This window comes from Hippopotamus amphibius, chromosome 8, assembly GCF_030028045.1.
Source record: "Hippopotamus amphibius kiboko isolate mHipAmp2 chromosome 8, mHipAmp2.hap2, whole genome shotgun sequence".
Taxonomy (NCBI): domain Eukaryota; kingdom Metazoa; phylum Chordata; class Mammalia; order Artiodactyla; family Hippopotamidae; genus Hippopotamus; species Hippopotamus amphibius.
The window spans coordinates 88016712-88131951 of NC_080193.1; the positions used below are offsets into that span (position 1 = coordinate 88016712).

The 115240-nt window shown below is 51.5% G+C and overlaps 5 protein-coding genes across 5 annotated transcripts; 4 read left to right on the forward strand and 1 right to left on the reverse strand.

Moving 5' to 3' along the window:
• Window positions 1–3078: 3078 nt before the first annotated feature.
• IHH (Indian hedgehog signaling molecule) lies at window positions 3079–9437 on the forward strand. Its single transcript, XM_057746215.1, has 3 exons — window positions 3079–3614; window positions 6013–6274; window positions 8010–9437. Exons 1-3 carry the CDS (start codon window positions 3303–3305, stop codon window positions 8666–8668), a joined length of 1233 nt encoding a protein of 410 aa, XP_057602198.1. The 5' UTR covers window positions 3079–3302; the 3' UTR covers window positions 8669–9437.
• An 8839-nt stretch (window positions 9438–18276) lies between these two features.
• Window positions 18277–59500, forward strand: CFAP65 (cilia and flagella associated protein 65). The gene is given in 35 exon segments (XM_057746500.1): window positions 18277–18292; window positions 23713–23807; window positions 23809–23867; window positions 24175–24367; window positions 26279–26463; window positions 32998–33100; window positions 33580–33746; window positions 33936–34135; window positions 34404–34549; window positions 35052–35274; window positions 35600–35865; window positions 36321–36521; window positions 36755–37114; window positions 38503–38640; window positions 40051–40296; window positions 40837–41061; window positions 41940–42098; window positions 42337–42487; window positions 42937–43065; window positions 44132–44345; window positions 44656–44784; window positions 49290–49466; window positions 49757–49823; window positions 49971–50081; window positions 52466–52657; window positions 52763–52921; window positions 54083–54226; window positions 54497–54610; window positions 54803–54910; window positions 56314–56358; window positions 56596–56798; window positions 57263–57391; window positions 57929–58426; window positions 59118–59255; window positions 59368–59500. Coding segments are annotated over 35 exon segments (5823 nt in total).
• A 9787-nt stretch (window positions 59501–69287) lies between these two features.
• Window positions 69288–72537, forward strand: CRYBA2 (crystallin beta A2). Its single transcript, XM_057746969.1, has 5 exons — window positions 69288–69297; window positions 69475–69639; window positions 70429–70570; window positions 71711–71853; window positions 72327–72537. The coding sequence occupies exons 2-5, from the start codon at window positions 69479–69481 to the stop codon at window positions 72472–72474; spliced, it is 594 nt and encodes a 197-aa protein (XP_057602952.1). The 5' UTR covers window positions 69288–69297; window positions 69475–69478; the 3' UTR covers window positions 72475–72537.
• Window positions 72538–77085: 4548 nt separating this feature from the next.
• FEV (FEV transcription factor, ETS family member) lies at window positions 77086–80695 on the forward strand. Its single transcript, XM_057746874.1, has 3 exons — window positions 77086–77304; window positions 78050–78124; window positions 80109–80695. Exons 1-3 carry the CDS (start codon window positions 77253–77255, stop codon window positions 80693–80695), a joined length of 714 nt encoding a protein of 237 aa, XP_057602857.1. The 5' UTR covers window positions 77086–77252.
• A 19480-nt stretch (window positions 80696–100175) lies between these two features.
• Window positions 100176–101288, reverse strand: CDK5R2 (cyclin dependent kinase 5 regulatory subunit 2). Its single transcript, XM_057746794.1, has one exon. The coding sequence runs from the start codon at window positions 101286–101288 to the stop codon at window positions 100176–100178; it is 1113 nt and encodes a 370-aa protein (XP_057602777.1).
• Window positions 101289–115240: the final 13952 nt, after the last annotated feature.

A 115240-nucleotide genomic window follows, 5' to 3' on the forward strand; every position in this document is an offset into this window, starting at 1 on the left:
GGCAGCCAAGAAATGACCAAGGTCCTTAGGCCCCAATTTGGATTAAAAGTGCTCCAAGTTCACCGCTGTAGAAATTACAATGCCTCCAATCTCTGTCATTCTTTTCCGCTTCCTCCACTGAAGGAGATTGGACTGAAGCTGGTCTAAATTTGAGATTCAGATCTTGAATGGCCATTGTGTCCTGAGAAAAGATTATAGGTTTGGAGCAAAAAAGCTCTGGGTTCAAGTCTTGACTGTGGGGCCATAGGCAAGTTACTTTACTTCTAGAGCTTTAGAGCTGTACATTGGTAAAATGAGAATAATTGCTGTGCACAGAGGGTTGTTGTGAAGATTTTACTAAGTGCGTAAAGCACCTGTCATAGAGAAAGGACTAGATAAGTGTTAGCCCCAACCCGCTTCTCCCAGGACACACCCTGATCACTGCTCCTAAGTTATCCAGGCTGAGGAGGGTGTAGACTTAGTGGAGACCAATGTAAACCAACGAGGTTGCCCTGCTGTGGAAGCACCCCTGATGCCAAGCTATATCACACTGCATAAGTGATTCCTATTTGACGCTGATCAGATCTTTACTAGAGATTTGTATTCAACAGGATCACAGCTTAAGAGGAGAAATGAGAGGAAGAATGGTAACATTAATAAATGGTTATAAGGTAGAACCTCTGAGAGAAGCTTAAGAAATTGTCTTTCACTTGGAGAAAAGAAGATTGGAAGTGAATTTAACAACTCTTCAAGACCATGCATACAGGATAATAAGCAGGATAATGGCCCTAATCTCTATGGCCAAAAAAAAAAGGGAAGGAGTTGAATTTGCATTAGAGATGGAGGAAGAAAGATTGAATTTAAGGCAAAACTTCTCTAAAAAATTATTATTAAACACCGGGATAGGTGACCATGGAAGCCTGTGGGATTTTCTTTTTTGGACCTCTGAAAAACAGAGAACCCTTATTTGTCTGGATTGGGAGAGGTACTGACCTGGCTGAGTAGTGTGCCCCCTGAAATCCAAGCAGGAGAGAGGGAGGGGATGGGGAATATTGCATGGATATTTCTCAAACCCTGAAAAACATACCTTAAAGCACTTTGGAAACATTTAAGGAAAAGAAGCAATGTTACAGTAATCTGTGACTAGAAGACACATAATCTGAATGCAAATATAAGAACGAACATGGGGTGTGGGGAGGAAGTACAGGCAAAGGGAAGTAAAGAAAACCAGCCATTTTGTTTCTGAGTGACACACATCCCTCCACCCTGGTGGCACCATCCTAAATTCCCTTCTGTGGGCCTCAGTTTCCTTTTCTGTAATATGAAGTGCTTGGACTAAGCACTCTCTTTTGAGTCCCTTCCAATTCTGAATTTGTGTTCACAAAATTGATCCAGAGAAAATGTGAATACATCTGTGAAAAGCTACCAATGTCCGAAATCCAGGCTGTACTGGATGGCTGAGTGCTGCCCAGAGAGAGGGAGAGCCAATATGTCTGCATGGGTGAGGGCCTGGGCTCTGGGGTCAGTTGGTGCTGGGGGTGAGGGGGTGAATCCCTTAGCCAGGAGAAAGCTGCTTTACTTCTCTGAACTGCAAAATCTTCAGTTTTTTGGAAACTGAAAATTTCAAAGGGGGATGATAATAGCTCATTTGGAGTTGTAAGTTCAAGTTAGATAATGCAAGTAGAATGCTTAGTATAATAATATCTAATAGCTTCCATATATCAGGCACATAAGCAGTACCTATTGTATTAATATTCTTGAAATGAGAATTTTAAAACCTTTTATTTCTCACCCTTTTATTTCTATCTCTACTGAATTTGTAGAAAATATTGCAAACAAATCACATAATTTGTTGTGGTGGTGGTGTTGTTTGTCTTTAGCACACTTGTCTTTTTTTTTGTTTTAACAGAATGAATCCTAATTCATTCAGCTTTCCTGAATGTCATATTAAAACACACACAACCCATGTTTACATCTCTAACTGCCACCACTCATTCTCTGTCCCTTTTCATTTGTGAAGTAAAACTAAGAATAATTATTTAGCAGCTCCTGTGTGCCGCGACATTGAATCACTTTTTGTTTGTTTGTTTGTTTGCATTCTTAGCAAGTCCCGACCCCTGCGATCTGTGCCTGCCGGTCTTCAACGTGATCTGTCGAGGTTCTCCCGTATTCTGGTGATGTCACCATTTAACCGCTCTTCTCTATACCTTGGCCTATTCCTTCGCAACTTCATCTTGCTCCTTTTAGCAGTGTTTCCAACTCAACCCCCTCGTTTGACTCTTCATGAGGCCGGATGTCCCTCTCCCAGCTTCACATCGGGCGGCCGTGGGATGTGCACCGGGTTGATACAGAATTTCAGCTCCACCAAGCTGAGAGGGGGCGCCTTCTGGACCAGGGTGGGGCACCAGGTTATGAGCGGCCTCCTGCCTTTTGGGTTTACTTCCCCGCAGGGGACACCGTAGGCGGCTATGCGGTCCGGCCACTGCCCCCCGCCCCTCGCGTCCGGCCGCGCCGTGGGTTGCGGTCTCTGTGGGGGTGGCCGCTCCTGTAAGGGAGGTGTGCGCCTGGCGGGGCACCCCGGAGCCGCGGGGAGCCCAAAGGCGAGGCCAAGGCGGGGTGGGGCGCGTCCGGGCGGGGAGGGCAAACTCAGGCAGTGCAGGGGGCGCCGAGGGCAGCGGGCGGGCGGACGCGCGGCGGAGCAGCGAGCGGGACGAGGGCTGGCTAGTGCCGGGGCCGCCCGCCCGAGGGGGAGGAGGCTGTGCTGCCCTTGCCGCAGGTTTGCTGTCGAGCGCACAGGAGGCAGGGACATGGGTAGGGTGCGGTCTGCGCGGGGCCCGAGCCCGGATCTCTTCCATTTCCCCTCTCACTCGGCCCCGGGCTGCGCCGCAGACGGCAGCAGCTCCCGCTCCGCCCCAGCCGCCTGACCGCCGGGCCGGGGTGCTAACCGCGGGGCCCGCCAGCCCGCCGGCCCGGCCAGCCCAGCCCAGACCGGCGGCCCGCAGCCCCGCCGCCCGCCGCCCCCCGCCGCCGCCGCCGCGTTGCCAAAACAAACGGGCCGGCCTATTTATTGGCGGCCGGCGAGCCGGGCAGCTCAGAGTCGAGGCGCCGAGGGGGACAGAGCGCCGCCACCAGCCAGGGCCCCAGGCCCCCGCCCCGCACCTGAGTCCCGCCGGCCCTGCGCCGCGCCGCGCAGCCCATGGCGCCCCCACCTGGAGCCCCCCGGAGCCACCCGGACGCCTGAGCCCCCGCAGCGCTCCCGTCGACTCGCCCACCCATCGGCCCACCAGGCGTCCCCGCTCGCCGCTCTCCCGGGCTCCCCGGCCATGTCTGCCGCCCGGCTCCGGCCCCGACTGCGGTTCTGCCTGCTCCTGCTGCTGCTGCTGGTGCCGGCGGCGCGGGGCTGCGGGCCGGGCCGGGTGGTGGGCAGCCGTAGGCGGCCGCCGCGCAAGCTCGTGCCGCTCGCGTATAAGCAGTTCAGCCCCAACGTGCCCGAGAAGACCCTGGGCGCCAGCGGGCGCTACGAAGGCAAGATCGCGCGCAGCTCGGAGCGCTTCAAGGAGCTCACCCCCAACTACAATCCCGACATCATTTTCAAGGACGAGGAGAACACCGGCGCCGATCGCCTCATGACCCAGGTGAGCGCGACCCGCCCTCGCAGGGCGCCGCCGCCGAAGCACCGCCACCTGCCCGGCCCTACCCGCCCCCTGGCACCTTTCCTTGACTGGCTGGCACGCCCCCGGCACCTGCCCCTCTCGCCAAGATGGGCCGGCTGGGGTCCCGGCGGAGTGTTGGCATTCACCGAGCCCGCCGGAGGCTGTGAGAAGAGCTCCCCGCTGCCAAGAGCCACAGCCCAGCCGGTTGGCGGTGGCCCCTCTGCACCGGAGTGCTGGCAGCTTAGGTCAGACGCGGCACCTGGAGGTCCCTCTAACCGACTGCCTCCTGCGCCTCCGGGATGCACCAGTCCCTCCCGACCTAACCTTCCGCACGGCTGCGCCCCTTTCATTTCGAGGCGATTCGGCGCCCCCGAGGAGAAGAAGCTCCGGGCGCGGAGGGCCGCACTGGCCTTTCCTCCCCGCGCGCTCTCGGTTCGCTGCGCTGCCCCCTCCTGGAGCAGCGTCCCGGCGGGGTCTGGGTCTGAGAAACAGCGGGGAATAGTAGAGCCAGGATTTGGAGGTGCGGAAGGGAACTTGCCGGGCAAGCCCACGTGCCTGTCCCGGGAGCTGAGCGGCGCAGCTGCAGTTGAAGGATGGGGTGCCGGGCCTCCCGGCTCTGAGAACGAACTTGCGGGGTCCCTGGGTTTCGTGGCGGGGATGGATTGAAAGAGAGGGGCAGGGATGCCGGACAGCCCTACAGCAGAGCTAACTTTAGTCTCTGCGTGCTCGGAACGAGACCGGCGCTGAACTCAAGCGCCTCGAGAGTGGGTAGGGGGTGGGGGGCGGCGAGCAAACTTTCTTCCCTGCGGCTGGGTTCGCAAGGGGAAGAGACCTACATCCCCTTCCACAGTGGTCTCCTGGGGCTTCCACCGCAAGCAGGCGGCCTGCTTTCTAGGTGCTTTGGGTAGGGCAGCTAGACCACGGCCCTCAGCATGCGCCCTGGCGCCGGGGCTGGCCGGCCCGTGTCGGGGCGAAGGTTGGCTGGTGGCCGGGCCGGGCCGGGCGCCGAGGAATGCAGATAAGGATCCGGGCCACGGGCTGGGCAATCATTGACAGCGCGTGCCCGGGCTCTGGACCCGAGGAGGGGAGGGGTGGGGGGAGAGGGGCGGGGAGCACGGGCCGCGGAGCGGACATAGGTGGGTGGCGAGAAGCCTGGCGGTAAGGATCTCGCGGAGCTCCCTCCCCGGGCAGTGAGCACCCCCAGCTAGATTGCAGCCTGGGAGAACCGACAGGGCCTTGGGTTTTAGCCGCTACTGGCTCCTGGGAGACCGAGTCCAAGGGTCTGTGGGGCCCGGGCTCTGAGGGGTGGGGGTAGGTTGAGATATGGGCTGCCTGCACTTCTCAGCGCCTGGCACTTCAGAGTGAAGGACTGTGGAAGGGCCCCTCTCCCCTAGGCCCCTCCCCCCAGTCAACTGCGGGGTCCCTTGGGCTCCAGTCACGAAGGGAGCCAGCATAGACGGTGATCTCTGCAGTCCTTCCCCCAGGGCGCGGCTCGCCTCCCACTCCATGGGAGGCGGAGCATGAAGCCGGCTCCGAGATCCCACGCTCTTTCTCGGGTCCCTTCCTAGACAGCGGCGGAGCAGAGCTGCGGAGGGCTCCCAACTCAGGGAGAACTTTGCCTGGGCTTATCCATCCGCAGCGCACCCCTTGCAGCGGGAGATGATCCTCGTGGTCTTCCATCTGGCCAGGCCAGGCGCTAGCCTTTACACCAGCTTCTGGTTCCCGGGCTGCCGCCTCCCCGGAGCGGGTGCCGGCGGCTTTTGGTTCAAGAGGGTCCCAGCAGGAATGCTCTGTGGCGCCGAGGGATCCAGGCAGGCTTGGGATTCCCTTCCAACACACCCCAGGCTGCGGAGGCGCTCCGCACCTGCCCGTGCCTGCCGCGCCCTGGCCACTTCGGGGGCCTCAGCCCTGGGGCTACGGTGACACCTACTGGGCACCTTGAGCCTTGCACGCCTAGCAGGCCGGCTGCAGGCAATCGGCTCCGCTACCACCTGTATCCTCCAGGCCGCAGGCGGTCCCTGGTCCCTGTTGACACTGTGAGACCGAGGGACCCGGAGCTCAAAAGGTGGAGCCCTGTCTGTGCAGGGGTCAGTAACCCCAGCAGGACAGAGAGAGAACTTAGAGAAAAGCCCCCAAGGATGAGCGGATCGACGCGCCCTCCAGATTTGTGGCGCCACTGCGCGGTCCAGGTCCCTGGGACAGCCGATGCTAGAATGGAAGGAAGCACTTTAGGGCTCTCGGTTGCTAAAAGAGGGATAGAGCACCTTCCCGGGTTTCCCGACTCCAGCGAGTGCAGTAGGAGAGTGAGGGGGCGAGGCTGCGCCGTAACCTGCACGCGGGCCGGCTCCTCCCCCTGACTCGGCTCGCTTTCCTCTGGCAGCGCTGCAAGGATCGCCTGAACTCGCTGGCCATCTCGGTGATGAACCAGTGGCCTGGGGTGAAGCTGCGGGTGACCGAGGGCTGGGATGAAGACGGTCACCACTCGGAGGAGTCACTGCATTATGAAGGCCGCGCGGTGGACATCACCACGTCGGACCGCGATCGCAATAAGTACGGACTGCTGGCGCGCTTGGCAGTGGAGGCCGGCTTCGACTGGGTGTATTACGAGTCCAAGGCCCACGTGCACTGCTCCGTCAAGTCCGGTGAGCCGCTGCCTGGGGGCTGGGCCCGGGGCCGGGGCCGCAGGGCGTGGGCAGGCCGTGCTGGGCCCGCGGGGGCCAAGAAGGTGAAGAGGCCCACCCAGGGATGGAGGCGGGGACCCCGGGGAAGAGGACGACCGCGGCGCTCCCCGCTGCTGCTCCTGACCACCTGCTCAACCCGTGCCTGATAGTGTCATGGCAGGAGCCTAGGGAGACAGGGCCCTGTCCCAGCGATGCTGGGTGCTGACCTGGCCGTCCACAGTCCAGAGCCTGCCACAGGAGGTGCAAGACAGAGCAAGCTGGCCAGATGGAGGAAGCCAGGCTGACAGAGACGGCCTCCCCACCCAGTGTGGTGCAGAACGCTAGGCGGGGGATGGGGCCAGGGGCCAGAGTGTGCCCAGAGGCCACCGTGCCTGACCAGGAGCCAGGAGCCCAGAGGTTCAGAACCCACAGCCCAGCTGCAGGTCAGACCCTTTAAGGCACCATGTACGCTCCTCTCGGGGGCACAGGTGTCCCCAGCCTCTCCTTCAGGGCCCTGAAGCTGGACATTTGGGGGCAAAGCCAGCCATGAGGGCAAGAATAAACAGAGTGGACTTAATAAAGTGGATTTTCCCAGATTGGCCGCCTTGTTGATCAGAATTGGCAGGCACTGGGGCCTCGGCCCCTCCCTCAAATCTTGTAAACGTCCCTGTCACCTGCACTGAACCCAATCATGGATGCTGCAAACAGTTCCTGTGTGACTGGCAGCGTGGTGCCCCCTTGCTCGCTGCAGGCTCAGCCCTCCATGTTGGCCCCATGCAGCCGTCACACTCACAGACGCGGTGGCGCACTGAGACCAGGCTGCCTTTTACTAGTCCTGATCCCACCCGGGCTCACAGTCGTGACCCCATCCTGACCTTTCCCCTCAGCCCTTCCCTGCCGACTGTATCTACTTCAAGTCACATCAGCCCTTCACCTGCAAACATCGGCCCAGTGCCAGCTCCTAGAGAGGCCACTTTCATCACTTCTGACCCCCAAACACTATTCTGCATCCCACCCACTGATGCTATTGTGTCCTGTCCCCGCAAAAGGACCCAGCACATGAACTGAAGACGGTGATTTCATCCATGCCACTGAGCCACGCCCTGGCCTGGCCAGTCACTCGGAGCTTCCCCAGGAGTCTGTACTCTCGCCACTGACTGATCCTCCTCTCCCTTGGACTATAGACTCCAAGGGTCAGTTCGGCACAGAACTTGGGGTGTCAGTCCAAGAGGGCAATTTGAGGGGGCATCTGAGCAATGGGTGAGAAACAATGGAACATCCAGGCCCCAGAGAGGCTAAGTGACTTGCTTTCTCCATGAAGCTGCAGCTTTTGGGTGTCAAGTCACAGCTGACCACTGCCGGGCTCAGCTGACCTCTGGCCTCTCTGACTGCTTCACAGCCTTGTCAGGATTGGGGGCAGATGGAGGTGCTTCGCCTGGGCTTCAGGAGGACCACTTCCCTCACACTCACTGGGTCTTGGAGCCCCAATATGCTCCTCTCATCCACAAAGCATTAGGCTGAGGAGGAGGGCAGAAGATCACACTGTGGGCTGGGGGTGGGTTCAAAGCTGCATGGAAATTGGGGGGCAGGGGACAGGATATGGTGATGGGGGGGCAGCCTGGGAGCAAGAGGAACTCCGGCTGGGCTGGGGAGGGATGCTGTGACTGGGAAATCGAACTCAATAGCAGTAATGCCTTCATGTCCCCTCTTCCCACAGAGCACTCGGCCGCGGCCAAGACAGGCGGCTGCTTCCCTGCTGGAGCCCAGGTGCGCCTGGAGAGTGGGGCACGTGTGGCCTTGTCAGCTGTGAGGCCGGGAGACCGAGTGCTGGCCATGGGGGAGGATGGGAACCTCACCTTCAGCGATGTGCTCATTTTCCTCGATCGCGAGCCCGACAGGCTGAGGGCCTTCCAGGTCATCGAGACCCAGGACCCCCCGCGCCGCCTGGCACTCACACCTGCCCACCTGCTGTTCACGGCCAACAATCATACAGAACCAGCTGCCCACTTCCGGGCCACATTTGCCAGCCAGGTGCAGCCCGGCCAGTACGTGCTGGTGGCTGGGGTGCCAGGCCTGCAGCCTGCCCGAGTGGCAGCTGTCTCCACACACGTGGCCCTTGGGGCCTACGCCCCATTAACGAGGCATGGGACACTGGTGGTGGAGGATGTGGTGGCCTCTTGCTTCGCGGCTGTAGCTGACCACCAGCTGGCTCAGTTGGCCTTCTGGCCCCTGCGACTGTTTCACAGCTTGGCGTGGGGTAGCTGGACCCCCGGGGAGGGTGTGCACTGGTACCCCCAGCTACTCTACCGCCTGGGACGTCTCTTGTTGGAAGAGGGCAGCTTCCACTCACTGGGCATGGCCGGGGCAGGGAGCTGAAAGGATCCCTCGACTGCCCTCCCATAACTGCCCAGATGGGTCCAAAAGCCTCCCTGTCAGGAGGGCACTGGCCCTGGAAGGGACCTGAGCGGGGACACTGGTTTCCGCCATCTCCTCCACCACAGAGATACATCATCAGGACTTGACTGGGCAATGCCAGCGTCCCTCACCCCCACCTTGGTGTAGTGACAAAGCTGCAGGCTGAGCTGGCAATGGGGGGAGGTCTCTCCTTCCGTCCTAGAGACCCGTGGGTCCCAACCCAGCCAGCTCTCACGACGATTTTCATACCTGCCCCCCCTAATGGGGAGGGCTCATTCCATCCATCTTAAGCCCCTCGTAGGTGGGCTTGCACCTCCGTTGATGCTGCTAGATTCCCTGGGAGCCAGCAGGGAGCTGGCTGGACTCAATACTGCCCAGAACTGAGAAGACTGCAGGGTGGGGCAGCCAGCCTGGCCACCCTGAGGCATGACCTTCCTCTCTGGCCACACTCCTTGGAACACATCCAGAGACTGTCGCTGTCCGTGTACAGAGTTTTGTGTTCCAGCCAATGTGATCATAGTGCCCGGGACTGGGGGAGGGGGCTGGATGTCCTTCTCACCCCTGCCCAGGCTATACATTCCCATTTCTGCTGAACCATGACCCACACCACCTCCTCCGGTCAGTCTCCCCCACCTTATTTATTGGCGCTGCGGGGGAAGCCCATGGGAAAATTTGGGGGATGTTTTGGTCTTTTCTTCATTTTGTAATAAAAATTATTTAAGTTGTTAGAGCCCTAGTGTCCAGGGTGCTGAGTAGGGCCGCTGTAGCCCGGGACTCTGGGTGGGGCTTTCCAGGGCTGTGCTCGCCTTCCTCCAAGGACAAACCCTCCAGAGCTCCCACCCCCTCTGTGGGTCCTTTCTTGACCAGTAGGTCTGCAAAGTCTCAACAGAGAGCTGTGGCCTGTGCCAGGCAAGGCCTATGCATGCTGATCCCAAAGTTTGCCCTAAACACAGTTAGACCAGAGAAAGAACTGATGTAACTAACTCATGGTCATTTCATCCATCTAGAACCATCTCCTTGTGCCCGATTTAAGGTGCTTTCCCTGCTTATTCTGGTCTTTCTCAGGGCCTGAGTTTCTGATTTTTCACAGTGGATAATGAACCATGGTATGAAAAGATTGTGTAGAATTCACACCTACCTTGTGGCCCATCTTGACTTCTGTAAGTCAGGGGTCCCTAACCTAGCAGTTCTCAAACTTCAGAATTATCTGGGCAGCTTGTTTAAAAATGATTCCTGGTACCACTTCCAGGATTCTGCTTTAATAGATCCAGATTGAGGCCCAGTAACTTATTTTTACAAATATCCCAAACATGGCAGGTAGTCCATAGACCACACTTTGAAAAACGCTTAGTCTAAAGGATGCCAGTTTATTGCCAAGACAGGAGGACCCCCTTCTTCATTTTCACTTGGTCTCTGCATCCCATGGCAGGTTTTTCTGTACTCACTATAGACCATCTGAGACTCCCAGGTCCATTGATACAATTGTTAAATTTTCAGGAATGTTGTGAGCCAGGTGAAATAGGCCATAGCGGGAGTATTTACACTATAGAAATTGGCATATGCTACAAATTAGGGCTCCCCTGACCATGGGGAGCCAGTTGTTAAAGGAAACCCCTGCCCAGGTGCTATCCTCTGACAGAGACTTCTGTGTTAGAAGTGGCAGCATTGGGGGTGGGGGGGGGACATGACCGCCCAGACTCCTACCTTACCATTCCCCCTTCCATGGAGGAAAACCCCAGAGAAAACTTCGTTGTCCTGGAAACTGTGTCATCTGGGAGCAGTAGGCTCCTACAGGCTCTAATGACAACTGCTGTCATTTAATGAAAACTAACCATTGCCAGGCATTGTTCTAAGTGCTTTACACGTAGCACCCACTTCATTTTCATAACAAGCCTATGCAGTATATACTGTAATCTTACCATTTTCCAGATGAGAACACAGAAGTATGGGGAGGTTAAATAATTTGCCCAAGATTATGCAGCAAGTGACAGAATCAGGATTTGAACCCATGCATCTGGCTCGCAGGTCCACTGTTCTTACCACAAGGCTTCTCCCTTGGTGAACTTGGGTCCTTTCCAGAAGGCACTCTCAGCATTTCAGGACTGGAAACCTGTTTTGTCAGACCACCTAGAGTATACTGTTCATCACCTTGTGGCAGATTCTCAAGGACCAGGCTCCTAGGGACCAGAGCATCTATGAACTCATTTGCAGTGAGAAACAAAAGGTCAAAATCAGGAGGCTTTCCTCCATTCATTTGCACATTCTTTCTTTTATAGAAATTTTGCATGGTAGGGGAGAGGTTCAGGGTTGGAGCGGTAGAGAGAGAGAGATTGAGGCTCTCCCCTATGGAGGGCCTACTTGCCTCTCCTTCGGGGCCTGGGCACACTTTGTCCTGCAGATACAGAGCGATTTGGTGTCTGTCCCTAGACCTTTCTGTTCTATAAGAGCCTCCTCAGGAAATGCATTTATTCTTCAGACAGAGATGGCTGCAAAGATTCAGAAAAATATTTTGAATTCAGAAAAACACTTTGGTCGAAAGACGAACCTTGGGGTAGAGATGACGCCTTGCAGTTTTTTTGAGAATAGTGTCTCAGAACTGTGGTGACAGTGCCAGCTGGATGAGTAAAGACAGCCTGGAAAGTCATCCTCCACTTCTACAGTGTGATGGCCTTAAATCCTCCCATTAGAACCCAGAACCCAGTTTGCTTATCCTTTGTGCGAGGCTGAGGCCCAGAGGAAGGTCAACCATACTGCCCAGGCCCAGACAGCCTCTGGCCCTATGCCTGACTTTCCTCTTGGGCTCGACCCCTAAGGTGGCTGCATCCACAATGGTCATTGCTTGGTCATTGTTTGCTGGACACCCTTGTGCCAGGAACTGTGTCAGAATGAGGGCAAGAGGCAGTCCCTGTCCGCAGTGAAATCCCAGGTGGCAGGGAGCAGCATGGGGAGATGAATGTCTGCATCATATGTTGAGTGTTGTGGCTGACATCCTCACAGGCGCTGTGGGAGTACCATGGAGATGCTGGGAACTAGGAAGTCTTCCTAGAGGTGAGGATGCTGCAGGTAGAGCAAGCAGGAGTTTCCATGGCAGCTAAGTAAAGGAAGGGATCCAGGCTGAGTATGTGACAAATGCAAAGGCTCGGAGGGACCAGCTTCAGGTCAGCATCTCAAAGCCATTTGGTGCAGGTGGGCGTGGTGAAGCTGATGTAGAGAGGTGGTAGGAGTTAGATGACACAGATCCTTGTGTTCTCCAAGTTTGGACTTTATCTTGAGGGCTTTGGGAGCATCTAGGAGGTTTGAAGTCTGGAAAGTTTGCAGCTAGTTTGTTTCAGAAAGCTCACCGGGCTGCACTGTGGAGCACAGACCAGAGAGGCAGCTGTGGAAGCAGGAGTCCATTCGCTGGGGAAAGAAGTTGGTAACTGGACTGAAGAGGTGGCTGTGGGATCAGAAAGGTGACAGATTGTAGACATTTAGACAGTAGAATGACCAGGACTTGAAGCCATTTCAGATGAACAATGAGGGCAAGGAAAGAGCCCACATCAACTTTGGGTTCTTAAACATGAGATTCAGCTCCCCAACCCTTGACCTTGGTCCTTCTCTGGCCTTAGTGTCTGCACCTGCAAGAATGTGTCCAGGGCTTTCTTGCCCACATAGATATCCTCTCTTCTCATTGCCCAAAGCTGGTCTACCTGGGTTCAAGGGGCCCTTCAGGCTCTTGTTCTCTCTGCTTGCATCCCCACCCCTACCCCGGACGTGCATGGAGAGGAGACTCAGAGTAAGCCCTGATAGCCCGGTCCAGGCAAGGTGCAGGACCACGCTGAGGACTTCCCTGGTGACCCAGTGGCTAAGACTCCACACTCCCAATGCAGGGGGCCCAGGGTTCAATCCCTGGCCAGGTAACTCAATCCCACATGCTGCAACTAAGAGTTCACATGCTGCAACTAAGATCCTGCACCCTACAACAAAGATCCAGTGTGCCACAACCAAGACCCGGCATGGCCAAATAAATAAATATTAAAAACAAACAAACAAACAAACAAAAACAACCACACTGAAGTCACAAGTCCCTGGGGAGACCTGGCATGTGGGGGTGCAGGAGACAAAGTAGGGGAGCCTCCTGGCTGTGAGCCCTCTGAAATTCCCTGGGCAGACTGCCCACAACATGGGGACCACTTCCCCTGCCTTCCCTTGTCTCTATGAGGTCTCTTCTCAGGTACCTATCCCCAAGCTGTCCTTGCAGCCTCCCCTCTCGTTTGGAAAGACCCTATCACCACTGGGCGTGGCTCTTCCGAAGCCCTGTCCCCAACTCCCACCCGAAGGGGCTGCCTGTGATACAGCTTCTGACAGTGAGCAGCGCTGTGCTGGGAAGGGCTGAGCCAATGAGCCGATGCAGCAATCCTTTAGGCAGCCAGGCCTGCTGTTAGCACCTGTAGCCCCAGGATGGGAACCGGAAATAAGTGACCCTCCATTAAAAATCTTAGCAAAACATGCCTTCAGGAGATGCAACTAGAAAAGGCAACTCTCCCGGCCTGGTGCCAGGAAGTCTGTTTAGGAGAAAGCCTCACACTGACGGCACCTGGGCATGCAGAACGTCTGGATTTCAGGCCCCGCCCTTTTGTCTGCCCAGCCTAGAGTCCCTGGGCAGTGCACAACTCGTACAGCCCTAAGCTCTGGCCCCGATGGGCCTGGGCCTCTGCTAGGCTCAGGCAGATTCTGCGGGTGGTGGACGTTTGGAGAGAAGTTCCCTACAGTGTCGCATGGGAGGGAGTGGGGAGAGATGAACAGGGGTGCAGATGGGATGTGTAATGTCTGGGGGCTTCCTGGAAGTGGTTTGGGGCTGGGCATATGTGACTTGGGCAAGAACGGTGGATGGGTCGTTGGGAGCAGATGCATGGAGGAGATGTATACGGCACACTCAAGGACTGGGAGCCAGTGTGATCGGGGCTTAAAGGTGCCAGGATGGGAAATGGAAGTAGGGAAGGAGAAATGCTTCACCCTGTAAAAGGGGCAGAGGTGAGGGCCTGGTGAGAAGTGCTGGAGCAGGAAACACCCCAAAGAAGGAATGGAGGCCCTCAGTGGGGAGCACAGGCCCTGCTCCCCGGCTCAGAGGGTGCTTTGGCCAGGTGTTGGAAGACTGTGGCAGGTGTTGGTGGTGGCAGGTCTCCCAACACATGCCCTCTGCCCCCGGGGTGGAGCGCACCTCCCAGAGCTCAGGCCCACATCCCACACCCCAGTCTTGTTCTCAAAGCTTCTTTGTTCTACTGGGCCAAGCTGTGGCCAGCCCAGATCTGATAAGGCCATGTAGGGCAGATAGCGGCCCCACCCTGCAAGCCTGTGCAGCCTCAAGCCACACCCAGGTTGCTTTGCACGCACAGGGCATAGATGCAGGGGCCTTCTCACCCAGGTTGGGGTTGGGGAGCCTCAACCTCTGGGCTTGCCCACCCTGCAGTCCAGTTAAGACCCCTCTCATATGCTTGGGGAAGCAGGATGAGGGAATTATCCCCCATTTCAGAGATAAATAAACTAAGTCTCCAAGAGGGAAAATGGCTTGTCCACAGCTATTTCTTCCACAATCAGGAGCATCAATTGCTAGGTCTGCTATTTATTTATCTGGCCGGGCTGCTTGGCATCTAAGCCCGCGCACCACAACTACTGAGGCCACATACCTCAACTAGAGAGAAAACTCACATGCCACAACTAAAGAGAAGCCCATGTGCTACAACGAACAGTCTGCCCCCGCGCAGCAAGGAAAGATCCCCCATGCCACAATGAAGATCCCACAAGCCGCAATTAAGACCCAATGCAGCCAAAAGAAAAAAAAAATTCCTAACAACCTGTGAAATGAGGTTATTCGCCCAGAGAGGTGAAGACATTTTCCCAAAGTCACACAGTAACAGAGTCCAGACCAGAACTCAGGTCCCTTGCAGTGGCAAAGTGAGGGAGGTGGGAACAGGTGAGTTACCCACCTCAGAGGAATGGGACGAATGCACTCTCAGCCTCCACCTAAAAGATCTGATAGGGCTGGCTGTGGTGGCCAAGAACATTCCAGGAAGGTGGTCCTGGAAAAACAATGTTCTAGATGCTGTGAGGGGAATCTCATTTTGATGGGAGTAGCTTTGGTTAAAATATGTCCACAAATTATTTGACACTCCTCTTCCCTTGAATGTGGCCTGAGTCTAAGTCAGAAAAGGACATGTAGCTTCTGCCTGGTTCTACCCTGAGCTTGCCAAGCTGGAAAGGCTATGGATAGGTCTTCCTAGCCATAGCCTAGCTGAGCTTCCAGCAGACAGCCAGCATCAGTCATCAGCTATGGGAATGCATCATCTTGAAGGTCTGGTCCAGTGAGTCTTCAAGAGGCTGCAGCCCTGGCCAACATCTGACTGCGACTGTATGAGAGAGTCCAAGTAAGAATTGCCTGATCAAGCCCTTCCTGAATTCCTGATTCACAAAATCATAAGCAAAATAAAACAGTTGTTTGAAATCTTGATGTAATTCCTTACATCAATTTTTTACATCTTTCTTAATTTCTTTTTTTTAAAATTTATTTATTTATTTATTTATTTATTTATTTAATTGGCTGTATTGGGTCTTTTTTGCTGTGCACGGTCTTTCTTTAGTTGTGGTGAGTGGGGGCTACTCTTCATTGCGGTGCATGGGCTCCTCATTGCCGTGGCTTCTCTTGTTGCGGAGCACAGGCTCTAGGTGTGTGGACTTCAGTAGTTGCAGCACATGGGCTCAATAGTTGCGGCTCACGGGCTCTAAAGCACAGTCTCAATAGTTGTGGCACACGGGCTTAGTTGCTCCGCAGCATGTGGGATCTTCCCGGAGTAGGGAGCGAACCCATGTCCCCTGCATTGGCAGGCAGATTCTTAATCACTGCGCCCTAGGAAGCCCCATCTTTCTTAATTTCTACACAGCAATAGTAACCAGAATAAAGGGCAAAGAGGGAATAGAATTTGATGAAGCCAACTCCTGAGGCTTTCCAGAAGCCTTTAAAATACTTTTACATAAAAGCTTTTTTAAAATGGAGTCTCCATGAGACTGGAGGAGGTGTGGTGCTTCTTCATCTTCTAAAGGGCAGTGTGAGAAGACACACTGACCTGGAATAAACTCAGGGCACAGAGAGACAAAGGAGAGGTTTGGAAAAGCACGTCTTTCCACACACAATTGATTGAAAGAATGCTGTGTGTCTACTCGGATAGCAGGATCTCTGGTGATAGCAAACTCTTGGAGGAGTGAAGAGCCTTCTGAAAGGAAGGAAGTTCTTGGATCTGTGCTAGTGGGTGGCAAGAAGTTATACATGGCTGAATAAGGAATGCTACTAGAGATTTTAAAACCAAAATGCTAGATGTTGAAGAAAGTGCTCAATGTTTGGGGCCAGACCTGATAAGGGGTTGGATATTCCCGTGGACAGTCGCTGGCCATGTTTTCTCAGAGGGCCCCTGCAAGCTGAAACTTGCGGGGCCTTGACAAGAAGGTCCATGAAAACGAATTGAGAAGTACCCTGTTACTCTCATAAACTCCAGGTCGGTCTGCATCTGGCTTCTGCACATGGCTCTAAATGCCCAACTTAAGAAAACTCAGGGGAATTCCCTGGCAGTCCAGTGGTTAGGACTCTGTGCTTTCACTGCCAAGGGCCTGGGTTTGATCCATGGTCAGGGAACTAAGATCCCACAAGCTGCATGGCGTGGCCAGAAAGAAAGAAAGACAGAAAAAAGAATGTATACACACACACACACACACACACACACACACACACACACACAAAAGAAAACTCAGAGGAAAGTGACCAGGCAGGTGATGGAGAATGAGTATGGCTCAGGGGAGTGACTGGGAGTGTACAGGTGGATGGGTTATGGTGAGGACAGGTTTCTTGGCTCCGAACACTTAATTCTAGAGAAGCAAAAGATGGGCATATTCAAAATCTAATAAAGAGGAGAAAAGAACAAGCTTACAGTGGAGAATCCTGGCAGACACCACTCTAGCCAAATGATCAAAGCTGACATCCCCAATAATACATACTGACACAATGTACCCTCCGATAGCATGCACTGAGAAGGGCCTATAACTCTGTGTTATGCTTCCCAATAACGCACATCTTACTCTAATCATGAGAAACAAAATCAGATTGAGGGATATTCTACAAAATAATTGACAGTACTCTTCAAAAGAATCAAGGTCATGAAAGACAAGGAAAGACTCAGGAAATGTCCCAGGTGGGAGACTGAATTCGATACTGAAACATGTAAAGGACAAGAGTGGACAAACTTGTGAAATCTAAATAAATTCTATACTTTAGTTAACAGTATTAGTGTACCAATGTTAATTTCTTCTTTTTGAAAAGTGTCCTATGATCATGTAAGATGTTAACCTAAGGGGTAACTAGATGAAGGGTTTATGAGAACTGCCTGTACTATTTTTGTGTACATCTAAAATTAACTCAAAAATTTTAAAACACAAAAAAATCTAATAAAGAGAGAATCTCAGGGACCAAAGGTGGGCTTCCTTATCATCTCTGAAGTCCAAGCCAACTTTCCCAACCAAAGGATGCCAGCTACACTAAGCTGGTGGTCATATTATAACACCCTTACTTGAGAGAGGACCCTCATCAGAAACGGATTGGAGGGCTTCCCTGGTGGCACAGTGGTTAAGAATCCACCTTTCAATGCAGGGGACACAGGTTCCAGCCCTGGTCTGGGAAGGTCCCACATGCCATGGAGCAACTAAGTCCATGCACCACAACTACCGAGCCTGCACTCTAGAGCCTGTGAGCCACAACTACTGAAGCCCACTCTCCCCAATTACTGAAGCCCACTCTCCACAATGAAGAGTAGCCCCTGCTCTCCGCAACTACAGAAAGCCCACACACAAAAATGAAGACCCAACGCAGCCAATAAATAAAAGTAAATAAATAAATAAATAAATAAATAAGTAAAAAAAAAAAGAAACTGATTGGGAAAGCGTTTGAGGAATTAAATAGCGTGGAAAGTCACAGAATAATAGTGTTCTTCATTTATTCAGAACATATAATGTGCCAGGCACTGTAGTAAGTTCTTCAAATCTTTTATCCACTTAAACTTTACGACCTTTGAGGTAGCTGTTAAAATTTTCACTGTTGACAGAAGAGGAGGCTGAGTCTTATGGAAATGGATAAATAAGATCAAACAGCGGAGAGCTGGTGGGGTTGGGGTTCAAATCCAGTCTGCTTTACTCCAGAGTTTGTTCTGAACCACTCCACTGTACTCTTCTCAGGGATGACCTACATTCAGTTCATACCTCAGGGTTTCTTCGCTGGCGTGGGTGGGGGAAGAGGAGAGAGAAGGCAGGAGGAAGGGGATGGCCTAGGATGGGCTGGTCAGCTGGAGCTGTCCGTGGTGCTGGTCAGGGGGGCATGGAGCTGGGGAGCGTGTGGGAGATGGTGCAGGGGAAGACAGCTGGGAAAGCTAACACCGAGAAGGAGCAGGCTCAGACTAGAGGGAAAGAGCAGTTAGACGTGGTGGCAGGTCCTCTACCAATTAGGAGGAATTAGAGGCAGAGCCACTTCAAGTTTTGGCTTAAAATAAATATCAATGTATACAGTAGCTGGTGAGGTAGGATTTATCCACGGATCTCACTTGCAACCAATACAGCAACACTATCCAGTGTAGTTATACTAGTTAAAATCTGGAAATACTTTGGTACTAGTTTGTGAATAGTCTCCACTGCTGTGACTGCTCTCCCAGCCCCCTCTCTCCAGGCTTCCCCTCAACCTAACAACTAAAAGGTTAAGGCCCGGCACAATGTGGGTTCCCACGACTCAGCTCTGGCTCTAAGGCCCCCTGGTGTCCATTCCCATAGGTCACTACCCGTATCTTACCAATTTTTAAGTATTTTGAATACTATCCCTCTTCGCCCCCATTTTACAGATGGGAAAGTGAGGCTCTGGAATGTTTTAACAATTTGCTGCAAATTGCTCAGCTCTTTTTTTTTTTTACCTTTTTTTTTTTTGGCCTCACCACATGGCATGCAGGATTTTAGTTCACTGACCCAGAATCAAACCCACAGCCCCTGCAGTGGAAGTGCAGTCTTAACCACTGGACCACCAGGGAAGTCCCAGCTCAGCTCTTAAATGGTATAATCAGGACTTAAACTCAGTCTTCTGGGATTGAGCCTCATGTCCTTTCCCTGTCCCCCATCCCCCTGCTGTTGACCTGTGTGCCTATTCACCATTTGGTGGGGACAATGAATAGAGGCAGCAAGTTAAGGAGGGGCTTTGGGTTGGCACAGGAGAGTTAGAAAATCTATAGTGGCCCCAGGCAGAATGGAACTCTTTCCTTTGAATTATCTTGCCATAAGGCAGTCTTCCCCTAGCCCCTGACAATTTTGTGCTCTGGCAGCCCTTTCAGGCTGAAGGTGCCATCCATCACTTGACACACCCTCTCCACACCCAGCAACCCAGGGGACCATGGCAGTCTAATGTAGAGAGTGCTCCATGCCTGCTCCTAGATCCAGCCTTAAGCCACCCCAGTGACCCTCTTAGCTATATAGTCTTCTCTTCATCTATCAGGCTGGGCTTTGAAGATTTACCCTACTAATTTCAGAGGTCAGGATCTTCTGTGGGAGGACCCACCACCTCATTGTACCCTAACTTAAGTACATCTTCAATGCAGACCTGATTTCAGAAGCAACACTGGAAACTGAGTCAGTGTTGCAGGGGGAAGAAAGTGGGAGAGGGCTTTGCAAGTACTAGAGCTGGGTGACTTGCTGACTGGACAACAGATCACCCTGGCATCTCTCTTTGTCATTCTCCATGCTGGAGCACCAAGGCAGCCATCTTCTTGGAGAAAGGATAGACAAGGATGTGGAGAGGAGAAAAACTTTCCACCTTTCCAGTGTGCAACAGAGAGGCTGGGAGGTGGTAGGAGGTGAGGGTGCACAGGAAGCTGAGTGGCAAAATTGTAGGGCTCTCTCACTTAGTGAGTGACCCTCCTTTGTGTGTGTGTCTAAATTTGTTGATTGTCTACCATGTGACAAATACTTTACATAGCTGATCACTCAATCCCTACATAGGCCTTTTGACATTATTCCCAGGTAAAAGATAAGGCTCAGAGAGGTCATGGGACTTGCCCAAGGTCATACAGCCAGTAAGTGGCAGTTAGGATTAAAATCTCAGGTCTGCCTGATTTCCCAGCCCAGAGTACTCTATTTCATGGAGGGGAGAGGGGGGAATGTTAGGGAGAAAAGATATTTTGTGTGTGCCGAAGCCCAAATCACTCAGTGTGCTTTATCTTTATTACCCCCACTCCTCTGCTTCCAGCCAGGAGGATCGGAGTCCTCCTACTCATCATCCTTCCTCCCTTTCTTCCACATCCAGGTCTTCATCAATATACTGAATCATAACCCACACTCGTTTATAGCCTTGAACAAAACAGTACCTACCCAGTTGTCTTTCATGGGTCCATGGAGCATACGGTCACCAGGACCCAGCACCCACTGTTTCCCACCGGTTCTGGGATACTGAAATAAGGCAAACTCAGCTTCCTCTTCTCTCCTCAGGTTCAACCCTTACCACACCCCTTTCCATGCTGTTTGCTTCCTGGGGCAAAGTTCAACTTGGGCCTCTCCCTGGGAGTCCACCCTGTCAGTCAGGGTCATTCACTAGCAGAGCTCTCAGGAGGCAGCCAGAAACTTGCAGAAGCAGAACCCACAGAGAACCAACTAAGAAAACCCCCTCACTGTCCCAAGCCCAGAATCCATCAAGGTTTGGGCAGACCAGGTCTAGAAGGACACTTCTTCAGTGAAGAGGCACAAGGATGTGTGGCTCCTGGAATAAGATTTTCTAACCCTAACCTCCTTAGGGTTTTCTTGCTGGGATTTCTGAGGCTACGACCAAGCCTTGCCCCCACAGTCACTGCTCCCTATTTAGCCTAAGAATGGACAAACAGGTCACTTTCCTTGTTCCTAAGTTCCAGCTGAGTCAGGCTGACCATTTCAAAAAAAGCTTAGAGGAAAACAAAAGGGAAATCATTATAGAAACCACAAACAACATAAAAGTGGTAATGTCCAAAGTGCAGGTTTCCTATTCTGAGAATAACATTAAAATCAGTGAAAAGCTCACTGAGTTCCACATTCCTCAATCCCAAGAAAACTCCAGACCTAATTGTACTGGCATAACTTAATGGGCCCCCTGGCCTGACCCTTCCCTCCAATCCCACCAGCCTCTGGCCATGTGACCTCCCAGGCCAACTCAGGCAACATTGTCATCTGAGTATTTCACCTCTCACAAGTAAACTCCAACTTTTCAAAAATGAGGGTTTATTTTCTGGGTTTACTCCTAGAGTCTCTAAGTTCTCTTTCCCTAACACCCACCTCCATCACCGTCCTGGGTAGCGAAACATCTTTAATTGCCTATCAATGAACTCTGAGATTTTCAGCTTCACCCACCTAAGGAGTCTTCACCAAATGAGCCCCTTCCCCACAAAGGACATATGAACAAATGAACCAATGGGCTTCCAAAAATCCACATTGTGTGTAATAATGCCTTCTTCATACATTGACCTTCAGATCCCTTCCAAAGAGTTAGATTTGTGCTGGGCAGGAGGAAGTGCCAGGAGAAAATGCCTAGGACACGTTCTCTTCCACCTGCAAAAACAATTCATTTGCAAAGCAGTATGCAAATAAGAAATAACTATGGGCTGCTTTTAAGTTAACAATTGCAACCACAGAATGAAGTTCCTGTTGAGATTCTGACCCTATGTCACTAAGGGGGATCAGAAAAGAACCAAAACGATTCTCACGGTGTGACAAGTCCTTGGAGTGTGACAAGTCCTCTGAATTTGGTCATCAGCTAAATTCAGGATTGCGGGTACGTCACGACAACTATGTTGTTACTGCTAGCAGGGAGAGTCGGAGAATAAAAAATCAGGGTGCGCGTTAAAGTTGGGCGGTGCTTTCGCCTTCTCTGATCCACGATTCATTCGGGTAGCCGTCGTTGCCCTGGGATACCAGGAGACGCCGTGTCCTGCGCGTCCTGTATCTATAGAGACGACAACATGGCGGCCGTGTGAGTTCTGAGCGTTGGTCCCAGCGACCCGGGGAGCCGAGCGAGTGGCCAGGGAAGGTATCTGTCTTGGGAGACCGTCTCTTTTGGGAAATCGTGACCAGGGGTCCCCTCGGTGTCCTTCAGAGAGCCCCGAGGGACTGAGACTTGGGCGAGATCAGCCTGGGGATCTCTTAGAAGATGGTGGAACCGCTCTAAGTATAGTTTATTCCTTCTTTTTACCTCTTTCTTCCTCCCTTTACTCAGAGACCCACCACTTTTTACACTGGTCATGTTAGGAATTTTTAGGTTGGAAATTAGACAAATAAAGGAAGTTGATTATATATAAAAAGAACACCTCCCTTGCCCAGTGTCCTCACAATGATTGCAGATGTGTGAGTCTGGGAAGAGTAGCACGTGCTAGTGTGGAAGTTACAATTTTTTTTTAAAGATTTTTTTGATGTGGACCTTTTTAAAGTCTTTATTGAATTTGTTACAATATTGCTTCTGTTTTATGTTTTGGTTTTTTGGCTGTGAGGCATGTGGATTGTAGCTTCCCACCAGGGGTCGAACCCCCGCCCCCCCCCCCCCCCCCCCCCCCCCCCCCCGTGGAAGGCGAAGTCTTAACCACTGGACCACCAGGGAAGTCCCTATAATTGTTCATTATAGTAACATAGTTTTGTCTAGGGCTTTTTCAAATTCCCTATTTCTTTCCAGCTTCACATCAATTTTGTGAAATAGGGTAACCCTCATTTTACAGTTAAGGAGACTGAGGCTTGAGGAGATGGAGAAACTTGCCCATCTCAAATGAATCTGAGCAGATGCTGGAACCCAGCTTTTCTTGCAGGACTGGTGCTCACTTTCCTAAGCCCTAAGACCTGGTCTGGACCAGATTTCTACCCCATTGTCTCTCATTTTTCCTACAAGTGTTGATTGGAAATTTTTTCAGAGCCTTGAGGCAGGGGCTGTCAGTAGAATCCCCTAAGGTAACAAGCTTTAATGAGCGGGGGGAGTACTACAAAGCCATCCAATAGCAGAGAAGTAATGGGACGTTCCTCCCTATCTCCCCAGCTTGCATTTCTTTGATTCCATCTGAACAGTCACTTCACAATTGAAGGTAGGAGACTTGCCTGTCCTATCCAATGCCTCGCACTAGAACATAGCAGGCACTCAGTAAATGCCTTGTGAATGAATGAATGAGTGAATGTAAGATAGTCCCCTCCAGAGGGTTTGGACATGTTCAATTTCCCAATCTGGAAAAGTGAATCAACAGAATCTTTTGTTCTGAATGGGTGGTGGGGAGGGGATGGGAGAGTGTCTGATGGAAATGTGGAAGTTTCTAAAGGGTGACCATAAAATTGTTTACTAAAGCATAATATGTTGTAAAAAGGGGCTGAACTCCAGACTTGAAAAGAGATAATTTTAGGCCAAATAAAAGACAATTCACATCTAATCATAAATTGTTCTGAGGATTAAAATATATGTGAAGGACTTACAACACAGCTTGACACATGACAAGTTCTTAGCAAATGTTCGTAGAGGTTATTTTTTGTTGTTATTATTTCTGAGATTGTTATTCAAAGAGGTGGGGAAGTATACTGAGTAATCTTAAAAATGTACATATGTTCAAAAAAGGATTACACTGATGCTGTCCAATACGGTAGCCACACCTGGGTGTATGTGCTGAAGGAAGCCTGTTAAAGGAAGGGGTATTTGAGATGCAACCAGAGCCAGTTTGGGACACTTCTGGGTCCCGTAGAGCAGGGTCAAGCACCCTTTTGAGCATTTGGTGAAAACTGTGGACACTGTGTCTGGGAAAGAGCATGTGCCCATACCCATGAAATTCTGCATATAATTTGCCTATATTATTTGCGTATAATTTCCGGCTGCAGTCTATCAATGGATCCCTCCGCTTTAGCGGTTGATTCATTTATCCTTGGATTGAGTCATTGTTTCAGTGAAGGCTTCCTCTAAACCTGGACTGCAGGTTGTGTACTGATAGAGGAAGTCCAGAAGCCCAAGAATCCTCCAGTCTCACTTTCCTCTTGTTTGTCCCTTATTCCTCTTCTCTCAGGAGGCAAACCACGTTCAGAGGAAACACGTAGAGAGTAAAAGCCAGGTAAAGGTAATGCATAACACTCAGTGGGGGCTCGCTGAGAAATGCCAAGTGTGGCCATGGCGAGCAGGGCTGCTTGGGCCTCATCCCCAGTTCCCTTTTCCAAATGGCCTTCCCTGAATGGTGAGTCTCTAGGCTCCCAGGAAAAGCCCTGGATCTTGTATTCAGTCTCGTTCCTCACGGTGCCACTGCACACCTGTTGCTAGAGCTCGGAAGTGGGCACTGACGACGGCCACGGTGAGTCTTCTCCACTGGCCTCTTTTTCATGACCCTCCTGTCTCCCCTCTGGTCTCTTCCCAGCTCCCAACTGGCAGGAACTCCTGGCTTAGCCAGAGAGCTTCCCTTGGACTTGTGTTGCAGGTACTGGAAGCTCATCGAGGCAGCCCTAAGCCTCTTCCTGAGGACCAGGGACAGCGGGGGCTGCACCACGAACTCTGGGTCATTCCTGAGTGCCAGCACAATGGCCTTTCCCACCATCACTGGCAGCAGTGTGGCCATGAGTGCCTACGGCAGCAGCAACGCTAGTGCCTGTGTGAGGCCACATGTGGGGCGGGTGGAAAGGGTGGAGCAGGGCCGGGTGGGGTGGATGGGCAGCCGGGTGGTGGGGGTAGGAACCTGAGAGGACCCCACTCTCCTGTCTAAACTCCAGCACTAGACCCTACATACACTGAGCCCGTGCCAACTGGAGTGGTGGCGGCTGTGAGCACGATTGGTGGAGGGAAGGAGAATGCTGGGGAGATGCCCAGTTGGAGGCTGAGAGAGTAGCCAGTAGTTCTCTTTTCCTTCAAAAAGCTCTTCTGGTCTTGACCCCCAAGGCTTTGTGTTTGTCCACTGGATGGGTGTTATTTACTGTTTGCAGCTTCCCGGGCTCCCTCTCTGTGATAGCGTAGGACCAGGATGGGAGGTGCTTATCTAGGGTTGTAACTATGGGGTCTGACTGAGTTTTGTGCAGCGTGTGTGTGTGTCGTGTGTGAAGTCTCGTGTCTCCTTAGATGTGATGGTGGTTTCTTTTGCCTTCCATCTATCTGTGCCATTGCAGGCCAGTTTGCTCACAGATTCACTCACCACCCTTCCCCGCTCTGCTCTGAGCTGGCAGGAGGTTGGAAGGTGGGAGGAAGGGAGAAGCCAGGGTATTTCTTTTCTTCTCTCTCTGCTTTTGACAGTGTCTCCAGCAGCAGCTGCATCTCCCTGTCTGACTCCAGTCCCCACCAGACAGGCCTCTGGGCTCTGAGAACCCCATCACTTACACATACTAACCTATGTGCAGTAGCAGCCTTTTGATATTGTTAACTTTGGGGTTACTTCACTATCCCCTGGTTGTGCATTAAATTCCTTATTTTAAACACCCAGAGTGGCTTCTGTTTTTCTGGTTGGACCCTAACTGATGCACCAACTGATATTTGTAATAAGTGATCCTTTTATAATAAATGTGTAGTAAACGATCACCCATGTCACCTTTCCTCCATGGGCAGATCAGGCCATCCGACACTCTCTGAATATGTTGAAACAGAGATGTAACCTCCAAGAGAGAAGGGAGTTGCCAGTCGTATTCACTCTTGTAGTCCTGACACCTAAACTAGTACAGTGTCGGTGCATCATAGGTAGTCAACAGATATCTGTCCAACAGATAAATAAATATATCCTTATGTTGTGTAATGATACAGAAACAATACGTGGTCAAAGATAAAGTAAAATGACAGTGAATTTAGGTTCAGAGCAATGACTGGTAGGAAGAAGCACCTGGTTCATCCTCCTGCCATCTTGCCACCCCAGGGATTTTAACATCCCCTTTCCTCCTCAGATAGATAGGGGTTAGGGATTGGCCCATGAAAGGATTTTCCATTATAGACAGGAAGCGTTGGCACAGTGAACCGCTAGCATCATTAGGAGAAGTGCTTGGAGTGGCCTTGAAGTCAAGGTGTGGGGTGCGGGTTGGTTGCAGGCAAATTGGCTCTTCCTCTGCTCCACCAGCTAGGTAAGGGATGGGAGAGGGGATGGTGGAGTATCCCTGTGTTCTGAAAAATTTCCCAGGATAGACCACTCCAGCTAGGAGAGGCTTCTGTAGAGAAGGGGTAGAATGGGGAGGAAGAGGAGGAGGAGGCGGCAGCATCTGAGCAGAGTGGTGTCTGAGGGTGCACTGAGGAGCACAGCAGGCCAGCTAAAGCTGCTGAGTGTACTGGGCGGGATGGGCAATGGAGTGGCTTCAGGGACAGGGTCTCAGAGAATCTAGTTGGAAAACCATTCCAGTGACCTCAGGAAAGGTAATATTTGACTCCAGGGCTTTGATGCCCCACATCTTCTCTCTCCAGACCATCCCCCAGGGGTGAGGAGTGGTGTAATTCATTACTTTCTGGAGGTGGGGAGATCTTTGCCCATTCTCTGGGTCATTGAATCCCACCTCGCTTTCTTCTCCCCTTTCTCCCTGCCAACCGGACAGCCTGCCAGCTCCATGAACACTCAGATGTGCTTCCCAAAGAAGGAGGACAAAGTGAAGAAGAGGGTCATCTGGGGCATTGAGGTGGCTGAGGTGCTGCAGTGGAAAGGCTGGGAGTTGGGGAAGGAGATCACCAAGAATCTTGTTCTGAAAAATCTATCTTTGAAAATCCAGAAGATAAAGTACAGGTACCGGTATGAGGGATCAGAGACTAAGGCCCTGATCCCTCAAGCCCTCAAAGCAGCCACTCTTTAAAAACACACTTTCAAATTGTCACATAAAACCAGAAGAGTGTATGAACTGTGTACAGTTTGAATAGTTGTTGAAAGTGGAACCCATGTGACCAGATTAAATAATGGAATGATAACAGTGTCTGAAGCTCACCTTCTCCCGGTATGCGTCCCCCCACCCCCACTGGAACACCTTCCCTACCCATAAGGATAACCACTATCCTGTCTTTCATAATAAGGATTTTCTTGTTTTTCTCAAAAGAATTTGCCACTTATGTTTGTATCCCTAAGTGTTACAGTTTAATTTTACCTTCTTATGAACTTTATATGAGTGGGATAACATGGTATACTTTCTAAAAAATTCATTCATTTATTTATTTATTGGTTGAGTTGGGTTTTCGTGCTGCGCATGGGCTTTCTCTAGTTGCCGTGAGTTGGGGATACTCTTCGATGCAGTGTGCGGGCTTCTCATTGCAGTGGCTTCTCTTGTTGCAGAGCAAGGGCTCTAGGCGCGCAGGCTTCAGTAATTGCAGCACGTGGGCTCAATAGTTGTGGCTCGTGGGCTCTGGAGCTCAGGCTCAGTAGTTGTGGCTCATGGGCTTAGTTGCTCCATGGCATGTGGGATCTTCCCAGACCAGGGCTTGAACTGGTGTCCCCTGCATTGGCAGGTGAATTCTTAACCCCTGCGCCACCAGGGAAGTCCCCATGGTATACTTCTGTTGCACTTTTAGTTTGCTCAGTTGTTTGTAAGACTCATCTACAGGCAGATTTAGTTCATCCTTTTTCATCACAGTATAACAGCCCAATGTATACTTCTATGCATTCATCCATTCTTCTGTTAAGGGATATTTGGGTTGTTTCCAGTTTGGGACTGTATACATCTCTTATTGCACAAGTTCAAGAGTTTTTCTAGGGTAGATACATGGGAGTACAATGACTGTGACTTAGCATATGTACATGTTTGCTTTTTGTAGATGTTTGTACATGTTTGTCAAACTCCCAAAGTACTTGTATCCATTTATATTCCCACCAGCCCCATATGAGCGTTCCCATTCCCCTATATCTTTACCGATAATTGATATTGTTAGGATTTAAAAGTTTTACCAATAATGGTAATTTGTTGTGTGTTTAATTTGCATTTTTCTGGTTACTAATAATTGAGTGTCTTTTCATATGTGACTGGCCATTTCATGTGTGAAATTCCTGTTTAAGTCTGTGCCCATTTTTCTATTAGATTATATATTTTTTTCATTTTTTAAAAAAATTGAAATATAACTGGTTCATATACATGTGAAATTATATTAGTTTCACATGTGTAGCATAGTGATTCAGTATTTTTATAAATTACATTCCATTAAAAGTTATTACAAGATATATGGTTACCAGAGGATAAGGCGGGAGGGATAAACTGGGAGACTGGGATTGACATATACACACTCCTATATATAAAGCAGATACCTAAGAAGGACCTACTGTAGAGCAAAGGGAACTCTACTCAATACTCTTTAATGACCTATATGGGAAAAGAATCTAAAAAAGAGTGGATATATGTGTATGAGTAACTGATTCACTTTGCTGTACAGCAGACACTAACACAACATTGTAAATCGCCTATACTCCAATAAAAATTTTTTAAAAAGTTATTACAAGATAAGGGCTATAATTCCCTGTACTCTGCAATATATCCTTGTTGCTTATCTATTTTATTTTTTGTTGTTGTTTTGTTTTTGTTTTGTTTTTTGTTTTGTTTTTTGTTTTTTTGTTTTCTCTTTAAGACCTTTATTGAGATACAATTGACATAAAATAAACTGCATATATTTAAAGTGTACAATTTGATATTTTTTTCTTATTAGTAATGTATATATGGCAATCTCAGTCTCCCAGTTCATCCCACCCCAACCCCCCCTCCCCCCACTTGGTGTCTATATGCTTGTTCTCTACATCTGTGTCTCTATTTCTGCCTTGCAAACCAGTTGATTTGTACCATTTTTCTATGTTCCGTATATATGTGTTAGTATACGTTATTTGTTTTTCTCTTTCTGACTGCTTACCTATTTTAAACTTAGTAGTTTGTTTTTCTTAATCGCATACCCCTATCTTGCCCCTCCCCCCTTCCCTCTCCCCACTGGTAACCAACCATTTGTTTTCTATATCCGAGTCTGTTTCTGTTTTGCTGTATACATTCGTTTTATTTTTTAGATTCCACATATAAGTGATAGCATACAGTATTTGTCTTTGACTTACTTCACTAAGCATAATATTCTCTAGGTCCATCCATGTTGCTGCAAATGGCAAAATTTCATTCTTTATTTTCTGGCTGAGTAATATCCCATTGTAGTATATCCTATTTGTCTGCTGATGGATGCTTGGGTTGACTATTGCTATGAATGTTGGGGTGCATGTATCTTTTCCAATTAGTGTTTTTGTTTTTTTCCGGACATATACCCAGGGGTGGAATGGTTGGATCTGTGGTAGTTCTATTGTTAGTTTTTTGAGGAGACTCCATACTGTTTTCCGTGATGACTGGCCAATTTGCATTCCCACCAACAATACAAGCGTTCCCTTTTCTCTACGTCTTCACCAACATTTGTTATTTGTAGACTTTTTGATGATAGCTATTCTGACAGGTGTGAGGTGATATCTCGCTGTTTTGATTTGCATTTCTCTAATAATTAGCAGTGTTGAGCATCTTTTCATATTAACTATCTGTATGTCTTCTTTGTAGATTCTTTTTTTTCTTTTAATTTTTTTTTGGAGTATAGTTGATTTACAATGTTGTGTTAGTTTCTGCGGTACAGCAAAATGAATCAGTTACTCATACACATATATCCACTCTTTTTTAGATTCTTTTCCCATATAGGTCATTAAAGAGTACTGAGTAGAGTTCCCTTTGCTCTACAGTAGGTCCTTCTTAGGTATCTGTTTTATATACAGGAGTGTGTATATGTCAATCCCAATCTCCCAGTTTATCCCTCCCTCCCCCCCCCCAAGTTTGTTTTTTACATCTGTGACTCTATTTCTATTTTGCAAGTTCTCTTGTACCATTTTTTTAGATTCCACATATAAGTGATATCATATGATATTTGTCTTTCTCTGTCTTACTTTACTCACATGACAATCTCTAGTCCATTCATGGTGCTGCAAATGGCATTACTTCACTCTTTTTATGGCAGAGTAATATTCCATTGTATATATGTACCACATCTTCGTTATCCATTCCTCTGTCGATGGGCATTTAGGTTGCTTCCATGTCCTGGCTATTGTAAATAGTGCTGCAGTGAACATTGGGCATGTATCTTTTTGAATTATGGTTTTCTCAGGATATATGCCCAGGAGTGGGATTGCTGGATCATATGGCAGCTCTATTTTTAGTTTTTTAAAGGAACCTCCATGCTGTTCTCCACAGTGGCTGCACCAATTTACCTTCCCACCATCAGTGTAGGAGGGTTCCCTTTTCTCCACACCCTCTCCAGCTTTCATTGTTTGTAAATTTTTTGATGATGCCTACTCTGACAGGTGTGAGGTGATACCTCATTGTAGTTTTGGTTTACATTTCTCTAATAATTAGTGATGTTGAGTATCTTTTCATGTGCCTCTTGGCCATCTGTATGTCTTCTTCGGAGAAATGTCTATTTAGATCTTCCACCCATTTTTTGATTGGGTGTTTGTTTTTTTGATATTGAGCTTCATGAGCAGTTTGTATATTTTGGAGATTAATCCCTTGTCAGTCAATTCATTTGCAAATATTGTCTCGCATTCTGTGGGTTATCTTTTCATTTTGTTTATGATCTCCTTCACTGTGCTAGATTGTCTTTTTTTGATAGAAATTCTTATTGAGGATACTAATCCTTTGTCAGTGATGTGTTGTGGATATCTTCTCCCACCTTGCGACTTTTGTCTTTTACTCTATCGTGTCTTTTGAAGAAAAGTTCTTAATTTCAAAGGAATCAAATGTACCAATAGTTTTCTTTTATGTTTGATGCTTTTTGTATCTTTTTAAAATAAATAAATTTATTTATTTATTGGCTGCATTGGGTCTTAGTTGCTGCACTCAGGCTTTCTCTAGTTGCAGCGAGTGGGGGCTACTCTTTTGTTGTGGTCCTTGGGCTTCTCAGTGCTGTGGCTTCTCTTGTTGTGGAGCACGGGCTCTAGGCATACAGGCTTCAGTAGTTGTGGCACGTGGGCTCAGTAATTGTGGCTCACAGGCTCTAGAGCACAGGCTCAGTAGTTGTGGCACACGGGCTTATTTGTCCCACAGCATGTAGGATCTTCCTGGACCAGGGCTCTAACCTGTGTCCCCTGCATTGGCAGGTAGATTCTTAACCACTGTACCACCAGGGAAGTCTTGCTTTTTTATATCTTGTTTAAGAAGTTCTTCTCTACCCTTACCTAGGTCATGGAGATATTCTTCTATAGTATCTTCTAAAGACTTTATAATTTTGCCTTTAATATTTCTCTTTTATCTATAGGGAGTTGATTTTTGCAAATGGTTTGAAGTAGGGTTTCAATGACATTTTTTTTCTTCAACCAAATGTTCAGTTGTCCCAACACCATCTGTTGAAAAGTTGATACTTTCCATGATGGTCTCTCCCACCACTGATGTGTATCAAGTGTCCATATGTGTATAGATCCATTTCTGAACTCTGTTTTGTTGCCTTGCTCTATTCATCTCTCCCTGGGCCAATAAATATCATCCTGAATTAATTATTAGAGCTCACAATAAATTTTGATTATCTTGTAGTGTAAGTCTTCCAACTTCATTCTTATTCAAGATTTTCTTGGCTATCCTTGGTCCTTTGAATTTTCATATATATCTTCAAATCAGCTTATCACACATACACATAAACTACTTTTTGAGATTTTGATTGGAATTTAGTTGAACCTACAGATTAATTTGGGGAGAATTGACATTATTACAAATTGAGTCTTTCATCACCATGGTTTATCTTTATATTTTTTTAGGTCTTCTTTCATCTCTCAATAAAATGTAAAATTTTCTCCATAGATGTTTTACACATCTTTAGTTAGATTTATACCTAAGTGTTTTATATTATGTGATGTTGAGTATGATATCTTTTAAAGTTGTTTCATTTTCTGCTTGTTGTTGGCTTTTTAGAAAGTCATTTTTTAAAAATATGGATGTTTTGTCCATAACCTTGTGCCCAGCAACCTTGGTAAATTCTCTCATTCATTCTAATAATGTATTTGTCAATTCTTTTTTCCATGTACACATTCATATCTTATATGAAAATGGCATTTTTTCTTCCTTTCCAATCCTATATCCTTTCTTTCTTTGTCTTTCCTTACTGCACTATTGAAAAGGAAAGTGCTGAACAGAAGTGGTTATAGAAGCATCCTTGTTTTGTTCATGATCTCAATGTGAAAGATTCCAGTGTTTCACCATTAATTTGGATGTTTCCTGTAGTTGTTTTTTTTTTCTTTTTTTAGCCTTTATCAGGTTAAGGAAGTTCCCTTCTATTCCTAGGTTGCTGAGAGTTTTTGTTATAAACATATGTTGAAGTTTATCTAACATTTTTCTTTATTAAGATGATCACTTGATTTTTTTCTCTCTTAATTTCTTAATACAGTGAATTACATTAATTGATTTTTTTATGTTAAATCAATTGTGTATTCCTAGAATAAGCCTAACTTGGTCATGATTGAGTATTCTTTCTATACACATCGTTAAATTCTTTTTGACAATATTTCATTTATGTGTGGCCCGTAATTTTCCTTTCTTCTCATAACTGTCAAGTTTTGATAACAATGTTATGATGGATTCGTAGAATATGTTGGGGAGGGTTTCCTTGTTTTCTGTTATTGGGAAAGCAAAGCTAGAATTATCAAATGCTTGGTGCTACTTGCTGTGAAGCCATCTGGCCTGGTGTTTTCTTTGTGGGAAAATTTTTGACTATTTATTCAATTTTTGGATAATTTTAGGTAGGGTGGCTGTAAAACGTACTGTATAATTCTTGAGTCAGTTTTGGTCAATTATACATTCCTATGAACTTATTGGTATAGAGTTTTTGGCAATACTGTCTTCTTATTAATGTTTTTGAAGTCTGCAGCATCTATAGTTTTGACTAACCCAGAAACTCTACAGCTCTGCTGAGGTTTCTGCTGGGAAAGGCATCCCTGGCACCTCTATTCTCAGCTTTGGTTTCCCCCAGCTAAATGCTCAGGGATTTGGTGAAATCAGGGCAGCCTTCCCCATCCCAGGCCCCACTGACCACCATATGCATCTGAGGTACAAGCCCTGCTCCCTTGCCCCTGTATCTTTTCATTCAGTGCTCTGACATCCTGGAGTGAAGGTCTGCAAGAAAAGAGTGGTAGGATGAGGGAGACAGTTCCTCCTGTGACAGAAGCTCTGTGTTTCCCCTTCCAGGGTTCCACAGACTCAAGCCTGCTTGGCTTTCCAGAATATTCCCTAATATTTCTGCCTTTTCTAGTTTTCTGATCCTGAAGTGCTTATCCACTGGCTCCCTCCCCTAGGCCCCCCAAGACCAAGTACTTCTTCACGGCCATCCCCCAGCCCATGTTCCTGAGCCCAGGTATAACCCTCTCAGTCCCCATCATCTTCCGGCCTCTGGAGGAGGTAAGGTCTGCCACGGTGAGTGGAGGGCAGGGAGGGACATGGGCACAGTGACCTCAGAGCAGGACACAGGGCAGAGCAGCAAGGAGCTCCCCACCACACCCACATGCCCCCAGCTGGAGCCAAAACTCATTAGATAGAGGGGGCTTCCCAGTTGCATGTTGTTGTGGGGAAAGGCTGTGCTATTGTGTTGGCCATCAGAAAGCCCTATATTCCTTGGCCTCTTCCTGCTCTCAAAATGTTCCCCCAAATACTTTGTTCTTCACAAAAGAGGCCCTACATCTTTGAGACCAAGACAGTGCTGGAGCATAAGTAACTGACCCTTTCTTCAGAGACTGACATGGAGGGCCATGGCCCAGCTGAGCCCTCAGCGGTTGTGTTGGAGGGATGACTGAGGGCCGGGGTCGGGTACGTGGTCCTTGAGTACCACCCGAGTACCACTGATTGGTGACTGCCTCTGCCTCCCCACCCCCACACTGCAGAAAGAGTACATGGACCAGCTGTGGTTTGAGAAAGCAGAGGGGATGTTCTGTGTGGACCTGAGAGCCACCCTGCCCTGCCACAGTCTGATCTGCCCGCCGTCCCTGCAGCTGCCCATGTGCGCCGTGGGGGACATGGCCGAGGCCTGGTTCTGCCTGGACAATGTCGGGTGAGGGCAGTGGCTGAGGCCCAGAGGTGGGAAGAGTAAGAACTGTGAGGAGGGCTCTGGGGAGCAGGAGAGACCGGCGTGTGTGGTGGTGGAAGAGGGCGGGGGGAGTGAAGGGGCATCTCCGCCTTTCTAAAGCAGGGTCAGTTTTCAGAGGGAGCCCAGTGGCTCTGACCCGCCCGCCCCCTCCAGGGACCTGCCCACCTTCTTCACCTGGGAGTCGCCCAGCCCATTCCAGATGCTGCCCACCACGGGGCTGCTGGAGCCAGGCCAGGCCTGCCGGGTCAAGGTGACCTTTCAGCCCCTTATGGCTGTCATCTACGAAGTTCAGGCCACGTGCTGGTACGGGCAGGGCAGCAAGCAGAAGAGCAGCATCCAGCTGCAGGCTGTGGGTGAGGCCCGACCTCTCGCCCACCCCTGGAGCCCCCTGCTGAACCTCCCTGGGGATCGAAGCCTCAGTGTGCCCCCTCCGCACCGCCCTGACCTGGCCCCCATGGAACCTCCTCCAGCCTTCTGCCCTCCCTGAGCCCTGCAGGCTTTGCCTTCTCTTTGTTTTCCTTGGTGTTTCCCTGGGGACCCCTGTCTTCTTTGAAGTGCTGTTCAGCTGGGGCCACAGAGGCCCCGGTGGTTTCTCCCCAAGACTCCCCTCTCTCCGCCCAGCCAAATGCGCCCAGCTGCTGGTGAGCATAAAGCAGAAGCGCCCAGAAGACCAGGATGCCGAGGGCATCCAGAAAGTGCTGCACTTTGGCTCTGTTGCCGTGGGCTGTACCGCCGAGAGGCAGATCAAGCTGTATAACCCGTCAGTGGTATGTGTCCTGTGCAGGTCGGGGGAGTGGGGGCAGGACTCAGGGACCACGGGTCCAGGTGCTCCTTATACCCACCTCCTGTACGGAATGCTGCAAGCCTCACGTACCCATGTCTGTTGCTAACACTCGTGTCAACAGGGGTCCCCCTCTCCTCTCAGCTGGGGGCTGGGCTGGGATGTCCCTTGACCCCCACCCCCGCCCTGCTGAGCAACCCCAAGAGCAGCCTGAAGGTGTCCTGAGGCCAGGACTACTGCTAGCCTTTGTGGTACCTTTGGGAAAAGGAAAAGGAAAAGGTGCGCCTTCCGGGCGGTCCCAGTGCAGGGCTCACGGTTCGGCCCCTTTCTTCCTCCCGGCCAAGGCAGCCTTGCTCCGTGATCAAAGCTGATGACTGAGACACAGGTGCAGCTTCAGCTGCCCTCACCCCCTCAACTGGGCACCTTGGTAAAGACAGACCAAGCCAGCCTGTGACCTGACCCCCTCCTGTCCCCACCTGGCCCCACAGGTGAGTGCCCCCTTCAGGATCGAAGTGGCCCCAGAGTTGCTGGCCAAAGACCAGGCCTTCTCATGCCCCACGGCCCATGGCATCGTGCCCCCGGGAGAGAAGAAATGCGTGTCCGTGTTCTTCCACCCGGAGACCTTGGACGTCAGGACTGTGGACTACTTGTCCATCACGCCCTCTGGCTGTGCCTCCCAAACGCTGCTCAAAGTCGTTGGCTTCTGTAGAGGTACTGGCAACCCCCGGACACTGCGCTCCCTCTGGAGACACGAGCAGCCCACGCTTGTCATTGGCAACCGCCTGCTCTTCGTGGCTCTGGGCCTCCTAGCCCTCAGCCTGGGTGTCTGCTGCCCCCTGGTGGGCTCCATGAGGAATCAGTCGAGGACACCTGGAGGTATTGTTCCCATGCTCACCCCTGGTGACCTGGTGGTCTGCTCAGGCCTGTCCAGCCCAATCTACTGTCTCCAGGAAGCAGCACCTCCCATCAGGGGTACCTTTTGAGACCCACTCAGGGGGCAGGGCCCACTCACAGAGCCCCCATCTCTTCCGCCCAGGTCCTGATGTGTCCCTGCAGCGCTACTGCGTTGACTTCAGCTGGGTTAACCTTGGGACGCACTCAGAGCAGTCCCTGTGGATTGAGAACAAGTCAGACTGCACGGCCCACTTCCAGTTCGACATTGACTGTCAGGAGAGCATCTTCAGCATCAGACCTGCCTTTGGGACCCTGGTGGGCAAGGCCCGCCGGACCCTGCACTGTGCCTTCCGGCCCACTCACCCCATCATCCACTTTCGGCGGGTGGCCTGTCTCATCCACCACCAGGTGAGCTGGGGGCAGGGGGTGGGCAGGGGCTCCCCTGGGAGCTGGAGGGGCCAATCCGAGGCCCAGTCATGACGATAGCGCGTGGTGCTCCGCCCCCTGTATTCTGGAACTTCCAAGGCTGTCTGCCTGGATCATCTCCTCCAGGGCCCCAGCTTGACTTTTGGAGCCAGAGCTTGGCTCGGGGCTCGTGAATGCTCGCTCCAAGCCGGGTGGGTAGGCCCGTCTTGCTGTGACTGCTGCAGGCCAAGGACTTCGGTGCCGATGCTGGGGATGGGCTGGGGTAGCGGGGACAGGACGTCACCCCACGCAGCATGTGCAGGGCAGAGAGCCTTGACGTGACGACCCCAACCCAGGCCCCTGGACAAGGTCGTGCAAACTGTGCCATGACCAGCTGGTCTCTGGCCAAGGTGGTGAGTGGAGGCTCAAATCTAGCCTCACACAGACAAATGTCACAGGATCCACTGTTCCTGGACCTGATTGGAACGTGCCACTCGGACAGCACCAAGCCGGCCATCCTCAGGCCTCAGCACCTCACTTGGTACCGCACGCACCTGGCGAGGGGCCTGACGCTCTACCCGCCTGACATCCTGGGTATCATGTTGAGGGAGAAGAAGCTGGAGCAGGATAAGAACGGTGCCCTGATGATTCCCATCGAGGTTCGATGGACCCCTCTTGGGCTCCCGGGGCCATCTACCCTCCCCAAGTTCATGCCCCCTTCTCTAGCAGTTCTTGGGCAGTCCTGTGCCCCACAGCCCCGTGGGCACTGGTAGTAGTCAGGGATGACTGTGTGGCGCTCTTGTAGCCTTTTCCACAAAGGAGCACGCACATGAGGGGCAGCGGCAGGAGGAATGGCAGCTGGGCCCCCGCCCACCCGTCTCTCCCCACGCAGGACCTGGAGGACGTACCAGCTCCGCAGTATCCCCTCATCCCCCCCATGACTGAGTACTTCTTTGACGGCACCAACGACACGGCCATCTTTCCCCCGCCCATCAGCATTGAGCCAGTCGAAGTGGATTTTGGTGCCTGCCCCAGGCCCAAGGACCCCAACCCTGTTCCTCTGTGCCTGGTGAACCACACCAACGGCAAGATCACTGTGGCCTGGACGCACAGGGCTGACTGCCCCTTCTGGGTGACTCCAGACACCTGTGATGTGCCCCCTCTCAAGTCCACAGCCATGCGCCTGCACTTCCGGCCGCCTCACCCCAACTGCCTGTACGCCGCGGAGCTTGAAGCCTTCGCTGTCTATAAGGTGTGTGTGGGCAGACGAGATGAGGGAAGGTGGGTTCTCTGCCCTGGAGCCTGAACGGCAGGGTGTGGGGTTGGAGGCGGGGATGGGGTGATGGAGGAGGCACCCTCTCTGTGCCAGACTCTGCTCCCATGTTTCACTCATGTGTGCCTCGTACCACTTTCAGAGGGAGAACTCAGTGGGGCTCAAGCCCTTTGGAAAATTCTGGTGCATGTAGTTTCCTGGGGCTCTTGGCTGGGGTGGGGGTGGGGGTCCTGGCCTCTCTCTGGTCCTTGAGGTAGGAAGTGGTCCCTCTAAAAGAGCCATGTGCAGGTACTAGGGCCTGACAGGCAGAGTCAGGGACACCCGGTAATTAGGTGAGTGTAGGGAGGGTCTTCTAGTCCAACTTCCCTTGACCAGGCTGTTCCAGCCCAGCCTCTTAGTCCCAGACATGTCGTTCCCACCTCATCTCCAGTCCGTCCTGCCCTTTCCCTCCTTCCTCTGCTCTGCCCACCCTGCTGTTCCCTCCTGGTGGCTGGGTGCTGGGGCTCAGGGAAGAGGAAAACTGTGCAGTCAAGATCAGAGTCCCTTACCAGCTCTGTGACCTTGGGCACGTCCCTTAATGTCTCTGAGCCTTGGTCTTTTCATCTATAAACTTGGGGGCTCATCCAAACTTTTGAGAAGTTTTCCCGAAGCTGAGTCTTTAGTTGCCTCTGTTCTAATATCTTGGTAGTGGGGGGACGTGGACGTTTGTAGGACTAAGGCTGTGGACACCTGGCTTTACTGAGCCTGTCAGACTTTAAGGCTACAGGCTGTAGCCTGCACTGTCCGATATGCCAACCACCAGCCACATGTGGCCACTGAACACTTGAACTGTGTCTGGTCCAAACAGATGTGCCGTAAGGGGAAGAGACACTGATGTCTAAGACCTAACACAAAAAGAATGCAAATACCTCCTGCATCACTTATATATCAATTATATGTTGAAATGATAAGATTTTGGACCTACTGGATTAAATAAAATATGTTGTTGAAATAAATTTTATGTTTCACTTTGTTGATGTGGCTACTGGAGCATTTAAAATGACGTTTGCGGCTCACACTTGTGGCTTGCGTTATATTTCTATTGGCCAGTGCTCTCTGGGCACATTCCTGCAGGATGAATGCTGCTTTCACATCCCAGCCCCACCCTCGTCCTGCTGGGAGGATTAAAGAGCACATTGGCTGAGTCCTCACTGCCTAGTGCACAGTGGAAGGGGCTGCTATGACTGCTGTTCTCTGCACTGTCTTCCCAGGGGGCCCCTCCCTTCTGGGCCCCATCTAAGGCTCCTGAAGTACAGGGCAGGCGAGCTGGGTGCCCCACAGGGGCAGACACAGGACTCAGCCTATCCATGGGTCCGGCCCTCCTACAGGTCCTGCGGAGCTACAATAATATTGAAGAGGACTGCACTGTGTGCCCGTCCTGGTGCCTGACGCTCCGGGCACGAGGCCACAGCTATTGTGCTGGCTTGGAGCACCACATCCCTCAGTATACCCTGGACGCCCCCAAGGTGAGCGTGGCCCCAGCAGCCGTGGGAGCTGGGACAGGGGAGTCTGGCTTCTGCTGTGGCCTGCAGATCCCTCTCCCAGCTCTGATGGCCTCAGAAACACATCCCTGGCCATCCCATCCTCCCCACTGCCAGCCCCTGGGGCTCTGCGCCCATCAAGGACTCTCTTGGACCACGGGACTGGGACTGGGAGGAATCTGGGGCTTGGACCACTGGCTCCAGCCTGCTCCATCTGAAATACCCCCTGGTCCTCTCACTCAGGTTTGAAAGTCTTCGGCTCCTCTGTTTGCTATGTTTACTGAGTGCTTGCTAGGGATACGACCACCCCTACGCCACGCGCCCCTGCCCTTGGGGATCATCCAGCCCTGCAGGGGTCACAGAGCCTGCCCCTTGGCTTAACCCCATCCTCAGGGAATCATCATTCCCAGGTCTCTCCGAAGAGCCCTTGGAGGCCCCATCTGACCTGAGCCCCAGGATGACAACAAGGCTGAGAAACAGATTCTGGAGCCAGATGGCCAAGTTCCAATTCTGTTTCCTCCCTCAATGCCTCTTCCCAGCTTCCGTTACCATCGTCCATCTTTTCACCCGCCTGCACTACCCTCACGCCTCATGTTGCTGGAAAAGCACCAATTTTGGACCGTGTGCTTGGGGTTGATCTCGCCCCCTCACTAGTTACACTTCTGCTCAAGGGCCTCCCTTCCCGAAGACCTCCTGGCTGCACACGGGTCCCCTCGCTGACCCCCACCCCCACCCCTTTCCCTTGGCCAGTTCCTCCCAGCAGTGTGTGGCCTTTACTAAGATCCAGCAGATTCCGGGCCCATGTCGCCCCCACCCACCGCATCACGCACCTTTTCTCACTGCCCCAGCTGGATGGGGCACCCAGGTCAGCGATTTCGGCCTTGTGTTTGGTAGCCAGCCAGCTCTTCGCCTGGTGCTGGCCACACCCTAGATGCTTAAGGAATGTTTGGAAGCTGGGATTGCTGGGGCTTTCCCTTTCCCAGAGTGGGGTTCCCCTCAGCTACCTGCATGAGAATCATCTAGGAGAGGCTGCTTACCCCAGAGCTTCTGGACCAGGATCTTTGAAACTAGGTTCTCCGAAGGATGATTTGAGGGCACCCTAAGATGGAAGAAACTTGGGGTAGGGGAGTCTCAGGGGCCTGAGTTTCCCCGAGCCAGTTCCTGTGGCCACTCCATCTCCCTGCCTGGAGGTCTCTGGAGAAGAATTTTTTGGTGCCAAGCTGTGGCCCTCCATTCCCTGCCTCCAAGGCACTGACTGGGTTGTGCAGAGGCATCTTGGATCTCCTGGGAGATGCTCCACCTGAGCCCACACAGACTTCCCTGCGTGTGTGTATGCGCTGGGCGTGGGGAGGGCGCTTAGATTTGAGCATGGGTCCCTCTTCTCTCGCATCCCAGCTATTTCCTGCAGTGTCCCCCAGTGAACCCTCCTACCGCAGCCTGCTCCTGATCAACAAAGGCTCCATGCTGCTGACCTTCAACCTGGCCCCTAAAAGCAGCTCAGACATTTCCCTACGGCCCAGCTCGGGCCTCGTGGCCCCTGGAGCCCACCAGATCTTCCTCATCTGTACCTACCCCAAGGGCAACTCCTGGAAGCAGCACATTTTGTACTTGCAGTTCAATTTCTGCCCCCAGTATCTCAAGGTAGGAGGCAGGGGTGGGGACTGGGTCCTTGGGAGGGGGCCATAGTCTGCGGCTTTCCTTTTCAAAGCCACATTCTGGGGCTGCTCCTCCTCCAGGAAGTGGCACAGCAGGGAGAGGCTCCCCTGGCCACATCTGGGAATAGCTATCCTCCGGACCCTGCCTGTCCACCTTATGGGGTCCAGGACAAGAAAAGGGGTGCAGAGGTCCCCAAGGAAGGAGCGGGGGCAACCCAAGACTCATATCTGCAGGTGATAGAGGGGTGTTTGGGGCCAGGCCAGGGAAAGGGTCCGGGGTGTTGGACCCATGTCTGGCCCATTAAATGATCTGTACATCCTCTTTCAGTCCCTGAGTTCTTTTCAAGAACTATCTCCTGGGTCAGTCACTACATATTCTGCCTTTGACAGAAGCTGCGTGGTGCCCAGGCTGACAGAGGGGCTTTTGATGCCCTCTCCAAGGGGGAAAAGCTGCCCGCCTGTGACTTTTTGGGGAGCCAGGGCTGCAGGTGATGTCAGGGCACTATCCTCCCTTCACTGGCCCCAGGAGGTGAGCATTCAGAGCCGGGAGGAACCACTGCAGCTGCAGCTGGACACCTCTAAAACCGTCTTCTTCAAGCCCACCTGGGTGGGCTGCTCCTCCACCAGCCTCTTCACCTTCCGAAACCCCTCGCGTCTGCCCCTGGAGTTTGAGTGGAGAGTCTCCCAGCAGCACCGAAGGACGCTGGCAGTCCAGCCCACCAGGGGGATTATCCAGCCCAACGAGAGCCTGGTGAGTGCCCTGCCGTGCTGCCGAAGGCTGGAGGGAAGGGTACTCGTCATCCTCCCCTTCACCAGCATCTCTTACCCCTGCCTATCAAGGGCCAGGCTCACCCTCCCATTCAGTCCACAGTCTTCCAGCGTTGCGAGTAGGTATGATTGCTACTGTCACCACCACCCCGTTTTACAAAGAAGAACAGAGGCTTAGGGGGGAAAAGGCCATTTACTGAGACTGTGAATTAGGAGCTGCAGAGCTGGGACTTGAACCAGGGTTTCTGAGGCAAGTCCACTCTCCATCCTTGGTCCCTAAAGCTGTGAGATCGCTGGGAGGTGGTGTGGAGCCAGATGGGTGACTATCATTAAGGGGTAAGGGAGAGGGCTCCTAGAGGTCAAAGCCTCAGGTCCCTGGAGAGGGCATGGGTGGGACCCAAACTGGCAGACCCCCAATCCTTGGTCCAAGGCCTCCTAGTTGGGGAGGCCAAACTTGGGCCAAGAACCACCAACACACGGTGTCTGATAGAAGCCGACGGTAGTAATCTGCAAGGTGAGAGACCACACAGACTTTGGAGTCAGCCTCAAGAGTTCACACCCCAGCTCCCACCGAGCGCCTTCGTCAGCTGTGTGACCTTGAGCAAGTTACCCCACATCTCTCAGTCTCCAGTTTCTCATCAGACAATGAGGCACTAAGATAATACCACTTACCTTGTGGGGATGAGGGATCGAGGGGCTTAGGGAGATAACATAGTACACAATGTGTGTAAGTGCCTGGCCGGGGAAACACTCAGAGAGGGTCACCATAGCTTGATATCCTGCAATGGGACCTCAGATGTCCAAGAGCCCGGGCAGGGGTTCCCAGAGACTCCCATGCGGAAATAATCTCTGTGACCTCAGACGCTGACATGGACCTTCAGCCCTCTGGAGGAGACCAAGTACCTGTTCCGAGTGGGGATGTGTGTCTGGGAAACCGGCCTGCCCCCAAGCACCAAGCCCCCCACCACCACCCACCACCTGCTCCGGCTGGTGGGCATGGGCATCACCAGCAGCCTCTCTGTGAGTGGGAGGACCCTGGTGCATTCGGGGTGGAGGCGGTGGAGGGGCCAGGGCATCGGTGGGAGGGAAGGCCCCAGGGTGCCTGACTCCAAGAAGGCAGGGGATGGGAGTCTTCTGGCCTCCTGGCTCTCACCCCTGGACCTGCCCTTCCTTGGGAGTCTCTGAAGCCAGTGGTGGGAAGGACGGGGCCATGGGCCTGGGAGCCCCCCACCCCGGGCTGGCTGACTCTGGCCCTCAGGCAAAGGAAAAGGAGCTGGACTTTGGGAACATGCTGGTGAACAGCAAGCAGACCAGGATGCTAGTGCTCCTGAACGATGGCAACTGCACCCTCTACTACCGCCTGTTCCTGGAGCAGCGCAGCCCTGAGGCTGTCGGCAGCGGCCCCCTCGGTACTCAGGCCATGGCGGGACTGGGGCGGGAGGCGGGCAGTGAGGGGCGCTGGTTAAGACTGGTTAACCAGACGATGGTTCAGGGGCAGGCAGAGCAGCGCTTAAAACTCGGTGCTTCCACTTCCCAGATGCGTGGCATTGGCGGGTGATTGTGCTTTCTCAGCTCCCTCATCTGTAAAATGGGACTACTGGTGGCTCCTACCCCACGGGGCAGCTAGATGGAGCAAAGAGCTTAGCAGGTGCCAGGGACACCGAGACAGGCTCCCTCTGCCTTGGTCTGGAGGAAACACTCTGCTCCCCATTTCCTGGCTCAGGGCCTGCTCTCTAACCAGAGCTCTGCTGGCCCAAGGGAGGGTATCTGGGACAGAGAAAAAGGAAAGGCCGGGGCCTCTCTGGGCTGCACTGAGGGCCTCCTCTGCCCTTGACCCTACCTCGTCATCCCTGAGCAGCTCTGCAGCTGGACCGCACAGAGGGGAGCATGCCACCCCGGTCCCAGGACACCATCTGCCTGACCGCCTGCCCCAAACACCGGTCCCAGTACTCCTGGACCATCAGCTACTCTCTCCTCTCCCACAGAGGTACCTGGGCTATCTGGCATGGAAAGCCAGGGCCAGAGAGGAAAGGGGGAGGGCTGTGTGAGCAGGACTTGGGGTGAGAGGGTGCCGAGGGTCCAGACAGAGCTAGCAGAGGGGGTGTGAGTGTGTCAGGGTGTGCCTTTGGGTGTCAGGTGTATACGCCTCGTAGCAACCACGAGCTGGACGCTGTGCTGGCTTACTGTGGATCTTAGGCAAATGCTCAGCTGCCCTGGGCCTCAGCTCCCTCCTTCATAAAATGAGGTTGTTACCAGCCTGCCTGGTAGGAGACAGGGCCACCTGGTAGGAGACAGGGCAGCACTGGAGAGTGGCTAAGTGTGGACTTAAGCCAGACTCCCTGGAATTGTATCTTGGCCTCAGCACTTAGCAGTCATGTAATCTTAGTAACTTGTTTAACCTCCCTATGCCTTAGTTTCCACATCTGTAAAATGGGGGTAATAATGGTGCCTAGGCAAAAAAAAAAAAAAAAAAAAAAAAGTACAGATACATGTTGCCACAGGGGCAAACCTTGAAAACATTATGCCAAGTGAGAGGAGCCAGCCACAAAAAGCTGTATATTGTATAATTCTATTTACATGAAATACCTAGAATAGGCAAATCTACAGAGACAGAAAGTAGATTAGCTGTTGCCAAGGGTGGGGAGGGGGATGAATGGAAAGTGACAGCTACTTGGTACTGGGTTTCTTTTGGAAGGCATGAAAATGTTCAAAAATTAGTGGTGATGGTTGTACAACTCTGTGAATATACGAAAAAAAATCACTGAATTGTATGTGTTAAAAGGGTTAATTTTATGGTGTATAGATTATATCTCAATAAAGCCATTAGTAAGTATTATATAACAGAGCATATTAAATACAGTGGTGTTTGTGAAGCACTTAGGACAGTGCCTCGTCTGTAGAAAGTATCAGATAAGGTTTGGCTGTTGCTGGAAGTATCCCAGAGTCTGCTCCTGACAAGAGTCCTGGGACAGGTTGCCCGGGACCCCCACACCCTCAGCCTGTACGCCCCTCCCCAGGAGAGCTGGGAGGTGAGCCCACCCCTTTTCCCCCAGATAACAAGGTTGGGGAGAAGCAGGAGCTGTGTCGCGTGTCCCTGATGGCCGTGTACCCCCTACTCTCCATCTTGGATATCTGCTCCATGGGCAGTGCCGAGGGCATCACCCGGAAGCACCTGTGGCGCCTCTTCTCCTTGGACCTGCTCAACAGTTACTTGCAGCGTGACCCCACCCCCTGGGAACTCACCTACAAGGTGCCCACCCGGCACAGGTGAGGTGGGCCTAGGGGAGAGGCAGGGCCTGTCTGGGAATGTTCTTGAAGCTTTCCGTCCACGCCCCCAGCACCAGGCCCTGTCCAAGAAGAGGCTCCCTATCTCCTCCCCAATTCCTACCCATCCCCAGAGCGGCCAGGAGAAGGCAGGGATTGGCTTGAGGTCTAAAGTGCTGACCCACCCCTGCCCCTGAGTCCCAGATTCTCCAGTTCCCATCTGTGGGGAGATGGGTGCCAAGCCAGCCACCCCTGGAAGGGCCCCATCCTGTCCCCAACCCTGTCTCTGAGACCATTTCTCTGTTCCACACAGCACCAGCCAGGTCCCCCCCGTCTTCACCCCTCTGAAGCTCAACTTCAATTTTGGGGCAGCACCGATAGACGCTCCCCCCTCTGTGGTGCTCCTGGCCCTGAAGAACAGCGGAGTGGTGCCCCTGGACTGGTACAGAGGGGGGGTGCCGGGGGCCCAGGGGACAGGGGCTTGGAGGCCTTCTCTGGCTGGTGGTAGCCCTGGCTGCCTGGTATCTGTGAAGCGCACCCCCTCCCCCATTGATGGGAGGCCAGGGTGGGACTAGGGTCGCGCAGCAGGACGCCAGACCTGTCACTGGCCGAGTCACGTCCGTAGGCTCAGAAGTGGTAGGATCATCCTGATGGAGACCGGCAGGGTCATCTTCACAGTTTAACGAATGAGCAGGAGCCATTGTGCATCTGCTGCAGGCTAGCCACTGGGCTGGACGAGCCTTTTCTCCTCCGAGCCTCACACCAACCCTGGGGAAAAAATCCTCCTCTGCTGACTCACCGATGGGAGGCTGAGGACTCAGCCAAGAGCACTCAGCCATTTCAGACCCAGAAGAGCCAAGTTCAAACCCAGATGTGTCCAACTCCAGAACCCCCGCCTACACCGGGTAGTCAGCAAGAAGCTGCGAGGCGCTCCTGTGTCCCTGGCGCTGTGCTGGGCCCTGGGGCACCCCTGACAGAGCCCCAGGCCCGTGGGGACTGGGCCTGCCCAGGGGCGAGCTGAGGGTCTCTGGCCCGGAAGGACAGGGCACTGCTGCCACAGCGCCGGTGTCAGGACGATGGCAGGGCTGAGCAAAGCCCCTGGGCTGCAGGAAGGGTCGAGGCTGGCCACGGGGGAGGTGGCACTTCCCCAGTCACGTGGGGCCCAGGCCTGGAGACCTGAGCCTGCCAAGCTGGGCCCTTCCTGTGTTTGGCTTTCCTCCCACTGGGGTCCCGAACGGGTGCCCAGAAAGCATCCTGTTTCCATGCCAGCGCCTTTTCCTCTTTTCCCCCCCGCCTCTGCCACGCGCCCTGATTTCCTAGTAAACTTCCTTTCGATGACTTCCAACTTTGCTTGGCTAGACGGAGGTGAGAGAGAAGTGTCCCCATCTGGGTCAGGCTCGGGGGAGAGAGCCAGGGGCCCAGCCTGGGTGTGTCAGTGGATGGGTGAGAGAGAACATATGTGGGGGCGGGGCATCTGTGGTCTCGGGAACCTTCCTGCCTGAGCCGAGCCTGAGGGGGCGTGCGGGTGAGGCTGTGGCGGGGAGCGGGGGCTGCATCGTCTGGGGTGCCGCGGCCACCCTGTACCCTCTGAGCTGTCCTGCCCCTCCCTGTGAGGGAGGCTGCGGGGGGAGCTGGTTCATCAGGCGGCTCCTGCCTGAGAAGGGCTGGGACTGTGAGTAACTACGGGCTCCTGGCCGTGAGTGACTGGGAAGCTTGGCAGGCTGCTGGGGAAGGCCCGGGGCCGCCTGGAGCTCTGGATCTGCCACTCACTGCGCTGTTGAGTGGCCGGGAGCCAGGCCCTGTAGGGCTCGGGAGTGGGGGCAGGAAAAGCGGATCTGGCCTGTGTCCTGGTGCGGAGCAGGGTATTTTGGTGGATTGTGTGTGCGTGTGTGTTTGTGTGGGAGCAAGCCAGCTCACACTCTCTATGGAGAGGGTCCAGGTTGCTGGAAACCGGGGCGGGAGGAAAGCCAGGCAGAGTGCCCACTGAGCCGGGCCGTCCATTGGGACATCATTTGAGGTTCAGGAAGGCAGTTCGTGCTTCTTCCTGGATTCCAAAAGCAAGGCACCTTCCTTGGAAGGTTTGACTCTCCTAGGCTTTTTGTGTTGTTGTGTTTCCTTTCAATTTCTTAGAAGGCTATTTTTGAAAATTCTAGCCATGTCTCTGCTAAGCTCATAAGGAACAGACGGAAGGTTTTATTCCTGCTAGGACCAGTAAGAAATGGGGTGTGCAGATCTGGCCCGGTGGCAGCAGCAGACAGGACAGAGAACCCCAAATGGGAGGGGGAGCATGGGCGAACTGGGAGCTGTACCACTGCCCCACTGCCTCCAGGCCTCCTCTGATGCCTCTGCCCTTGGCCCAGGGAGATGTAGGGCCATGCACTTAAGGGGTGATCCCTCACGGGCATCAGATACATAGGTTAACGGCATCTCTTCCCTCGTTCATTCGTTCAGTCATTGGCTAAATGTTGACGGGGGCCTTCCTAGGTGCAGGCCCTGGGCCTGGAGCTCAGCATAGAAATGCAGACGAGCCCAGGCCCTGCCCTCCAGGTGGGGCGGACCAGCCTTTTGGTGCACAGTGATGACGGATGCTGTGAAAGAGACTTGTGCAGGAGAGAGCCACTTTTCTGTTTTGGAAGTGGTGGGCGGGGGTGGGCACATCAGAAAGGCTTCCTGGGGAAAGCTACAGCTACGCTAGACCTGCAGCCCAGGGAGCAGAGGGCAGAGAGGCTGCAAAGAGCCTTCCAGACCTAGGGCCTGGTGCGGACACGGGTGAGAGGAAAGGGCACAGCGTGGCTGCAGCATGGACAGGGAGACAGGCAGGGCCTTGAACTCCTTCTTCGGAGAAGGATTAGCGGCTTGAGGCAGGGGGACAGGTTGGCTGGCTTCCGCAGTCCCAAGATGGGGGCGCACACCAGGGGACTGGCAGGAAGAGGGGTCAGGATTATTGGAGGGAGACTGGGTGAGGGCCAAGAGGGAAGCTGTCCTAACAACCTTGAAGGATCAAGATCGCCAGTTTTGCTGCTCAGCAATATCCTGCAGCTAAAACGACAAAAGCAGTTTATTCACCTGTAACAAGTCAAATGATACAAGGGTGATGGAAGAAGAGTAAGAATCCCCCAGCTCCCTCTCCAGTCCACCCTGCTCGGGCGATGAGGGCTTGGAATGCGCTTTTACTCTCAGCACTGCTACAAGGCAGGGACAGTTACTCTTTCCCTTTCTTTCTTTCTTTCTCCTTTCTTTCTTTTTCTTTCTTCCTTCCTTCCTTCCTTTCTTTTTCTCTTTCTTTCTTTCTTCTTTCTTTCTTTCTTTTTCTTTCTTCCTTCCTTCCTTCCTTCCTTTCTTCCTTCCTTCTTTCTTTCTTTTCATTTTTCCTTTTCTTTTTTTTTACCATAACGGCAAGATGTTATACACATTACTCTCTGCTTAGCATTAGACCAGTAACATTTTCACTCAGCATTATGTCAGTAACGTTCCCTTTAGATCAATAACGACCAATACATAAATCTAACTCAATCTTTTTAATAATTGCATAATATTCTGTAATATGAATGACCCTTACATTTTAAAACCACTCCTTTATTAAATGACATTGGTTGTTCCCAGTGCTATTTATTTATTTATTTATTTTATTGGCTGTGTTGGATCTTCCTTGCTGCACACAGGCTTTCTCTAGTTGCAGCGAGCGGGGGCTACTCCTCATTGTGGTGCGCGGGCTTCCCATTACAGTGGCCTCTCCCATTGCAGAGCATGGGCTCTAGGCATGTGGGCTTCAGTAGTTGCAGCACACGGGCTCAATAGTTGTGGCTCATGGGCCCTAGAGCGCAGGGTCAATAGTTGTGGCGCACGGGCTTAGTTCTCCGCAGCATGTGGGATCTTCCTGGACCAGGGATCAAACCCATGCCCCCTGCATTGGCAGGCGGATTCTTACCCACTGCGCCACCTAGGAAGTCCCTCAGTGCTTTTTAATATTTTTTGCCATCACTAACAAAATTATAGTAAACATCTGTGTGCGTGTGTGCACGTGCGCCTGCCTGTACGCACACTTACATTTATTCCCCCAAATAGAATTTCTGAGTCAAAGAGCATTTTTTATTCTGTGCACTTTTTATTCTAAAAGATGCTGTCAAAATTCCTACAACAAAAGGTGGTAGCAATTCGTTCTCTCCCTACCTGTGTTCAAGGATGTCCATTCTTTCTAAACTTACCAGCGTTGGATATAACTATTTTTCACAACTCAGATGTGAAAATATTTAAGATTGATTTGAGGGAGTTTTGATTTGCATTTCGCTGACTCTCCTTGAGACTTTTCAGATGCGTTAGCCATTTTCTTTTCCCCTTCTGGCTGTTCCCTGTTCATATACTCTGCCTAGTTTGGGGCCAGTTCTGTGCCATCCCTCTGAGAGTGGAGGGATCCTGCTTTTCAGATTGTGACCTTGAGACCCCTTTGTCACTTGTTTGGTCACCATTTAGAGGGCACTATCTGCTTTATTACAGTGTCAGGCATTACAGGGGTCCTAATTCTATGCCCAGCCTTGCTTTGGATTCCAGAGTGCCAGCCCTCTCGGGGGTCCCTGTTTGGTGTTTCTGGCACTCCTAGGTACCTCAAATGACCCTTCCTAAGAGCTTTGTCCCACCAACTCCTCCAGGGTCAGTGCCCAGCTCAAAGTGGCCCACATATACAAGCAGCTCCCAACCCCCCAGCACCCACAAGGGGAGCCCCAATCTTCACTTTCCATTTAGAAGCCAGGACCCTGGGTTTGGGGGCCATTATGAAATGAGAATCCACAGCCACAGCATTGGCTCAGACATGCACGGGACAGCCTGCCTCATGGGGGATGAGTAAGGGAGTGTACAGGAGGCCTCCATCCATCCCGCCCGGGACTCAGAGCTTCTGCCTCTGTTCTGACTGAGAGGCTCCACCTCTTCTGCTTTGCATCCCCTTCCCAGGGCCTTCCTCTTCCCAAGTGACCAGCAGATCGACCTGGAGCTATGGGCAGAGCAGGCTGAGTTTGACTGCACTGAGCTACACCAAATGCGTGTGCAAGACAATTGCATATTCTCCATCAGCCCCAAGGCTGGGAGCCTGAGTCCCAGGCAAGAACAGATGGTGGAATTCAAATACAGGTGCTGCCCCCACCAACTGCCCTGCACTTCCGGTCCTAGACACCCCCTTTCCCCAACTCCTGGAGGAGCCTGGCCTTACACTGTGTGACTCCAGGGTACCCTGAGTGGCCAGCACCCTGAGAAGGCCCTACCTTCCCACCTACAGGGGAAGTTTAATTTTCCTCTTGCCCCATCCCAGCCTCAGGGGTTTGCACATAGCCTCCCCAAAGCCATAGGTGCACCATGACCCCTTGTTCTTCCACTCATACTAGGATTCAGTAACACATCCCAGGCTGTCTTCTCCCTTCCAGCCACCTGTTCATTGGCACTGATCGCCTCCCGGTGCTCTTCAAGGTGTCCCATGGCCGGGAGATCCTGGTGAGGCCCAGCCCTGGTCCTGTCCTGGAAAACCGAGGAAGAGGCACAGGGAACCGTGCTCCCCAGGGAGCTGGGGCCCCAATCTCTCTGCTGGGTACTTCGGTTCCTCCCAGGGAAGGATGCTACTCACGGACTTTCTATTTCCAGCTAAATTTCATAGGTGTGACAGTGAAGCTGGAGCAGAAGTACGTGCACTTCACCTCCACCAGCCATCAATTCATCCCTGTCCCCATTGGCAACACACTGCCCCCGAGGCAGGTCAGTGGTCTACATTGTCCTGGTCACCAGGAGACCTAAGTGTTGATCTCTCTGTAACTGTATCAGCCCTTGACAGGATGACAAGGACCCTGCCCTCACTCTAAGAGGCAGGCTCACAGGTTGAATCCTAAGACTGGGCAACTGGGAGAGACCCAAGGTGAGAGGCTTCACCTTCTTGGCAATGGTGCTAAACCCTTTGGCAGGCCTCGTTCCCATGCAAAAGCAGGGGGTTCCTTCCTCTAATACAGGGTTCTTCAGGCTTCTTTGACTGTGAACCACACTAACATATTTTGGAAAACCCAATATATACATACACATACAACTGAAACAAAAGTATCACAAATCAATACATACACCACTACATGCTAAGTACTCTGATGTTTTCTTTTTTACTTTATTCTGTTTCATTTTTTAAATGCTGGACATGACCTGATAAATTGGTTTCATGACCTGCTTTCTAATGGGTCTCAGTCATGGTTTGAAAATCACTGCTCCAAAAAGGGCATCTTTCTGGGGCGTGAAAAGCTAGAATGTGAACCCTCATGAAGCTGTAGAAATTTCTTTATTAACCGGAGGGAATCAGCTTCCTTTATTCTGAAAAATGTACGCTGGAAATCTCCAAGAGGGGGATACAGTATTTTCCCAAACATTTCATAGCTCTGAAATTTCTTTTTTTAAGTATTTAGTTAATTAATTAATTAATCAATTAATTTTGCCTGTGTCAGGTCTTAGTTGCTGCATGAGGGATCTTTCGATGCAGCGTGCAAGCTTCTCTCTTGTTGTGGTGTGTAGGTTTTCTCTTCTCTAGGTGTGGTGCACAGGCTTCACAGTGTGTGGACTCTGTAATTTGTGGCACACAGGCTCTCTAGTTGAGACACGTGAGCTCAGTAGTTGTGGCACACAACCTTAGTTGCCCCGAGGCATGTGGGGTCTTAGTTTCCTGAGCAGGGATCCAACCTGCATTCCCTGCATTGGAAGGTGGATTCTCTACCACTGGACCACCAGGGAAGTCCCTGAAATTTCTAACCATTTAGAAGCCCTTGTGTTTTTGGGCAGGGGCCTCCAGCCACTCAGCCTAGAGGCAGAGGCAGAGGAATGGGCTTCCTAGACATGAGAGGGGGTCTCATAGCTCCAAGCTCTGCTCACTTCCTTACACCACCCTCTATCCCACTGGCTTCCCAGAAGCCCTACCCAGGGCTGGGCATTTGCAAGACTGCAGAAGCCCAGACCCTCAAAAAGGAAGGCAGAGACTCACATGCCTCCTGGAGAGGTTTCCAAAGAGACCAGACCCCTCCTCTGTGGCGCTGAACATAGACAATGGAAAAGGCCCCCAGATCTGGAGAAGACCCAGTTGTACTTCCAACCAAACTCCACAACTGCGGCCAAGCTTCCTTTTTCATTTATAAGATGATGACAGATGGTGGCCTGGAGTTTCAAAAGGGCAGCGGAAACAGAGAGAAGTGAACAGATTTAATTTACATTTCAAAGACAGAATCACTGGAACTTGCTGAGGATTAGATCTGGAAGTAAGAGAAAGGGATAGATGAAAAATGTATTGGATTCCTAGTTTGAGCTACTGGAAATGTGTCGTGTCATTTGCTGAAACGAGATACACTGGGGAAAGGAATAGGTTTTAGAGTGAAGAGTTTGGTTTGGGCTGAATTTAAGATGCCTATGAGGCAACCAGGGGTTGTCAAGTAGAAGTTGGGTACCAGGTCTAGAGCTCAGAGGGCGGTTCAAACTAGAGAAAGAATGTTAGCACATTCAGGAGTGGGTGCTGAGAAAGATGAGGGGGCTAAATCCAGACAAACTCTTTATTCTCACTGCCTTCTGTTTTCTCATCTCTACCATGGAGGCTTGGATCAGAAGATCTCTGGTTTCATGCAGGATGTTCTGTGATTCCCCAACTTTGGAGTTGGTCTTGGGGGACCTCATACCTCCTTTCTGCTCTCTTATCTGCCTTTAAGCATGACTGCCTCTAATGGCAGATGTGGAAAGTGGCAGCCTCATGCGTAATTAGAATGAGAGCCTAGAAAATGATGAAGGATCTGGATAGTGCGTGCATGGATCTTTCCCTAAATTACAACACTAGGGACACAAGCATTAGTGTCCCCTTATACCTTGACTAAGGTAAGTTGAGAGCAAAGAAGAATAAAGATTACAAATTATGCTAAAATGTCAGAGGCTGAAAATATATTGATAGTTATATACTTCTTGGGTGATCAAGCCATAAGGGAAATCAGAGCTATTTAGGGGTGCTTTGAGACTGCAAGGGTGATGTCATGGAGATCAACCTGCCCTCCCACAGTGCACACAGAATCCCAGGCTCTCTTCATTGCATCCTCGAGCTGGTGTGGAGATTTCCCAATTCCTTCCCCCTGCAGATTTATGAGCTGTATAACGGTGGCTCGGTGCCCGTGACATACGAGATCCAGACCAACATCCTGTCGCAGGTTCAGGAAAAAAATTTTGATCACCCCATCTTCCTCTGCCTCAACCCCAAAGGGGAGATCCAGCCAGGCACAACTGCTCAGGTCTTCTGGATCTTCTCACCTATTGAGGCCAAGACCTACACGGTGAGCGGCAAGAAAGCCTGGGCTAATATGGGGTGTGGGGGTTGGAGGTGGCCTCCCCAGCAGGCCTTGCTTTGACCAGTGCCTTCTCCCACCTTCCTAATCTAGGTGGATGTGCCTATACACATCCTGGGATGCAACTCAGCCATCATCCGCTTCCAGGGAGTGGGCTATGACCCCCATGTTATGGGGGACACAGCCCCATTCCACAACATCTCTTCATGGGACAATAGCTCCATCCACTCGAGACGGATGGTTCCTGGGCAGGTAGAGGGAAGGGAGATGGGAAGGCCTGAGGCCTAGAAGGAGCCTGAGGGCCCAGGGTGGCCAGGACACAGGGATGAGGAGGCTGAGAAGGAAACGAGGGAGAGTTGAAAAGGGAGGGATACAGAGGTGAAGCCTGGAACCAGCTCTCCTCCAGATTTAGGAGGTAGCATCAGCTCTGTGAGAGGCTTACTCTGCCACCTAGCGCCCACAAGTGTTCCTGCTCTGGCCACTCCAGCTGCTGCAGGGCCCTCCATCCCGCCCTCGCCTCTGGGCGTTGGGATGAGGGTATTGGAAGGGGTAGAAAGAAGCTCTCCTATTCTAGGGCTCTAAGATATTATCTGCATCCAGAACAGTCTCTCCCCTGGACCTAGATGGATTTTGCTGAAATATCTAGGGCCAGTAATACTACCTTTAGTTCACACACTTCTCACTGTTGGGAAGCCTGACACATCCATCCATTTCCCTACTGATCCACATGCCCATTTACTCACCCATGTATCTATTCAACCACCCATTCACCCACTTCTCCACCCGTCCGTCCATGCACTCATCCAGTTACTATCCACCAAAACATCTGCCCGCCCACTCTTCCACTCCTACCCTCTTTGGACTCGTACTGAAGGATGAGTACCGTGGAGGACACAGTTATGGAGACACTCAGGGTCTAGACACAGAGAAAGTGCTCCTTCCATGGCCTCAATACCCATGATACTCAGATACCCTTACAACACAGCTCCTGCTATGTGCCCAGTGAAGATGCCAACAGCCGATCACCTATTAATTTACAACCATCCTTCAGAGACTCAAATTTTATTGGCTTTAGTTCTGCCTTCCCTAAGGAAATTCTGACTTCTCGGCCCTTCCAAGCCTATTTTAATGGTCAAAATCATAGGCTTTAGAGTGAGACTGTTGGGGTTTATCCAAGCTGTGCTTGTGAGAGACCTTTGGAAAATTATTCATCCTCCCTGAATCCTAGCAGCACATCTGTAGAGTGAAGACAATAGTAGTACCTATATTATTGGGCCACTGTGAGGACCAAATGCATGTCAGTTGCCTGCAATGGCACCTGGCCTGTAGAAAGCACTCAGTAACTGGCAGTGGTTTCTATGCTTAGTATTCCTCCACCTCTCAAAGTTGCTATTGTGTTGTCTCCACCAACAGAATGTCTTCCTGTCCCAATCTCACATCTCCCTGGGAAACATTCCTGTGCAGAGCAAGTGCAGCCGCCTGCTGTTCCTCAACAACGTCTCCAAGAATGAGACAATTGTCTTTGTCTGGCAGCTGAAGCCTCTAGACTTTGGGGAGGTGAGAGTTCCCTGTGGTTGCAGAATCAGAACCTCCAGAGGGGCTCTAGACTCACCCCATCCCATCCATCCCATCCCATCCCACCCCATTCCACCCCATCCCATCCCATCCCATCCCATCCCATCCCACCCCATTCCACTCCATCCCATCCCATCCCATCCCATCCCATCCCATCCCATCCCATCCCATCCCATCCCATTCCATCCCCTATCCCATCTTGTCCCATCCCATCCCTGTGAAACTCCAGAGACTCCTTCCCCAAATAAATAGGTGTCTGTGAGTCCTATGAAAGGAAAGGTGGCTCCCGAAGAGACGATCCCATTTGTGGTGACCCTGAAGGCCTCAGTGCATGCCAGCTTCTATAGCATGGACCTGGTCTGCAAGGTAGGACCAGCCTCAGAGAGAAACTGAGATGGCACACAGCTCCCAGTCTTGGGGTGCGGGGTGGTCTGTGAGATCCCCAGACCCCCAGAGAGAGGCAGGGGCCAACCTCTGGAAGAGTGGGGGCCCCACAGCACAGGCCCAGGCCAAGGCCCTCCAGACCGTGGCCTTCTCTCTCCTTGTCCTGAGCCACAGGTGTACCGGCAGGAACTCCTGCAGCAGTACCATAAGGAACTGCAGGAGTGGAAAGACGAGAAGGTGCGGCAGGAAGTGGAGTTCACCATCACAGATAGGAAAGCGAAGGTGAGGAGGACAGGGTGGGCTTTAAACACCACGGAGCTTTCCGATTGGCCTTGCCAGAGGGGACAGAGGTGGTGCTCAGAGGTGTCCTAAAAACTGGTCAGCCTGACTTAAGAGATTAGATTTCTTTCATAAGACTAAGCATAGCACCTCCCCAAGAGGCTATCTGGATACAGAAAACTGGCTGACCCTTCCCTGCTTCATGTAGCCTGTACTTATTGGACACCTACTGGGTGCTGGGCACTGGGGACCCAGGGGAAACCAGGCAGAGCTCACCTTGTGATGGAAGAGAATGTAGCAGAGTGGCTTCAGGTGTAGACTCTGGAAACAAGTTGCCTGGTTTTGTTCCCTGTCTTTGATGATTTCTAGCTCTATAGTCTTAGTCAAGTCATTTTACTTCTTAGTTCCCTCAGCTGTATAATGGGGGTAAAACAACATCTGAGATTGGCTTCAAGAAAATCCAGAGACGGGGTATAGATGAGACAAGATTGGCCATGAATTGCTGATCGTTGAAGCTGGGTGGGGGGTATTGGAGGATTCTTTGTAGCACTGTCTCCACTTTTGTATACTTTTGAAATTTTCCATATTATGAAGGTTAAAAAGGGAGTTTCCTGGTTGCCTAGTGGTTAGGATTCTGGGCTTCACTGCTGTGGCCCGGGTTCGATCCCTGGTTGGGGAACTGAGATCCTACAAGGTGTGCAACGCAGCCAAAAAAAAAAAAAAATGGGTTAAAGAGAAAAGTTTTAAAAATATTTTAAAATGTGAATAAATTTTTATCTGCTTTGTGGCCCTGCTTTGAGGATTAAAGGAGTTAATGCATGTAAAGTGCCTACAACAGTGCCTGACACGCAGAAAGCTTTCACCAACTTGGCCTATTAGTATTTACACGGGGGAGACTGATAATAAATGATACTAAACATCCACCTTGGATCCTCCTCCCCATGGTGGCAGTTTTGCACCGTGATCTTCCCTGTGTTCTCCACACTGAACCCCCAACAAGGCACTGCTCCCCTCTGAAGCTCTGGCCCAACTGTGAAGGCAAATCATGTCTTGAGGGCTATGGGAAAGGAGACTTCTGGATTAAGGCTTAATAAGGGAGGCTGTTTCCTTATCAGCCAAACCACAAAGCTCCAGGGCACCAGGACAAGTACCCTTGGGGCAGCCTGTAGTTTGGTGGCATTTCCTTTTCTTTCCTTTAGTTAAATAACCAGGCTTTCCTTGTCTGCAAGCAGCACTTCCTTAGGGAAGGTTCTGGAAAGGGGTGTGCCTGGGAGTTGGGCAGGACCAAGAGGGCAGTAGGTGCTGGCACTGACTTCAGGCCCTCCGTGCGTCAGTGGGGAGGGTAGGAAGCAAGGAGTCCCTCTAGGCCTCTTACATCCTAAGCAGGGGTCTCTTTGCTTCCACAGAGAAGAGTATATTGTACAGCATGTGAACCTATGAGGAAGTACAAGGTAAGGATGTAAGCCCAGGCCCAGCTCCTTGGGATAACTTGAGAGGATCCTTGTGTGCTCTCCAGAGATACCTCCAACCTCTGGTCCGGCCTCCTGGAAGGGAGGGATGAAAATGCCAGTGGGTGGGGATGAAATGCCAGGGGTGTCACAAAAGACCTGGTTGGGGGGCTAGGGACCCATCAGTGATAGGAGTGCAGTCCCCAAGCCGCTGTCATCCATGCCTCCCCTTTCCCAAAGACGCTGCCCCCCATCAAGAACCAGCGGTGCCTCAACCGGCCGACCAGCTGGAACCTTAAAATCGCGAAGGAGGAGACACGCTGGCCATGCCCCCAGCCGCCCTCGCCAGGCATGCTCTGCTTAGGCCTCACTGCCCGCGCCCATGCCACCGACTACTTCCTGGCCAACTTCTTCTCTGACTTTCCCCGCCACTTCTTGCACCGGTGAGCTCTTAGGGAGGGAGGGGTCTCCTTTCTCTGCTCTCTGCAGCCCTCCCGCTCCAGAACAGGGTCTGCCTAGACCTATAGACCTAACCCTTGCCGAGGGCTTGGAGCATGGGCAGCATCAGTGAGACTTCTGGGGCACTGCTGGGCCCAGGATGCCCCCACTACTGTTAGGCCCTTATGGGAAGGGGGCAAAGAGCCAGAACCCCTGGGGAACACAGCTAGGTCTCCCTGCCTCCCCTCTTTCCTTTGCGTTCCAACTTGGAGCTTCTCCAGGTCCTGTGCCGACTCTGAGAGTTGGGCTTGGTTCTCCAAATGCAGCAGCACTATGTTTGGCTTGAGGCTGGGGGCTGCCCCAAACTCACCTACGTCCTCACGACTGGGCAGCCCCCATCACTGCTCGTGTCCCCAACCCCAGCATGGTGGCTTGCCTGGGCCACTCCGAATGCCATGGTCTGCCCCAGGGAGCTGCCAGAGAGGAAATGCCCCAGGGAGGACTCAGAGGCTAGTGAGGAAGAATCCCTGGACAAGTGGGCCCCTGTCTCCAAGCAGGAGAAGCAGCTCCTGATTGATTGTCTCACCACCGTCATCAGGTGACCACCCTCCCCCTAAACCCTCACCCCTCCATCTCCCTAGTTCATTCGGTCAATTCTGGGTCCACCCAAAGCCCCTGAAATACCAGCGCTTCCTTTCCTGAAAGATAGAACTTCCTCACAAGATCCTTTCACTGGTGGTCCCAGGCCCTCCAGGATGGTGCAGCTCTAATGGAGCTGGTTGGAGAGATCCTCAGGGCTGGGTCCCTAGTTCTGCCTTGTCATGGCGGGTAGATGAGGGCTGGAGCCAGTTCACTATCTCTCCAGGGCTCCGGTCCTCATCTGTGTAACTCTGACCTCCTGGTTCTTCCTCTTCCTTATAGTGTTCACCTTTAAGAATCCATGGGGCCAGAGATGCCTTTTTCTAAAGAAGGAATGGGAGGGGGCAACTGATCAAGGGCTCCCCTCTCCCTACCTAGCACCTGTTTGTGGACACAGTAGTCAAGAACTACCCCTTGGGGAACCCTAAAGCCAGAGCCTGCCACAGGGGGCTGCAGGCCTCTCAGTGAGGGCCTTCTCCTCCTCTCTGCCACCCAGGGGCCTGCTGGAAGACAAGATCTTCCATGAGGCTGTGGACCAAAATCTGGTGGAGCAAATGCCTTACTTCTGCCAGTTCTGGAATGAGCAGTCGGCCAGGTTCATGGCCCAGAACAGCAGCCTGCACTTAGTGCCAGCCATGTCTCAGTCTTCCCACAGCTGGCAGGACAGCGAAGACAAGGAGGAGAAGGAGGACAAACAAAGTCTGAGGAAGAAGGAAGAGTGGGAAGAGGAGGAGAAGGACGAAGAGGAAGAGGAGGAGCTGGAGGCGGAAGAGGAGGAAGAGCTGGAGGAGGAGATGGAAGAGGAGGAGGAGATGGGCAAGGAGGAGCTGGAGACGGAGGAAGTGGCGGAGAAGAAAGAGAAGTTCTCCTGGACGGTGATTAAGCCCACGCTGCAGCCCACATCCCAGGAGTCCCTGAAATGGCAGTGGCAGCAGCAGCTGAAGGTCCTACTGAAGGAGAAGCAAGAGCAGGACGAGAAGGAGGCCATCAGCCGGTGAGCAGCCAGACCCAGGTGAGGGTTTGGAGCGGGGCTGAGTGCAGTGGACTCCTAGGAGGCGATGCTGTGCTGGGACTCTACCTGTGTGGGCTTCTCTTTCCAACTCAGCGTTCCTTGACATCACTGTTGGACACTTAAGGCCTCAGTGGGAGTATTTACAGAATGGCAACCTGAGCTTTAATTTTTTTCTCCAAGAGCAGACTATTAACATTTACTATCACACCACTTCCAGGAGGGTGATTATCGTGTCAAAGTCTCTTAAATGAGTTTCTAGAGCCAGGAGAAAATACCACCTCTTCTTGCACCGCCTTTCCCTGGGGCTGCTCTGTGTCTTTCTGTCCATGGTGGGATTCCCCAGGAGTCCCTTCTGCACCGTCTCATCGATGGATGCCTTTCCCCAGCCCTGGCCCTGGAATGGGGACTCGGATTGCCTGAGTTCGAATCCCACCACCACGTGTACCACCAGCGTGACGTTTTGCAACTTGGTCTCTTTAAGCCATAGTTTGAACATCTGTAAAACGGGAACAAGGATGCCTCATAGTGCTGGGGGAGCGGAGAGTTAAAATGAGAATCCACGTAGAGCACGCGGCAAATGGCACAGCACAGAGGGGGCCAGCGGAGAACAAGAGCTAGGGAGCTAGGTCGGTGGCAGCGCTGACCCTGGCGCCCCCCTCCTCCCGCCCCGTAGGCTCCCGGCTTTTGCTAACCTGCAGGAGGCGCTGCTGGAGAACATGATCCAGAACATCCTGGTGGAGGCGAGCCGCGGGGAGGTGGTGCTCACTTCGCGGCCACGCGTCATCGCTCTGCCGCCGCTCAGCGTTCCCAGGTGGGGCGCCCGGGCCAGCGGCCGCAGGAGGGGCGCGAGGGGCTGCAGGGGCGGGCAGGCTCGGCGAAAAGGCTCTCACCCACCCCGCTACCTGGGGCTTTCTGTCTTCCAGGATTCTGACTCCCGACTCGCTGCCAGCGGCGCCTCCCGGGCCGCAGCGAGCGGAGATGCCCGGCTCGATTGAGCCGCCCCCCACCGACAGTTTGCAGGCGCCAGCGCCCATCCCCTCCGACTTGCAGCTCTAGGTTCCTCCCGCCCCCTTCTCCATCACCCCCCAGTAAAGCATCTAGTTTTTTTTTCTATATCTGCCTTGACTTTATTCCCCCTTGACTTTATTTAGTTCTTGACGCGACAAGAACTCGCGCGCGCGGTCTGAGAGGGACAGATGGTGGAAGCGGCCAAGGTGGACTGCATCGACTCATTGGCGACTTGGAGGCTGGAAGGTTGCGCCTCTCCCCTCCACTTTCGGCTGCTGGACGAGAGTTCTCGCTGCTCGCTGGACCTGGTCTGGCCAGAGGAGGGCGCTTCGGGCGGGGCCTGACTGGCCTTTGCCCCAGCAGAGCCGGGTGGACAGGAGCCGAGCGCCTGGCCTGGTCTGCGCAGCAGGTGCCCGCGGAGGGAGGTGGCCACCCCTCCCCTTTCCCCGCCGCGCCTGATTCGAGGCTCGGCCCTTCCGCCGCTAGCTTTTTCCTGGCGTCTGCCGGGCTCCCCGGACTCTGCTGAGGTTGGGAAGGAAGGGAAATCGAGGCACGTCTCAGAGGGTCAAGAACTAGACGCTGGGACGCGGATGGAGATCATCGCTACACAGCGGCCCACAGACCCTACTAAACGACTCCCATCGTGAATCTGAATCCCCAAACCAGGGGATGTCCCACTTTCCCTAGGATACCCACATCCCGCTCTCCCTAACCTCCGCCTGGCAGATTCTGTCCTCGGCTCCTCCCCCACCTCCCCGAGGCAGGTGGGTGGAAATGTGACATCTGGTGTTGTTCCAGAGGCGCCCAGGTCCCCAACACCCCCCCTCCACCCCCACCGCCAAGGCCTCGGAGGAGCTCCGGCCCCAAAGCCTAGGCGGGGGCGGGGAGAGGGGTGAGGGGCGCTCCGCCTCCTCTGAGTCAATATTTGCCCCGAGCAAACGGGCGCCCGGACAGGTGTGAGTGTGTGTGTGTGTGTGTGTGTGTGTGTGTGTGTGTGTGTGTGTGTGTCTAGGGGCGGCGACTGAGTAGGCCGTATAAAGCGCGCTGAGCCGAGGCCCCGGCACAAGCTCCGGGGCGTGCGCTGGGGACCAAGCCAAGCAGGGGCCGGCCGGGTGGAGGGTGGCCAGGAAGGGAGGGGCGGGCCAGGTGCGCACCTGTAGTGGCCGCCGCGGCCGCCGACGTGTCAGCCGCAGATGCGCGCAGGTGAGGGCGGCGGCTAGCGGAGCGCTGTGCGGCACTGCACTCGCAGAAGACCAGGACCAGGAGACCACCGAGGGCCGCAGCCTGGCCCCGGGCCCTCCGCTCCCGCCCCGCGACGAGCCCCTCGCACAAACCGGACCTGAGCGTTTTGTTCGTTCGGCTCGCGTGAGGCAGGGGCGGCCTCTCAGCACCCGCCCGGGGGCCCAGCCCTATCGCCACGCAGGCACCTGTCGCCGCCGTCGCCATACGGGTCGGAGAGGCTGTGCGCCGCTCCCCGGGGAGATCCGGCTCCCATCCGGCCCCGCCCGCCCTGCCTTGTCCTGCCCGCAGCTCCCGGGCTGCTCGGCTCGATTCCGGATAATACGAGCCGGCCCAGCGGGCTCCATAGTGGGGCTGTGGGCCTGGTCAGGAGCCCTTCCGGAGGTGGAAACCCGGCTTCTAGTCCGGCTCTGTCCCAGCGACTTCTGTGGCCTTGGGCAAGTCATTTCATGGCCTCTCCTGGGGCTTTCCCATTTGCGCAATGTGGGGGGTTGGTCTGGCCTCCCCGTGTGGGCCCCACCCGTCCCCTATCCTGGTGTCTGGGCTTTCAGCAATACTTTTGAGCCCCCTGACCTGGGAAGTTGGAGGCTTTCAAGGGGTTGGAACAACAGCTATGAGGTGTGGAAAACTGGGGTGGGGGGGGGGGAATGGATCAAGTCCAGCTGCTGCATATCTCTCTGGTGCTGACATCCTGAGGGTTCACTCCCTGCCATCTCCTTGGCCCATCTTTCAGTCTTCCCACGTCCAAGACAGACAGACTGATAGAAAAGGACAAACACAGGGTCCGGTAGCCCTTGCCTGATGGGGTTCCCAGGCACTGCAGCTCACTGCCTCCCAAACTTCATAATCCCAGGCCTCTTGTTTCAGTCAGCTGGGGGTGGGGGTGAGTCTAGGTGGCCCTCAGATTAGGTGGGCGTCCATGGATCATTAGCTACAACCCAAACCCAGGACAGACCACCCCCCTTTTCAGCGACTCAAAGTGTGAAGATCTGACATGGGGGAGGAGGAGGAAGACTGCCCTAGACCCCTGGCCTCCAGCTTGGAGGGCCTAGAACTGAGGCCTGGGGTCAGTCTGAGCCCCCAGTCGAATCTCTGTCCTGTGATTCCAGGTGTCCTCCCTTCCACCTCCCAAAATTGATGGGGATACTGAGCTAGCCCCAGAGAGAAGGGTCAGTTATAGGTCAGAAGTGGAAGGAAGGCTCCTTGGACAGCAATAAGGAACCCCATTTTCCCCTAAGGGTGAGGAAACATCACGGGGAGGGACTGTACCCCACACAACAAGGCCGAGGCCGGCCCCGGGAGATGGGGATGAGGCTCGGGAGTTACTCCAAATTGGATGTTCCCCGGGGGTGCTGGCTTCCTCTCCACTTTCCCCCCACTTCGCTGCCACCCTCACCCAGCTACCCGCAGGCTCCACAGGATCTGCTGAGTCCTTGGCATGAGAAAGGGAGGGGGAGGGGATGAGATGGCTCTGACAGATCCCAGGCAGGTCTGGGGAGAGGGTGGACTGCAGGCTGGATGTACGTGCAGCAGCCCTGGGGCAGGAGGGTGAGTGGAGATCCATGGGTCCCAGGCTGGGTGTGTGCAGCCCCCATCCTGGCCTCCCTGACCAGGCTTCTGTCCTGGGTGCAGCCCTCTGCTCCTTGCCTGGCACTGATTGATTTGCCTGTCAGGGGCCTGGTCTGGTGCTGGCACATCTTCCCTGTGTCTTTGAGGGCTTCCTCTTCCCTCCCCCGGTCATGGAAAGGGGCTAGAGCACTCCCCCTCTGTCTAGGACTCCAGATCCTGGGGCTGCACAACAAAAAGGTCTCCCTTTGAAAAGAAGCCCCCACCCCCACCCCAATACACACACACACACACACACACACACACACACACACACACAGAGCAGTCCTGGGGGCAGGGATGAGAAGAATGAGGCCACCAGCGGGCTGGGGTCTGCCCTTGTGACAGAGAGCCGTTGCCTCTTCCCCTTCTCCTGGGGGTGGGGAGGGGCAATTTCCCCAGACCTCTACCCCCCCATCCCCAAGACCCGCATTTCCTGGACCGGCCAGGGATCTGGCCTCCCTCCTCCCCTGCCTGGCCAGGGGCGGAGTCTCCAGGCGCCAGGCAGGCCTGCAGGTGCGGGGCTTGGGGAGGGGGTGCCCAGCAGCTGGTGTTCGAGGCAGCCCCCACCCCTCCCCCTTCCTGCTCAAAGCCAGAGCCTGCTTCCTGTCATCCCTGTCAGCACCCTGGGCAGGGGAGGGGACAGGTAATGGAGGAAGCGGAATAAGGGAAAGAGCAGTTGGAGTGCGGCTGGCCCTAGGGGGACTGGGAAACTGCCCATGGGAAGTGGAGAGGGGAGAAGGATGAGCAGGAGAGTGGAGAATCCAAGCAGAAGCACAGAGGGACAGACAGAGGGTGCAGTCCAGAGGGTGCAGTCCAGAGGGTGTGGAAGATTTCAGGGTCCAGAGAGGCTGCAGACATCTCCCCCCCAGCTCCAGATTGTGAAAGTGAGAGCTAGAGAGAGACCAGAGACACACAGAGGCAATGTGAGATAACAAGTGATGTACATTTCAGAGAGATGGGATTTGAAGATGTTGGGTCAGAGGTCAGGGTAACCAGGGATGGAAGATACAGTGTGTACGGGAGAAGGGGGAGGCTATGTGAAAACAGCCTCCATCCCGCCCCACATCAGGATGGGGAAACTACCCACAACAAAGGAGAAAGAGGTGGCTTCTATGTGAGCTGTAAATGTGAACCAGGGCTGGATGTGGAGGTGATACCCCTATCTTGGGAGGCCCATCTCCCCATTAAAGGGCAGAAGGTGAAGAGGGGCAAAGCTCAGGCCGCGTGAGCAGTGAGGAGCATGGATCTGACTCCATCTCTCCCCTTTTCTCTCTTGGGCACAGCTGGACAGACAGCTGTGACAGCTGCCCTGGCCCCACTACCCACCTGCTGCTTCTGGCCCAGCCTTGGAAATTCTGGGTGCGGAGGCCACCCAGGGTCTGTGTGAGAGGGTGGGGACCTGGGAGTGGAGGCATTGAGTGGGAGGGGCTAGGGGCTGCTCTTACACAGGTGCTAATCCCCAGTCCGGCCAAGGCAGAACCAGAGCCTCACTGACCTTCTCAGAGATTAGTCCCCATGACGACAGTGGCAACTCGCCCCCTCATTCTGGCTAGGCCAGGTGTGTGTGTGAAGCGTGGGGAGGGAGGGGCAGCAGAGGCTGGGTGGGGAGGGAAGGGAGCCTTCCTGAGGCATCACAGGATCACAGGAGTCAGGGCTGGAAGGCCCCTCCAGGATCAACAGTTAGCTTAGTTTTCAGGTACAGAACTGTGGCCCCAAGAGGGGGAGTGACTTGTCCAAGGCCACATATGGAGCCAGGAAAAGCACCTGGACCAGAAGTCAGGTCTCCAGTTCCACTCGGAGAGCAGAGGTCTGAACAAAACAAAGGAAATTGGGATACCGCCCCCCCAACCCTCCCCAACTGAGCTCATCAGTAGAGTGGCCCTAATGGGGGAAGCAGGAAGGCTCCCCCTCCTGAGTGGTAGGCTGGTTTCCACAGGGCAAGTGTGGGACGGGCGGCTGCAGCTATGCTTGCTACCCTGACTCCTCCCCACAACCCAGCCCAGCCCTGGGGATACGACGAACCAGGCAGCAAAGCCAGTTATAACCACAACCATCACAACAGTAACAGCGAACATTTATTTGATGCCTACTGTAGGCCAGTTCTGGGTTTTACATGCGTTTAAATCTTCACAACGGTTTTAAGGACGATCATTCCCATTTTTCAGAGGGAAAATCTGAGAAGTAGAGTACAAGTTCATCCAACTTATGAGCAGTAGAGCTTGGATTTGACCCCAGGCAGCAGCGTGACTCCAGAGCCCACAGTCCTAACCCTTCAGTGTCTGTATGACCATGAGGGAGTGACTGAGAGGATCTTCTCCAGGTGACTGTGGAACGGGTTGTATGCATATGAAAGTACACAAGGCACCCAGCACAGCGCCTGGCACACAGTACATTTTGTTATATATTTAAGGAATGAGTAAGTGAACAAATGTCTGCCCATAAATGAGTGTGACCACTGAGGTGTCTATTGAATCCTAGAAGGAGACTGTTCACATGCGATGCGTGTGGGATCTGTTCGTGTGAATGTGTGCAGGCTGTGCCCTCTCCCTGCTGCCCTGTGCAAGCCCCATGGCTTTGCTCCTGGGTGAGTGGGTGGTGGTGAGAGCTGCCTCCCATCTCCCTGGATGGGGGCCAGTTCTCTAACCCCACTGAGGGGCAGAGAAGAGGGGCTCTGTTGATAGAGGGACAGGACAATGAGTCTGTGGGGGTAGGGCTCTCACTCCTCCAGGACCCACCTCTTTCAGGCCCAGCTGTCCGACCCAGCCTGAGCCGAGCTCCTCTCACACCCGTGTTATCTCTGTCTCCCAGGAGACCAGACCTCGCAGCCCCAGGGAAGGTGCTCACTGCTGTTCCTGGCTCCCAACCTGGGGTGGGGGTGGGGAGTGGAGAAGCAGGGCTGCAAAGGAGGGGCTGCTGATGGTACAGGGTCGGGGGAGGCACCATTCACAGAATTTGCATCTTCAGTCACCAAGGCCCCCGGCTGATTTCCCAGTGAAATGAGGGAAGGGGGTGGGAGCAGGCCGACTTGAGGAGAGGACATTGGCCACCAGGCCCCTCTAAGCTGCCCAACAGTACTGTGAAGTTGGATTGTTCAAGGGATGGGACCCTATAGGAGGGAGATGAACCTTCTGTGGGGATTCTCAGGGCCTTTACCTGGGATGGAGACCTGGATGAGAGTGCAGGATTGGGTTTGAGGATTTCTTTGTCAGATCGACATTTCCCCATAGGGGATGGGGACCCGAGTGGAATCCAGGGCCTCACTGAGAACACAGGACTGAGTCTGAGGGCTTCTCTGTGGGATTTTAAGGTGCCTTATGGGATGGGTGCTTTGGCAGAATCATGGTGGGGCGGTGGGGTCCTGAGGATTTCTCGGTGGGACCAAAGGTCCCTATATGAGATGAAGGACTGGATAGGGTGGGGGTGGGGCGTTCTCGTCAGGTAACAAGATCCCTATGATATCTTGAGGTCTCTTGGATGTGTAGACCTGGGGACACGTTTTTCTGTCTGTCTAACTCCCCCACCCATACCCAGAGGCTGAGGCTGTGGATGTGGAGGAGGTAGGGGTGCGGGTGCTGAGCTGGCAAACAAAGCCACCTGTGCATCCATCCTTCAGGAAGCTCTGAGCACAGCCCATCTGGGAAAACAAACAGGACCAGCTGCTGGGGGATGGAAGGGGGCTAGGAGAGGACTGGGTGGGGGAGACCTGCGGGGCTGGAGGTGGGCCAGCCTGGTGGAGAAAGGAGGCAGGAAGGGGGTCCACTGTACAGAAGAGGCACGGGGATTCCGTTCTAGCACACCAGGCAGGGCTGCCTGACAGCCCCTTCCCCTCAGTGGCTCCTTCTCCCCTTTCTTGATGACTATGAGGCCCAGAGCCACTCAGGGGTGTGGAGCGACGTGGGGACCCTGAGAGAGGTCTAGAGATCTGGGCAACTGGCTATTGGCAGTGTTGGTGGGTGTGCCTATTTCTAAGAGAGCTGGTGAAGACAGGTAGAACTAAAAGCCATGCACTACCGTGTGCTGGCGGTGGGACATACACACCATTTTTCTGATGAGGAAACTGTCAGAGGAGGGGAGAAGCTAGTTACTGCCACACAGCTACTTAGTGCAGAGCCAAGATCAGATCACACACACACACACACACACACACACACACACACACACCCTCCTGTGGAATCCGGTGGTCCCACCAACACCTGGACTGCCCTCGCAGTCCCAGCTCCCAAGACAGCGTCCAGCCTCTGGCAGACGCCCCCGCACCCTCGAGACTAGCACTCGGCGCTGGCGTCACGGACCAGCGCAGACGCACAGCCTGACGCACTCGCCAGCGGCGCCCCTCCCGACCTCAGCCTCCCTTGAACTCCCCCTTCCTTTCCCCGCCCCCGTCCCCTCCGCTCCAGCGTTCCACCCAGCATGGCCCGCGCGCCCCCTCTGGTGGCTGAATCCAGAATTCCTGGCTACAGATGCGGGAGGAAGAGAGAAGGAAGAAGAGAGATTCGGTCCCTCAATTCTCACCGCTGCGAAAGCACTGACTTGTGAAACCGAGACAAAGTGCCGGGGCACGAAGAGTCCAGGGCTGTTTCTTGCCTCTTTCGATAGTTTGTTTTTCCCCTTTCTGGGTTTGGGGAAAATTATACCCTGTTTGTTTGTCCAAACCCCATCTAGCATAGGGAGTCAGGGGACTGGGCATGGTTCTGACCCCATCTGCAATCAAACCTGGTTGTGGTTGCCCCTGCTGTGACTTAAAACCTCCAAAATGGACTTTACTTACTATGTTCTAGGGCCTTGTACTTTTGGCATTCACTTTCACACACCTCGTGATCCATGACAGCAATTCCTCACCAATGAAAAGAGACTCAAGGGAGACTCCAATTTCCCCCAGTGACTGTTCTCAGCATGCCAGAACTTCAGGGGTGGGGAACTGGGTGGGATGGGCAAACCTTCACCCACCCCCCACTCTCACTGGAGAATTTCTTCTACACCCCTTCCCTTATGGACATTGGCCCAACCTGACCACCCTGTTCACTCACTCATTCGAGAAGTTTTATTGAGCACCTACTATGTGTCCAGCACCGTGCTAGGTTCGAGGATAACAACTGAAAACAAGACTGGCACAGCCCCTGCCCCTTTAAATGGAGCTTACACTCTAGTATGAAAGGAAACAGTATAGCCATACACAAAAGGTGAAAAAGACAGCTTTACAGAGTAATAAATGCTATAAATGGGGTGATGTGATGGACAGTAAATGCCAGGAACAGTATCACCCAGGTGGTAAAAAAGGAGTCAGCAGGCCAAGATCTTGTGACTAAGACACTCCAGGTAACAGGAACAGCAAATGCAAAGGCTCGGAGGCTGGAGTGAGCTTAGCAGTGGGAGAAAACATAGAAACCAGCATGGCTAGACTTCTGGATTTGGGGCAGCTGCATCTGGCCTGTGAGCCCTTTTAGTCATAGGAGGTTGGGTGGCAAGAGCACTGGCTTTGGAGTCAAAAGGTCTAAATTCCATTCTTGCTCTGACACTGGTTAGCCATGTGTATTTGGAAAAGGCCCTGTACCTCCCGGAGCCTCAATTTCCACCTCTGTTCACCCAAACCCACCATGTTGGGCAGCTGAGCCTACAAGGGAAGCACTTGGTTCATGGGAACAACAAAATATTAGTTCCTTTCTTACTCACTCCTCCACTTCTGCTGGAATATCCCCTCCATTAAGGACCAGTCACTATTTTGCCAGAAGCCTTTGTGTCTCCTTGACAGCCATGATCCTTAGGAAATTTCGCTGCAAGTTGTGAGGAAATTTCTTCCCCGGAACTTCACTTGGGGCCCCAAGCCTTTCCCCCTAAATCCCCCCTCCCCCCAACATACACACCCTATCTTCCCCGCTCCGCCAACCGTACCTGGCAGCGAAATTGGGGGTAAGAGCCTAGCACCCACAGTCAAAACAGAAACCCAGGTTCACACCTCAGCTGGGCCGCTTCTCAGCTGTGACACCTCCCCGACTGCATTTCGGTACCCTTCAGGGCCGCAGGATCATCTGTGAAATGCAAAGCAGTAACAGCGCCGGCCTCAACTGAGATCACGCACATAAAAGCTCTGAGATCACGCACATAAAAGCTCTGAGCAGAGGATCTGGCCCGAACGAGGCGCTCAATAATCAGCTGCCAGATCTCAGGCTGACTTCGGGGCCGGAGGCCCCAGACCTAGGAGCTCTGTCTGGTGGGGGACAGCGTCGCCGTTCTGGCCGCGCTGAAGTTGAAAAGTTCTTCCTACCTACCTTAGCGAGCCACTCGCTAAACGCTTTGTAAACCCGTGCCTTCCCTTCGGCCGTTCGAGTTTCCCGCGCTCAGCGCCGCCTTGCGGCGATTCCTGGTCATTGCCTCTTCTCAGCACCTCCGCGCAAGAAAACTCCGGAAGCTCAGCACCGGGTCTGGGAAATCGAGCTTGGAAGGAAAGGAGCCACGATGGCCCACCCGCCAGGGAAAAGAGGGCTGAGGGTTGTGAGGAAACTCTCTTATGGGGCGCCTTGTCTACTTCCTCCCTACCATCGCCCCAAAGAGAGGCCTCGACCTAGGGCTGAGGAAAAGGTGGAGTTTAGACGCTGGGGAGAACTTCGCATCTCGAGCCAGGAAAGCGCGGTTTTAGCGGAGTGGACACCGGGTGGCCTGGTACCTCTATCTCTGAGGCTCTGGGCCAGTGAGGGTGAGCCTTGCCCGGCTCAGGCCCCCCAAAAAGAAAAAGCCGAGTCAGCCTCGGCTGTGGCGAGCGCCGGACGTGTGCCTCAGCAATTTCTATTGTAATCCCCGAAGGCTGGGGCCAGGTCAGCGGCTGCGGGAAAGGCCTGGCTCCGCCGGGGACACCAGAGCTGACCGCAGCCTGCCCGCTGACTCAGCTCCCCCCACCCCAGCGGGAGAGGGTGCGCGGAGGGGGCGACGCCTGGTATAAAGCCCCGCACGCCCAGCCCGTGCGCAGCCTCTCCGTTTCCGTCAGTACCGCGCTCACCCACCCGGTGAATACTCAGTGCTGGGGCGGGATCTCTTCGGGCGGGGGAGGGCGAGATGCGAAAAAGCCGCTAGCAGCCCTAGTCCAGCCCGCGCGGTCCTTCACCTTCCACCGGGGTTGGGCGGGCTTGGGCGGGGAATGGGTTCTCGTGACGCTGAGCGCTCGGTCCGGTCCTTGTCTGCAGCGGCATGAGCAGCGCCCCCGCGCAGGGCCCAGCGCCCGCCAGCCTCACGCTTTGGGATGAGGAGGACTTCCAGGGCCGCCGCTGCCGGCTGCTGAGTGACTGCGCCAACATCGGCGAGCGCGGAGGCCTGCGCCGAGTGCGCTCGGTCAAGGTGGAAAATGGCGCGTGAGTGATGCCCTGGCGCGGTTGGGCTGAGTTGGGGGCGCCAGGCTCCCCTGGCGCAAGCTCTGAGACTGGGACCTCGGCTCCCAGCCCTCCATTCCCCAGGCTGTCTGTAAGCTCTGCCTGAGAGAGACCCACCAACATGTAAAATCCCTAGGCTTCCTCAAAACTCCCCACCAGCCCCAAGACAAATCATGAGAAAGATTGTATCCTCGTGTGAGCTAAAGGGATAGAGAAGAGAAGCAAACATTTGCGGGACTCTGTGGGGCCAGCCTCAACCCTGAAGGGGTTCCCAGTGTAGTTTTGTTCCCCCCAAAGTTAGATGGCTATAAACTTCATTTAAGAAAAGAAGCCAGGTCCCTTCTGCTTGCCCCACCCTCGTCTCCTAGAGACTGGGGCCTTTGGGAGAGCTGAGGCCCCCAAGCTATTGGAATTTGTTGCTATCACAGGTTGCTACCATAGGTTAGGGGGGTTCCTACACCTACCTTTGCAGGGACCAAAATCCTTGAGGTAGGAGTGCTTGGTCGGGTGATCTTTGTAGACTGGCAAACTCCTTCCAGCCTGGGGTCCCTGAGCTGGAAGTCTGGACCTCTCAAACCTCAGACAGCAGGCGACTTAGGGTCTTTAGCCTCTAGAGGGGCTGGGTTGCCTTGTGACGGGTATGTCAGCGGGAGGGCGTGGAGTGGAGAAAAAAAATCGATTTTTCCAATTTTTCCCTAGCAAGCAAGGGGGAGGAGGAGGAATGAATGAGGTTGGGACAGATGCCTGCCAGCTTTTCTTATCTTTCCCCAGTTGGGTGGCCTTCGAGTACCCCGACTTCCAGGGACAGCAGTTCATTCTGGAGAAGGGTGACTATCCTCGCTGGAACGCCTGGAGCGGCAGTGGCGGCCACCACAGCGACCAGCTGCTCTCCTTCCGGCCAGTGCTCTGCGCGGTGAGCACAGCCCTCCCCCTCCTCCTCTGCATCCTAGCTGCCAGGTCCAGGTCCTGCCCACCATGGCACCTGGGAAATACTGTCCACTCACTCTACGAGGTGTGTAAACACAACTCCTAGATGGGTAGTGGTGGCATTACTTCCCAGAACCAGAGAGTTCTCCGAAAGTTTGGAACGTGGGCCTAAGTCAGGCGTCGGGAATCAGCACCACGGACAGCGCCAAGACCATGTCAGTCTTGAGCTCTGTTCCTCGCATCCACACGTCCACACGTGTCAGGGAGCGTCTCTGTTGCCACACAGCTCTGTGAGGTCGGGTTGGCTGCTGTTCATCTCATACATAGGTGTGGAAATGGGGCTCAGAGAGCAAAGTAATTTGGCCCTGGTCACAAAGGTTAACATGAAGATGAGACCAGAACTCAATCAGGGATCAAGGCTGAGAAGGGGTTAGTCTCTGTGTGTATGTTTGAGGGGAAAAGGTTCATAATGAATCAAATACACTGGAGCGGAGGATCTCACTTCCCATTTCTGCTGACTTATGTACCCTACTGGTGAGGCCTGGGACTGTTGGGTAGAGGACAGAGAGCAGGTGCTGACTCACCCCAGCTTCTCCATTTCAGGAGGTCAAGGAGCCCTGCAGGGGGAAGGCCCTGGGACAGTGGGAGTACAGACTCAACAAACACTGATGACTCTGCCACCCACCCTTCGCTGGGTCCTATCCTATGAGAGGCTATGCCCAGGGTGCTGGGCAGGAGATTGGATAGTCAATGAGGCCCTTAGGGAAACTGCCTTGCTTAGTGGACCAGATTTCTCTTAGGACCTCTGATTATCCTCTTGCAAAACAGGTCCATGTCACAAGATGCTCTCTATGCCTGACCTGAAAGGGTCTCTGGGTACTCCTCCCTTCTTCCAGTCTCACCTCCTCAATCCAAAGCCATAGAAAGGACCAGGCTGGGGACATCTAAGCATCCCAGCTTCTCAGACTGATGTGGAGCTGATGGAGTGAACTCTGGGTGTATTTATCGACCTGTGTCTTCACAGCTTGTGTTGGGCAGCAGGGTTGCGGGAGTGGGGCTGAGAATGTATCCATTAATACCTCTTTGGAAGGCCTGACCTGTCCACGCCCACCTTCTTGTGCCTCAGAACCACAGTGACAGCCGTGTGACACTGTTTGAGGGAGAAAACTTCCAGGGCTCCAAGTTTGAACTCAATGATGACTACCCATCCCTGCCTTCCATGGGCTGGGCCAGCAAGGATGTGGGTTCCCTCAAAGTCAGCTCTGGAGCGTGAGTCCTGGGACTGGAAAAGGGGAGAAGAGCAGGGAGGCAATGGGAACCAGGGAGGAGGGCAGGGAAAGATGATGGGAGGCACAGTAAAGAGAGATGTTGGGGGCTGGGGGACTGAGGCAGTGAGGTCATGGGAGACTTAGAGGCAAGGGAAAGTGAGACAGTGGAGACAGACTGGGAGGGAGGGGGCAAGTAATAGGAGAGTAGGAATCAGGGGAACAATGTGGGATAGAGTAAGGGATTGAAAACACGAGCGAGGAGGCAATGGGGTGTGGGAACAGGAGACAAGGTGAGGAAGGTATTAGGAAGACCTGGAGCAGTGGACAGGGCAGGGAGAGATCCATGCAGGGAAAGCCGAGGTCATGGTTTTGGAGCTGGGGGATGGGAGCTGGGAAAGGAGGACCAGCAATAGGGGACATCGCTGGGGGTGGGGGCAGAGCCTACTTACCACCTCTGTGCTCTCCCTGGCCTAGGTGGGTGGCCTATCAGTATCCAGGCTACCGGGGCTACCAGTATGTACTGGAGCGGGACCGCCACAGCGGGGAGTTCCGTAACTACAGCGAATTCGGCACGCAGGCCCACACCGGGCAGCTGCAGTCCATTCGGAGAGTCCAGCACTAAACTCCACAGCCACGGCGCCTCCCCTGAGGACCCTTAATAAAGGCTCCTGAACCTGCCTGCCCCTCTTGCCTCCTTCATGGTGTCTTGCTTTGTGATCTCCATCCTCATCATGCTGAGGGTCTTTCTCTGCCAACCTGACCCTCCCCTCAGGCTCCAGGACCCTTGAGTATGGAGCATACACTGGCTTAGGATGTATGTGGCTGATGGGGCTGAGAAGAAACTGCTGGTAAGAATCCTGGGGATCCTGTTAAATGCAAGCAGCCCCACACCTCTCCTTGGTAAAGGTCTATCAGCTTGGAGCGGGGTACTGCTAGCCCAGATAGTGCCTTTGCCATCCTCTGGTTTGGGTGCCCACAGCTCCATGGCAGGGCTCATAGGTGAATTTCAACCTTCATACACCCCCTGGGCCAGACACCATCATTCAGGGCAGGACCTCCTTTACTCTGTGCAAGAGCCCTGTTGGGTTCCTCTCTAACCCCACCCCCACTTTTCCAGCCTTTATCTTCACCCTGGTACCCTACGCAGCCTGAGGGAAGCTTGCACCTATTTTCCAGCTTTGTAGAATCTCCGCCTTATAGAGGAGAAAGGGTGTGAGAGGGTAATTGGTGAGAGATCTCACTGCCTCCTAGGGGAGATGTCCTTTCTGTCCTCTCTCTGAGCTAAGCCCCAGACCCTTTGAATAACTCCTTCATGTGGTATTAAGCTCCAGCATTTACAAAGTGTTTTCATACCTTGCCCCTCAGCTGTCTCAAAAATTCCCTCTTTGTTCTTCCTCTTCCTCCCCACTCTTCAGAGGACTAGTAGCTGGAGAGGCCACCCCTGAGCCACTGACCACAGTGAGCCTGGGGTTCTGGGGCAGGTGGTAGAAGCCCACAGCCACGGTGGGTTTGAGTGTGGCAGCAGCCATCAGAGTCCGTGGCACCAATATAGCTTCTTCCCACATCCCTCTTTGGCCTGGTTTATGATAATCTTACCTAGATAGGCAGGGCCTTCAAGGCCCTTGGGATGCCCTTCATCCTGTCCCTCAGGGATGCTTGAGTTTTTAAGTCCCTAGTGGACCTACACATGGGGAGGGGTGGTCCAGTTCATCGCCCCAGCCCAGGGGAGTCAAGGCGATGTTGGAAAAAAGTCAGATTTGGACCTGGGCAGTTCCCAGGGGCCCAGCTATGCAAAGTCAGGCATCTACTCCCTTGGGAAGAGCCCTGGACCAGAAGTCAGAACACCTGGAACCCAGCCAGATAAAATCCCTAATTCTCAATTCCCTCACCTATAAACTGGGGCTACTGATTCCTGCCTTGTCTCTCTCACAGGGTTGCTGTGAGGATTCAAGGAAAACCTCCTGAAAATGCTCGTGATTCAGAAAAGCACTAGGGCAGTTACCATAGGAACTTCCTTTCCCTGCCTCCCCCCATGGATCCCAGGGTTGGGTCAGGGGACCAAGGGACAGAGTTCTAGGTGGGGTATGAATTCTGCCTTATACCTGGATGGGTTCTAGAGTCCATGGCCCCAGTTGCATTTGATCCTCCTAACAGCTTCCATTCTTCATCCATTCATCAATGAAAAAACTGGAGCTCCTCTGAGAGGGAGAAGACTTGATGAAGTCATCCACTTAAATGGTGACAAAGCCAGGACCTGAACACAGGGCTCCTGACCCCAAATCTAGGCTGTTAAGTGGAGGCTGACCTGAGCTGTGGCCAAAAGCCTCAGGCCTCAGAAGAGCCCCAAACCTTTGTGGGCTCCAGAGGAGCTTGGAGTTCCTGCATGGTCACAAGCTCCTAACTGTCCACTTGGAGGATGGTAATAGTAACAACAGCTAAATGTATGCAGCTTTGTCTGAGTGCTCAGCGTGTATTATATAAATGTAATTCTGTACGGTAGATACTATAATCCCCATTTTACAGATGAAGAGACTAAGGTACAGAGGTTATGTAATTTCCCCCAAAGCCACACAACTAGGAAATGGGGGATCTGGAGTTGAACCCAGACCCAGACAAACTGGCCTCAGAGCCCAGCAGCCCATCCCCCACTGCCTGCATTGGGGGGCAGGCAGTGGGCAAGGGGAGACCTGGTACCCAGCATCAGCTAAGCTGTCTTCCTTCCAAGAATGTCCATGGCTACCAGGACCACCCAGCAAGATTCCTTCAGGAACTGGCAGTGTGACCCTGATCAGGGCACACCCTGTCTCTAGCTCTCAGTGTCCCCACCTGTACAGTGAAGGAGTTGAGGGAGCTAAAATTTGTTGCAGCCTTGCCAGCATGGACCTTCTACATTTTCTTAGACCTATGGGTCCAACTCTGCTCACCACACCAGCAACTAAGGAGGGGGATGTGCAGAGGCCAGGCTGGGCCTGGGTGTTTTCACCTTCCCATTCTCCTTCTATTCTGGGCAGGCTGATGGTCTGCAGAACCCAGTGGGGCTCACAGTCAGCCAGGTGGGAGGAGGATGGTGGGGAAGCTGCCTGGATTTGCTCATTGGCTGTACACAGCCAAAGGCCAAAGGGGATGGAGGAGGTCATCTCTTTTTCAGTGGTGAAGCCAAGATCCAGGTGAGGTGGGGGTACACCCCTCACTCCCTCACAAACTCTTCCCAGAGCCCACTCGCCCCTTCAGTCCCTGAGTCCTCAGCCAGGGCTGGGGGGTGGGGGTGCACAGAGCCGGACCTGTTGATCCTTCACCAGTTCGGAGCTGGGATGTCTGGATAGACCCCACTCTAAGCACCCTCTCCCTTCTGCCTCGCTGAGAGCATTAAGTGGGTGAAACTTGCTGCCTCCCCACTCTTGCAACTCCTGCTCCCCATTTTCTATGTGGGGAAGTGATAAGAAGGCATGAAGGAGAGGAAGCGGGACCTCGGGGCCCCATCCTCAAGACCCTCCACTCATTCAAAGCCCTGAGTTTTGTCCCCAGGAAGCATTCCAACCTCTCGTCTTTCTCTCACCAGATGCCACCTCCACATCCTGAAGCCTCCATCCCTGTCCCTTTAGGACCCTCTAGGGTCCTGGGATCCCTCCATTTTCCCCTAGACTCAGCCCCCACACTCCTCCTTGATTCCTTCTGACTTTTTTATCCTCCACCAGTAAGAAGGAACACCCCAGCAGTTATAGCAAGTGAAGAATGCACAGGGGCCCCACAAAAACCCTTTCCCCAGCTGGACTTCCCAGCCATCCCCAGTCAGGCATCCCAGGACCAGGGATCCTGCAGGAAACCTGCCCACTTCAATCCAAGTGCCCTGAAATCCCAGGCCTCCTCACCTCCTGGAGCCAAGCAGTGGGCAAGAAAGGCCTTGAGATTACCAATTCTGACTGGAGTCACCAGGTGCTGCATGGCTACAGGTGGGCTCCTGGCCCCAGAGCCTCATCTTCAGCCAGCATCCCTCCTTAGTGTGCCTCTCCAGAGCCAGGAAGCCCCACAGGTAACCAGAGACTCCAGGCCACCTGGGAACCACATCAGCTTTGCTAATACTGTCCTTTGCCCCTTTCTTGGAGTGGATTTACTTCCAGTCCCCCTGAGTTGGGGACCTTGTACAGTGCACCTGTTTTAACTCCTCTAGTCCTGCTAGAGCAAGGTGCCAGCTGCAGCCTAGTTCAGGGGTAATCGGGATGGGAGTAGTTGTGAGGGTAGATGGTAAGCTAGGATGATAAGGGATGGAGAAAGACAGGAGAGAAATGGTTGTGGAGGGGAGTGGAAGGGGGATCAAGAGCCTACCATGTGCCACCAACTAGCGGGAACAAACAAATGAGAAAAGGAAGGGAAAGAGAGAGATGACACGGAGAGGTAGAGAGGAGACAGAAGGGGAGATGGGAGGAGGAGGGACTAGATGGAAGAAGAAGGAGAGATCTAGAAAGGGGAAGCAAGGGCACCCCACTAAAAGTTGTGGGGGAGACGCCCCAGCGTTGGCGCAGAGGCCTGGGAGCCCTGGAAAGGCAGGAAATAGGGGAAAACGAGAGGGAGATAGCAAAGGAGATCGGGTCTCCAGGAAAGAGCAGAGAGTGGGAAAGGAGGAGGAGGGAGAAGTAGCGGGGATGGAGGAAGGGGGGTAGATAAAGGGAGCACCGGCTGCCGACCCGGAGCTCAGCGACAGCCGAGAGGGAGGGAAGCGGAAATTTAAAAGTGAAGATGCAGATAACGCAGCCTGGAGACGGGAACCCGGGTGGCGGGGGTGGGGGGGGGGGAGGGAGGAAGGGGAGGAGAGTGGGGCGGTGAGCGGGGGAAATGGATGAGAAGGAGTGAGCCCCCCTCCCCGTTGTGGCTCCGGGGGTCCGAGGTGGGGCCGGGTCCCCCGCCCCATTGTTGTTTGCTCAGAGTCAGGGAGGCGGAAAAGAAATGGGCTCCTGACCCCTATCAGGGCGCAACGCCCAGGCCCATCCCCCGCGCCTCTCCCGGGTTGCGGGGTGCAGGGGGCTGCCGGGTGCGCTTGGCTGCCGCGCGGCGCGTTGGAGACTTTATTGCGATGGGGCGATAAGACAGGCGGGGGCGGGGTCCGGGGGGCCGAGGCGGCAGCGCTTTAATTAAAACGGAAATTGCGGCCCCTGCCCGCGAGGGGGGCCGGAGGGTTCCGAGCAGCTTGGTAGCTGGGAGCATTAGCTCCAGGACCCCCTCCATCCCCCGCCACACCCGGGCAGCCCCCTCCTGCCAGGCCCTGCTGGACCCAGCGCCGTCTTCTTCTCCCTGTCACCCGCGGTCGCCTCGAGCGGGGATCGGTGCCCCGGAGCGCAAAGCCTGACGCGATTCCCCTCTCCCACGCCCCCCACCCCCCCTCCCACCGCCCAGTCCCTGGCGGCGATGAGACAGAGCGGCGCCTCCCAGCCCCTGCTGATCAACATGTACCTGCCAGGTACCAGGGACCAGCCGGGGACTGGAGGCACCAGGACCCAGGGCGGGAAGACTGGGTTGGGGCTTGGGAAGGGATGCTGGGGTCCAAGGGAAGGGGGCGCAGTCCGGAGAATCGGATCGCTGGGAGAACTGAGCAATCTAGGGCATTGGAAGACCTTAAAAGCAGATGAAGCGCTTTGGGGTTTTAGTGTGAGGTCTAGAGGACTTGAAGTGAGCAGTTTGGGAGCTTGGGAAGCCAAGAGTGCCAGCTCAGGGGCTGAAAGAGCCTGGTAGGGGGAGCAGGGGTCTTCAGTGTTGCAAGGGACTCAATGCGCGTGCCATGTTGGGAGGTCGTGGTCAGCCGGGCGTCGCCCGTGCGCCCTCGCGGCTCCTCACCTACGTGCTCCAAGCGTTCCCACCAGCCCAGCCTTCCAGGCGCCCTCTTCTCTCCGGTGGGCTCTGCGCGCTCCGGCTCGGCTGAAGCAAAGCCCGCTCGGCTTTATAAGGCTCCCGCCGGCCCGTTCGGAAAGCGGATTTCCTTTTTCCTGGACGCGTTTCCTGACTTGGGCGTTATGGAGGGGCTCCGCACCGCGTGCGTCTGGGCCAGGCTGCGGGAGGAGGAGCCGGACGGATCAGGCCCCCAGCCTCGCGCCCGGGAACCAAGGCACCCTCCCCCCCTTCCCACTCGAGCCTTGGCCCGGGGCCCTTTCGGTCAAGTCGGCAACATCCGCCTGGATCCGCCTGACTGTTTTTTCCTGCTGCCACAGATCCCGTCGGAGACGGTCTCTTCAAGGAAGGAAAGAGCCCGGGGTGGGGGCCGCTGAGCCCCGCGGTACAAAAAGGTGAGCTGGCCGGCGGAGTGGACGGTCGGAGGCGAGGACAGTGGATAGGGCCTGGGGCACCCACCCCGTAAGGACAGGCGCCACTGCCACCAACCGGAACAGAGGGTGGAAGCGATATGCAACGCGGGGCTTTGCGAAGCAGAGGGTCCGCGTATGGTTGTGGGAAGACTGGGAGTGGGGAACATTCATTTGGCCTTTGGCTCTGCACCTTCTGAGACCTTCTGAAGGCCAGGGCAGACAAAGATCCTGCCCCCACCCCCTTTTCAGCTGGGAATCTTTTTCTGGCTGTTGGGCTGGGGCTGGGGCGGTGCTTGGTGTCATTTCCCTACTGGCAGCGGCAGCGCAAGGCCTCAGCACCACCCAGCAAGGTGACCCGGAGAATGACTCCCTGGCCACTCCAGGGAGTCGCCATTAGCACCAGGGCCAGCACCCCCCTGCCTCCCTGGCCCACCGCCAGCCAGGCTCTGTGAGCCAAGTCCTCTGGGCTGTTGCAGCTGATTCCTAAGTTCACAACCCGCTCTCCACCCGGTCGCTTAATTATCCTCAGCTTTGCCACCTTGGCAGCTGAACCTGGCTGGCCTTCCATGCAAAGCCTCTCAACAGGTCCCCACCCAGTCGGTACCCTAGGTCTCACCAAGTTACTGTAACCAGAAAAACAAGGTTGGCAACTACTTTATCCAAAAGGGAACACAACACCCAACAGGAATGTGTTTCCAAGCCTCTACGTCCCTCAGCACCAGATGCACATTTTTACCCAAACCTTCCCGTGCTTCTGATCCTAAAATTCAATGCTCCTGACCTGGAGCCAGGCAGCTCCTCACTGGGCTGGTGTGGAGGGATTGGGATTGAAATTATGCTGGAGGGCAGCATCTGGGTTCTGAGCAAGTTGTTGAAAAAAGAAGAGAGTTTCACCAGGCTCAATTTAAAACAATAATCAGACAACTTCCAGGCAAATCCATTTTATTATGAAAAAGTATGTATGGGGGTGAGAGGAGGGTAATTCTGTCAAGATTTTTCTCCACCTGTCTGATTGAGGCTCCAAGACAGAGTAGCAGGAGTTCTCTCTCACTACCCATGTATCTGGGAAAACCTCCTGGCCGTTTCTAGCAACCCCCAAATCCTGATGGGGCAGAAGAGTCTGGAGATTGGCCAAAGATGGGAGGAGGCAGGGAGCCAAGCACAGAGGCTTCCTGTTCTCCTCTCCTCAGAGCTGTGCATCATGCCCCCAGGGAAGTATGACACCCTGGTACCCGAGGAATCCCGCCTGTTCCGAAAAAAGAGGCGGAACTGGAGTAGCCCAAGCACCAGGTGCTGGCAAGGGTGCGGAGCCTTCAGAGGCTGCCATTCCTCTCACATTAGGGAACCACTGTCCCCATTCTTGTCTGACATGGTACCACAAGGAAGCCAGCCACCACCTCTTCTCCACCTAAGGCAGGGGGTCCAACTGTATGCCTTGTCCAGCGGCTGGATTGATCCTGCTGCAGGCCTGCTTCTTCCCTCTGGATCTCTGGATGTGGTGCAGCTGGGATGTCGCAGTCTAACCACCTATGTAGGCTACCCTGTGCGGCTATGCAGGCTGTGAACCGAGTGAGGGCACTCAGCCGAGGGGCTGACATCCCGCCTTTGCTCACCTCCGAGAGCCGTGTGCCTTGGAGCGCCACTGCCTCTACGCGGAGGAGGTGATACTGCCCCCACTCCCCCCATTTCTCACAAAGCTGCGCGCTCGCGGGGTTGCGTCCTCCTAAGCGGGAGACACGTTTCCATTGTGCAAAAGCGCGCGATACCGGCTAGGGACGACTTTGCTGATCAGCCCCTCCCTGGCCAGCCGCTCCAGCTGCGTCCAGTTACACAGCTGGACGTGCCCTTTTCCTCCCTGACATCGGTCCCCACCCCCGACTGGGGTGGAGGGGTCTCCCACCTCCCCTCTTCCCCCCGCCGCTAGCCTCCTTCATCCCGCCTGTGGCTGACTGCCCCTTCCCCACAGGCAGCGGCCAGATCCAGCTGTGGCAGTTTCTGCTGGAGCTGCTGGCTGACCGCGCGAACGCAGGCTGCATCGCGTGGGAGGGTGGCCACGGCGAGTTCAAGCTCACGGACCCAGACGAGGTGGCGCGGCGCTGGGGCGAGCGCAAGAGCAAGCCCAACATGAACTACGACAAGCTGAGCCGCGCGCTGCGCTACTACTACGACAAGAACATCATGAGCAAGGTGCACGGCAAGCGCTACGCCTACCGCTTCGACTTCCAGGGCCTGGCGCAGGCCTGCCAGCCGCCCCCCGCGCACGCCCACGCCGCCGCCGCCGCAGCCGCCGCCGCCGCCGCCGCCCAGGACGGCGCGCTCTACAAGCTGCCCGCCGGCCTGGCCCCGCTGCCCTTCCCCGGCCTCTCCAAACTCAACCTCATGGCCGCCTCGGCCGGCGTCGCGCCCGCCGGCTTCTCCTACTGGCCGGGCCCGGGGCCCGCCGCCACCGCCGCCGCCACCGCTGCGCTCTACCCTAGTCCCGGCTTGCAGCCCCCGCCCGGGCCCTTCGGCGCGGTGGCCGCCGCCTCGCACCTGGGCGGCCATTACCACTAGACGGGGCGGCCGAGTGCCCCGTGGCCTCTCCCAGATGCGCGGAGCCTCGCTCAATCCCACCCACATCCCGGAGAGGGGACCGGAGCCTCCTCCCTCGCCGATGCTTCAACCTCAGATTTTACGCCGCCCGCTTCACCCAGCCCCTGGGGAAGGGGCCTGAAGTCGCCTCAATCTTCCTTTACCACTGGATTTGTCCCCGCCTCATCCCGCAACCCCGAGGGAGGGTGACTGTGCCCCCACTTCCTCTAACCTTCTTCTAGACCCCAGATCCCTGAAAGCGGTTCCCGGGTCTCCCCTGATTTTTCCTCGTCTCCATCTGTCCTTCCCTCTGGCTCCTGGAAGCCCCTCCATTATGACCCCTCTCTTTCGAATTCCAAATCTTTTCTCATTTTTTTTTCTGACCCCCACGGAGCTGCCCCGATCCCAGTATGGCCAAGGCCCAGCACAGTCCACCTTCTCCTCCCCTAGAACAGCAACAGGCTTGGTAAGGGCCGCTGTCCCCCTTGACACTTCTAGATAGCTTCCCGTCCCCCTTCCTCCCTCCCCCACCCTCCCGTAGGACGGCCGTGTGTTTCTATTCCCTTCCAGACCTATTAAAGCTCCCCAGCTCCCCACTGCCTCCTCTCTCTGTTCTTAGCTGCACCAGCACCTTGGCAGGGGGTGGGGTGGGGTGGAGGGGGAAGGAAGGTAATAAGATTCCCAGCACACGCCTGAGCAGAAAGGCCTGCCAAGGAAAAGCTCGAGAGAATGAGGGTTTGGGTGCTACTGGAGGAGAGCGTGGAGCCGCTGGTGCGTGGGCTCCTGCTGCAGCGCCCCTCCCACCTGGTAGTCGACCCCAGCCTGCCTCATCCCGCCTTCCTCTTGCCCCTTCCCCCTACCCATCTCAACTTCCCTCCCAACGCGCATCGGCATCCCACCTCCCCCCATCTCACCCATCCTTCCATAAGTTCCTCACCTCATCCCAACCTCCTCCCTGCCTTTTCTCACATCTTCACACCATCTCAATCTTTCCTCAGTCCCTCCACTTCATCCCCTTCTCCACGTTCCTTCTCCTCCCCATCCTACCCTCACTCAGACTTTCTCTCATTCCCATTCACAAGCCCCGCACCCTGCCCCCCAGTCTCCAACGCTATCTTTTCTCTGCATCTGCCTCCTCATTTTCAGAAGGAGGGAATCTCCCCTTCGGCGCCCGCCGCTCCCCTCCCGGCTTGCGCCTGCAACCTCCTTCTCGCGGGTGGCGCGCGCCCTCTGCTGGTCTGAGGGGGGTAAGCCAGGGCCAGGTTTTGCAGCTGAGGACCCGACACTTCAGGCCAAATTGGCCTTTGGAGAGGAGGGCGAAATGGGGGGAACCCTAGTCCTGCACCCCAGGACCAGCCTCGAGAAGTCTGATAAGTGGGTCATCCTCCTGGCTGGGCCATTTTCTTCACTACCTGAGGCCCTTCTGAGTACTGTGCCCACCGGGGCTATAGCTTTTATGCTTTCTCTGCTCCTTTTACAAAACCTGTTGGCAGGAAAACTACCTTAGGTGTTCCCTTAGATAGAAACAACACTGGGGAAGGTACCTGAAGTGATAGCCAGAACTCTGAGCTGCACACCAAGGCAAGCCCTTTGCTCCCCCTTCTCCATGGTCCTAGTGTTTTTTTCCCAGGGGCCACATCTCTTCCTGGACCAAAGGTTCCACGCTGGTTGGTAGAAGAATGTTTGGGCTCCCACAAGACAGTTGAGGAGATTCCCCTGTGCCTTGTGGGCAGGAAGGGAAAATCCAGGGGGAAGGCACGATAACTAAGTGCAGGGAGGGCCTGAATGCATAAAACTTTGGAAAATAAACATTAAATATTAGTTGAATGAAGCATGTAATGAAACTTGGGGAAAAGTCACCTACAGTCTCATTACACAGAGCCCACTGTTTATAACATAATCTCCTTCTTTTTCTCTACGTCCTTTGGAATCAAATGGTACCTTGCTTTCGACCCTTAACATTCTGGCATCCGCATATTCCATGGCGTTATGCTCTCTAGACCTCCTGGGGTAAGAAGGTGGCATCATGTATTCCAGGGAGCAGATGGCCAGGGGAGGAATCCAGCCCGGTGAGGGCCTCAGTGACTTAGAGGGAGAGGCAACCAGCCTCTTTGCAGAGGGTAGAAGCTGGGAGGGAAAAAGAAGGCACTGGGGAGATAGAACCAGGTTCCAGAAAGATCTGGGCTGCTAAGAATTGTGGGTTGAATGTAAAAAGGTGAAATGTCCTGGCAAGGAGCGTGAGGTCCCGTACTTAGATCTCTAAAGGCCAGAGTATGAGACGTGTGAGGGTGGGGCGCAGTAGAGCCTCTGTGTAAATGAGTGGTGTCATAGTTAACACAGTGTTACATGGGAGCCTGTAGGGTAAACGCAGAATAACCGTTGTGATCTGAGGACACAGTGATGCAGCTATGGCACCCTAGGATGACGGAAATGACCCACTTGCTATAATGACTGTGCCCCCAGCATATTGTACACGTGTTAGATGACACTTTCAGGAGATGACCAAATGGAGAACAGACAGAGTAGTGGACCCAGGAAGTGAAGAGGAAGAATGCTGGAAAACCAACCGTGCTTGGAGATGTGGTCTGGAAAATCACAGTGGGGAAAGAGGTGTGGGAGCTGTCCTCAAACATTCAAAGAGCTATCCTGTGGCAGGGCACCTGGATGCGCTGCTGGGACACATGGCAGAAAGCTACAGTGAGGCAAATATGTCCACATGCTCTAATGAGGAACCTTCTGCCATGGACCATAACGAGGACTGCTTTGTCACTGGAGTGTTCAACAGACCCTTCCTTGAGAAGTTGAGAGGGGAGGTGGACAAGATGACTTCAACCTCCTGTGAGTAAGTTGGTAAAGGAGGGATTTAGACATCGTTGGGAAGCTGGTGGGTGTTGTTAGATTGGGGGGGGGTCTTCTTATCTATGATATCACATCCTTAAAGTTCACCCTGCCCCTCTGTTCGTTCCTGCACACAGAGCCCGGTTGGGAAGCTAATATATGACTGGGCATTGGAAAACCTGAGTTCTGGTCCCAGATTGGCAACTGACTTGCTATCTAACCTTCAGATAATTCTTCTGGGATTCCATTTACTGTGGTCTTGGATTGACTTTACTCCACCCAAACCCTGATGAAGCCACACTCCCACCACATTCAGCTTCCTGATGATCCAGGCCTGTCCTCATTGACCCTTAACCCCTTGGTCCTGGGCTCTCCAAGGTATTGATCCCACCATTGCTTCTCTCTCCCAATCCAGGGTCGAGCCCCTCTCTCATTCCCTGAAGGTCTGAGGCTTTTCTCTATCCCTTCACTCATGTCACTGGTGAAAATATGGCTCACTCACCCACCCCCTGCCAGGTACTTGCACTACAGAGTTTACAAAACACTTTCACATCCATTGTTTTATTGGTCCCCTCCAGGGTCAGGGAGGAAGACAGGGTAGAGATTGCTTTATCTACTTGGAGGATAAGTAAACCAAGGCCCAGGATGTTAAGAAACTTAGCCAAAGTCTCAGGGTTTGCTCTAGGACCTGTGTCTTCTGGTTCCTCACCAGGCCTTTTCCCAGTGCTCTGAGTGGTTTCTCCATAGTCCGAAGTGGCCTTGGCCACCATGTTTGTAATATCACTCTCCCACCCTCCCGGGATTACACAGACCCCCGTGTCTCCACCAGTAATGTGTACTCCTTGTGACCAAGTTCCACTTGCAGATGGAATCAGAAGTCCAACCAGCATGCTGCATGAGGACATCTATGCCCCACGCTGCTATAGACCCTCACAGCCACAGAGCAATGATACCACCTAGGGCACCGAGGCTTACAAAGGAACTTATACATTAGCCTATGTGACCATAGACAGACATGGGTTCCTGCGACGTACTTTTCTCAGAGCCTTCTGCTTTTCTGGCCTTCATTTTCCCTTCAACATGTCTTTTAAATGCGCTTAACTTTAGCTTGTTCCTTAGCCTGTTTTATAATTCACATCAAGTAGACCTGCTGATAATAAAAATGTTCCCTACCATTCATTGACTCTGACTCTGTGGCAGACTCTGCCCTATGCTAATGCTTTCCCTGTGGTCTCTCCTTTGACCTGGTCACACCTTACCAGGTGGGGATGGTTACCTCTACTTTCAGATGAGGAAACTGAAGCTTGGAGAAGATAAGTGACTGACTCAGCCTGTGATCCCAGAGCTCAAGTCCTCACCCATCACGCCAGATCCCCTTCCTGGAAAGCCTCTTCGTGTGGATGTGACCTGCAGTCTGCCCATTGCAGGTGTACTCCACCTAATTGTCTAGTCATAGCAGAAGATGATTGGTTATAATGGACAAATTGATGACATCTTACGAATGTCTTTAGTTAGGGTCTCTGTCTGATTAAAACACACATGCACACACACACACATCAGACTATTTTCTTGCCCTATTGTCTTCTGCAAACCTTCACTTTCCTATCTGTGTTCCTACAAACTTTGAGGAGATCACTGTACTCTAGGGAGGGGCTGAGGGTCTGACTGCAACTTGATTTTGGTGACAATTCCTACATCACTTTGGTCAGCAAGATTTTCCCCTGACCCTCCTCTTTCCTGGGATGGTGGGTCTAGAGGAAAGTGACCCAATGTCCCATTGATTGTGGCTTTTTCTATTTCTGAGACTTTTCTCCCACTGGATCTTCTTTGCTATTTCCTCTTTTCCTTCCTTTTTAAACAAAAGATGACATAGCATGATAGTTAAGTGCAAGGGCTCTGGGGCTGGACGTCCTAGGTTCAAGTGCTGGCTCTGTCACTTACTAGCTCTGCGACCTCAAGCAAGTTACCTTACTTCTTTGTTCCTCAATTACTCCATCTGTAAAATGGATATGATAATAATAGAACCTACCTCATAGGGTTGAAAGAATAAATTATTATATAAGTATCTTTGTACACATATTAGCATTTTCTATTACTAAACAAACAAATAAAACAACCCCAAACAAAGCAAGCACCTGCCTCTTCCCATCTAGCCCCAATCAGATGTCCTCCACGTGCCCTAGGAAGGAACTTGAGTGGCTACACCTATTTTTCTAGGCCAGTCACCCGCCTGGTGTGCTTCACCAAGAACCAGCCTCTTGACTGGTTATGTGGCCACAACCATCACATGGGCCAGCCTCCTATACTCAGTGTATCCTCCATTTCTTTATGGGGTAACTGGAGAATATACTGAAGAACATACTGAATCTAATTTTTTAAATTAATTAATTAATTAATTTATTGGCTATGTTGGGTCTTTGTTGCTGTGTGCGGGTTCTCTTTAGTTGTGGCAAAGTGGGAGCTACTCTTTGTTGCAGCGCACAGGCTTCTCATTACTGTGGCTTCTCTTGCTGTGAAGCACAGGCTCTAGGTGCTCAGGCTTCAGTAGTTGTGGCACATGGGCTCAGCAGTTGTGACTCACAGGCTCTAGAGCACAGGCTCAGTAGTTGTGGCTCATAAGCTTAGTTGCTCCATGGCATGTGGGATCTTCCCAGCCCAGGGCTTGAACTCATGTCCCCTGCATTGGCAGGCAGATTCTTAACCACTGTGCCACCAGGGAAGCCCATGTACTGAATTTAAGATGGTAGGATCTCAGATAGTTACCAGCTGTGTGACTTTGGGAATATGGTCACACCACTCAGAGACAGTTTTCTCCTTTAAAATGTGAATAATTGTAATGCTTACTTCCCAGGGTTAGCATGTGGATTAAATAAAAATAATACTAGCAACAGCACTTAATATAATTCTCACACTTTATGACACATTTAATAATATCCTAATTTTTCTCTCGATGTGGCAGACACAGCTAGCTCAACCCCCTGCCCCCAAGTTGCATGCTCCTCACTTCATGTAGCGGAGTTGTCATTGGAAAGTGATTGCCCGGCCAGGGACTAATTTTCTAGCCCTTCCTGCATCTTGGTGGGAGCCATGTGCCTTGTTTTTGCCAACAGAATATGAATGGAAATGATACTATAGATTGCTCCCAGGCCAAGACATTTAGAAGTAGATGTACCTTCTTTATACTCTCTTATTCTCTCTCTGCCACCTGGATTTAGAGGACGACTAGCTCCTAAGAGATGGCAGAGCTCCATTATGAAAGAATCCATCACATAGGGAGAAATCACTCATGCACATGTGCTGGACTACTGCATTTAATTTGGAGGCTTTCTTGTTGTAGCAACTAACATTACCATAGCTAATACTCAAATCGCATTTAATCCTTACAACAATCCTCTGAAGTACGCCATGATTTCCCTCATTTTATGATGAGAAAACTGAGGTACTGAGAGGTTAAGTCTAAAGCCCTATGGTGAGAAAGGGCAGAGCTGAATCTGAACTGAGTCTGATTTCAAAGGCAGTGAGTTCCCTTAACCACTAAGAATGTGAAAGAGCTTTATACATTAAAGTGTCCTAGAAGTAGTAATAATAAGGGCTAATACTTGTTGAACACTTACATGTCAGGCACTATTTAAAGAGACTTACATTCATTTAATCCTCACAACCTTTTGGAGTTGGGTCTAGTATTATTCCCATTCTATGGATGAGGAAAACTGAGGCACAAAATATTAAATAAGTTGCTTGGAATCACGGTGCTGCTAAATAGTAGCAAGGTGATTCAACCCCAGCAGCCCAGTTTTCACTCCCTTCCCCATCCTTTATTCCCTTGATCATCTTTCATGGAGGAATGAGCAGAGTCTGAGATTCTGAGGAGCCCAGGAAGTGACAGGACTATTTTCCCAAATCTCAGCCCAACCCCAGGCTAGGTTCCCAATTCCAGTACTCACCTGGGTTCCAGACAAATAACAGAGTGAGAAATACATTTTAGAAGTCTTCTGGCCAATGTGACCCTTGCATTTATCTCAAATGGCATGATGGAGTAAAGGGAGCCCAGAGGGACATGGATTTAAACCCCACCTCTGCCTACTCCCAGTGGGAATAAGAAGGCTACTTACTCTCTCTGAGCCTCAGTGGCCTCATCTGTAAAATGGAAATGCTGATTATATCCACCTTGTTGGTTTGCTGCAAGGGCAGAGCATGTGCCTAAAGATTCCAGCATGGAGTACCACTCCATAACTGCCATCCCCCCCGCACTGACCAGCCCAGAACAGAGACCTGCCCTGGGGGCTTAAACCACCTCCACCCGTCTAATCCCCCAACACTGCATCCCACTTCTCCTTCCATGAGTCAGAGAAGCTTCTTCCTTGAGTTTCTGTGAGGTTGGGGGAGGAGGAAGTAGATGAGGGAGGCTGGAAGGCCAGACCCTGGGTTCCTTTTTCTGGGGGAGGAGGCCAAGTTGCTTAGTTACAAAGCAGAAAGTTGTCAGGGAGGCTCCAGGCAGAGCTATCCTTTATTGTCCTGCAACATGGAGAGATCTTGGGTGACACTAGATGGGGAGATAGGTGAGGAAAGTAGGAAGGGTCCCAGGTTCTGATGGTAACTTCTGGGCCTCATTCTCCTTTCCTATGATCACATTCCCAATTCTTCAGCTCTTTCCCCTTGGTTTTCTACCTTTGACACACAGAGGCAGGGAGACAAGTTCTAGGGTCCATCCTGTACACACATCTGTCCATTGGCCATGTCTGTAACCATGTGTCTAAGGGCCAGATTCAGGACCACCTTATATGTGTACTGTGCTTTACAGTTTACAAAGCACATCCATATATGTGATTTCACCAGATACAACAGCTTCTTTAATTCCTGTATGACAGATGAGGGAAAAAAGTCTGAAGGTCCCACCCTGAGGAAATAGCAGGGCCCAGATTTGCTGCAAATCTCAGCATATTTCTACTACATATTGTAGCATGGATGTTAGTACAGGCATTGGGACACAGCAATACCTGCTATTCCATGTTCTCACAGTTAGAAGATTCTTCATGCCTAGTGTCCTAAGGTGCCCCCAAGATACACCTTTCCCCACCCTTCATCCCACAGCAGGTCAGCTGTTCTTCCCTGCTGGGACAGGGGGATCCCTGGAGTGGGGAGTCCCAAGAGAGGCCTGGTCTCCTGGCCTAAATGCCTGGACTCAGGCATGCTGCTGTGCTGGGCCAGGCTGGCACAAGCATGTACACACCAGCAGCTGAAGCAAGTCCCCTGGCTGGCATTCCAGAGAGAGGCATGTGGGTCCCACTGGGGCTGAGGCCTTGCAGCAAGGAGTAAACACGTACAAGCTGGGTCACAGATTGCTCATGGGATACCCAGGCCTCTAGGACTCCCTACTGCCTCAGGGGTCAGATCAGCTCAGGGCCCCATTCTGGACTCTGTCTTGGTCCCTCAATCTCTCTGTCAAAATTTATTAATAGTGCTGAATACCAGGGCAATTGTTGTTACCCAACAACAATAATATTGTCCTTCTTATTATAGCCATTTGATAAGACACCACAAATCTGAGATTCTTGTTTCCAACTGATAGATGAGAAAACTGAAATTCAGAGAGGCTGACTAACTATCTTAGATCGACATCTAGTAAATGTAGAGTAGGGACTCAAAGCTCTGACTCCTAGTCTTTTGTTCTGTACCTCACCTCACACTGCCTTTAAATGTCAGGGGGAGTCCCTCCCATCAGGAAGCACGCTACAGCCTCCTAGATAGCTTCCTCCACAAGAGGGCAGACAGCAGTATCAAGCAGTATCAGCAGTATTTCGTCCTGTGGAACTGAAAACCACAACCACAGAAAGATAGAGAAAATGAAAAAGCAGAGGACTTTGTAGCAGATGAAGGGACAGGATAAAACCCCAGAAAAACAACTCAATGAAGAGGAGATAGGCACCCTTCCAGAAAAAGAATTCAGAATAATGATGGTGAAGATGATCCAGGACTTTGAAAAAAGACTGGATGCAAAGATCGAAAAGTTTACCAAAGACCTAGAAGAATTAAAGAGCAAACAAACAGAGATATGCAACACATTAACTAAAATGAAAAATACACTAGAAGGAACCAATTACAGATTAACTGAGGCAGCAGGGCGAATAAGTGACCTGGAAGACAGAATGGTGATAATCACTGATGTGGAAAAGAATAAAGAAAAAAGAATGAAAAGAACTGAAGACAGCCTAAGATACCTCTGGGACAATATTAAACGCACCAACATTTGCATTATAGGGGTCCCAGAAGGAGAAGAGAGAGAGAAAGGACCCAAGAAAATATTGGAAGAGATTATAGTTGAAAACTTCCCTCACATGGGAAAGGAAATAGGTACCCAAGTCCAGGAAGCACAGAGTCCCAGGAAGGATAAATCCAAGGAGAAACATGCCAAGACATATAGTCGTCAAACTGACAAAAATTGAAGACAGAGAAAATTTATTAAAAGCAACAAGAGAAAAATGACAAATAACATACAAGGGAACTCCCATAAGGTTAACGGCTGATTTCTCAGCAGAAACTCTGCAAGCCAGAAGGGAGTGGCATGATATATTTCAAGTGATGAAACGGAAGAATCTACGACCAAGAATACTCTACCCAGCAAGGATCTCATTCAGATTCGATGGAGAAATCAAAAGCTTTACAGACAAGCAACAGCTAAGAGAATTCAGCACCACCAAACCAGCCCTACAACAAATGCTAAAGGAACTTCTTTAAGTGGGAAATGTAAGAGAAAAAAAGGACCTACAAAAAAAAAATTAAGAAAATGGTAATAGGAACATACATATCAATAATTACCTTGAATCTAAATGGACTAAATGTACCAAATGTACCAACCAAAAGACCCAGACTGGCTGAATGGATACAAAAACAAGACCCATGTATATGCTGTCTCCAAGAGACCCACTTCAGACCTAGGGACACATACAGACTGAAAGTGAGGGGATGGAAAAAGATATTCCATGCAAATGAAAATCAAAAGAAAGCTGGAGTAGCAATACTCATATCTGAAAAAATAGACTTTAAAATAAAAAATGTTACAAAAGACAAGAAAGGACATTACATAAAGATCAAGGGATCCATCCAAGAAGAGGAGATAACAATTATAAATATATATGCACCCAATATAGGAGCACCTCAATACATAAGGCAAATGCTAACAACTATGAAAGAGGGAATGCAAGTCAGAAATAGAGACACAGATGTAGAGAACAAACATATGGACACCAAGTGAGGAAAGCAGGGAAGGTTGCGGGGGAATGTATTGGGAGATTGGGATACCAAATTATACACTCTAAATATATGCTGTTCATTGTCTGTTAACTGTATCTCAATAAAAGTTCTTTAAAAAAATAAAAATTAAAAAAATAAAAAAATAAAAAGATTTATGCTCATACACAAAAAATCTGTAAAAAAAAAAAAAAATTCAGAGAGGAGAAAGGCGTCCCAGAGGGACATTCAGCCACCCTATCCTCTATCCCCAAATTGCACATGCCCAGGACCATGTAGGCCATATGGCTCAGCTGGTGTTCTACATAAAACACACAATTTTTTAAAAAACTAAATGTATTTATTTATTTATTTATTTATTTGGCTGTGTTGGGTTTTCATTGCTGCACATAGCCTTTCTCTAGTTGAGGCGAGTAGGGGACTACTTTTCGTTGTGGCACGCGTGCTTCTCACTGCAGTGGCTTCTCGTTGCAGAACACAGGCTCTAGGCATGTGGGCTTCAGTAGTTGCAGCACAGGGGCTCAGTAGTTGTGGCACACAGGTTTAGTTGCTCCACGGCATGTGGGATAGTCCCGGACCAGGGATTGAACCCATGTCCCCTGCATTGGCAGACGGATTCTTAACCACTGTGTCACCAGGGAAGTCCCAGAACATAAATTTGAACAATTATTTTGATTAAAGTTTTATCAACTTCCAAAAAATGATTTGAGATGATGTACAGCAGTATACACAAAACAGAATATTCAGCTTTAAAAGACAAAAAAGCAATTGGTGAAATATGAGAAGCACTCCCATAAGTCAGGGAAAAGGCAAGGATGTCTTCTTTATCCTTTCTAACCTTGTCATCATTACTACCACCAAACATTCTACTGGAGGTCCTAGACAACACAATGGGACAAGAAAAGTTATCTGTTTCATGCAAATATTGAAAAGGAAGATGTCAAAATGTCCTAGTTTGCAGACAATATGTCTGCCTACATAGAAAATCCAAGAGATTCAACTGGAAATCAATTAGAAATAATGATTCTAATGTTAACACATAGAAAGTTAACTAACACACAAAGTTAACAGACAGAAACTTATGGTTTTTCCATAACTGTGTAGAAACAAGGAAAAGAATTGGGAATGATAGATTTACAAGAGCAATAAAAATATACTCCCAGGTAAACCTAATGAAAAACATGGGAAATATCTAAACAGAAAAAGAGCTATAAATCTTCACTGAGGAACATAAAAGAAGACCTGAATAAATGGAACACTTAGCATGTTCCTGCATGGAATGACTCAATATTGCAAAATGTCAGGTCTGTCCAAATTGATCTATAAAGTGATACAGTCCCAATCCAAAAATGTTATGGAAACTGACAGGCTTGGCTCTAAAGTTCTTTTGGACTGTGTGTTTAAGAATAGCCAAGGCAGTTTTTAGCTAAAGAACAATGAGCATACAACAGAGCTACAGTTACTAAAGGTGTGGTTTGGCACAGCAATAGTCAAGTAGACCAATGGAACCCAGTAGAGCCTTGAAAAAGACCCATGTATATGTGGCAATTTCATAAAAGATAGAGATGGCATTCACTGGAAGAAAAGGAAGACTGTTCAAAAGCTGGTGCAAACTGCTACTCATTTGGGGAAAATAGTTATATCTCAAATTTTCACTACATACAAAAATAAATTCCAAAATGAATTAAAGAATGAATTAAAGACATAAAAATACCAGAGTAAAATTCAAACCCAAAACAAATCCTAATCTCCAAACCCAGCGTAAAACAAGAACATTCAGAAAGAGAACTATCGAATGTCTGGGAGGAGTTAGCTACCACAGTTGTGTCCTAAAGATACATATTTACTTGTATACTTATTGACAACCAAAGGCAAACATGGAAACTGTCACTATTTTAGTTCTTTTATCCATTTCCCATTTATTGAGATCTACTAAGTGTCAGGCACTGTGCTAATTCTCATTGTTTAAAGAAAAGATATGAATAAGTTAGTGTGAAAAGGAAAATTTCCTCTAGCTTTATTGCTTGAATAAGGGACAATGTTCTTCTTTGGCAGTTATGCAAAAGATAAAGTGTTTTTTAAACGGTCTTGGATGGATCCTTGTAAGAGTGTATACATGTGTGTGCCCATGGTCTGTGTGTGTGCATGTACTATATGTGTGCTGTGTGTGTACACACACAAGCCTGCTGGGATAGATAGGTGTCTCACTTCCCTTGTCCAGTATGGGACCTTCTTAAATCCTAGGGATCTGGAAATAGCTTGAGGAGGGGGAAGGGAATAAAGAGACTTTGGAGACGTGTGAGAGAGGAGGGGAGGGCTGTAGATGTGTGTTGCTCCTTTCCCAGCTTTTCCAGACACTGCCCAGCTTCACTTTCTTCCTTTTTTTTTTTTTTTTTTTGGCTGCACTGCACAGCTTGCAGGATTGCAGGATCTTAGTTCCCTGAGCAGGGATTAAATCCCAGCCCATGGCAGTGAAAGTGCAGAGTCCTAACCACTGGACAGCCAGGGAATTCCCCCTTCCTTTCATTTTTTTTTTCCCTTTCTTTCTCTTTATCTCTTTTTCTTTCTTTATGATTGTTCTTTTTTTAAGGTAATGACAATAGTTTAATTTACTGTAATTAACTAAAAAGCTCAGAAAAGTATTGAGAGTAAAAGTGATCGTTTAAAATCCCACCATTTAGTGAGAACAACCATTAACATTGTAGTAAACATCCTAAAAGTTTGTTTTGCTGCACACACACACACACTGATTTAGTATATATCTAGTGACTGCTTACTGCCAGGTGCAGGGAATCTAGCAGTGAACAAGATAGGCCTTTTATTGACAGGACACAAAATAAATAACAAATTATCAGGCAGGGACAAATGTCGTAAAGAAATCAATCAGGGGTATGTGATAAAGGGTGACTACGGGGCAGGCTGAGATGAATTCATCAGGAAGAGGTGGCTGTTAAATCGAAATCTGAATGACAGGAAGAGGACAGCTATTTAAAGACCCTCTCTCTTCTTACACAAATGGGACCACATCATATTGTTTCAACCTGCTATTTTCACTGTCGTGTCATTTTTAATATAGATTTGTGTATCATTTTTAATGGTCCATAATAGCCTAATAAATATTGTTTTGTCACAATTTACTTAATCTCCTACTGATATATCTGATTTTTTATTATTATAAACAATGCTATGATAAGAATCCTTGCTTCAGGTCTTTTCCCAAGTATCTCCTTGGGGCAAATTTCTCGAAATGTGGTCGTTGGGACAAAGAGCATAGTGCCTTTCACGTTTTGACCCATAGCCGAGTACCTCTCCAAAAAGACTCAACTAACATATATGTCTACAACAGTGCGAGAAAGTGCACATTCCCCCATGTTTTTATAATGGTTAGGATTTTCCATTTTTATAATCCTTGTCAGTATAAGAGATGCAATATCCCACTACTGTTTTGACTTGAATTTCTTTGGTCAATAATGAAGTCAGCTATTTTTATGTGTTTATTGATTATCTACCTATTCACAGTTTTAATTATTTTTCTATTATATATATATCATGTTGCAAATGTGTTCTCTCATCTTGTCACTTGTTTTTCAATCTTGTTTATGGCTGTTCTTGTCCTCTCTCTATTTCTCTAACATTCAAAAGCTTAAATGGAATCAGATGAATCAATCTTTTTCTTGATAATCTCTCTAACTCTAAAAAGATGTTCTCCACCCAACCCAAGATGCAGTAATAATAATAATAATAATAATAATAATAATAATAATAATATATTCTTCAAGTATTTTTATTTCATATTTGACTACTGTCACACATTAATTACTATTTTCTAATTATGCAAATAATATACTAATACATTTTTACTGTAAAAAATTAAACTCCACAGATAAGACAAAAATCCCCTAGACAACACCAATCCCATTTCCTTCCCAGAAGTCACTTATTAAGAGTGATGTGTATCTTTCTTAAGCTTCTATTATCCATACACACACACACAAATTATAGCTTGATTTGTTTTGCTTTTGCATAAGTGACATTGTACTGTGTGTTGTTATGCAACTTTTAATGATACCACATGTTTTGGAGACCTTTCATGTCAGTACATACAGTCCAATCCACTCTTTCAAACTGAATACTGTAGTATTTTGTAACTTGAATGTATCAAATTTTTTAAATTTCTAAACTACTGGTGGACATTTAGGTTGATTTCAATTTCTCTCTCTCTAAACAATAATACAATAAAAAATCTTTATCATGACTCTTTATATGTTTAAGTATTTCTCTAGGGTCAATACTAGAAATTGGAATTCCAGAGTAGAAAAGTGTGTGTATTTAAATTTCTAATAGATACTTTCAAATTGTTTTCTAAGGTTTTTATAGATTTTTTTTCCTTTAAATTTTTAAAATCAATTTGGAACTTATTTGGGGGTAAAGAATGAGGAAGGATCAACCTTTTTTCTTCATATAAATGACTATCTGGTGTACCAAAACCATTGATTGACTAATCCATCTTTTCCCAGTGGATTTGAAATGGTGCCCTTATTATGTATTAAATTCCCACATATGCTGGAGTTTAGTTTTGGGTTAGCTATTCTGCTCTATTGATATGTCTATTCCTGTATCAGTGCCTTACGTTTTAGTTACCTTAGCTCTATAGTAAATTTTAATATCTGGTAGGACAAGCCTTCCATCATTACGCTTCTTTCTTATGCTTTTCTTGATATTCTGTGTTTTTCTGGGATACTATGTAAATTATTTTTTAAAAGGAGTAAAATGTAGAAAGCTTATAAAGAAATACCTTTTTCCCTATTTACATTGTTAATCATCACCCCTCCTTCCTTTTAGGTTGTCCTATATAAAAACGCACATGGGAGACTAATTTTATGATTTATGGGCTTGAAGCTAAATCTCAGTCATAGGAGAATATGATCAAGGGATGTAAAGACATGGGGGTGGGGGGATGGGGTGGGAAGTCGTAAAAGGGAAGTAACTACTGTGGGCAATTTTGCCAAGTAGTAAGACTTGGGAGCAGCTACTTGCTAAAGAAATAAATCCGGGGGAAAAGAAACCTCCTGAAAGCCCAAACTGGACTGGAAGAATTTTAAGCCTGAAACTAAGAAGTTAAACCTGAATGCCTAGAAAAAAAAAGGAAGGTGGGGTGCTGGAGTAAAAAGTCAGCCAGCCTGCAAGTCAGAAAGAGAGATTGCTTCTAAAAATCTCATCAATGTATTAAACTCAGGTCAAAGTAACTTGAATCCTGAGACTGTGCCCTGCGGTTTATCTATCTTATACCCAATCTTATATCACACTGAACTAAAACAATGTTTCTATCTCTCATTTACACACCTAACCTGTGTGAGTATAGATAACCTTCTTGTTGGATGTCTGGCAAAGTGCTGAGAGGGAAGGTAACGGTCTTAATAAAGGTCTTTAAAGTGCTAATCTCTGCTGTCTTGAGGCCTCATGGCAAGTATTGTTTCCAATGTATAAAGGGGTCAGGAGTAGCACTTAAAGTGGGACACATGAAGAAGGTCAGGCCCTGAAGCCTGGCTGCCAGATGTTCCTGGTCATGGTGGTATGGTCGAAGGGGCTGCTTTGGCAGCCTCTGCAGTAGAAATCTTTTGGAGGTGCCCATCTGGGTGCCTGAGACAGAGTCCCAGTGGGTAGAGGCCACAGGATGTCCCCTTGGATACTGCCAGATGCTCTGGTTGCTGGGCACCCTGCCTGGCAGGCAAAGTAGTTACCATGACAACCACTCCACACACATACCCGCCCCCCCCCCCCCACAAATGTCTGCAATTTTTTTGTATTTCTCCTTTCCCATTAAGTGCCAAGGTATTCCAGGGACAGGCAAACATAGCTCTCAGGACAGGATGTCCTCTGCTCCAGGAAGGGGGAGGGGAGGAAGGGAAGGAAAGTTGAGTTGTGTATATAATGATTGAAACTTCACCAGTATAAATGCATATATATCCGCTTCTGTGTTAAAATGTGTTGTAGTATCAGTGTATGTATCAGCATGCATCACCCAAATGGTCAGATCACTATTTATGTACCCATTTGCTTTCCTGCTCCCCTCGCCTCTCTGCTGCCCCAGTGCTGGGAGAGTCACCCCCGCCCTTTGCTGAGGGGAAGTGCTGAGTCATGGCTCCAGCTGGGTTTCTGTCTTCTATCCTCCATCTCCATTCTTTCCTCAGTCCATCCCTCCCTCATCCCCGCTGGACTCTCTCTAGAGCTCTGGGCCCTCTTTACCACCTCCCTCCTACACCTGGACTCACTTTCCCAGAGGTTCACTTCTGGGCAATAAAGAGAAGGCACTTCACTCTTTCTGCATTTATTCCCTTCTCACTTTGCCTTCTCAGAAGACTGCTCTGAGCCCTTCTGCTTATGACCGCCTTCTCCCTGAGAAAACAAGAGTCTGACCAAGTTTGACCCAGGAGGCTAATTCTTCCGTGTATTCACGCTGATCCTCCTCCAGTCCCTCACCAGTTAATCGGATTGTGGCAGTGTCTTATGCTTTCGGGCGTGGCAAGGAAAGTGAGCTTTCATTTGACACCACGCACTGAGGCTTTTTTCTCACTCTAGGTCTCCAAGTGCCAGGCCACAGGTTCTTGGAAGCGTGTGCGTGTGTGTGTCCGTGTACTCGCCAGCGAGTGTAGTAAGAGAAGGGTGCTGTGTCTGTGCGTGCAGGGGCAGTATTTAGACCCCCTCTCCCCAAGGGCAGGATGTTTGGGGGTCTCTGTAGGTTCTCGGGTCTCTTTCCCATCCCCATGAGGCTCTTCTAACACATAAATCCCAATCAAAGAGTCTCGCTAATTAGTTCCAAATAAGGCTGACCAGGGTTGTTTTCCCCAACCGCCTTGCCAGAGGTGAGAGTGTGGAAAGGGGGCCCCGCCCGCTCAGTCTGGTTACTATGGCGACAGCCGCGGGGTGACCCAAGTGCTCCTCCCAAACCTAGAGAGATGACGGCACCGCGCTGACTGCGCCAAATTCCAGCCAATGGGCGGCTGCTCCCGCCTTCCCTTCCGCCAGCTCTCCCCCCCTCCCCCCTCCCCGGGAACTCGATTCACAAATCTGGACTGGGGATTTCCGGCTTCAGGCCGGGTGAAAGGGCGCTGGGCCGAGGCCGGGGGAGAGTCGAGATCTGTCCTCCTAGGAGAGCAAGTAGAAGCCGGCATTCCTGGGTTCTTGGGCCAGACTTCTGTAACCTGCCACCAGAACGGATCACACGCTACTCCCAAATTATCCGGAAAACTTAATTGAGGCCGAGTCTGAAACTCCTGCCCCTGCAAGTCCTCTCTCTGCTCGAGCGCGCTCGTCAGGACCACGGACAGCGAACCAGGGCCTTTTTTTTAAGGCAGGCGCTCTCTCGGAATCCTCCGGAGGTCTCCGTGGAGACCAGGGTCAGAGACGCCACCGCTCCATTGGAGCCAGGCCTCCTTGGGCCTGTGAAATAGAGAATGGGGCGCTTAGTTACGTGGTTAGGAAGGCAATGGGGACCAAAGAGGAATCTCAGGCTAAATAGCTTATTTTTCTTTTCTTCAACCCCAAAGAATGTCTCCTGTCTTCCAGGCTGCCTGGGTACTAGCCTCCCTAGGGATTAAGGGCCAGGTCTGAATCTCAAACAGCGATGGACCTCCCAAAGCTGCCCTGGGTGGGTGTGTGACTGAAACAACCTTGATGCAGCCCCATGAGTGGGGGGAAGCATAGGACTAAGTGTGGCATTCAGGTCCCACCTGAGAGTGGTGAAGACATACTTAGTCAGGCTTGATTGGATTCCTGACAGGATGAACGGCAGGGAGAGATAGAGAAGGAAAAGAAAAGCAGCAACAATAACTAGCTGGTGCTGCCTCAGTGAGCCACTCTCTACAAAGGGGAACAACTTCTCTGTCCTCATCACTTATTCCCTAAATGGCCTGGGCATTAAAGACTAGGTAGGTCAGACAATATGAAGGGGGGAGCGAGGGGCAGGAATTCAGTTTTACCACCAGGTCTCATCCTTTGGCTCCCTCACTTTACTCTCTGTAAAATGGAAGCCAGTGAGGGGAGGGGTGGCAAAAAACAGAGACAGTTCTCAGGGGCTCGACCTTCCCCACTAGACCCATGGGGTCCCTCCTGCTCTGCCTGTGACAGTTCCACTCCCGCTCCCTCCCTCCCAGGGCCCCCAAAAAAATGCTAGCGCAAAAACATCTACAGGCGCTTCCAGCGCTTTATAGTTCTCTCCCGGACAGACGGACAGACAGACAAGGCGGCCCGCACCGTCGGCCCGCATCATTGGCACCTTGGACACGGCACTAGGCCCAACCCAGTTCCTGGTACCCTTCCGGGAGAATTCTGGTCCGGCCTCAGATCAGCACCTCAGACAGCTCCCGGCCCAACCCACCCCTCCCCCCTCCCTCCGGAAACAACCAAATAAATTAAAGGTGGGGGGGGGGGGCGACAAAAACACCTAAGGATAAGGAAGAGGGGTGCCCCTCCCTCAGAGTAAGAGGAGTTTTCTGTCTCCTCCCACCCTTCCGCTGAGGCGCCGCCGCCGCCGGGGTGATCTCCTCCTTGATTTTGCTCCCAAACCTCAGCCTCCTGAAGCTGGCATTCCCCTCCCCCCAACTCCCGGCATGCAACACGTTGGAAAAGGTAGGGTGAGGTGGGGGGGGGGCGGGGAGAAGGACCATCCTGGTGGTTGTCTGGGCTCCTGGGGCTGCAGTTTCTCGCTGTACCTCAGCAGATCCAAATTAAGAACTAATGTTCCCTTTGGTCTGGGGAGGAGAGTACAGGGGCTCAGTCGGGGGAAGAAATGCAAGCTAACACAGGCGGAGAGGGGAAGGCAGACAGGAGGGATGATGATGACACATGCCAGGAAAAAGAGAAGGGGAGATGGGAACACAGGTGCAGAAAGAGAAACAGGGCAATGAAAGATAGTCAGGTAGGGGGTAAGATGGAGACGGAAATACACACCCAAGGAACGGAAAATGGAAAGGCAAGGAGGAAGATGGGAAGGCAGAAGATGAAGGAAGGAGGGAAAGTGAAGATACAGGAAGGAGATGAAGAAATGGACAAATCCGAGGGAGATAGACTTACTGACACACAGAGAAGGGAAGGGGAAGACCCGGGCAGAACTGGAGAGATGGGGGGCGCAGACAGAAAGGGTGAGGTTGGGGGTTCCTCTACGGCGCTCACCCCCCACCCCCACCTTGCGCCCAGCAAATCCAGACGCCGCGGCCTCTGGCATCCTGGCCTCCACCTTCCCCTGCGGGACAGGGGCGGCTCCTCCTCCGGCCACGGCGCGGAGCTGCGGTAACAGCGGCGGCGGCTTGATGATCCCGGGGGCTCCGAGTATGTGTCAGGGGCTGGGGCGGGGGGCGGGTGCGGCCCTTGGGTATCCCTAGCGGTCCAGGTTCATAGTCCAGTGCTTGGCTCCAGTCGCGCAGCTGTCCCTGGCGGCCGAGGAAGAGGAGGAGGGGGCCGCGGGCGCTCCCCCGCTGGGTGGACCCCCAGCGCCGGCAGCGGCCTCGCCCTCGTTTTTGAGGTCTTGGAAGACCTGCGTGAAGAAGTGGGGATCGGCGTTGAGCCGCAGCATCTGCGGGCTGAGCCGCTGGATGAGGCGCAGGCAGCGTTGCCAGAAGCGCTCCTTGTCGGGCTCCACGAGGAAGGGCTTGAGCGGGTAGGAGATCTCATTGCCCATGTAGGAGTAGGCGAGGTAGAGGCAGGTGAGGAAGGCAGCCTGCAGCTCGGCGGCCGACGCCAGCTCATCCCCGCGCAACGACTCGCGGCACAGCAGGTACACGAACACCAGGTTGGCGGGCGTAATGAAGGCCTGGTCTTGCCAGCCCTGCAGCAGCAGCGAGCGGTCCACTCCGCGGAACCAGCCCACCAGCTCGCCGGGGCTCAGCTCCTTGAGACGGTAGCAGCGTCGGCACACAAAGTCGCCCAGGCAGCGCAGCAGCTCGCCGGTAGACGCCTGCACGATGACCCGCCGCGGCGAGCCGCCAGGTACCGGCGGCGCCGCCTGCGGGGCTGGGGGCGGCGGCGGCGGTTTCCCTCCGCCTGAGCCCGGCGGCGGGGCGACGGCGCTGCCCCCCGACGGCGGCTCGCAGGTGGCGGCGGCCGCGGGCACGGTGGGCACGGGCACCGCCAGGGGCTTGACGGCGCCGCCGCCGTCGGGGGGGTCCCGACCCTTGCGGAGAAGGTTCTCGCGGTTGCGTTGCTGGACCAGGGGGTCGGGGCCGGTGGACGCCGGCTTGGGCGTCACCTTCTTGCTGCCTTTCTTCTTCTTGGCAGACGCAGCCACCAGGCGCTTCCAGGTGAGCGCCGAGATGAGCACGGACGGCCGCTTGAGCCGGCTCTCGCCTTTGCCGCCCTTGCCTACTGGCGGCGCCCCGTAGCCCCCCAGCGCCTCGTCTCCCGCGGGCGGCGCCTTCTTCTTCTCCTCGGGCAGCCCGCCGGGCCTCCGGCCCTTGGCCGAGGAGGCGGGGGAAAGAGACAGCACCGTGCCCATCCTGCAGAGCGGGGCCGGCGCCCGGGCCCCGGCGGGAACCGCGGGCAGCGCCGCTGCCCGCTGCCGCCGCCGCTGCTGCAGCCCCCGGGGACCCGGCGGTGGGGGCCTAGCCCCGGCCCGGGCGCGGGAACCGGTAGTCGAAGGTGGCTGCTTGGCTGCTAGGCGCCGGCTGCTCAGCCTGAGCTGCGCCAGCTGCAGCGTCAGCCCCACCCCTTGGGCCGCGTCTTCGCCGCGCCGCGCCCCGCCTCACGCAGCCAATCTTCGCCAGAGCTGCCCTCCTAACGGGCAGCTCCGCTGACCAATAGAATCGCGCATGCCAATCTCAAGTCCCGCCCCTCCCCCACCTCTGTCTCTGGTCCTTTCCCTTCACTAGAAAGGGGAAAGGAGAAGGAGGTGGCTGGTTAGAGGGCCTCCTCAGGGTCAGAGCCGGGGGCGGGGCGGCTGCTCCCAGCTACCCCTCCAGATCCTAGGGCCCTGAGTCAACTCGTTTTGACGTACTGGATCGCGATAGCAGAGATGCCATGGGAACAGCCTCTAACCCCTTTTGATTAGATGTTGGGGGCAGCATAGGCAGTGAGTGCCTTCATCAAGGCGCCCCGGCCCAGCTGGGTCGCACTGCAACGGCTCCTCCAATCTAACAGTCGGCCGATTCCCTCTTAGCTCTGCTCTCCTCCCTTCCCTTACCCCTACAAGGCCACCAGGGAGGGCGGCAGCAGGCGCGTTCTTTCTCTGCTTGTGATGAGGTGCTGGCTGGCCTTCCTGAAGGTCGCAACCCGCCTCCTTAGGGGCCCTTACGCTGGGGGGGCAAGATGCTCAGATCTGTCCCTGAGGCCACCGTTTGCCGTCCTGATTCTCTGCTGCTGAGTCTGTGATGAGAGGCCCTGAGCTCTTGTCCCTGGGTGACTGCTCTTGTGCTCTTCGCCACCCCCCCTCCCACCCCCTGATTCCACATTTGGGTGGATGATGGGTGGTGAGTCCCTGGGGAAAGTCTGGAAATTGGTCTGCCCAGGCTCAGATACCAGACAGGCCTTCTGTGCAGAGGGAGGCACAGCAGGGTTGGTCCCACCTCCAGCGCAGTCCTGGGTCCAGGCTAAGATGAGTTTTCATTGTTACATGCTCCCTGCCATTCAGGTCCTAGTGGTCCCCGTTCGCAGCTACACACTATTAGGCTGGATCCTGCCCATTTCTCTCTGAGTCTTTCTGTTCCCTCCTCAGCACCCACAAGGCCTTTGTCCTGGATTTGGTACTCTCTGGGCCTTACCTGCAGGTCCTGAGCCCAGCTTGTTCTGGGCTGTTCTATCTGCCTTGTAGGACTGTGTCCACCCTTCTCCTGGCCTGCTCTCTGGCTCCACAACACAGCAGTCTTCTGATTTCTTAAGTGGGCTTTGGAAGTAGGTGTGGGTTTCATGAGGGAGAGAAGCTTTTGCCTATGGATTCAGCAGAATTCTCAGAATTGGCCCTGTAGTCACCTCCATGCTCGTCAGAGACCACCAACACAGCTCCAAGGATCTACTGCTGTCAGGGGTGGAACATATGCACACATGTGCCTAGTTCATTCCAGAGAGGCTATCCCAGAATCCCCTTGGGCTGCCATCAGAGGCACCAGTTTTTCTCAGCTGTCCCAGGGGCTGCCCACCGTGGTCTACTGTATTGATTCCGCACCTCTTTACCACCATACACCACCATACACAGGCTAACTTGTACCCCTCCCTGACTCAGCGCACATTTGTACTTTCTCAGTGGGGTCTTGCCTGCTCCCTTTGATCTGATCTTTATTCTGTCACAGCTCAAGCTGACCTGCACAACCTCTCATTCTCCCCATAGTTACAGAAAAATGTTCCCTCTTTTCAATTTCTGTAATTGGTCCTACTTCCTCCTACAAGGCTTTCTGAGTCAGCCTTTATCTGACACCCAAGGAACAGTCGGTTCACCAGTAGTTAAGGACAGGCCCCACAGAGATTGAATTGCACTGGCAGAGACACCAGGCACGTGGATCTGAATGGCATGTGGGTCCTCCCAACTCTGCTCCCAGGAGTCCCTCATTGATGTAAGGCCTATCGCTGGTGTCATTTAGGACAAGAGTCTGTGCAGCACCCATAGATGGCTATCCCCACTCCAGGACCAGCGGTGACCTGCTGTTGCCCTCTTAGAATTGAGAGTTCCCTCCTCTGCTTCAGGGTCCCCAAACCAGATGCCTTAAAAGATCTTACTCCCCCTTCTTACTCTTCATCTTGCCCTGCCTCAGACCCCCTCTCTTTGGCTCACATGCTCACCACCCTCCTAGTCTGGTTATCCCTCTTGAATCTCTGAGCTCCTATCACTGTGCTAGGACCCTCCCTCAGACCACCAACCTGCCTTTGTCAAGTTCTTGAAATTCCATCTCCTCCAAGAAGCATTTTTGGACTGATCAAGAGGGACCTGATGGCCTTTCTAACATCAATCTTTCTAACCTCTTCCCCGCCAGCAGCAGCTGCTATATAACAACTTGGTTAAGGTCTGGGCTCTGAGTTCCCAGTCCAAGATGTGTGAGATGAATATGGATGGAATTTTAAAGGACAAGCAGACAAAATAATAAAAACAAATCCATAAAGAGTGATGGTATTTCTTTTATAAAAAAGGCTGGCAGCATTAAGGGAGGAGAGAGGGAGGTTATGTCTCTACAGGGAGGAGACCGAGGGGGATAAGCACAGTGAAACCAGAAAGGCTTCATGAGAAAGTGGACTTTATGGAAGGAGAGTGGACCGCCAGGGAATTCCCTAGATGAGCCCCCAGCCTCAGGGACATCCCCAGGCAATGCTGCTCAGACTTTTCTGCCCTTTGGCTGTTTTTATCTTTTTTTCTGAGAGGTCACAGCCTAGGAGACCATAGGTTTTAGTCCATAGCTTATAAATTGTATGACTTGGGGAAGTCATTTCAGTTCTCTGGGCCTCCCTTTCTTCATACTAAAATGCGGGAATTTTACATATTTTTATTATCAGACAAAAAAAAAAAAAGAATACTGAAGAAATAAGATAATATCTTGGGATGAACTTAAAAATTATTCCTAAAGCCTTTTCCAGTTCTACAATTCTGATTCTAAATAAAATCTACCCTATGAATCTGTTTCACTTTCTAGCTCCAGTCTTGTCTGTTCTCCCTAATCTGTTTCTGCCTGATGGGCTCAATCTTGTGTGCACAGCATCCATGTGAGGCCTGCCCTTCTGCAGGAGATGAAGGGGAGGGGTGCTCAGGCTCTCAGCAATATAAACCTTCCTAGGTCCCTCCAAGCTTTACAGGGGCCCCTGAAAGGTGGTGAGACAAAGGACAGGATGCCAAGAAGGCCAAGTTCCAGGGTCTCCCCAGCAAATATCAAGGCCGGAGGTCCTAGAACTCAAGGTCATTGCATCCCATGTCTCCAAGGGGCCCCTATGAAAGGGCTGATGACAATGTAGGTTCTTAAAATAGCCAGGGTAGAGACTCAGCCTAGGCATCTGAATGCCTGGATCCTGCTGCCCCCATTCCCTGATTCAATACTCCCACCCCATGGTCTCAGCTCCTGAGGTGTGCAAAGGGAGAGGATATGCACCAGTCCTCCCTTCCTCTCCAGAGGACCTTACCCAGGGGAGCTGGGGTGGGGAGGCAGTGGAGGGAGTAGAACCCCTCCCCAGGCGACAGTGGGGAGTGGAGAAGGGGCTGAGCAGAGAGAAGAGGTGAACTTGACAAAGGAGGTACTGCTAGCTGCCAGGAGGAATACCCCATGTTCTCACACCTTTCCCTTTCCAGCAGGCCCCTTGCTAGGAGGACTTAATTGAGGAGCCCAAATATAGAACAGAAAATAGGGTTGATAAACACAGTTGGGGAAGTGGTGCTCTTTAACAGGGAGAGAAGGGACCAGTACTGAGAGGCTGGGGGGCCCAGGATTAAGAGCCTGGTGCAAGGGTGAGCCTGAGGCTCCTTCTCCTTGCCCCAGGCTCTGCTTCCTTAATAAAGCCTTGGTCTCCCTTCTGGGTTACTGATGCCAGCCCTCCCACATCCTCATACCTGTATATTTTCTCCCCAGATCTCTGGTTTCTGTTTTCACCCCCCTTTGTTGCCCCCTAAGAACCATTCTCTCTGCCCAATCCTTCCAGCTTTATTTCTCAATATATACACACACTATCCAATAACTTTATTTTCTCAGTTCATCTTCTCCTGCCCCCATCAAGCCCCCTTTTTCCCTCCTCCCTTTCACCCCCAACCCCAAACCACAAGCATCTCTGTCTCTTCCCTGCCCCTGATGGAGCCCAGCATAGCACTCCAGATGTAGGAGCAAATCAAGAAGGGCGGGGGTGGTGGCTGTTGCTTTTCTAGGATATTCTTAGTCTGTCTGGGGGCTGGAGCTAGAATCAGCGTTTCCATCTCAACCAGGCAGGTGGCTGCAGGAAAGCTGCTGCTGTGACTGGGTCTTCATGTATGTCTCTTTCCCTGTCTCTGTCCTCCTCTATCTCAATTCCACTCTGTGAGTCCTGCCTTCCCATCTCTGTGTCCTGGGATGGGGGAGGTGTTCCCTCTGCCCTAGCCTGGCCCCAGTGAGGTTTGAAAACCCTGTCTTGGAGGCTCTTGGGAGAAAAGAATAGCCTTCAAGAACTCTAGCTCAGATATTCCCTGGATCCCCACACAACCTTTGTCTCTGCCCTGCTTTCATCAGCCCCAGCAACCCCTGCATGGTACTTGGTCCCTAAACTCTAGCCATGACCGTGAGAACCTTTATTATCTTGACTTACAGGAATCACTCAGGGGTCCTGGAGTTTGGGAGCTACCTCCTGAGAGAGGCTGAGCCCTGGGGTACAGTCCTCCTTTGGGACTGAACAAGGGGCTCACTGGCCCAGATTCCTTTGTTAGCAGAGGGAGGGGCCAGGAAGAGATCTGACTCATTGACAAATAGCACAGAAAATATTCGCCACCTAAAAAAAAAGACAGTATGGGGGTTCCTATGTGGGTCCTAGAGTCACGCAGGTCTGGGTTCAAATTTAGCCTCTCCACTTCTGAGCTGAGGGATTTTAGTCAAGTTTCTTAATTCTCCTGAGGTCTATAAAGTTGGACCATCATAGGGTTGCTGTAAGATTTTATTTAATCTCACAATGCTCCACAATGCTTGTATATGACATGTGCTTGGTGTTCAAAAAATGTGAGTTATTACAAAATTAGACTGTCATTATTTTTACAAAGCAGGAACAGTTTGACCTCTACCATTAGCATGTTGTTGTTGTTGTTGTTGTTGTTGTTTTTTCTTATTAGAACATTCTTCATTAAAGGGCCAGGGTTGTACTATCATTTCTTTTTGTTTGGCTTTTGAGATCTGAATTTAGAGCTGTCTTTTCTTCTGGGCAATCGTGCTGGCAGCTGTTGCTACTCAGACTGTTCCTGGGGGTTGTTTGATTTGATTCCTGAGGTCACAGAGACCTGACAGCATATCAGGCACTGGTCCTCTTCTCTGGTCCATGGTAGGCCTCATTAATTTTGTGAATCTCTGTGTACCTGCTATGTGCCAGGCACCATGCTGGCCCTGCATTCTGACTGCACTTTTCAGAGGGCCTCCTCTGGCTATTCATCCTACACCCTGCTGTCTCTCCAAAGCTCCAGAGGCTCCATGTAGGGTCGGTACTTTTTAAGAGCTTTGAGAAAATATTCTGCAAAATTATGAAATCCATATTAGCAAATACTATTTGAGAAACTGTCACCTATAAGGTACTGGGCTAGGTGCTGGGAATAGGAAACAAGATGAGGTGGGTCTCCAGACTTGAAAGATCATAAAACAGAAATTATAGAGATACGGGAAATAAAAAAAAATAGTAGTAAGTGGATCAGTGTCCTATGATCAGTTACAGAGAATGGAACTGGACAACCTGACTGATCCTGACCCTCCCCCTCCCCCTTCTACCTTTCCAACTAATCTAACTCCAGCTTATCCTGAATTCTCACAGCTAAGCAACCCCTGGCAAGGAGTTAAAATCAATTTCTAACTGAGGTCCACTTCCTCCATCTGGTATTGTGTCCTCTCCAGTCCATGGCCTTTCCTGTCCGACCCCAAGCTGTGATGATGCCAAGCACCTTTCCCAAGCCAGAGCCGGACCTCGGCCATCAACCGCTCACAATGACAGATTCTGCACTCTGAGCATGAGGGTTAATGAGTAACTGCTTGTGGGAAGAGCCCTGGTGGGTCTGCTTACGGCCCAATATCTTGTCAGATGGGACGCACTTCTGTTCACCTCCTATTTGTCCAGGATTAGGGGCTGGTGGGGGATGGGGTTTGTAACAGATTCATTAATTTATACTTTCCTCTCCGTGATCTCAAAATATAAGGTCAATCCTTTATATTTATCTCCTTTAAGTAAAAGGGCAATCCTGATTTTATCACCTAGGGCCCCACATATACTCACTTTTGATTTTGGGTAGGGAGCAAAGAAGTGTAGTAAGGTTGTCTGCTAGATTAATCGATAGCTTCTAAACTACTCTGCCTAGCAGAACCACCTAAAGGAATTTTGGAAAAATACAATTTCTGGGACCTACCTCAGACCAATGGAATCATCATTTCTTGGGGGTGGTCTTAAGGTGGTATCACTGTATAAAAAAATTAAGAGAAAGAGGAAAACTCAGGGAGATGGCTGGGGCCCACCTGTCTCTTCTGTTGAGCGCCACTGCTATTGCTGCCAGAGAATTCAGCTTCCCTGTAGTAAGAATACCCTAATTTGCTTTTGGGAAACCACTTCTCCCACACTCTTTCTCTTTTTTTTAAATTAACTAATTAATTAATTTTTGGCTGTGTTGGGTCTTCGTTGCTGTGCACGGGCTTTCTCTAGCTGTGGAGAGTGAGGGCTACTCTTAGTGGCGGTGCTCGGGCTTGTTATTGCAGTGGCTTCTCTTGTTGCAGAGCTTAGGCTCTAGGCGCACAGGCCTCAGTAATTGCAGCACGCAGGCTCAGTAGTTGTGGCGCAGGGGCTTAGTTGCTCCGCGGCTTGTGGGATCTTCCTGGACCAGGGATCGAACACATGTCCACTGCATTGGCAGGCAGATTCGTAACCAATGCGCCACCAGGGAAGTCCCTCCCACATTCTCAATTCATGTGGTTTACATGGGGCAATGGGCATGTCTTTTCCATGTACCTGAAGGGCCAGACTCAGGACCATCTGTACTGTGTACTGTGCTTTACAGCTTACAAAGCACATCCATAGACATGATTTTACCTGATACTTCCAACAGTCTCTTTAATAATTATGTACCTGACCATCTACCTTCCCAGTCATAATGGATCAGGGATGGGCTGGTAACCAAAGCCAATCTTAATGAGATTCAGTTCTTGGAGTTTTACTAGAACTATTGAGAATGAGATGCTTTCCTTCCTCTGAGGTTGCCACGCTAGTGGGATGGAAGCATTGAGATGTCGGTGAGTCTCTTGCCCCCACATGGAGAGAGGTCAGCTGAATTAATACAGAGTCAACAGATGGAGGGACAGATGTAGTTTTAGCGCCTGGATTCAGCTGGGCCTGATGCAGCTCTATGACCCACTAAATACCCCTCCTTCCCACTTCTTTTCTGATCTTAAGATAATTTGAGTAGCAAACCTAACATTTGCAAGGAAAAAAAAATCCAATGAATAGAACTTCCTGCCTGGAAATTTTCCTTCTGGAAATTTGTTGGTAAGTTCAGAGTTGGTAACTTTGGTCTTGATGACTGAGGAGGGTGGTCTCTTGCATCTGGTTGTCAGTGAAGGACTGAACCTGGATGAGACACTGTTGACCACAACCTGCATTCTGACCCCAAGGCTTATTTCCTGCTGGCTCCCTCAGACCTCCCTGTCTAAATTATTGCTGATGACTGGTGTTCTTCATCAAGTGCCAGTAACCCTTCCTCAAAATAAAAGCCTTGGGACAAGAAAGCCATTTTCCTACAGGCTGCACAATTGTCAAGTCTTCTTTCTAGGTGGCTGCCAGGCTGCATTCCTTGGATATCAGCTTCTTGCTAAATAAGAAATTTGATGCTTCACCCTCCATCATGCTTCTGAATCAAGTTTGCCCCCAACCAGTGTAAGAGGCAGCTGTGGCCACACAGAACCATTTGTTATCATCAGGGCCATTAGCACAGTGTCTCCGAGGGGAAGGGATGAGGGTGGGTTTGAGCTTTAGCTGCCCCAACATTCTCTTCCAGGATTTCTCTCTGGCCTGCCCTTGGGGAGTTCTCTCAGGAGAGTGGCTGGCGCTCCAACGAAACCACAGTTTTCGGTTACAGCATGGTTTACATCTCTCTCTCTCTCTCAACTCTGAGGCTGTTTTCTTTCAAGTAGTTATGGATTATTCTGCAACAGGACAATATTTTCCTATCCTACTCTATGGTCCAAATACACAATCTTGATAGTGATTTTGTGAGTACTTGGACATCCATTCATCTTTCCATTCATTCATTTGTTCACTCAACACAAATTTGGTGAACAAGACATTTTCTTTTCTTTTTTTCTTTCTTCTTTTTTGGGAGGGTGGGGTGGAGGTGGGGTGTTAAATTAAATCTGACTCCTAGTCTGATTCGATTGAGGTGGAGGGAAATTCAATCTCAGCTGTCATGGGGACTCTATCCTCCTCCCAAAGGTTACACGATATTTCCAGAAAACAGAAGAAGGTCTCTAGCACAGACCTGTGGGGCAACTCATTGTCCAAGCCTAAAGGGCCCTCAAAGTCTAGCATCTCTACTGTTTCTAGGCTGTGATTTAGGGTCAGGAATCTTTAACATTGTTATGCACTATGTGAAAAATACAAAAAGATATAAAAAGTGAAACAATATACCCGGTTTAAATAATAAAATATTGTCTACAGTTTAATTTTCTTATCTTCTCCCCAATAGCCTTCTCTTCCCTATCACCAACTGCCCAACAGAATAACCAATATTCCAGATTTGGTGTTTATCTTTTCATATTTCTTTATTCTTACTACATATATAGATCCTGATTAAGCAAATGTGTGTTTATGTGTGTATGTTTTATTGCTACATAACAACTACCACAAACTCACACATTTGGAGGCTTAAAACAATATCCACTTATTAGCTCGCTTCTGTATGTCAGGTGGGCTTGGCTGGTTCTCTGCTTAGAATTTCACAAGGCTGAAATCAAAGGCAGGGATCCTATCTGGGGGCTCTGGGGAAGAGTCTGCTTCCAGGCTCATTTAGGTTATTAGAAGTTCCTTGTGGTTGTGGGACTGAGGTCCTTGTTACCTTGTGGGCTGTCAGCTAGGGACTGCTCTTGGCTCCTGGAGGCCACCCATAAGTCAGTAATTGTGCATGGAATCCTTCTCACACTTGGAATGTCTCTTATTCCCATTTCTGTGACCAGTTGGAGAAAACTTCTTGCTTTTAAAGGTTTCATATGATTATGTTAGTTAAGCTCACCCAGATAATCTCCCTATTTTGAGGTCAACTAAGTAGTAGCTTCAAGTACATCTGCAAAAATCCCCTTTGTCATATAATGTAATATAATTATGGGAGTAACTTAGGGAAGAGGGAACATGGAGACCATCTTAGAATCCTATCACTATACTTATTTTTCTATTTATCTATTCAGATATTTTAACTTTATGTAAGTGAAACCATACTATATTAATCTGAAATTTGCTTTCTCTCTCACTCTCTCTCTTTTTTTGCTTTACATTAAATTTGTAAGGTTTATCCTTGTTGGGACTTCCTAGGTGGAGCAGTGGTTAAGAATCTGCCTGCCAATGCAGAGGACATGAGTTCGATCCCTGGGCCAGGAAGATCCCACATGCTGGGGAGCAACTAAGCCCGTGAGCCATAACTATTGAGCCCGGGTGCTGCAACTACTGAAGCCTATGTACCTAGAGCCCGTGATCCGCAACAAGAGAAGCCACCACAATGAGAAGTCTGTGCACCACAATGAAGAGTAGCCCCTGCTCACCACAACTAGAGAAAGCCCGTGTGTAGCAACAAAGACCCAACACAGCCAATAAATATATAAATAAATAAATAAACAAATAAATAAATTTATTTTAAAAAAAAGATTTATCCTTGTTGATGTTGATTTTTGTTACTGCATAATATTTTACTGTATGAGTGTAGTAAATTTTATTTATTTCCCCTCCCGGTGACTGATGTATAGGTTATTTTCAATTGTTTATGATTACAAACAATGTTGTTATAAATATTAGTTTAGATGTCTCTGATACACATATGCAATCATTTCCCTAGGAATATGCCCAGGAGAGGAATTGCTGGGTTATTGAGCATGCACTTTTTCAACTTTGCTAGATATTGCTAAGTTGTTCTTCTAAGGGCCTGTACCAATTTACACCCCCCAATGTATGCAAGTTCCTATTGCTTCACATTCTCACCAATTTGCAATCTTGTCAGATTATGTGAAATAACTCATTGTAATAACATATGAATTTTATTTATTCAACAAATAAACACTTATCAAGTGGCACTACATTTCAGACAGTGAACAAAATAGACAAAGTCCTTGTCCTATAGAATTTTCATCCCATGGGAAAGGTATGAAAGTGGCTTATGAGACCCCACATAATCTTCCCTTTGCCCTTACCTCTTCAACTTCACCCCTTACTTTGCCCTCACTACACTGGCCTCCTACTTTTGGCTCTGCACTGGTTGTTTTTCTCTTCTTGGAACATTCTCCTAGTGATAGAGTGGGTTTACTTCCTCATCTTATTTAGTATTTGGTCAAAAGCCATTGTCTTAATGAGGTCTACCATAACTAGGCTGCTATGGACTGAATTGTGTCCCTCCCACCCCAAATACACATGTTAAGCCCTAGCCCCCAATATGATGGTATTTGGAGATGGGGCCTTTGGGTAAAAACTAGGTTTGGATGAGGTCATGAGGGTAAGGCCCTCATGATGGGATGAATACCCTTGTAAGAAGAGACAACAGAAAGCTTTTCTCTCTCCCTCTCTTTCCACTCTCTCTGTTGTTATATAAGGACACTGGCAGAAGACATCACCCCCTCTCCTCACCCAGCTTCTGTCTCTCTCTCCTCAAAACCGCTACAGCTGTCACTTCCCCAGCACAATCTTCTAAATGAGTTTAGGCTTTCACAAAAAACTGTAAGAGAGGTGACCTGGAGGCAACATCTGAACCATCAACTTTTTGGAGGCCTGGGATGCCATGCAGGATTGAAGGAAGAAAAAGAGGGAGTTGGAAGCTCCAGGCTCAGTCCTTGGACATCTTCTCTCTCTCCATTCAGTCTCTAGGTGAAATGCACCCATATGCTGATGACATTCATATTTATAGCTCCAGTCTAGATTGATCCCTTAAGCACCAGACCTACTTGAGCTCTCCACTTGGATGTATAGGCATCTCAACATGTTAAAAACCAACTCATGCTGTCATCCTCATCTCTGTTAACAGAAATTCTAGTCTACTGTTTGCTCAGGCCAAAAGCTTTGGAGTTATCTTTGACTCCTCTTTTTATTTCACACCTACATCTAATCAACCAGCAAATCTTGATCATTCTTCCCTCAAAATACATCCAGAATTCAACTACTTCTCACCACTACCCTGGCCCAAGCTACCATCATCTTTTGCTTGGTTTATTGCGGTAGCCCACTAACTGGTTTTCCTACTTCCTGCCTTCCTCCGAATGGCAGTTACAGTGGCCCTGTTAAAATGGAGGCCAGATCATGTCACTCCTCTGTTCAAAACACTTCAATGGCTCCTTTCTCATTCAGAATAAAAACCGAAATCCTTATTATGACCTACAAGGGCCTATATGGTAGACTGAAGATGGCCACGACTCTTTGACACTTTTCTTATTAAGAGGTGTATGGTGTCTGTTCCCCTACCCCTTAAATCTGGGTGGGCTCCATGACTACTTTGACCAAGAGAATATAGCAGAAATGCCACTGTGCCCATTTTTGGAGCCAGGCCTAAAAAGACTAGCAAGTTCTATTTCCTGTCTCTTGAAACATTTGATCTTGGAGCTTTGAGCTACTATGTAAGAAATCCAACTACCCTGTTGGAGAGACTACATGGAAAAGCCCTGAGACTATATGGAGAGACAAAGGGTCCCAGTGGAGCCCAGCCTTGATGAGTCCAGTCATCCCCACCAAGGCAGTGGACATGAGAATGAAACCATTTTGGACCCTACAGACCAACCCATCTGCCAGCAGAACGCCACCGAGTGACTTCAGTTAATGCCACACAGAGCAGAAAGATCACCCAGTTGTGTCCTGTCTTAACCAAATAATTCTGGTCAAATTCAGACCAAGTAATTCTGTCCAAATTCACAACCAAATAGTCGTGAGCTATGACAAGATGGTTGTTGTTTCAAGCCACCAAATTTGAGATAATATCTTATGCAGAACAGCTTACCCACAACAGCTCAACAAACCTTGCCCCTCCCATTATCTTTATCAGCTCCTCTACTACCTTTCTGCTCCCTTATTTCTCTCTAAACCTAGTTCCTTCTTTGCACCTCCTCAAACTCTCCAGCAAAGCTTTTGCCTAGGACCTTTATATGTGCTGTTCCTAGTGTACATTCTTCATATACACACAAAGAAAGCTGGATGGAACTACAGTTATGGTTTTGAACCCTACTTTTTTCAGTTTATAATAAATAATATTTATCTTTCTGTTGGAATGAATATTTTACCAAAACATTTTTAATGGATGTACAGTGTTTAATTGTACAGATATTTATTTGTTTTACCAACAGTTCATTATAAAACTTTTCTAATATACAGAAAAGCTGAAAGAACTGTATAGTGCAAACCCATATATCTGCTACCTAGAGACTATAATTAACCTATTATTATATTTGCTTTATCACATATTATTCCTCTATCCAACTTATTTTTTAATACACTTCTAAATAATTTCCGTGCTTTTTAGTATGTTTACTCATTACAGTATTTCCAGTGCCTCTAAAAGTGCCTGGCAAATAGCAGGTGTTCAGTAAGTATTTGAATCAATGAATGAATTCAGGAAAAACAATATAAAAATTAATAGCTCAATAAATCATTCTGTCATACAAACACATGGAGAGACTCAACTCAGATGTCACCCTCTCCAGGAAACCTTCCTGGAACGACCCCTATCTGCCAACAGAGATTCTCCTCTGTGCTCCCATATGTCTGGTACATAGCATCCATTTCATTGCACTTAAAGCATTGTATTACAATCGTTTTATAATCTCTTTCCCCTATAGGTGGTGAGCTTCTTGGAGGCAAGGGCCACTTCTTATTTGTCTTTACACCCCAATGTCTAGTATAATGGCTTGCCTACTAAATCATAAAATGGCTTAACGTGTACTGAGTACTTACCATGGGGTGTGTACTTTTCTATGTTTGTTACGTGTATCATGCACTTTATATACATTATATCTCTTAACCGGGTCAATAACCTTATGAGGTAGATATTGCTGTTTGCTTTCTTTTCTTTTTTTTTTTTTTTAAGTATTTGTTTATTTGGCTGCACCGGGTCTTAGCTGTACCATGCAGGATCCAGTTCCCTGATCAGGGATCGAAACTGGGCCCCCTGCATTGTGAGCCAGAGTCTTAACCACTGGACCATGAGGGATATCCTAGATATTGCTTTTATCATTCATATTTTACAGAGGAAGAAAATGGGGCACAGAAAGTTTAACTAACTTGTCTGAAGTCAATAGCCACACAGTTGCGAAATTGGGATTTGAACCCAGGCTGCCTGGCTCCAGTGCTTGTCTTTAGAACACTACATTGCCTCCTACACAGAGGTAGCTATTCTGTAAAACTTATCAGTTGTAAATTTCAGGGACTTTTACTTGGCCAGACCCCTTTCAACGTCCTGGGAGGGACCCTATTAATGTATTCAGAGAGTTATACGATCTTTCTAAAATTTGAAAAACTGATATTTTAATCAAAATCCGTTAAAACTGCTGTTTCCACTCCAACTTCCCCTCTGTTACCTGTTCCCTTATGCAGAGGGTGTTGAAATGACAG

Bases quoted from the DNA above. Each gene is read 5' to 3' on its own strand.
- IHH (XM_057746215.1), top strand. From the start codon at position 3,303: ATGTCTGCCGCCCGGCTCCGGCCCCGACTGCGGTTCTGCCTGCTCCTG. The intron at 3,615-6,012 runs GTGAGCGCGACC...TTCCTCTGGCAG, and splicing joins CCGATCGCCTCATGACCCAG to CGCTGCAAGGATCGCCTGAA. The intron at 6,275-8,009 runs GTGAGCCGCTGC...CTCTTCCCACAG, and splicing joins GCACTGCTCCGTCAAGTCCG to AGCACTCGGCCGCGGCCAAG.
- CRYBA2 (XM_057746969.1), top strand. From the start codon at position 69,479: ATGAGCAGCGCCCCCGCGCAGGGCCCAGCGCCCGCCAGCCTCACGCTT. The intron at 69,640-70,428 runs GTGAGTGATGCC...ATCTTTCCCCAG, and splicing joins GTCAAGGTGGAAAATGGCGC to TTGGGTGGCCTTCGAGTACC. The intron at 71,854-72,326 runs GTGAGTCCTGGG...TCCCTGGCCTAG, and splicing joins CTCAAAGTCAGCTCTGGAGC to GTGGGTGGCCTATCAGTATC.
- FEV (XM_057746874.1), top strand. From the start codon at position 77,253: ATGAGACAGAGCGGCGCCTCCCAGCCCCTGCTGATCAACATGTACCTG. The intron at 77,305-78,049 runs GTACCAGGGACC...CTGCTGCCACAG, and splicing joins GATCAACATGTACCTGCCAG to ATCCCGTCGGAGACGGTCTC. The intron at 78,125-80,108 runs GTGAGCTGGCCG...CCTTCCCCACAG, and splicing joins GAGCCCCGCGGTACAAAAAG to GCAGCGGCCAGATCCAGCTG.
- CDK5R2 (XM_057746794.1), bottom strand. From the start codon at position 101,288: ATGGGCACGGTGCTGTCTCTTTCCCCCGCCTCCTCGGCCAAGGGCCGG.